The 144,179-nt window shown below is 42.8% G+C and overlaps 1 protein-coding gene across 4 annotated transcripts; it reads left to right on the top strand.

The window, feature by feature from the left end:
- The first annotated feature begins 51,971 nt into the window (after nt 1-51,971).
- Nucleotides 51,972-111,129, top strand: PTCHD1 (patched domain containing 1). Of its 4 annotated transcripts, XR_010596027.1 has the most exons (5): nt 51,972-54,195; nt 68,970-69,630; nt 94,983-97,008; nt 98,795-98,882; nt 106,906-111,123. XR_010596027.1 is itself a non-coding variant. In XM_024106901.3 (3 exons), exons 1-3 carry the CDS (start codon nt 53,776-53,778, stop codon nt 96,635-96,637), a joined length of 2,736 nt encoding a protein of 911 aa, XP_023962669.1. In that variant the 5' UTR covers nt 51,972-53,775; the 3' UTR covers nt 96,638-99,735. The 4 variants fall into 4 exon arrangements, 1 of the variants encoding a protein (XP_023962669.1); XR_010596017.1 differs by having other exon boundaries at nt 94,983-98,882; nt 106,906-111,129; XR_006176598.2 differs by lacking the exon at nt 106,906-111,123 and having other exon boundaries at nt 98,795-99,735.
- Nucleotides 111,130-144,179: the final 33,050 nt, after the last annotated feature.

The raw sequence follows: 144,179 nt of genomic DNA, 5'->3' as shown, positions 1-144,179 counted from the left end.
CCTTATCCTGGATCACAGAGCCACGCAGCAGGGAATCTGTAACCGTCCTCCCCCTGCCACAAAGTCACATAGCCCCCACACACAGAGTCCCGAACAGGATGGGTGGCAGGCTCCGTTCAAACAATCAGTCCGCCAGTGCGGACCACTGTAGAAGGAGCCTGGCATTCCTCGAGTTTAGAAGCGTCCTTTGCATGAGTACACTACACCCACTCCCCACCATAGTCTGCGTCCCAGTTTCCACACTTTACCGCGAAAACAGTAATAAATAAAACGTTGTTCATTAACAAATTTTCAGTGATTTTATTTTTAAACGTGTGTTGGAAGGGGGGGGAAGGGGGTGAACGGGGTATGAAACTGGAGAGGATTGTGAACAGTCACTGGGTAAAGAAACGGGGGCAGGTTCAGCTTCTCTGTAAACCAACAAAATTGTCACAGGTTACCCTGCTCACTCAGGAACCTAGCTTTCAAAGCCTCCCGGATGCACAGCGCGTCCCACTGGGCTCTTCTAATCGCACAGCTGTCTGGCTGGGCGTAATCAGCAGCCAGGCAATTTGCCTCAACCTCCCACCCCGCCATAAAGGTCTCCCCCTTGCTCTCACAGAGATTGTGGAGCACACAGCAAGCTGCAATAACAATGGGGATATTGGTTTCGCTGAGATCGGAGCGAGTCAATAAGCTTCTCCATCTCCCCTTGAGACGTCCAAAAGCACACTCCACCACCATTCTGCACTTGCTCAGACGGTAGTTGAAGAGTTCCTTTTCACTGTCCAGGGTGCCAGTATAGGGCTTCATGAGCCATGGCATTAGCGGGTAGGCTGGGTCCCCGAGGATCACTATAGGCATCTCCACATCCCCAACAGTTATTTTGTGGTCCGGGAAGTAAGTACCTTCCTGCAGCCGTCTAAACAGACCATAGTTCCTGAAAACGTCATGAACCTTGCCCGGCCATCCGACGTAGATGTTGGTAAAACGTCCCCTGTGGTCCACCAGTGCTTGCAGCACCATGGAAAAGTAGCCCTTTCGATTAATGTACTGGCTGGCCTGGTGGTCCGGTCCCAAGATAGGGATGTGAGTTCCATCTATGGCCCCACCGCAGTTTGGGAATCCCATCGCTGCGAAGCTATCTATGATCACCTCCACGTTTCCCAGGGTCACTACCTTTGACAGCAGTACATCAACGATTGCCTTGGCTACTTGCATCACAACAACCCCCACGGTAGATTTGCCCACACCAAAGTGGTTCGCGACTGACCGATAGCTGTCTGGTGTGGCAAGTTTCCAGAGGGCTATGGCCACTCGCTTCTGGACAGTCAGGGCTGCTCGCATCCGGGTGTCCTTGCGCTTCAGGGCAGGGGACAGCAACTCACAAAGTTCAAGGAAAGTTCCCTTCCGCATGCGAAAGTTTCTCAGCCACTGGGATTCATCCCAGACCTGCAGCACTATGCGGTCCCACCAGTCAGTGCTTGTTTCACGTGCCCAGAATCGCCGTTCCACGGCATCAACATGACCCATTACCACCATGATGTCCATGGTGCGGGGTCCCGTGCTTTGTGACAGGTCTGTGCCACTCTCAGACTTCATGTCCTCATCGCGCTGCCGTAGCCTCCTCGCCCGATTTCTCACCATCTGCCTCTGGAAAAGGTGGCTGATAAGGTGCGAGGTGTTGACAATGGCCATAACTGCAGCGATGGTCGCAGCGGGCCCCATGCTCACAGTGCTGTGGCGCCCGCGCTGTCACTCAGCAGAAAAGTGTGCGAACTGATTGCCCGCCGGCGCTTTCATGGAGGGAGGGCAGGAGTGACGGTTGGATGACGACAGTTACCCAAAACCACCCTCGACACATTTTTCCCCCAGTAGGCATTAGGGGCTTGACCCAGAATTCCAATGGGCAGCGGGGACTGCGGGAACTGTGGGATAGCTGCCCACAGTGCACCGCTTCCAATGTCGACACTTGCCCCGTTAGTGTGGACTCACACAGTCGAATTACTGTCCTTAGTGTGGGAACACACGTTTGACTTTGTAATATCGATTCCACATATTCGATTTAAGTGACATCGAAGTACTCTCGTAGTGTAGACATACCCTCAGTGTCTGGTAGTCAAATGCTCCGTGGAGACCCTATCTCAATTATGGAATACTCTTTCTCATGGAAAAACTTCTTTTGCTGAGATATAACATAGGGTACTCTTTGGCATCTACCTCCTGGGATGCAACTGCCGCTATGTCCAACTCAGGGGCATCTATTTATAATACAAGGTTTTTTAGAAAATCTGGGCTATAACAGTGTGACTACAGAGGATGTCTGAGGCCTCGGATGGCTCTCTGGCAAGCTGGTGTCTGTATAACCCACTTTGGGGCAGGGTTTTCAGTTTGGTTGATTAGCAGAGCTGCTACAGTGGCAAAGCGAGGTATGAATCTGCAGTAGTACCCTGCTAGCCCTAGGAAGGCTTGAACTTTTTTCTTGGTGGTAGGTGCTTGGTAAGCTTACAAGACATGGACCCTTGTCCACCTGATATGAGAAAAAACTCCCTGCAGTCCATTGTGTAATCCTAACCTCCATTTTATCTTTCTGACTTCCCTCTTCAATAAGCAGTTGTCATTTTACCATGGAGAAAACTGCAGGTCATTTACCCTTGGATATTGTAGGTCACATGACCTGAGTTAAGCAATTTGTGGGCTGAGCATGCCCAGTAGAAGGTAGAGTAAAATGAGGTATGGCCACAAATTAAATGACCTGAAGCATGACCAGTAGGGTCAGATGAGGTAATCATGGCTCTGAGGCAAACCACCACAAGAGCATGTGCAAGAACGACAATGCTTAACAATGAGCATGTGCAGAATGAGGTTACTAAGAGTCACATAGCAGAAGCCATAGGTTACTCAAGGTCACATATAGGTTGAAAGAGAAGGTTGCCAGATGTCAGTGAACATGCTCAGTAAAAGTCTCGCTACTGATAGACTAGTATAGAAGGAGAGAGAAGAAGAAGAGCTGCTGAAGAAAGTGACAGTTTAGAATCTTGAGGAGCTAAAAGAAGCTGCCCCAATAGCAGCAGCAGCAACCACACCAGCAACTTCCAGCGATAAACAGACAAGCACACTGATGGGTTCGGACACTGATCCTCTTGGGACTGTCACCTGACGTGCTGAAATTACCTCTGAGCCCATTTTTCCTGCCAGCTTAGGACTTCCATAACCCTACCTTGTTGAGACAGACACGCTAGTCTGCTGCAACACAGATCCCGGTCTGGGCCACGCCCAGAAAGCTGCAGGCTTTAAGTGAAAACTGCTCTGCAGGTTACCTGACTCCAGCACCCAGACACCCAGCTCCCAGTGGGATCCAAACTCCAAATAAATCCATTTTACTCTGAATAAAGCTTATACAGGGTAAACTCCTAAATTGTCCACCCTCTATAACAGTGATAGAGAGATATGCACAGCTGTTTGCTCCCCCAGGTATTAATCACTTTGGGTTTACTAATAAATCCTACTTTTTATACTTTTATTTAAGTGGTTCCAAGAAATAAAAGACAGAACAAAGTTAGTTACCAAGCAAAATAAAGCAAAAAAACCATGCAAGTCTAAGCCTAATACATTAAGAAACTGATTACAGGTAATCTCACCCTCAGAAATGTTCCAATAAGCTTCTTTCAGACACTAGACTCCTTCCTAGTCTGGGCCCAATCCTTTTCCCTTGTACAGTTCTTGTTAGTTCCAGCAGCCATCTCAGGTGGTAACTAGGGGTTCTCTCATGACTGATTTTCCTTCTCCTGCTCCACCCCCTTTTATAGCTTTGGCACAAGGAGGGAATCTTTTCTCTCTCTGGGTCCCCACCCCTCCTTCTAAATGGAAAAGGACCAGATTTAAGATGGATTCCAGTATCATGTGACATGGTCACATGTCCTGTGAGACCCAGCCTCCATTCTTCCTGGGCTGGCCCACATATACACAGGAAGGTTTGCAAGTAAACAGATATTTACAGTTAATTGATTCTGATGCACCCTTAATGGCTTCCACTTAATATGTTTACATCAGTAATACAAGTTTGTTATTCTCCTAACTCCAGACATAGAAATACATTCATACAAATAGGATGAACACACAGTAGATTATAAGCCTTGTAATGATACCTTACAAGAGACCTTTTGCATAAAGCATATTCCAGTTGCATCATATTCACATTCATAAGCATAAGCATGTAGAATGCAACATCACAACTACACTCTCAAAAAGTGATCAGGAAGGACTCAAGGTGGTCTTCTACCATGTTGGGAAGCTTATGAGATGGGGTGCTCCCCAGATTGATGGGCAGAACTTGTGCTAGGGCAGGGTCCAAGTGGCTTTGTAAAGGCAGCAGGTTGGTCATATTTTGTAACACCTGTTGATTTGTCACCAGCTGCTCAGACAGTTTTCTGCTACTGGTGTACTTGTGAGTTAGCTAGTCACTATAGGAGTTGATTCACCATCATTTGTGGGGATTCTTTGGAAGGGGACTGGAGATGGGCTTCTATTTGGCGGGGGAGGGGGGGGGGGAGATAAATCCAATTTATAGTGCCACCTGTCAGCTGTGCAAAATCTGCCTCAGGCACTCTGGGTCACTTTTTGACCTGAAGAGTTCCAATCAGCAAGAAAGGCGGGGTCTATAAATAAGGCCCTACCAAATTCATGGTCCATTTTGGTCAATTTCACAGTTATAGGATTTTTAAAATCTAAATCTCATCATTTCAACTATTTAAATCTGAAGGTTCATGGTGTTGTAACTGTAGGGGTCCTGACCCACAAAGGAGTTGTGGGGGGGAGTGGGGGTTTCAAGATTGTTGTAGGGGGGTTGCGGTACTGCAATCTATGTCTGTGCTGCTGCCTTCAGAGCTGGGCAGCTAGAGAGCAGTGGCTGCTTGCCTTCAGAGATGGGCTCCCTGGCTGAGCTGCTGCCAGCACAGTGCAGAAATAAGGATGGCATGGTATGCCTGGAGAGCTGGGCTCTCAGTCAGCAGCTGCCACTCTCCAGTCACCCAGCTCTGAAAGCAACAGTGTAGAAGTAAGGGTGGCATGGTATGGTATTGCCACCCTTATTCTACACTGCTGCTGGTGGGGTGCTGCCTTCAGAGCGGGGTGCCTGGCCAACAGCTACCACTCTCTGGCCCCTGAGCTCTGAAGGCAGCACAGAAGTAACCTTCCTACCCCCACCCTGCAACTCCCTTTTGGGTTAGAACCCCCAATTTGAGAAACTGGTCTCCCTGTGAAATCTGTATAATATAGGGTAAAACAGACCAGATTTCACTCGGTGGAAGGCCAGATTTCATGGTCCATGACATGTTTTTCATGGCTATGAATTTGCTAGGGCCCTATCTATAAACATTAAAAATTTAAAAGGTCCTTGATCCTCAGGACTTTCATCTGACTACCTCCCTTGCCCTGCCAGAGGGCTACAAGTCTCAAACAGTCTGGTGCTAACTCCTATGGCTGGGTGGCCAGCTGGCCAAGAATTGTCGCTCCTTAGCAGTCCCAAGCTCTTCTGCCCCTTCTCTTCCTGTTCCTCCCTCTGTACAGTTGGCCTTGCGATTATTAGTTACTGCAGCTGTGAATGGTTCTTTCCATTATTGGCATTTCTCACAACTGAGCAGGGGCATGGCGAATTTGACAGTGTGCAGGCAGGCAGGGGTCTTAACCTTTTCCTGCCTATGTTTCAGGTCAGATTTGTAGACCCCAACAACACAAGTGTTAAGCACTGCACTTAAGAAAAAAAATCAAATAGACTCATAGACTTTAAGGTCAGAAGGGACCATTATGATCATCTAGTCTGACCTCCCGCATGATGCAGGCCACAAAGCCGTCCCAACCCTTTCCCTTGACTCTGCTGTTGAAGTCCCCAAATCCTGTGGTTTAGAGGATTCAATTGGCAGAGAATCCTCCAGCTAGCGATCCCTGCCCCATGCTGCGGAGGAAGGCAAAAAACCTCCAGGGCCTCTGCCAATCTACCCTGGAGGAAAATTCCTTCCCGACCCCAAATATGGCGATCAGTAGAACCCTGAGCATGTAGGCAAGATTCTCCTGCCAGACCCTCATTGGCCATCATACTATTTACCAGCGATGGCACGCCGTTCCTTTGACTAAAATCATATTATCCCATTAAGCCATTCCCTCCATAAACTTATCTAGCTTAATCTTAAAACCAGACAGGTCCTTCGCCCCCACCGTTTCCCTCGGAAGGCTGTTCCAATATTTCACCCCTCTGACTGTCAGAAACCTTCGTCTAATTTCAAGCCTAAACTTCCCCACGGCCACAAATACAAAATGGGGAACACCCAGATAGGCAGTAGAACTGCTGAAGAGGAGCAAGGGATTATAGTAGATCGCAAACTGAACAAGTCAACAATGATGCAATTGCAAAAGGGTAAGATTCTGGGGTGTAGTAACTAATGTCATATGCAAGACTCAGGAGGTAACTGTCCCACTACTTGGCACTGCTGAGCTGTCAGCTGGAATACTGTCTTCAATTCTGGGTGCCACATCTCAGGAAAGTTATGGACACAGTGGAGGGAGTCCAGAGGAGAGCAACAAAATTCAGTTTAGAAAAATCTAACCCAGGGGTTGGCAACGTTCGGCATGCGGCTTGCCAGGGTAAGTACCCTGGCGGGCCAGGCCAGTTTTATTTACCTTCTGACACTGCAGGTTCGGTGCGGGCGATGTGCTGGCCGTGGCTTCTCGCCACCCCCATTGGCCCGGGATGGCGAACCACAGCCAGTGGGGGCTGCGATCAGCTGAACCTGCTGCGTCAGCAGGTAAATAAAACTGGCCTGGCCCGCCAGGGTGCTTACCCTGGTGAGCCACGTGCTGAATGTTGCCAACCCCTGATCTAACCTATGAGGAATGGTTAAAAAACTGGGCATGTTTAGCTTTTAAAAAAAACTCCCCCCCACCCCACCCACATGTGTTAAGGACAGTTACACTCCCCGTCCACTGAAATTAGGAAAGGTAGTAATGGGCTTAATCTGCAGCAAGGGGGATTAAGGTTAGAATTGGGGGGCCAGGGGGAGAACTTTTAACCAAAAAGACTAAACTAGGTACTTGAACAGGTTGAGGAATTGTGGAATCCTCCTTGTCTGGAGGTTTTTAAAAAAAAACAGATTAAACAGACACCAGTCATGGTTGGATTAGGTTTACAGTGCAATGGGCTGTATTTGACCTATTGAAGTCTTAACTAGAGCCTTCCAGCCTGGAATTTCTAGGTGTTTGAAAAAAAAAAAAAAAAAAAAAATCTTTTCCCCCTCACTCAGAATCAGTTAGCCCTGCTACTCCCTACCTCCTACAAAGAGGATTCTGCCACTCACTCTGCTTCCTCAAACTCACCTCTTCTTTTTTTGAATATTTAAAATAGAAAGACTTGCTTTCTTTCAGCTAATCTGAGGTGATAGCTGATGGAGGGGGCATAGAAGGGGAGTAAGACATGGGAGCCTCTTGCCAATCTCATTGTTCATACATTCCCTAGGACCAGCTCTGAGTCAGAAATCTTTAAAGGGCGGCGGGGGGGGGGGGGGGGGTGAGAAAAGTCAGTCCAATAGAGCTTTGGTTGTTATCCACCTTCTCAAGAATTAATAGCACATGGAAGCCCCATTCCAACATACAAAGTGGTCAATGGGAGTCTTTCCCATTGACTTCAAAGGGTTTTTGTTCAGGCCTCTAATGAGAAACAGATTCCATGTTATTTCTTTGTACATCTAAAGATTTTTCCAGGCAATAGACAATATTTAAATGCTCAAGCTTTATTTTAAGAAATATTGGCAAATTGTAACTTGTTCTACAGGGGTCCTGAAGAACCTCCTTCAGGAGGAAACACTGGCTTTGATAACAAACAAACAAAAACCAAAGACAAATTCACCAGATAAGTGAATTTTATTGCAATTTAAACAATTTTTGCAGTGTGTAGGATGATATAGAACCTGTCAGAGCAAAGAGCAGTCACTGAATAATACATGACACCCTATAAATTAAGGAAGAAATGATTCTACATAATGAAGAATTTTTACACACACACACACACACACACACACACACACACACACACACACACACACACGATAGGAATCACATTACTGAGCAGAGTGATAAGCCCACCACCTTATGAATAAAGCAGTGGAAATAGGAAATGCCAAAGATAGGGAGAATGGAGGAATAAGACTAGGCCAAGAATTTTTAAGATATACAAAACATTCAGATGTTTGTGAAAGTCCTAACTAGAGCAGTCCAATAATATTCACAAATTTATTCAATAATTGATATATGAACAATTGATGAATATTTCTGGTACTGATCCGTTCTCTTCCCAATGGATTTTTGACTGCTGAAAATAGAATAATGAGCAGCTGAGAGCTGAATAAAAAGAGTGGAGCATTAGCCAGAGGCAAGCTACTTTCACTATGCCAGTGCCGCCAACCATGGGTGATGGTCTCTGAAGTGGAATGGTGCAGAGATCCAGTCTGCTTATGACAGATGTGATTCTAATCAGATGTGATTCTTAAAACACAAAAGTTGCACAAGTTACAAGTCCACTAAATTAAAGGCATTATAGTAGTGTAAAACTAGGAGTTTGGTGGAGAATCAGCCCTCACGTGTTTATTTATAAATACAAAAAACCCACCTACATTAGAAGAGCATTTAAGATTTCCAAGTCAAGCACTCAAGTTAGGAAGTTCCTATACAACTTTTATTTGCCCCCTTGTTAGGGTGACCAGATGTCCCATTTTTAAAGGGACAGTCCCATTTTTGGGACTTTTCCTTATATAGGCACCTACTACCCCCCCACCCTGTTTTTTCACAGTTGCTATCTGGTCACCCTACCCCTTGTTCATATGTGGGATAATACATGCTTGTAATTACATAATCACATTTTTCCACAGCACCCCTGCCTCATTCAGTGCAGGGGATAGACTGTCCTCACTTAATAAGCAAGTGATTCAATATTTTGTTTTAGCCTTATTCAATGTGTGGTCCCAGATCTTATTTACTGCAGAATATTTAATCCTTCTCTGAACACAATTATTGATTTCCTCATGGGCTTGTCTATGATGCCCCTCTCTATAGTGTCTGAGCACATCAAACATTACTGTGTTTATTTTCACAATACTCCTGTGACATGAGGAGGTAGTATTTTCCCATTTTACAGACAAGGATATCAAGGGAAAAAGTAACTACTAACTTTTGATGCTTATTTCAAGATGCAGAGGACCTGATTTTTCAGAGTACTTAGCATTATATGTGTTCAAAGCACAGCTCCTACTGACTTCAGTTGTAGCTGTGAGAGCTCAGCACTTTTGCTGCTCAGACCCCAGGGTCTCCAGTCAGGCACCCAGAAAATGAGTACCTGATTAGTGACCACCTCTGAAACATCTGGCTTAAATGACTTCACTAGCACCACACAGGAACTTTGTGGCAGAGTATGAGACAGTTGAATAGTACCCAGGACAATTAGATTCTGTCTCAAATGTGAGACTGTCCTTTCTCTTCTTGCAATCCCCTATTTCATGCATAACAAATGTTCTAGATTCTGCAATAAATGAAGCAGGAATACTACAGATAGCCTCCTTTGCTACCCTGCTTCATCCCAGAGCTGGTCAGATCTGTGCACTGAATGAGGCAGAGGTCCTTTGCAAGATATTAAGGACTGTATCATAGTGCAGAAGCACTGAAAGCACAAGAGACAGCGTCCCTGCTCTCCGAACCAGTGCCTCAACCCAGACCGTCCACAACTGCAATTGCAGGTAAAGTTCTGCTCAGCCCCAGGCTGGAGCATGCCCAGTGCAGATGAAAGCTTTGGGGAATTTAGCTGCTAAAATTTAAGCCTCTATTGAGCATGTGCAAACTATTTCCCCCGCCCCCCCCAAAGGCTTATTACTTGGCCAAATTTGTGCAGGTTTTCATGGGATGGTCAGAGGCACATCCCTAACACAAAGGCCACTGCTTGCCATATTTAAAGTCCCTGCTCCAAACTTGGAGGCACTACAGCTTTTCAAGAAGAGGTTGCCAGAAATTTGTAGTGAGAGCAAAATAGTTTCCATAGCTTTATTCTTTGAAATGGCTGAACTGTTTTGGCTGAACTATTCCCAGAACAATTTGGTCTGAGGCAGACATCCAGCATGGAAATCTTCAGCCCAAAGGGTTATAATTTGGCAAGGTTACAAACAACTGAAAATAGGCTCTATTGCAAGTGTCAAGCAGTCTTAATAGGTGGTGTTACCAGCTCTTCCTATAATAAAAAGATTAACAGTTATGCAGTAAAACTGTACCTCTAGTCTATGCATCCAGATACCATAGTGCTTAGAGATATGTAATAAAACAATAATCAAAAACTGCTGAATGCTTGATACCTCTCATTTAACTCCTCTTCATAAACTTCTAGATCTCCTGGACTTTCACTGTGGAAGTAATGTTTTTATCCTTTGAAAAAGGCTTACTGATACCTGGTTCTTGAATAGAGAAAACTTATGGATATAACCATCTTCTTATGATGCTATTCATCAAGCTAGACAAGGGGTTCTCCAACTGGGGGTCAGGACCCCTCATGGGGGTCATGAGATTACTACATGGGGGTCACAAGCTGTCAGCCTCTACCCCAACCCTGCTTTGCTTCCAGCATTTATAGGATGTTAAATATATTTTTTAAGTGTTTTTAATGTATGGGGGGGGTTGCACTCAGTACAAAAATTTGAGAACCACTGAGCTAGACCTTTTTAGGTCCCATTTGAGTCTTTCAGAAACTCTTGCCCTTTAAAAAAAATCCTTCCAATTATCAGGACTCTTGGTCTGAGTGTTTCAAAAATGTCTAGAAGTACAGCTAGACCTGAGGTCAGGGCTTATGTTCAACGCCTCCTTACTGCAATCAGCCTTGTACCTGGCCTGGTAGGCAGCAGAGAGTCAGACCATTTTCCTCCCAGAACTCAGTTGCAAGACTCAGCTAACTGTTCCTGTGACAAACTCTTCCTTTTAAGCTCATTTCCTCCAAGTACAGCAGACTCTGCAGGTGTGCCTATTTAGTACCAACTGAGCCCTGGGGAGCTCATTAGCCTTTTCCTGATCGTGATGGGGCACACCCCCATCCCAATCACAAGATTTGGATTTCTCCCAAGTCTGTGGGCCAGATCCTGGCTGCATTTCAACCACATTCAGTGCAGCTTGGGTGAAGAGGGAGAAAAAAAAAAAAGTGTATTTAAGCCACATCTAGGGAATAACAGTGGTGCAACTGAGGATCTGTCCCATTGGGCCTGATTCTCCACTGCCTTGTACAGCCATTTATACCTATGAACAAAGAATATAAAGTGAGGTAGAATGTTGCCAATGAATGAGTGAAGAATTTTGATTTGGCAGACTAACACTCACTTTGTACAAGCGTACACGGCTACACAAAGTGCAAGAGAATCAGACCCATTAATGTCATTTCAGCTGCCTGAACTTGACAGCATTGAACTGAAGTCCAGACAGAATTAAGCCAATTCAAGAACAAACGTGCCAAGGTACCGGAAAATATACAAATATAAAGATGTAATTTCAAATTAAAACCTAGCAAAGAGCAAAAGTAAATTAACAAATGCAGCAGTGTTTTCTCTTACCTCTAAGCACTTCTATCCTCCCATGCCATAATATGTTAGCACTGCCTTAATATTTAAAAATAGAAGTGAAAGTATTTCTTCCCAGCCTTGAGGAGAAATAACCTGATTAGTTTATAGTTTGGGACACAGATAGAAGAGGGAAAGGGTCAGAGCCTCTATATGTGCCAAGCTTAAGAGAAAGCCAAAAATCAAAGGGATGCTGCTTGACTTTAGTTTGGAGTACATGGAAATTAGTACCTACTCTTTATTCCATGCAGGAGTGAGTTCCAGGAGTTCTAGAATGCAGACTGTAATAGCTAAAATATGGGAGACTTCTTGGCAACATTATCTGTGGCTTCAGAAGAGAAAGAATGCCCTTTTAATATTTAACAAATTATGTTCTCAGCTATTCCACATGTGGGATTTCTAAATGTAATATACTATCTTCTAATAATGCTTAATATCACATTTTAGATATGTATTCTACATAAAATTGTCTCCAAACCTTTGTAATCACTTCATTATAAAACCATTACTACATAATTGTTCCTGCAACTCCCCCTACTACCTTCTGTGATTGTTGCAGATCTTCTCTCCTCTTGTTATCAGTTTACAGGATGATGCGTTCAATGATCTGACTCCAGATTATTCTGTTTCCTTCTCTATCAACCCTGAACTACTCATTCCAAACTGCTGAAGTAATTACAATTCACACCTGCATCCTCTGTTTATGCATCAATTTGACTCTAGTTGCTGTTAGTGTCATTATAGTGTCAGCACCCAAATCTTTGCTTTTAGTTTTCATATTGGTTTTAATAGCAATTAAAATATGGGGCCAGATTCTGCTTTCCATTACTGTGGAGCCAATCAGGAGGCAGCCATGAGAGTTACTCCTGATTTGCCTAGTATTGCTGAGAGCAACAATTCACTGATGTTTAACTTTATGATTTACACTGCACGGACAAGCGAGTTTACAGGCAAATGTTATAATTTTCTACTTTTTTACTGTTCTCAGTTTATAATTTAAATACAAACACTTTATAGAGCAATGTATATTAATATGAATGCTAGGTGATCTGTGTTAAGGAATTCAGTGACAAACATATCAAGAGACCCATTAACCACATTTTTTAAATTTGTTTTATTGCTCCACTGTCTATCACCCTCTCCCAATTTATCCATTTCTACTTTCTAAATATTTGGGGCCAAGTTCAATGCTTTACTCTAGTCAAGCAAAGCAGCCATAAGCCAAGCGTAATGGGTGTATCTGTCCCTGTTTATTAGTATTTTAAAAGCCTCTTTCATTGGGGTGGGGGTGCCTCAAAATACTTAGAAAATATGTATTGATTAAGTCAGATTGAGCCTGGGAGAAACTACAGATAGGGAAACAGAGGTTAAATTACCCAAGGTTGTGTAGCAAGTGATTTGCAGAACTGGGTCAAGAATCTAAGAGAAATACTAACTACAGTACCTCGTTTGCTCTATTAAATACGTTGGGCTTGATTCTCCATTGTCTCCATCTTTGTGTTGTGATTTACTGCTGTGCAAAGTGGGTGTAAAAATGCTACCAAATAGCATAGGTATGAATGGCTTCATAAAGTGCTAAACAAAGCAGAATCCCCATAATATTTACCCCTTATAAACATGTCTCTGCCTCATTAACTTTGTTTATACACCAACTTCCATGATAAATTTAACACTGCTCTGTTGATAAAAGGGTTGGTTAATAATTTTCTCTTTGCTGCTGGATGACTCCGCAGCAAATGTGCATGAAATATTTTAGGTCTCATATCCACCAGGCCTCTTTTTCCTTGAATTTTTCAGCCACAGCAATGGCTATTTCTTTTCATTAGAATTCAGAGGATTTCCATCTGTTATATTGTAACTATTACAATATAGATTATACCAGTAGGTCAAATTCTGAGTTGCAAGTTTAACAGTTTCCCCTTAAATACAAATATAAATCACATTAATGTAATTTTCTGAATTTCTGTGTTTTGCTGCATATACTTGATATTTAAATATTCTATACTTTATCTATCTATACTTGATATTTAAACATTTTAGATCCTCTTTATTGTAGATATATTACTAGAAGGGTAAGGCAAAAGGTAAGTTTTTTCCATTAAGATATGCTTGTTTCCATATTTGCAAAATATTCCCAAAATGAGACACCATCTTAAATTTTGCTAAAAATTAGAGCAAAAAAATATTTTGCTATTGGGATGACTTCAAAAATTGGGTGTCAATTTGTTATGTTATTTGCTGAATGCCAAGCTGGCTAGGTGGTTGTGTGGGGTCACAAATCACATGGTATTGCCACACATATACATGCAGCCAGTCAGGGTATCATGTGGCGTGGAAGGTTAGCAAAAGCATTGATCTTGCTCCCTTGTGGAATGGCTGAAATTTTACAAACAAACAAACAAACAAACAAAAAAGAGGCAAGTGTTAGTAATGTAGTATGCAGGCCTGTATATTTGCCTGAGACAGAATTTTGGGCCTTGTTTGCTCATTTAACTTTTGATATTTTTAGATTCTTACTAATGTGTGAACAAAGACACTTACATCTGTTCACAAGCAGATGAGGTGAAAAGAGCTAAAGCAGTGGTGTTGGCACATTTTTAATAGCGGGGGTACTGAAAGCCAGCCCCCTTGCCCCTGCCCACCCACCCCCCCACCTCCAGAGCAGAGGATGGGACCCCAGGCATGTGGGGCTGGCAGCCGGGACTGTGGGTGCACAGCAGCATCCTCCCACACCTCTTGTTCCTGCGCCTATGAGCTAAAGTGTTGCTGGGTAGAGTGGGAGTTTAATATATGAGCATACACTTGAAAGACAGTCCTGCCTCAACTCCTCTCCCAAGATAAGGTCAAACAACCAGTCAGGAGGGGCAAAGAGGATGAGGGGGAAGGTATAAGAAACACTAAAAGCCAAAGAAATGCCTGTCCCTGACTGAAGCACAACCTCACTCCTTACCCCTCCCAGGAGATACAAAGAGTGGTACCAAAGCTGCCAGACTCAAGATCCTCCAAAACAGAACATGACCATAAGGTGTGGGACCAAGGGTGTGCACTACAGGGTGCTAAGGAAGGGGTAATTGGGACACTGGGGAAAGGCTCTGCTGGCATGCAGAGCTAGGAATATGCTTGCCTGATTAACCCCAATAAACATCTCATTGCCCGCACTTCAGAATTCTGTGTGACAAGAACCAGGGGAAAGGGAAAGCCCTCAACAAGAAGCATTTCCTCATCATTAGTGAATATCAAAAATTCTGTATAAACGTGTGGAGGTGGGGGGTGGGTTTAAAATAACTCTTCAATGGATTTTGGATCAGTCCTGTGTAGAGCTGGTTGGGAATTTTCCCTAGGAATGATTTTGTAACAGAAAATACAATTTTGCATACATTATAACTTTTCATGGGAAACTTTTGATTTTGCCACAGTAAATAATTTTCTGTCAGGAAAACCTAAAAATATTTTGCTCTGGATCCGTTTGACCCAAATCAAAGTATTCTGGCTTGTTGAACTGACTTAAACTAACATGAAGCAAAATATTTCAACATTAACAATATTTTCCTATGATGGTGTATTGCCTCCTGGGAGCAGTAATTCAGATGCCTTATGCCCCCATTCCCTCCTCAAGGATGAGGGACTACACCACCCCGATGCAATAAAAATCTGTCCCCTGACCAAGCAGCATAGTGCATCATATTCAAACAAGACATTTCAATTTGGGATATCAAAAAATCCCCAATCATCTCAGTTGAAAATGCCAAAATGAAACATTTCACCATTTCTGAATCAAAAATTCTTTAAAACTTTATTCCATTAAGAGTCAATGTTTTAAATTTCTCATTTTCAGGAAAAACAAGATGTTGAAATACTGGAATTTCCTGAAGGACAGAAATTCCAATTTAACTCTGCTCTAGACATATGTCCTACAACAACAGAGGACAAGCTTGACATTGCTGATTTTATGGTCGGAAAAAGCAAAAAACAGTCAAGCACTCTTTAAAGTTGTAAAGCCAGAAAGGCAAACTTTTTCCCCCCCTTTGCAAGTCACTTTTAAAAGTTGCAACATTACCTCTATCTATTGTACACTCACTATTCATATCTATTTTATGACAAATAGTAATATAAAGCAATACATTGTTAACAAATGGTAATTCTACTACTACCACCACCACCCCCCTCTTATATGGTACTGTCCATCCAAAAATAATCTCAAAGCAATTTACAAATATTATGGTATTAAATGTTGTAACTAGCTAGGTAGAGATAGCTACACCAGTTTGCCTTGATAAGTTTGTTCCTAGGTCACTACTGTAGCCTTGGGTCCAGGAACTACAAAACAGTAGGAGTGGGCTGGGAGAGGAGATAGAGGAAGAGAAGGAGGAATAAGAATGAGCTCTGGGAAGAGCTAGGGAATAACCTTACTTTTGCAGTTGTGGTTTCCTTGAGTCTTCCTTACAGGGACTCAGTTATCCCATTCTATTTGTTTTATTTTGTCTAAGATCTGGTCTATGCCTAAAACTTAAATCTACTTACCTACATTGCTCAGGCCTGTGAAGAATTTTACACCCTGTGTGCTGTAATTAGGTCAACCTAAGCCCCACTGTAGACACAGCTAGGTTGACAGAAGAATTCTTTGATCAACCTAGCTACTGCCTCTCTAGGGGATGGATTTACTATAGTGATGGGAAAACCCCTTTCATCGCTGTGGTAAGTGTCTATACCACAGTGGCATAGTTGTAATGCTGCAGCTGTGCCACTGTAGAGTTTGCAGTGTAGATATAGCCTCACTTTCATAGCACCCGCCAAGGTAAATTATTATTCCATTTAACAGATGTGGAAGCTGAGCCACAGAAAAGCAGTTTCTTACTGAAGGTCCTGCAAGACGACTGACAGAGCAGGCAACAGAACCCAGGTCTCCAAGGTCCCAGTCCAGTACCCTAACCTACACTATCTTTTCTCCAACAGGAGGAGAAAATACTGTGTGGACATCAAATTCAGCCTTTGCCTTCAAAATGTAGGTCACACGCCTTAGCTCCTCAATATCTCTCATACAGACTTCTTCCACTCCCTCGCCTCTCTGCTTGGTCAACACCAACTTTGATACCATGTATTTTCCTCCTCACAATGTCTCTAGCCCTCAGGACAGCATCCAGATTCAGGACAGCACTTAAGCCATTTTTTAAGGTTAAATTTGTGCTTAAGTACTCTTCCGAATAGGAACAATTTAAACAAATGCTCAAGAGTCTTCCTGAATCAGTACTGCTGTGCCTCGTTCCATGCTGCCCCTTATGCTTGGAACACCCTCCCCAAACTACTTCCCTTGCCTTAGTCAATCCACCATGCAACCTCACTTCTGTTTTCTTGCCCAAAAAGTGCAACTGGGGAGCAGGGACGGATTAACTTTTTGTGGGCCCGGCGCCAAACATATTTGTGGGCCCCCATTGGGGAAATAGGGCATGTGATGGGGGCGGTCTGTAGAGTGAGGGGCCAGTTGGGGGCAATGAGACGCAGCGCAGCAGGAGTGGCCCACTCAGCCCAGCACAAGGGCAGTGTTTACAAACTCCAAACTGCTAGACGCACACTGGCCCGCCCAGCCCTGTGCTGCCAGTGTGCTCCTTCCACACTGCCCCCTGCCCTGCCCTTATGCCAGTGCGCCCTCACCCAGAGACTTCCCCCCCAGATTCCTATGCCCAACATGCCCTGCCTAGAGACCCCTTCCGCTGACCTCCCACCACAACTGACCAGCATCCTGCACACCATACCCTCTGCCCAGCTCCCCCACCCACAGATCCCCTGCTGTCCAGCACCCCCTTCACAGTCCCACCATCACAGCTGTACAGTGCCCCATATTCCTGAGGGAATTCTGCATCAACATCTGTGCATATTTTTAAATTCTGATTTTTTTATAATAAATAAATGTGGAAGCTCCACCATGGCAGTGGGGAGCACAGGCCACTGGCTGCATGGAGGTGGGAGAATACCCTGCAGCCTCCCCCTCCCCCCAGGACAGGGACTTGGCAGTGAGACTGAACCTGACACAGCACAAGGGCCAGGTCTGCCACAGAAACACCCTGGGGCCCTGCCCCTTTTGCGCCAGGCGCACCAGATGTGGGCAGGGAGGCTCAGCCCGGCAGCAGGATCCAAGTGCAGAGGGACTTGGAGTGGGGGTATCCAGATGGGGCAAGAGGGGTCTGTGGGGGGCCTGGATGCACAGGGAGGTGCCAGGTGCAGGGGCAATGGGAGTTCCTGGGGGCGGTGGGGGGGGGGAACAATTGAAAGTGGTTGGAGCTCAGCAGCGGGGGGGAGGAGTCTGGGTGCAGGGGAGGTGGGGTTGTTGTACATAAAGTACTGCACAGGATCTCTTCAGGGGGAATAAGGCAAACGCCACATTCATTGGTAATACATGCATCAATCAACACTGTATCCTATGCATATGATCTATATTACACTCATGCATTCACACACACACACAGACTCTGTCTTGTTGTTGTTGTTGTTACCAACTAGTTGCTCCCCTTAACTTCACTGGCCAGGTGAGTTAGATAGGGGAGGGGTGGAGCCAGGCTTCTGCCGATCTGGATCAATGCTCCGATGTTGAGAAGACCCAGGATCCTCTGCAAGACACCTCACATTTATAGCAGTTTCCCTCTCATGCAAATCTATACCAGATTCAAAATCTGTGTCCGTTGGTCCTTTGTGCTGCTTCCTTTTGGGTGTTGTCCCAATAGGGTTCAAAGAGGGTGTTTCCAAAAGAAGGTGCTTGATTCTAACCCCCCACCCCACCCCACCCAAGGCCATCAATATGTCTGCTCTTCTTTAGTGAGCCCACTTGACAAGTTCGATTGTCCTGGGGTCTGGCTTCCATCCCCTCTCCAACTAGCTGTCTGGAGGTGCTGCCTTCCATGCCCTGCTCATTCACATCTCATTCATTTAACATTCCAATTGATTAAGGGAGTGTGCGGAGGGGGAAATCTTATTCTACTCTGAGCAAAAAGACATTTTTCTTCTACTTTAACTACCCTTGGGGGCTATAACATTATACCAAGGCGTAACAAAGTTTTCTATAAGTTTTTCTACATAGGGATCTGATACAGAGTTCCTATATCAAAGGACTTGATACAAAGTTGTATCAAAATAGCTTAATACAGGGTTATATAAAGAGGCATAATACAAAGTCATATAAAAGTTATGTGAAGTTGTTTAATACAGAGATTTATCTACAGGGTTCATTTGTGTGGGGGTCTAGGTGTAGGTGGTTGGGGCTCAGTGGGGAGGGTATCGGGGGGGGGCTAATCGGGGTGGTACATGCAGGAGAGGTGGGGTTTGTCAGGGTGAGGGTTTGATAGGCCTGCTTAACAGGTGAGCCCCAGCTGCTACGGGAAGGGAGCAAGCTGTGAAAAGAGGCAGGGGAGGGGGAGGTTGGCTGCCGCACTGCAGTAGGAGCTTCACTGCCAGGAGCACCAAGCTTCTGCCCTCCGCAGGAGAGAGCGGGGGGGCGGAGAAGAGTGGGCCTGGTTGGAGCCCCCCTGGAGCGTGGGCCCGGCTCCATGGTGAATCCGCTACTGCAGGGGAGCGAGAGGAAAGACAGCAATTGATAACACAGTTAATTGTATTATCAAGAGGTGTACATGCCTAACTGAGAACCATGTGATCATGTCTTTGTTATTTCCTTCTCCCTCCTCTGCTCTTTTTATTTGTCTGATGATAATCCTCATTCCTTCTCCCATGTCAAGTTAAGACTGAATGGTCTTTGGGGCAGGGACTATATCTATGCTTCTTTGGGGGAGGTACCTAGTAGGCTTGGATGAATTAGAAAAGAACATGTGCTCATCATGGAGTTATTATTGCTGGAGGAACCATAAAAATACAGAGAAAATGCAAGTGTTATTTTCAATGTGCAGCCTTAAACATTGCACCTACATTATTTTTCACCCCCAAAATCCAGTATGATTTAAATCAAAGTAATCATGTTGTAACATGGTTCACTCACCATTAGGTTAACTCCTCCAGGTCTGACACCCCATTCTGTCTGCTTGCTCTTGCCACTGCCCTACTTGCTCTCTGGGACTCCACACATTTCCTCTTTGTGACTCAGCCCTCTAGCTAGATCACTGTATAGTCCTCCCCTTACAAACTGTCTCAGGCAGTCTTCCCATTCACTGCCCAGACAATGCCATTTCTCCAGGAGCTGGTAAGGGAACCCAGACCCATCCTCCACTGTAGGTTCCAGCTCAGGGACCCTCCAATCAGCAGCCAGCCTCTGCACCATCTTAAACCTTGCTGTCACTTCCCTAAACCTTGTCCCACATGCCCTCCCCACTGACAGACAGACATCTCACTCATATCCAGAGAGTAGCTGCCAACTTCCTGGCTTTATATTAGCCTTGCCTGTTCCTTCTCAGTTGGGCTTCTTCATCATTCAGGGGTTACTTAGGATACCTAATTTCCCTTAGCTGTGGCCCATCTGGTTAATTTGCCCCTTCTCAGCCTCATTAACCACTTCTTGGCTGGGAGGAAAGGGTGGTAAACACCTCATCACAGGCATATTGACACTATAATCATCTTTGTTCTAGATAATTTCTTATGTTTGTTACTATAATAAACATATTCCAATACATATCTACCTAATATAATTAAATATCAACACTCAAAATAATTTTAATTTGGACACAGGGAATTTATGTGTGCAAATCCCTTTGCCCTGAGATGTGTAGGTACCTCCTTTGACATGACATTATTTCACATAGTGTAAAATTAGGCAATTTTTATTATTAATCATAAAATTTGCCTAAGAACCAGAATTTGCCAGAGAGCACATGAATCTTAGGAGAAATGAGACTGACCAAGGAAGGAAAGAGACACAAGGATCAAGACACACTTTGTCTGTCTTAATGTTAAAACTGGCAGAAAAGAAGTGCAATGAACCCAAGAAGTACAAAATGAATGATTTTTGAGGCAGTTCCTGTAAGTAATACCCTCCTAGGGTACGTCTACACTAGCAACTATACACATGCATAGTTGAGTCATAACCCCTTACCGTCCTCATCTGAGTCCCTAAAGCATGTGCAGAGGGCACACAGTGAAAAAGCTAGCATGCACGGGGGGGGGGGGGGGGTTGGGTTTGCAGTGCTATAATCACCGCTATCAGGGAAGTATGTGGGCATAAGTGCCAATGTCATCTTGCGTTTTTCCCCACAGCAGCATAGGGTGACAAGTCCCTCAGCATAGTCATAGAAGTCATCTTCCAGGTCCCCACTGTTCCAGGATTTGTGAACATATGGCATCCTGGATTTCCCTTCCCTGCTGGGAACCAGGACCAGTGTGGGAAGGATCCAGTTATCTGCACAAGCTTTACACACCTGTTCTATCCTGTGCCTGCTCCGTTCCTTCACAGCACAGCATGCCATGATAATGCAAACCATGTTGGCCACGCTAGCCTCCAGCCAGAGATGCAGGCGTTGTCAACAAGTTTCAGCCACTCAGACGCGCACCCAACAACGATTCTGCAGCTACTCAGTCTACAGTTAAATTCCCTTTTGTCTGGGTCATTGAAGTTGGTGGCAAGGCTTAATGAACCAAGTTTGGAGTGGGCATGCAGGTCCCCCAAAATAACCATAGGCAGAAAAACACTGTACAGAACCACATCATTTCTGGGGAATAAAGTCCCTTCTTCCCCATTAAATACAATCTCAATCTCCTGGCATCATGAACTTTTCCTGCGTGTCCAATGTTTGTGTTCATGAACACCGTTGCCCATGAAGCCCTGGAGAACAAGTGAATAGAATCCTTTTCGGTTCACATATTCACTTCTGCCTTTCGGTGGGCAAAGTATGAGGGATATGGTGCCACCAATGGCTTCTGCACAGTTTGGAAAGCCCATCTGCTGAAATCTAGCTATAATTACTGGTACTTGGGCTATGGCAACCATCCATGGGTAGATGACAGGATTGACTGACTGGCAAACCTATACAAGCACCATCCCCGACAGGGGACTTCTCAACCCTGAACTGGTTTGCAACTGCATGAAGCTGTCAGGTGTTGCCAGCATACAAAGGGCAATAGCCAGCTGCCTGTGTACTGGTATGGGTTTCCAAAAACAGGTGGTCTGGTGCTGGACGGTTGGTGCAAGCTCCTTGTGCAGCTCCATAAAGATCTAATTCCTCATTCCCAAGTTATGAAGCTACTGCTTATCATCCTAGGTTTCCAAAATGATTTGATCCCATCACACCATGCTAGTTCTGCACCAGAAGTGGCAGTCCACCTATAGGCCTACCATGGCAATACCGGCAGTGACAATCTCTGTTCCATGGGACCAGAGTGGATTGTCACGCATTGTCTCAGTCAGCCATCTTAGGTGCATCAAAAAGTTCTGGTCTGATTCTGTCAAGGATCTAGTGGACTGAGTACTGCAGCACATGAACATTGGTCCCATGAGAAGTAGCAGGAACAGAACCACATCATCCAGAACTTGGTCCATGTCTTCCAGCAGAAGGGAGAGGTGAGTGGGAACTGCAGACAGTTCCAGCACCATACAGCAAGGCAGCTCCTAGAATGTCTTCTGGGATGCACAGAAATCTGAGATACTGGCCCTAAAATGGTAGCACTAATGTCACATACTAACAAGGGACAGTGGACGCAGGTATATGCATGTACATAGTGTGTACCCATGTCCAGAGCAACATATGTGGACATGCGGTGTGGCTACAGGGTACATGCACTAGCAGTACATGGACAACTACTTGTACAACTCACAAGCACAGATGTAGCCTTAGAAACAAGTTAGGGTTTTGAATACAGAAAAAGAAGTCTCACATGAGGTGGAGTTTCCTTGTAGCAGAAACAGACCTAGCTGGCAAAAGAGCCCTTCTCTTCACTCCTGAATGGTGGCATGGCCACGCTTCACCTCGTGCAGTGGCAGAAGGAAGATCTAGCACTGCTTCGGGAAGGTGGTTGTGGAAAGCTATATCTTCACTCCCAGTAGGGAGAAGCTGTAGAAAATTCAGCTCTTCTTCTCTCCTTGTCAAGAGCAGCTAAACCCAGAGCAGGAGCCAGGAACTCTTCCTTAACCTTTCCCTGGGATGTATTGGGAATTCTCTTCTTCTGCTCAGCAAAACCAAGCAGGAGGGGGAAGTGATAATCTCCTTGCATTGCTTCATTTAACATCTATCTGGTAGGTAATAATTACTGAATTTCTTGGGAACTAGTATAATGCAACAATGTTATATCTCAGAGAAACTTCACTATATACTGTACCACATGCAAGGCCATCATTACATGCCTGATTCAAATCCCTCTGAAGGCAATGGAAAGATCCTATAGGGACTTGTCCTTCACTGCTGGTGAAATATGTCTGTCAGCATAGGGAACATGGAAGGCCCCAAACATGATGAACCATTGCTGATGTGTTCTACAGGGGAGCACACCCAATGAGCAGCTGTGCAGACAGATTCCCCACACATTGCAAGTAGCAGAGCTGGGCTCTATGTCAGCTCCATATAGCAGACACAGAGCAGAGTGGCAGCGAGTTAGATGAATGGGTGCATGGTCACTGGATCCACAATTACATGGATCCAGTGGCTACAAATGCTCAGATAGGGAGGGGGGTTATGCACAGAGGTTACAGCTGCTACACAAGCGCAGGGGGATGGCAAAGGAGCTGGAGAACTGTCCTTCCTGTGCTTTGAGTACTGTATTATATTATTATTTGTATTACCATAGTGCCTAGAATTCCATCCCTGTCTCTTCCTGCAGAGTCCATTCACACAGAGCTTGTGCCTAAGCAAAATACCTAACTATCACCAACCTCACTACAAGCAAGTTCTACTGTATCGTTAATAATGCTAATAGCAGAACAAATCCTATAACATATGCTTACACTTCTTTTAAGGGTTGTTGTGCTGTAAGAAATGTGTGCCTGGGGAACAGAGAAAATAAAACAGAAGGAGCTTCGTCCCTCCAAGAAAGGAACATAGGGCAAAAGGAGAGAGTAGGACCAAAATTTAGAAGCAGTGTGGGAATCACCCAGATTAAAACTATATTTTTTAAAAGTACACTCTTGGGTTTTTTTTAAATATAACTATAAACACTATATTCATTATTAATACTATTTCAGTAGGGCCTAGAGACCCCAGGTGGGATTTTTGCATCATTGTGCTGGGTACTGGACAATCACATGTTGCGCTGCTCCAGAAACAGACTAGAAAACAGATTGTGACTCAGTGGGTCACAATCTGCCTTCCAGTTTCCCCGTTCTCTGTGAGAGATACTGTATAGCCTCTTCCAGATTTATCCCTGGTGCAGTGTACTATCCCCCATGTACTGGCTAGCTGTGGGGTGAGCAGAGCCAAGATTTAGCCTATTTCCTACCCCCTCTCTGCCCATATGGAGAGTGGGGGAGGTAGCATCTCTCATTGGCTACATCTCCCCCTGTGCTGCTACCCATATTATGAATAGACTGCACAGCAGAGTAAGGAAGTATCTGGTGCCCCCTCACTCTACTATGTTCCACATGAGCTGGCCAATGAATTTCCCCGTAGTAAGAGACAGGGAGCATTTACAATCTAAATAGACACTATAGACACTATAGGGATAAGAGAAAGGGGGTATTAATGTCCCGTTTTTGAAGAGGGAACTGGGAAATATGAGTCATTTGCCCCAGGTTATACAGTAAGAGTGTGGCAAAGCCAGGAGCTGAGGCCAGATCTCCTGAGCCATAGTCCAGTGCCTTAACCACAAGACTATCCTTCCTGTTAAATAAAACATTTCAATCTCTATTGAAGAATAGGTACTGGTAACGGGTTAGTAAGCCTATCACTTATAGGTTACCAGTTCAAATCCGCCTGGGTTGGTGATTACTCTCTTTGATCCTACGGCCACAGAAATAGCTGTGCAAGTCAGTGCCCTGTTGCAAAATCCTGTCCTGAGCACTGCAGGCCAGCTCACGCTCTGCCATCCCTTGTATTGAACAAGTACATCTCTGCAGTGCCTCTACCAGGCACATACTGTCTCTATGGTAATGGGAGACGGGAAGCATCTATGAAAGATGCTGCAGAGAAACACAGTGTATGGGGGCCAGCAGGAGAATGGAAGAGTGTATAGAAGCCTGAAAGGAAACGTTCCCTGCAAACTCAAAAAAGTGATCCTTAGTGACAATAGGATGATATGGAGTGACAAAGAGGATCACAACAATAAGTTGCTGTTGTTATCTTTTAGTTAATCTTTTATTTCTACTACTGAGTGTTGTTCATTTTTCATTAGTCTCTCATTATAATTTGTTAATTGTTAATTACCAAGTGCTACAAAAAGTGTTTACAGATATTATCCAGAACATTTAGATCAATTGTCATCAGCCTGCTGTAAATTGAAAAATGGGCCACAGAACTTAGTTTTCTTCTGCAGAATTTAATAATACATTATTTGCTTGTTTGCACTGCAGGAAGGGCTATTGTGAAATATCAAGTATGGTTATAACTGTACCCTTAAGGCACTCACTGTATCTGTAGTTGTGCCATGCTTTACTCAATTTGGAAGCGCTGTAAATATAAGGAAGTGTCAGGTTGAAAATCATATTCTTAAAAATGAATTACTTTACTACTAACACGGCTGCTACTCTGAAACCTTTCATGATACTTTACTTGTGTTACTAATAATGTGTCAAAATATTAAAGCAAATAATTATAAAAGTTCTAATTCACTCTTCATTCTGTTTGCCTCCTTTTTAATATTTCATTCAGACTGGACAATGAAATGGTTTAATCAGATTCAATTTTTGTTTATAGTCACTTTGTGGTTCTTATGCACTAGCACAATCTTAGAGTGTTTGTACTGAAAAAAACCAGCATAGTTATGTTTAAAGTGAAAAAAGTTTTCATTTTTTTAAATGTCAATGAAAACATTAGTGTGAGATTCTATAACCCTTTGAGGGGCCAAAACTCTCATAGACTAAGCAGTTGTTTTCTGGACTGCAAGGCTGGAGCTGGAGTTATTGCTCAACTTCATTGTTACAATTAATATTCCTTAACAGAAAAGGGAATTGTTTTATTTTAATCCTGTGTGCACACAATTGCTCTCAAAAACTACCAGCATCAGAGAAGACAAATGTATATAGGACATTATCTAAATCCCCATTAGAAGGAAATTATCCACAGGTGCTAATGCAGTTTGCCTGTATAATTTCAGGGAACAGATTAGGGAGCAGTGTAAATTTTACCTGGTTATTTGTACCAAATAGAGCAAAAAAGCAATACTGCATGTGTTTAAATGGTTATTCACCTTCTGTACATTCTTACTGCATGTGTTTCACAGATGCATAATCTCTACATATGAAGGGTAAAACACTGGGCACAGTTCAAATATATAATCTTGGAACTATGGAGGAAATTGGTGACTATATCCAAATTACACATATGTGTAACTACAAAAGATCAGAACAGAGCCATAAATATGCATGTGGTGTACAGGACATTTCCTGGAACACCTTCCTTAGGGCACATATTGCTGTCTGCTGCTGCACATTTTAAACTTTAATCTTATTTTAAGGGGATAATATCTGAGCCCAATACATTCTAACTTGGGGTGGATGTTTAACTGAGCCAAAGAAACTGAGACAATTCTATACCATTCAACATTCTATACCATTCAGAAGTAATATTACTAGTACAATAAATACTTTCAAGGGGAAAAAACACCCATGACTGCACTGCAGATTTGTAACAACCAATTAATGGCCAGAGAGAGAAATGTTTCTGGAAATGCCATAGCCTCTGTCACAAAATTTTCAGTCTTTCTCCCTACACCAACCAAACAAGCCTTTGCTCTTGATGCAAATACTTCAAAACCAAACCTAGACTGCTGTCTTCATGCACCACTGCACTGCCTACATGACGTGTTTTCTGCATAAGTGAAAGAAAGTTGCAGACATCTTGTACTGTTGCCAAGACACTCTGACACTTGCTCTGAGACACTCCTCTGCTGCTGCTAGTCAAAGATGCTTTTACTCCAACACTTCAGCTTTGCATCAGTGTGCCCCTGGCTGTTTAAGCTTTATATATTGTTTTTCATTTCAATGGTTTTGGATGTGCCTTCTTTCTGTGCAACAGAGTCCACTCATTTCAGAAAAATCCCCTCCTCCCCCCAAGAAAAAGCCATGACAATTTCCCCTTGGCAAAAATATTTGTGTATAATTCCAGTTGTGTTACGCTAGATCAATAACCCCCATATATGTAATGCAGCTTAATGCAAGTGAATAATACATCCTCTTTCATCTGAACTGTTTAAATATTGTTTGGAGCTTTTGATTTATAAGGCAGTATGTGATCCAGTGATGCTATGACAAATCCCATAGTTACTGTGCGTTTACGATCTGTTTGGTGCATATATTTTAGAGATGTGGGGGAAACGCTAGCACACAGTAAGAAGTTATTTGGACAACAACCATTATTATTTGTGTTTTGTTTTCATTGTTGGTTCACTTTAATGCTCATTAAAGTGAAGTGAGAAAAAGGAACAGAACCAAGCAGAATCTGTGCTAGCTTGGCTACTAAGCTTTGCCAAACTTCTAAATCTAACCCGTAGCATTATTGTCATCCTAGCACACCCCTTCTCTCAATCACTGACTGCCGATACGGTGTGAACAAATATCCACTGGGGACTAGGATGAAATCACCAAACTCCGTTTCACTTGTGACCTAACAGATAGTGGAACCTGCCCTTCTTTAATGTGTTTCTTAATGGGAACTGTCAATGTAATTCCCAATGCTTCATGCTGAAAACTGTTCCCATAATAAGAGAATACACTAGTGGGACTCAGCTCGGTCACGCTGAAATTCACATCCCCAGACTCAGCGACCGTTTTTAAAAATCGTGGCCTTTAAGTTTTGTGCTCATGGAAAGTGCCAGTTTATGGTGCTTTTTGTAATACTGGAACCAGAAGTAAAAGCTGGGGAGAGCAAAGCTGTCCCTCCACTAGTAAATTCAGTGGTAATGTCCCCCATCTTCTTCCTTCCCAGACCACACCAGCACCTCTCCCACCTCCAGTGGGCTGGACTGGCCTGTTCCTTGGCCTGGCTGGAAAGAGCTCCATCGCCATTTCTAGTGCATTCCCACTAACGCTTGGAGTGGCTGCTGCGGGTGCTCCTCAGGCTGTGCCTAAGAGAGTGCTGCACAATGCCATTTAGCAGCCAGCACATCCCTCAGCCCGCACCGCTTCCCGCAGCCCCCATTGAACTGGAGTGGTGAACCGTGGCCAGTGGGAGCCGCGATCGGCCAAACCTGCGGACACAGCAGGTAAACAAACCAGCTCAGCCTGCCAGGTGGCTTACCCTGGTGAGCTGCGTGCCAAAGGTTGCCGATCCCTGGACTAGACAATGAGGTTGCATAGGAGTAAGACAGGATTTGGCCCACTGTGTACATTCCTGCCATACTAAGCAGATCGCCTTTCCAGTGTGTTTTTTTACGTGTGGTGTGAGGTATGCCTGCTGCCACCAGAGCAACTGTAAATGGAGGATGTTGTCTCTTTATACTAGGCAACCTTCTTCCTTCCAGTCATCTATCCATTTAAACTCACCAGCTGCTGATGTGGGAACAGGCTGACGTTATCCAAAGCGACTGTGACCATTGCCACAGTTATATTGCTGCCTAACGCTAAATAACCTGTGTAGAAATGAGAAAGAAATCCTCTCCAAGAGAACATGGTGTTTGGCAATCACTTTCATACTTAAAATTCCACCTTATTGATTGGTCTCCCAATCAAAATATTTTTTAAATCAGATGCTGTACGTATGACAAAGTATCAGCTACTATTACATCCCATTACATTTCTTCCTTCTCCCTCTCTTTCAGGCTAGAGTTGGTTTCATTTAGTTCCAGACAATAGATTCAATTAATTCCAACCACCCAGGTTTTTGGCTCCATATCAATGACCTGGGGATGGGTGCTTTTCTTATCTTGATTTTCTCGTCCCACTTCCAGACTGTCCCCCACTCCTGACAAGAAGATATATAGCAAATTTCAGGAGTCAAGGCTGAGTTCAGTCACCCAGTGCAGTTCTTTCACTACCGATGTATCCTCCCCATACACTTTAACACTGATGAAATTATACTTCATATATTTGTCAAGTGGTAAAGTACATGAGTAGTAAGACACAAATCCTCTTAACAGAACCCAGTCAAAGTAACTGGTCTTAGTGGTGGGGCGGAATGGCTAGGTCAGACTTTAAGGGCATGGCTACACTTGCAGATGTAGAGTGCTTCGAGTTAAACCAGCCTTCGTAGAGCGCAGTAGGGAAAGCGCTGCAATCTGTCCACACTGATAACTGCAAGCACACTGATGTGGCCACATTTGCAGCACTTGCAGCAGCCACAGAGAGCAGTGCATTGTGGTAGCTATCCCAGCATGCAAGTGGCTACTACGTGCTTTTCAAATGGGGGTGGGGGTGGAGTGTGACAGGAAGTGTGTTGTATGTATGTGGGGGGGAGAGAGAGTGGGTTTGGGGGAGCTGAGAGCATATCAGCATGCTGTCTTGTAAGTTCAGACAGCAGCAGACCCCCCCTCACACACACACAGACCCCGCCTCTCTCTCTCACACACAGCATTCCACAGTAATGGTTTGCTTTGATATCCGCATTCCTGCAGCAATTCCAAAACAATGACAAGGGTGGCCACTTGACTTAAGGGGATTATGGGGCATTTCCGAAGGCCAATCAGAGCATAGTAATGCAACACCTCGTTCACACTGACACCCAGGCATTTCACCGGAGGCGCACCAAGCCTTATGCTTCTCACCGAGGTGGATTACCAGGAGCGCTCTAGCCATGGAATCAGAGCGCTCTAAGTGCCTTGCCAGTGTGGACGGGTCGTGAGTTAGGGCGCCCGGGGCAGCTTTAATGTGCTCTAACTCGCAAGTGTAGCCAAACCCTGAGGCTCACCTCTTTGGGGAGGGAGAACTGGAAGATACATATACTGCTTTTTCCACCTCACTAGGTCCTGCTCACCTTTTTGCACAAACAGTTCCACTGCCAGGGGCTCTCCACATTCACAGAGATGACTGCCAGATTTTCCAGACCTGAAGAAGAGCTCTGTGTAAGCTCAAAATCTTGTCTTTCTCACCAACAGAAGTTGATCCAATAAAAGATATTACCCCACCCTCTTTGTCTCACTAATATCCTGGAACCAACCTAGCTACAACTACACTACATGCACTACTTTTCACATGGGCATTTCTCTAGTGCTCTCACTGCAGTATCGGAGTACTTCAAAAATATTTGAGATTTTATCTTCACAACCTCTGTGAGATCAGGTGCTAGCATTATCCTCATTTTGCAGATGGGAAACAAAGACAGAGAGGTTAAAGCTAAAATTGTCAAAAGTGTCTACTAATTTTGACTGCCCAATTTAAGGCAATAAGGACCCAATTTTTCAGATTTTATATGTCCACAGTTCAGCTCCAGTTGACAGTTGTAGTTGTGAGTGCTAGCATATGTGCAAATCAGACCCCAGGTGCTCAGAAAATGAGGAACAGACAGTTAGTGGCCAATGTCAAAATTTTGGTTTAAATGATTAGCCCAGCACCACATACGAACTCCTGTGGCAGAAGCAGGGATAGAATCCAGTTCTCCAGGGTGGAATTAAGTTGTCTAAGCCCAGGGGTACTGGAACAATTTTTATAATGGGGATGCTGATTATGGAAACCATGTATTTGGTATTGGTCATTATTACTTCAAGTCAGGGGGTGGCACCCCTACTTCCAGCACCACTGTCTAAGCCACAAGACTATCCATTCTCTTCCTAAATTTTTGTGCCTCATTCACTACACACCTTCCAACTTCTGCAGCAAATGAGAAAAGGCACTACATTTTCACTTGGTACACAACCCTGATTTGTTCCCTGAGTATCATTCATCTTGTGCAGTCAATGAGGAAAGGGTCCTGTGAAAAAATAGTATGTGATCATGTATTTAAAATGCATAATCACAAGGGAGACAAACTAAGGTTGCATAGGCATACTTAATTCTTACTTTCCCTAACTTTTGAGCACTTGACTTTGAAACCTTAATGTTCTTTTACTATAGTTTTTATATATAACTTCTGAAGTTTTTAAAAATTCAAACTGAAAAAACAAAGTCCATCATGTGCCATCATGTTGACATTAATGTGGGTAATCAGCAGATTTGGAACCTCCATTTCTCAGACCATCACTACTTGAGCCAACAAATGATAATAGTAGTAGGCTGTCATCCTCTAGATCAGTGGTGGGCAATCTGCAGCCCATCATGGTAATCCGCTGGTGGGCCGCCAGACAGTTTGTTTTCATTTGCATGGCCACCTGCAGCTCCTAGTGGCCGTGGTTTGCCGTTCCCGGCCAACAGGAGCTGTGGGAAGTGGCGCGGGCCACAGGGATGTGCTGGCCACTGCTTCCCACTGCCCCCATTGGCCGGGAAGGCAAACCCCGGCTACTAGGAGCTGTGTGCGGCCATGCAAATGTAAACAAACTGTCTGGTGGCCCGCCAGCGAATTACCCTGACGGTCCACGTGCAGCCCGCAGGTTTCCCACCACTGCTCTAGGTGGACCAGCCACTAGTTTGGGATGAGAGACACCCTTTGCTGGTAGTTTTCACAGCTGTTTGCTGACAGCAGAGGAATGCTCAGACTCAGGAATACTGGGTTCTGGAGGGGGATAGTCTTTAGACCCCTCTGCCCTGTCCTAGCAGCCTGTCTCCTTCCTCTGCCCCTCCCGCAATGTGTCTCTCCCAGCCTGCCCTCATCCTCCTCCATTCCTATCCCCTTCTGGTCCTATTCCCCCAGCCTGCTCCTGTTTCCTCTCAACCTCCTCCTTGACCTCTTGGCCCCTTGCTTACCCTTCTTCCCCTTCTACTTTCCAGTCAGGCTGATTCTTCTTCACACTGTTAAGGTGCCAGTCGGAGGAGCACTGAGATCACAGAAGAGGGAGTCTCCCTGCTCTTGGTTCCGGTGCCTGGCATCGCAGCAGCCCCTAACAACCAGGAGAAGCAATTGCAGGGACAATCTTATGCAACCCTTACAGCCCTGGGCTGGCGCATGGCTCAGTGCCCACAGCATACTCTGCAATTTTTAGTCGTCTGTCCCTAAGAACCTGCTACTGGTCATGTGTAATTTGTGATTTTTGAGATTCTTATAAATTGGCCAAATGTGTGTAGATTTTGACAGGGATAGCAAAAGGCTGTAGTACAATGGACCCCTGCATTTGGCTGGTGCCTCTGGGTACTACCATACCATAAATATTAAATAATAGTGATAATAATACTGCTCTTAATCTTAATAAGCACAAACATTTACCATAATCTGAAACATATGCTTGTTGCAGCCTTGAGGAAAAAGGCTTACAAATTGTTCAGACCTTAAAGCAAATTTCACTGAAATATAAGAGCCTTTCCTGTTATGATATTCCCGTACAGCCCCAAAAAAAAAAAAAAGTGAGTGTTTTCAGGTGCAAAGCCAATCTCAATTAGTATTATACACAAAACAGAACATAGCCTGAATTCTGATTAGAAGCAAACAGATGATTCATACTGCAAAGGTCTGCATCTTCTTGTTTGCTAGGAAAGCCAGTGTATGACTTGATAAGGGGTTTCAGGCTAGAAATAGGCATATATATCAATTTAAACATTTTCTCTACGAACTGAGATTTTGTCACTGTGGCTTTTATTTTGTGTTGTCTATCATTAAAGGCCACACATCATGATAGAACACCAGCTCCCCAACTAAGTAACATGCTACAGTTACAATAATAATGTACCTCTATTTTCATCAGGGAAAGCTGCGATCTGTTTGGAAGGTAGCCTTTCATGACTGAAAAATAAAAACATCACCAAATGTTCTTTGTACAGTAGAAAAATCCCTTGCTGCTGTTTATATCTCAGGAGCATTTAAGAGCAATTGGAAGATCAGCCCATCCCTATAAAAAACATAAAGAGGGGAACATAAGCACCAGATGTGGGTGGGTTTTTTTTCTTTTAACACACACCTGCTTAAATATTTCAAGCTCCTGGTAAACCAAATAACTGAATATATGCAACATATGAACAAGTACACATTGTCAGAAATTATATTTGTTTCGTTTGCTCATGTAATTTACACCAATGGCCTGCTTCAGTGTTTTTATTTGCAGTGTGGTTGTCTTCTGGGTACAAAACAAGACATATTTTTCTCCCATCTACACTTCTTATAGCTAAAAATAAAACACTCATGTTTTGTACACAACTATAACAAAGTTCTTTAAAGAGACCTTGTGCTAATCTCCTGTCCATGCTCCACCCCTTAACACAACAAGGCAAGTAGGAAGTTGTCAGGGTTATTAAAATGTGGCTACCGTCCATTTTTTAAAAAATGATCATTGCTGTTCAGGTAAGTGAAGGGCAAGATGCGTGAATGATGGAACTTAGCCTTTAGAAATGTATTTATTTTTGGCATTTAGGTGTCCTGACTGACCCTCCCATCTCCCTTTTCTTCCTGATTGCAAGTAAAAGCCCTGACCTGTGGACTTCTACATTATGGCAGTGGGCATGCAAATCATTGCCTGCCTGAAGAGGCTGCAGCACCCCTAACAAACCAGGGAAAGAAAGTGGAGAAAGGCATACCCAGCCGCTCCTAGGCCTCAAAAAAAAAAATCTAGTTCAGTTTAAGGGAAGAACGCCTCCTCCCCCAAGAGAGCAGCGAGGCGGATGGGCAGGAACATCTGTAACCTCTAATCACAGGATCGCGGAGAAGTTTGAATAGCAGGGAGGGAATGCGCCCTGCCAAGAATGTAAAAGATGGGATCCTGGAGGGGGAGAGCTTGGAAAGAGGCACTTTGGAGGCAGGTTGGAAGCTCGGGAAACAAGAAAAGAGACAAGCTCCCCTCAAAAAATAAAAATAATAAAGGCAGATTGACAATTAAGTCACTCCAACTGTCACTTTTCTGAACAGCAATCGCTGTGATGAGAACCACCCTTTTAAATTATTTGAAAAATTGCACAGTGAGTCAGCACCAAGTTACATAGCACAATTATTTCTGTAGCTGTGACACCATAAGAATAATCACAGTTTAAATGGGGCCCTCCAGCTCACTTCTACATATGTGGTTGTGATGATTTGGGGAATCTATGTACAATTTATGAATTCAAGTTTGATTTTATGAACTGTCAGTATCCTTATGTCTTATGGCTGCCTCTTACTGTGGCCTTACTTTACACTTTTTGTGCTGGGGGTGGGGCGGATGCCAGGATGTCTGTGTATGCATCTGTGTATGCAACTGAAGAAGTGAGGTTTTTTACCCACGAAAGCTTATACCCAAATAAATCTGTTAGTCTTTAAGGTGCCACTGGACTCCTTGTTGTTTTTGTGGATACAGACTAACTCAGCTACCCCCGATACTTGTTTATGATTAGGTTGGTCATTAAAAACCATCAGCAACTGAATAGATCTTGCTCAGGCAGAACTGCATTCTAGACAAAACCAGTTTTCTCCTACTCTTCTGCAGAGGGCTAGAGTTTAAAGGAATGGAATTCCCTAGGAGAGTGAACAAAGGGATGAGGTGCAGCCCTTTAAAAAACACAGAGTCTGGGTGAGTGAGAGACACAAATGAAGCTTGGGGTAGGAGAGAGAAACAGAGGAATAGGCTTTTGGAGGGAGAAGGGACTTTTTGGCTGGGGCACCAGCCAAGGCTGAAGTAAGCTGGCTGTAGGAGAGAGAGAGGCTCCATAAATCAGAGAAGAAGCCATGCACTGCAGGAGGGGAGTTCTGGACACCCCAGAGGGCTCTGACCAAATCCCAAAGAATGCACAGAAGTCATGAGGAACCTAAAGCGGGGAAGGTCCAGTAGGATGTTTTACTGTTGTTACTTACATCTGTGTATCTCTTGTATTGTCTAAAGCAGTGGTTCTTAACCTGTGGTGTACACATCCCCTGGGGGTGCGAGACACCCTTTCTGGGGGTGTGAGACATGACAGATTTTTTTCGAAGGTAAATCATTGAAAATACAAATTAAGCACAGGCACGTATATGTTCATGTATTCTTAATTTTACTGTGAAATTAAAATAAATATATAAGTCTCTCTCTTTCATTCTATAGTTATGATATATCTAGGTTTAAAGAACTGACCTACTTCAACGATTTTTGATAAGGGGTGCGAGAACATATTTTGAGAACCAAAGGGGTGCAGGCTGCAGTAAAGGTTAAGAACCACTGGTCTAAAGGTATAGAAACCCCTTATGAAAAGCCTATGTCTAAACTGTTAAGCAGAGTGCCCACAAGACTGGAGCTCTAGGAAAGAGTGTGCTTAAGCACCTGACGAGTTTGGGGGGAGACAATACCTAGTCTCAGGGCCTAGGCATTTCGTGGGGGGCAGGTGTTAGAAAGAGTATCAGGAACCAGAGATTGTACCTAGAAACCCTGTGTACCCTGAGAGTATGCCTGGACTCTGCTCAGATTCAGGAAAACTTAAAAGCACTTGGGTCCAGTGTGGGGGCCTGTGACAGGCTGACTGGCCCTTTAAGGGAAGCCAGGCTGAGCCTCGCCTGTGACCAGGGCCGGCTCCAGGCACCAGATGAGCAAGCTGGTGCTTGGGGCGGCAGATTGTTGGAGGCAGCATTCCGCCCAATCCTAGGGCGGCACGGCCGCTTTTTTTTTTTCCTGCTCCGGTCGCCCTGTAGGGGGCAGCGGCGCGGAGAACCAGAGCACCCTGCAGGGCAGTCCTCTTCCTTCCCTCCCCGCCGACCGGAGCGGAGCCCTCACGGCAGGCAGCAGGAGGTGGCGCAGCGGGAGGGGCCACGTGGCAGCGCCCCTGTTGTAGCCCTGGCCGCCCCCTTCTCTCTCTCTGCCGCCCGCTCCCTCCCCCTACCCCCCCAGCCGGTCCCCCTGCACCCGCGCTCCGGCCGCGCCGCAGGGTTTTTTTTGTTTTTTTGCTTTGCCGTTCTGGCCGTCCCATTTGGGGGGGGTTGTTTTTTCTTTTTGCTTGGGGCGGCCAAAAAGCCAGAGCCGGCCCTGCCTGTGACCCAGCAGCTGGCACATACACCCCCCACCCCGCTGATGGTGATATGGAAACCTAATGATAATTAGCCAGCCCAGCTTCAGGGACTCAGGCAGGACTACTTAAATAGAACTAGAAATTTAGTGTAGGGCAAGAGACTGCCGAGGAGTAGGACCTTGCTGCAAAGGAAGCCTGGGAGTTGGCTGTGGCTAGAGAGATGATCCCCAGAGGTACTAGAGCTAACTCCTGTGAGGGAGCTGCTGGAAGAAGGGGCAAGGTGTCCACAGAAACAGTTCTAGGGTCAGCATTCTGGAAGGGAACCAGGGGATAGAAGACACCACAGAGCAAAGTAGTCTCCTGTGGGGGAGCACTGTTGTTGCTGTGAAGCTGCCAGGCTCCCTGGGGAAAGGAGGCTGTGGGGGAAGTTCTGCAGGAGAGGAGGCCAAGAAGCAGAGAACTTCAGTTTGGGCATTTGTTTTAGACTTTCAGCTGGACCTTTTCTTTTCCCAGAAAGAGTGAACTTTTGTGTGACTTGGCTGATGGGGCAGGCGATAGAAGACCTGGCAAGACAGGCCACTGCAGGAGTGAGGCAGTGACCATTGCGGGGGTACCTGAGATGAGGGCCCCTGGCACCCTGATACAAGGGGGCACTAGTCAGCATGAGGCTGTGCCATTACAGGGCCTGGTGAATATTGAGAAGGGAGAACTCGACCAGGACTGTGGCAGGGTTTATTTAGAATTAATTTTTTGGATGGTAACATAAAAAACAGTGGCTGGCTCAAGGCCAGTTAAATCTTTCCCTCTTTCTTCTATTATCTATAGCTTTCTTTAGCACATAACAGCAATCAACTAATTATTCTGATCCTGTAAACCTTTATTTACATAAATCCCATTGATTTCAATAGGATTACTAATAGGAGAAACGGCTGTTCTTATGTGTAAAGGTTTCCCAGAGCAAGCTCTATAAAGCTTACCAGTAATATAGCATTACATTTTCTAATCACTGTAAAAGCATCAAGAAATTACCCTCACAACTCTCCTGTAAAGTAACTGAGTAAACATTATCCAAGTATTAGAGATAGGGAAACAGATGTAAGATGCCCAAGATCACACAGTGAATCAGTAGCAGAACTATCTCTTAGCAGATTCTAGTTACCTGTCCCATGCTCACTCCATTAGACCATGCTGCATCATCAAATGATCTATAAACTAGGTGATGAAAAACAAACACAGATCATTTGAAGATGGGAAGAAACGCCTTCTAAGAAGCCAAAATATGCAATTCATTTATTCTGAATCTGAAAATCTCTCATATGATTGCAAAGAACATTGCTACTATGACTTAATATGCATCATAACCACAGGTGAAAGAATGTGACTTAAGGTGACGATTCTGAGTCAGAAATACATTGTCCTGAAGCTGGGCATCTGTTGTTTATATTTACATAACTGGTTTTACTAACAACATTAGAGACACAAAACCTAAGCAATAGACTAAAGGGAAAACAAGCCAGGTGGTGGGGAAAAAAAAAAAAAGGTGGGGAGGCATGCTCACCATAAGGGAAAGCAACAAGCTATGTAGGCAGTATATAAATAGATTAACATACAAGTTATTCAGTCATTACCCAGTATCTAGATATTCAGCAGATGGGTATTTTAGAAATACTATAGAGGAGAAAACAGATTAAATTTCTGTTTGTTATTCACCGACACAGGACTGCCTTCTGGTGATCAGGGGCCCCAACCCTGCAAAGACATACCCACTGAAGTCACTGGGACTATTCAAAGTGTGTAAGTCTTTGCAGCATCAGGGCATATGAAATTAACTGACCTACCAGTGGTATTCAATCAGGCATTGTCTAACACCGATTGTCATGGGGTCAACAAAGAACTAGCTTTCTTCTGATTGAAAGAGATTGCACTCTTGGAGCTGGGGAACTGTCCACCATGCTGAAAATATTAATCTTTGGTTTTATATCCCTAAATATTAAACCAGATGCCAATTAATGTGTTTGCATATGGTGAATTTACACATTCAAATGTGTCTATTTTATGTAAATAAAAATAAACAAATGAAATAGTCAAGATGTATGGACAGATTATTCTTTCCCTGCCAAAATATTGATGTCTGCATACTTTAAATATCTACAGAGCTTCCTATATTCTGTGACACTGAACCCCATATACTTCATAGTGATAATATTATGATAATGACATAGTTATGATGTATTTTATGCAAGATAAGTCATGTGAGATGTCATCGAAAAGGTTATGATTTGCTGAATATAGTTATCCTATTTTTATTCATGTATCATTTTTGTATCTGAAGTTATGAATATTGACTATGTATCTATTTCAAATATAGTTACACCTGGGTAATGCCCACTAGACAAGATGTTTTAGTCTAGATAGCTGGTTGGGAAGGGTCTATTTGGGGCAATGGACCATTAGGAAAAAACAATAGGCCTTAGGAGAAGCTTATCTCCCCTCTGGTGAGCCTTCCTGTGAACGCTCCAAACAGCCTGTGAGTGATGGCGGCTATGACTCTACAAGGACATGAGATGAGACCACATGTCTCTAGCCTCCATCTTGGGATGTCAGTATTTTTCCACAGACCAGTCTTTGAAACAAAGAGTTCCCGCCCTATGCAAAATCTATACAAGGCGGGGAGTGACATCATCTGGTGTTCTTCGCTCCCACCCAAGAAGACACCTGAGGAACAAAGAACTGGGGGAAGTGCTGGACCCAGGCTAAAGGGATTTTTAGCCTGTGAATGAAACACCTGGGGATTCCAAACTGTAAAGCAAGTCCAGCTTGCCCCTTAAGAGTCTGCAGCCTGCTTGTATCATCTCTTAGAATGAGAATCTGCTATTCATATCCAATTTATTTCGTACATTAAGTTTAGTTTGCGTTTTTTGTTTATTTGCTAGGTAATCTGCTTTGATCTGTTTACTATCTAAAATCTATTTTTTGTAGTTAATAAACTTATTTTTGCTTTATCTAAACCAGTGTGGGGGAATCATAATTCAGGGGCAAAAGGCTGTTGCATATTTCTCTCCACACTGAGGGAGGGGGTGAATTTTATGAGCTAACACTGTACAGTTCCCTGTGCAGCGCAAGACAGTATAATTTTCGGTTTATACCCCAGAGGGGCTGCATGCCTGAGGAGCTGGGAGTAGCTTTCCCATGCAGGAGCTGGTCAGACAGCCTACTTGTAACCGTAGCTGAGTGTGTTTCTATCTGTATGAAGGCTGATGAAAGTGCAGGCTGGAGGGCTTTGTAGCTTGTCACAGCAGTACAGTGGGAGAGGGAACCCAGGCTGGTGGGTCAGGGGGCTCAGTGGTACCCCAGTTCCAGGTGGCACCCGTCACATAATCTACCCTGACTTTATAACTTGTTTGCCATTGTACTCTTAAACCAGACTAACTGAGCATTTTAAACAATTAACTTTGATAGCTAGATAATGAAATCCTGTTTCTCACAAATAACATGTACATGAATGCTGCCATATCCTGCCTCTGTCTCTTTGGGTCACTTTTACATCTCAAATAGAAAAACTGCTTTACTAACATTCACACAGGAATCAGGATTACCATTAGGATGTGAATTTTGTATTTGTGAACAAAGGACAGTATCTCTAGACCTGTATCTTTCATAGTCATATGTGAGAGTAAGTGGAATCATTTTCCCCAGTATGCTGAGGCGTCATACAAACACAGAGCACCCAACCCGCACACCTTTTTCTTTCCGTTCATACTAATGGTGCAATCAGGGGATCTCCAATCCAATTTTAGTATCATCATGGCTAGAAGCTGGCTAATGGAGCATCTCAGAGATGCCCATGAAACTGCATTTCTAGCAACCTAGGGCACTTCACTTCTTTTATTACACTCCATAAAAGATAAGTCACCCAGGTTTCTCTTAGCAATCGTCATGAATCAGCAAAGAGCTGCCAAAGAGTGACCATCAGGGAGCACCCAATAAAGAATCATGTGCCAGCTGTTAAAGTATATCTTAGTGATTTATATTCTTTTTATATATCTACTTATCTGGAAGGAGGGACAACCTAGGGAGAAGCATGGGGATTTGCATTGTATAGAACACACTGCAAAAGAAGATATTGTCAAGCAGTATTTAGCTTTGTGGATTGCTTTAATTTTTGCTTATGCAAAAAGGGAAGCCAGTTAATATGATTTCTCCCCAAAATGTAAATTTGCAAGTTCAGTTGGATTCTCTGTGTACTATTACGGATGGCAGACCATCAATGTCTGAGGGAAGTAGGGAACACTTTGAAGTAGATCCAGATTTGAAGCATTAGTTCATTCTTTAGCCCTTTTCTGCCATTATCTGTGATTAACATAAGGGGTTCGCCTACCATAAATGAAAGACATTAGATGAATTTTTGCTTGCCAGCAGACAATTGCAGCAGGGGAAAGCAAAACTATGCCCTGCTCTAAACTGTGTCTGCCAGAAGTTAAGATGACCAACAATGAAATCTATGACTGCAAATTATGAGAAGTATAGATACTCCTCAGCAAGAGTACAGTCTCCTTTTTATATCCCAGGTCCATAAAGAAGCACATCCCTTAGAAAATCTCAACCCTAATACTGTCATCCTAACTCCCTGAAGGGCATGTTCTGAGGCATACTGCACATCCTTAAAATTCTTGTCCCTTAATCACATCCTTCATTGGATTTCTATTTTTTCCCCCTGGTGTTATCACGAGGATGATAACAATCACTCTGTTTCAGGGTGGTGGTGGCACTTGCTGGTGGTTTTAAGAGAGCTAGCTAGACCCATAAAGTTGGCTCTGCTCCTTGCTGCCAGCTGAGAGAGACAGAACAGATGGGAAAGAGAAAGCAAATGAAGAACAAAAGTAAACAGTGTGCTTAATTTTATTCAAAAGGAGAAAACATGTATTGCATCAAAACAAAGCTAAAAATGCAGCAATATCGATTTCCAGTATAAGCAATTGCTGTAGTTGCCACAGAGATACTATGTGAACATGGATGAAAGATGGCAGGGGGTACTCAGCAAATAATCTGCCTATTAAAATGTGACCCACACTGTGAAGAAGTTTGAGATCCTCTGCTCTATATGTTAATTGCAAACTGTCTAAGACTAGAAGTGTGAACTTTCCTCATTCACCATCAGTAGGGTGTTACCTTTAGAGCCTTCTCTGCACAGTCAGTTTCTCAATTGACTTTTAAAAACATCAGCTCAGCTCCTCAGCTAAGGCGTGCACAGCAGAGTTCACTGAGGGGATGTAAAGGTGGTCACTGTGCTCCTGTAAGACTGACAGACGCTGGTATTGAACCTGGGACCTAGTGGAGCTAGATGCATGAGCCTCTACTGCAGGGATCAGCAACCTTTGGCACGCAACCCATCAGGGTAATCCACTGGTGGGCCGCAAGATGTTTTGTTTACATTGACTGTCTGCAGGCACAGTCCTCCCCCAGCTCCCAGTGGCCACGGTTCACCATTCCCAGCCAATGGGAGTGGCTGGAAGCGGCGGCCAGCACGTCCCTGTGGCCCATGCCGCTTCCCACAGCTCCCATTGGCTAGGAACAGTGAACCGCGGCCACTGGGAGCTGCCGGAGGGAGGAGGTGAGCGCCTGCGGACAGTCAACTTAAACAAAACGTCTTGCGGCCTGCCAGCGGATTACCCTGATGGGCCACATGACAAATGCTGCGGACCCCTGCTCTACTGCATGAGCTAAAAGTTACATGGCCCTTAGCTAAGGCTGTAGAGCAGATTCAATCTTTAAGTGGTCTCAGTGCCACTAGAGGGGCCAGAACACCACACCCAGGTGGTGTGTGGGTTACACTCCCACCATAAATGGGCCAGCCAGATCTCAGTTTTGTCCCCCAGCACAAATTTGAGCACCTTCTTCATTAGTTCTTATGTGTCACTTTCCTTAATATCCCCATATGACTGCTGGGCCAGATTTTCAGCTGGTGTAAACTGATGTCGCTCCAGTGACTTTGATGGAACTGATTTATACAAGTTTAAGGATCTGACCCTAAATCACACAATCCCCCCCAACGTCACTTAAAATCTTCCTTTTCCTCTAAATTGTCATCACAAAAATCTTTAGTATCATCCTCACCCTGGATTGCTGAAAACCCATTCTCTTCAGGCTCCAGCTGAAGCCCACATCGCACAATTTGCTCAGTATTCTATTATAAAAATCACCTGCTTTTCCCCACACTAAGATCACAGTCAGACACTCCTAAGGTGTCTGCACTGGCACCCAAAACCTAACAAAACAAATATAAGGTATTCACATTACCCGCCACAGCCTTCCATACCTCTCCTTCTCACCTTTGATGTCCTTCCATGCCCTCTTTGCACAGCCAAAGCTGCTATTGGGATGCTTTCCTTCATGTCTACCTCTTTTGGCTTAACAAAGAGAAGATTATAAAGAGTGACATGATCTCAGTTTACAAGTATCTACACGGGGAACTAAAATTTAATAATAAGGCTCTTCAACCTAGCAGACAAAAACATATGATCCAATTGTTGGAGTTGAGGATAGATAAATTCAGACAAGAAATGAAGCACAATTTTTATTTTTTTAAACACTAAGGGTAATTAACCATTGTGACAATTTACCAGGAGCTGAGAAAGATTCTACATTAGTGGTAATTATTAAAAGAAAGATTGGATGTTTTCTGAAATATATCCTTTAATTCATACAGGAATTAGTTCAGGGAAGTTCTATGACCTGTGTTATCTAGTCTACTCTCTTAGATGAGCACAGTGGTCCCTTCCAGCCTTAGAAACTGTGAATGTCCTTATAGCTATCTGTGCTCTGTTTTCAAATGGAACTCTCTCTTTATGAGCTAAATCTAACATGTTAGCAGATGAACCAAACTCCCAGGGTTCTCCGTAGATGAACCAAGTCCCAGACTAAATCCTTGTGTGTTGTCAAACAATGGATCGTGTGTGTCCTTTTGCTTTGATCTGTAGACCCTTACAAAACATGTCCAGATGTGCAGGAATCCAAGAAATTGAATAATTATCTCATTAATCACAGAAGACGTGTAACAGTAATGACTTGCTGAACAGATGTTCTTTTGTGACATCTCAGTTTACATACTCAATAAGCTAAAGACATCAACAACAAGTAGACCATGAGAATGAAAAGAGTAAGAAATTCCATAAACAAGTATAGTATATAAGGAGATAAATTTCTAAAAGATAGGTGGAACAGAGATGCAAAGCTGCTCCCTGGCTTGGTGCTGTATTAATCGATTCGTTACCTTTCTGTAGTACACTGATTAATCTTTGACTGATAATCTTTGATTAATAAAAATTAAGGCTGCTTACCTGACCTTACTACTAATAGAACTGAACCTTTATCTAACAAATGTCTCCCACCTCTATGTTTTTTCAAAAAAACTCTCATCTGCCCAAAAAACATACACTGTAACCTCAAAAGTGAATGCACACGCAGATTGTCTTCTCCCTCATTGTGCCTAGTCCTAGCCCTTCCAGCCGACTGTGTTGTTATCTCTTCCTGTTGTTCTTTTCTTGATTAGGTGTCTGGAGTATGAAACATTTTCTGTGTTGTAAAGCACTAGGCATTTTATGGAGGGAAATAATTAATAAATAGAAATCATATTCTTAAATTGCTTTAAAAAAAGATTTGTGATGTTAAAGTTGGTACTGGCTAATTCATGGGAAGCACGTGCGCTCTGGGCCGCAACAAAGAGATAAAGGAAATCAGCCCAGATCTTAGAACGTAAGAATGGCCACACTGGGTCAGATCAAAGGTCCATCTAGCCCAGTATCCTGTCTTCCGACAGTGGCCAATGCCAGGTGCCCCAGAGGGAGTGAACAGAAAATCATCAAGTGATCCATCCCCTGTTGCTCATTCCCAGCTTTTGGCAAACAGAGGTTAGGGACACCATCTCTGCCCATCCTGGCTAATAACCATTGATGGACCTATCCTCCACGAACTTATCTAGTTCTTTTTTGAACCCTGTTATGGTCTTGTTCTTCACAACATCCTCTGGCAAAGAGTTCCACAGGTTGACTGTGCGTTGTGTGAAGAAATACTTCCTTTTGTTTGTTTTAAACCTGCTACCTATTAATTTCATTTGGTGACCCCCAGTTCTTGTGTTATGAGGAGTTATTAACACTTCCTTATTTACTTTCTTGACACCTGTCTTGATTTTATAGATCTCTATCATATCCCCCCTTAGTCATCTCCTTTCCACGCTGAAAAGTCCCAGTCTTATTGATCTCTCTTCACATGGAAGCCGTTCCATACCCCAATCATTTTTGTTGCCCTTTTCTGTACCTTTTCCAATATATCTTTTTTGAGATGGGGCAACCACATCTGCATGCAGTATTCAAGATGTGGGCGTACCATGGATTTATATAGAGGCAATATGACATTTTCTGTCTTATTATCTATCCCTTTCTTAATGATTCCCAACATTCTGTATGCTTTTTTAACTGCTGCTGCACATTGAGTTGATGTTTTTAGAGAACTATCCAAGATGACTCCAAGATCTCTTTCTTGAATGGTAACAGCTAACTTAGACCCCATCATTTTATACGTATAGTTGAAATTATGTTTTACAATAAGCATTACTTTGCATTTATCAACATTGAATTTCATTTGCCATTTTGTTGCCCAGTCACCCAGTGTTGTGACATCCTTTCGTAGCTCTTTGCAATCTGCCTTGGACTTAAGTATCTTGAGTAGTTTTGCATTATCTGGAAAAAAGGGATAAAACGTGAGGTGGCAAAATTTGCAGATCATTTATGAATGTGTTGAACAGGACTAGTCCCAGTATAGACCCCTGGGGGACACCATTATTTACCTCTCTCCATTCTGAGAACTGACCATTTATTCCTACCCTTTGTTTCCTATCTTTTAAACAGTTACCAATCCATGAGAGGACCTTCCCTCTTATCCCATGACAGCTTACCTTGCTTAAGAGCCTTTGGTGAGGGACCTTGTCAAAGGCTTTCTGAAAATCTAAATACACTATATTCACTGGTTCCCCCGGTCCACATGCTTATTGACACCCTCAAAGAATTATAGTAGATTGGTGAGTCCTGATTTCCCTTTACAAAAACCATGTTGACTCTTCCCCAACAAATTATGTTCATTTAGGTGTCTGACAATTCTGTTCTTTACTATAGTTTCAATCAGTTTGCCCGGTACTGAAGTCAGGCTTGCCAACCTGTAATTGTCAGGATCACCTCTGGAGTCCTTTTTAAAAATTGGCATCACCTTAGCTATCCTCCAGTCTTTTGGTACAGAAGCAGATTTAAAGGATAGGTTACAGACTACAGTTAGTAGTCCTGCGATTTCACATTGAAGTTCCTTCAGAACTCTTGGGTGAATACCACCATCTGGTCCTGGTGACTTATTACTGTTTAGTTTATAAACAGGGGTCAGCACCACCATGTTGTGCAACAGACACTTGACAAAATTACTGGACTTAGTGACAGACATTGGCGGGGGGGTGAGGGGGCCTCCAGGCTGGAGCAGGGGGATGGGGGAGGGGAAGGGCTCCAGCTGTGGGTGGAGGTTCTGGGGTGGGGCTGGGGATGAGAGGCTTGGGGTGCAAGAGGGTGCTCTGGGCTGGGATCGAGGGATTTGGAGGGCAGGAGAGGGATCGGGGTGCACACTCCATGCAGCACTTACCTCAAGCAGTTCCTGGAAGCAGCAGCATGTCCTCCCTCCAGCTCCTATGCAGAGGCATGGCCAGGCGGCTCTGCGCACTGCCCTGTCCGCAGGCACCGCCCCCGCAGCTCCAATTGGCCATGGTTCCAGGCCAATGGGCTGGGAGCCATGGAGTCAGTGCTCGGGGAGGCGGGACAGAGGCAGCGAGCCTGCAGAGCCCCCTGGCCATGCCTCTGCCAGCAACAGCAGGGATGCGGAGCCGCCTGAGGTGACCTTGAGCGTTCCCCACAGATCTCAAAGTTTCTACCACAGACACATTGCCAACTGCTGTTTATCAATTATCTTCTTGCAGAGATAAGTGCTAGGCCTCAGCTAAGCTTCACTATCTATGAAAGGGCACTGGAGGGCCTGCAGCTGCTTGTGAACTCCTTTAGACCATAGCACACCTCAGTTGGAAAGTAGATGGCTGTGGGAGTGAGTAAGGCCTCCGTCCATCTGAGAGGGAGGCCACGCCCCCTCACTACAAGTCCTCTGGAAGAGCACAATTCAGAGGAGAATTAGCATTGGGGTCTCCGCCATTCAGCGGGGTAACCCAGTATTGAGCCTAGGAACCCAAGTCCTCTGCCCAGACAGGGCACTAAACACTCTAGCCTACAGTCAGGGTACAGCAGCAGTGTCCATAAGTGAGGGATGAGCAAACTTTTTGGCCCGAGGGCCACAGCTGGGTATGGAAATTGTATGGCGGGCCAGGAATGCTCACGAAATTGGGGTTGGGTGCGGGAGGGGGCTCTGGGCTGGGGCACAAAGTGGTGTGGGGGGAATGAAGGCTCCAGCTGGGGGTGCAGACTTTCGAGTGGGGCTGGGGATGAGGGGTTTGGGGGATAGGAGGGTGCTCCAGGCTGGGACTGAGGGGATCAGAGGGCAGGAGGGGGATCAGGACTGGGGGCTGGGGCACAGGGGGGTGAGGGTTCCAGCTGGGGGTGCAGGCTCTGGGGTGGGGCTGGGGATGAGGGGTTTGGGAGGTAGGAGGGTGCTCCCGGCTGGGACTGAGGGGTATCGGAGGGCGGGAGGGGGATCAGGGCTAGGGCAGGGCCGTCCCTAGACATTGTGGTGCCCTACACAGCCCCCTCCCCATGGGGGAAGGAGTGGCTGGCCCCAGGCCTCCGCAAGGTCTCTGAAGGGCAGGAGCGGGCTTGGGGGGCAGGGGGGTAGCTACCCCCCTAGCACGAGCCAGCGGAGCAGGTTGGGGCCAGGTAGCTCCACTTCCTGCCGCCTGGTGATTGCAGGGTGGGCCCAACCCCGCATTCACGGGCAGTGGGAAGTGGAGTTACCCGGCCCCAGCCCGCTCCACTCTGCTCCCCTGGCTCCCAGCTTTGGGACTTGGGGGACAGTGCGTAGGTGCCAACTTCCACTGTTCCCGGTGGGTGCTCGACCCCACCCCTACCCCTGACCCTGCACCGCCCTCACACCGCCCCCATTTCAGCCCCTTCCCCCAAGTCCCCGCCTCTCCTCCACCTCTTCCCCTGAGTGCGCTGCATTCCCACTCCTCCCCACTGGAAAGTCCTAAGTGCCGCCAAACAGCTGTTTGGCAGTGGGAAGCACTGGGAGGTAGACAGAGGAGGGGACACGGCATGCTTGGGGTTGGGGGGGAAGGTGGTGGGGCAGTGCTTACCTCAAGCTGCTCCCGGAAGCAGCAGCATGCCCCTCTCCGGCTCCTATGTGGAGGCGCAGACAGGCAGCTCTGCTGCATGCTGCCCCGTCCACAGGCACCACCCCTGCAGTGCTCATTGGCCGCAGTTCCCCGCCAATGGGAGCTGCAGGGGCGGCGCTCGGGCAGCCTGCAGAGCAGAGCCCCCTGCCTGCCTCTACACATAGGAGCCGGAGAGGGGACATGCCCTGCTTCCAGGAGCCATGCGCAGTGGCCTCTGACCCTGCTCCCCAGCTGGAGCACCAGAGCGGGGCAAGCCACAGACCCCGCTCTCCAACAGGAGCTTGAGGGCTGGATTAAAACAGCTGGTGGGCTGGATGCAGCCCACGGGCCATAGTTTACCCACCCCAGCCATAAGCCCCGGCCCTCCGGTAGGCTGAGGCAGCAAGCAGATAGGCAGCTCTGGCTGGTATTCAGGGCAGAGCAGTAATGAGTCTATTAGCCCAGACCCTCATACAGAACAGGGCAGCAAACTGTTGCAGGTCCCGGCTCTGGAGGGGGTGGGTGGGGGGAATCACCAACAAACAAAGGCCTCTTGGCCTGCGGTGGGGAGTCTGCTCCCCACAGAGGTGGAGTGCCAGGGGGACACAGGCCCACCCTACTCTGCTGCATCCCAGCCCAGGGCCCTACAGTGGCAGAGTGGTTTGCCGCTGGGTCAGCAGGGAAATCTGACCACAACACACTGGCCAGCTGTCAATCAGCAACACAGCCAAACGATTATCAGCTCCCCTGGGCTACTTCTTACACTCCCGTTCAAGGGGGTACCTGGGTCCCAAGGTCATCATCCATCTTGCTGGGGTAAACGACTAACAGCAGCCCCAGCAACTTCTCGATGTCTCCAGCAACCGGTAGCTCTGGCAGTCCCTCCAGAGCTCAGGCACTGCAGCAGTTGCTGTCAGGTCTGAACTCCAGCAGCAGGTGAGGAATATCCTTCTCCTCCAATAGCTCCTCTCCAACTGAGCTAGAGGGCCGGCCTTTTATACTTCTGGTTCCTGTCCCGCCCCTCTGCTTCTGGCGGGGTGGGTGTGGGTGTGCCGGCTCTGCCCACCGGGGGGGGCTCACAGCTGTCCTTCCATCCCTCTCTGAGGGACGCCACGTCCCCTCGCTACAGAGAGGCTGAGCAAGGGCAGCCAGTGTTGATGGGGTCTCATTTCTTGTGTGGTCTAAAGCACGCCAGCAGGATTCAGTTGCCAACATTAAGACTGTGTCTACAGTAAAATTGTAATTTTGTAAGACTCTCATCTGACCCACTTACAACAATGATGATTGAGTTGTGTCTACTCAGCAGCATTTTTCAAGCTACATTATGTCTGATACCCGTGTGTGTGCATGTCCATGTGTCCACCATGTTTTCCCCTGGTGGCGAAATATGGCGTCATTTCCCTGCACTGGGGAGAGGTGGAATTTGAAGGGGAATGCCACCAGTATCCTGCAATTCTCTTCTCCGGGATGGCTCTCTGTACAACATTGTGCAGAAGACGTGGGGTGGCAGGACTGAGGCAAGAGTGGGAGGAGTGAGAAAGATGCCAGATCTGAATCCTTCTAACCCAGGGGTTCTCAAACTGGGGGTCGGGACTCCTCAGGGGGTTGCGAGGTTATTACATGGAGGGTTGCGAGCTGTCAGCCTCCACCCCAAACCCTGCTTTGCGTCCAGCATTTATAATGGTGCTAAATATATTTAAAAGTGGTTTTGATTTATAAGGGGGGTCGCACTCAGAGGCTTGCTATGTGAAAGGAGTCACCAGTACAAAAGTTTGAGAACTACTGTTCTAACCTCTCTGGCCTAGTAAAGTGATTGTTTTAGGATTGGGGTGGCTGCTGCAGTTTGGAACTGGATTAGTGACCCTGGAACTAATTAGATTGGGAACTGGGCTGAGGATTTGGACCTTAAAGTCACATTACTGAGGTGTTTGGAAGAACAAAGTAAAACCCAGATTTGTGAATCACCAGTTTGATATTAATGAACGATACGATTATATAGCCACATCTAGGGTGACCAGATGTCTCAATTTTATAGGGACAGTCCCAGGAGTGAAAGTAACTTAAAGGACTTACCGTTACGCTGGAGTCCTGAGTGGGGGCATGGCCTCAACTGGAAGAGGCGGGGCCTTTCAATATTTAAAGGCCCTGGGGCTCCGGCTTTGGCTGGGAGCCCCGGGGCCTTTAAATCACCCCAGATCTATTAGCTGCAGAGGCGGCTGGAAACCCCGGGCCTCAGGGGCGAATTAAAGGGCCCGGGGCTCCGGCCAGCTGCTACCCCGGGGCGGCAGGGCTCTGGCGATGATTTAAAGGGCCCAGAGGCTCCAGCCACTCAGGGGAGCCCCAGGCCCTTAAAAGCCCCGCCAGAGCCCAGCCGCCGCTGGGGCTCTGGCAGCAGGGCTCGGGTGGGGATTTAAAGGGCCCGGTGCTCTGCCACTGAGGGGAGCCCTGGGCCCTTTAAAGTGCCACCTGAGCCCCGCTGCTGGTGCTCCGGGGCTGATTTAAAGGGCCCGGGGCTCCTCACAGCTGCTGGAGCCCTGGGCCCTTTAAATCACCGCCTGGGAAGCCGGTCCAGTCCAGCACAGCGTATCAGCTCTTGCCAGTATGCCGGACCGGACCGGACCACCTTACTTTCACCTCTGGACAGTCCCGAGATTTGGGGGGGGGGGTTATATGGGCTCCTATTACCCCCGTCCCAATTTTTCACACTTGCTATCTGGTCACCCGAGCCACATCATACAGAAGCACATAATCACAACATTGTAACTCTAACAATTACAAAACCTGACAGAGGCTAATACCAAAACATTATTGTGTGTGTGTGTGTCCAGGGCCGGCCTTTGGGTTGGGGAGGGAGCGGTGCGCAGGGTTTGGATTCCCACCTGACCTGCTGAGGGCCAGCTGGGCTGATGGAGGCGGCAAGCAGGCGAGCAGCAGTGCTGGAGTGGGGGAGAGACCCGAGCTGCAGGGGGCAGTTGGACAGCCAGCCATCTGAGCCAGATGACTCCTCTGAAGCAGGAGGTTCCCCCCTCCCCCCCTGCTCCATGTGTGCAAGAGCTGTGTTCCTGCCCCCTCCCCCTTTCTCCCCGGAGCAGCTCTGGTAGGGTGACCAGACAGCAAGTGTGAAAAATCGGGACAGGGAGTGGGGGGTAATAGGAGCCTATATAAGAAAAAGCCCCAAATATTGGGACTGTCTCTATAAAATTGGGACATCTGGTCACCCTACGCCCTGGCCACTCGGACTGGGACTCTGGGAGCATCCTCCTGTCTGCTGGGGGGGGGTGACATTGGGGTGTCCCCTCATCTGTGCACCCAATTTCCACTAAGCTGGGGTGACGGGACAGGGGGAATCACTGTGTGTGCTGCTGCCTCTCTGGGTCTGGAGCTGGTGGCCACTGCTTGTGCCTGAACACAAGCCTTCAGGCTCCTGACCCTCAGTGCTTTCTTAAAGAGCCAGTGCACTCCTAAACTCAGGAACACACACATTCCCCTCAACACACACTCTGTCAAACACACACACTGACACACACACTCATTCTCGCTCTCTCCCCCCAACTCATACACAACACCAGCGCTCCCTGCATTCAGGTCACTTCCTCACCTGGGTTGTGCTGAGGCATCAGCAGCTGCTGCTCTCCTGCCCTCTCCTTATGCAGCCCAGGGGGTGCACGGGGCAGAGGAGCATCGGTCCAGTGGGGGAGCGAGCAGCAATGCCAGCTGCTTTGTGCATCCAGGTGGATCAGTTTCCCCACATGGGTGCAGGAGAGGGATATAGGGGTTAGGGGCTCAGGAGGGAGGTGCAGGGGGTAGAAGTGAAGGGGTGCAGGGTTTAGAGGCGCAGGAGGGGAGTGCAGGGGTTGGGGTGTAGGGGGCACAGTGAAGGGGTTAGGGGTGCAGGAGGGGAGTGCAGGGGTTAGGGGCACAGGAGGGGAGTGCAGGGGTTAGGGGTGCAGGAGGGAGCAGGTATTGGGACACCACAGGGGAATGCAGGGGTTGGGGTGAAGGGGGTATGCACAGTGTAGGGGTTAGGGCTGCAGAAGGGAGGTGCAGGGATTGGGGGTGAAGGTGGCACAGTGTAGGGGTTAGGGGTGCAGAAGGGAGGTGCAGGGATTAGGGGTGAAGGTGGCACAGTGCAGAGGTTGGGAGGAAGGGAGGGTGGGGAGTCCATGGGGGACCAGGGGCAATGGGGAGCACCATGTCCGTAGGGGCAAGGGGCACCAAAATGCAAGTTCACCCAGGGTCCCATAAAGTCTCTATGGTTTGGGCAGTGATGGCTTGGGTGAAGCTAAGAAAGATGGTTTAACTGTAACAGAAATAAACATGTGGATATCTGGGTATCCAAATATGAAAGCTTTAAACCAGCTGCTAATGTATTTCTGATTTTTTTATTGTTTTATATGGCTATAGTTACACCATTTATTCAGATTAGACTTTAGATGGAACTAGGTATACAAATGTAATAGGTTATAATATTACACATTACTGGAAAAAAGTTGTTTTGATTTTTTTGAAGAAAGAAAGAAAGAAAGAAAGAAAGAAAGAAAGAAAGAAAGAAAGAAAGAAAGAAAGAAAGAAAGAAAGAAAGAAAGGCATTGGTAAGGTGCCCCTTCAATAAAATCATTACATTTATAACAGGTAGCAGATTTTTGACAGAAGCAACAGAAAATCTGTTAGTGAAAGGGAAAAAAATAAGCCTTAAACACCCAACTCAAGTTAAAATCCAGCCATAAAAATATTGAAAGGAAACGTGAATCAAAATCAAAATCAAAATTTGAAAGTCACTCAAGAGAGATACTATTATAAATCTTAAATGACTCATCTGCTCACTACCCATACCTCACACTATGTCATCTCCAAGGGAGAACCCCACTGTGACATCACTACACACCTACCAATTAATCAGAGTGGTGGGGGAAGTGTCCAGGCACATGGGGATGTCCGTGTCAGTGCAGCTTCAACTTTTTATGGCACTCCCTGCATCCTCTGTATGCCCCACCCTCCCATTGTTGAAAATCCAGACAGGAATTCGATACCCTGCTCCGATTTGTACATTCCTTCGGCTCTGCGTCGCCTACACCCAACCTCCTCCTCCCTCCCGATCAGCTGCTCAGCTCGCCCTCGCACACCCAGTTCCCAGACCCTTTCCCGCTGCCGGCTTGCCACGGTGCGTTCGGGGAAGGGGAGTTTTGCTGCAGCTCAGGGCAAAGGGCAGGGGAAAGGCACCAGCTTCAGCGGGGCTTCACTTTGGCAATGGGCATGTGCAGACACTGTGCACATGCCCATTAGGGCCGCATGAGGCCGGGCGGATTTTGCTGTTCCACCGGCAAAGCCCTCGCACAAGCCGCATCCTCAGAGCAGCAGAGCCAGACAGGGGGGAGACCCACGCTCGCACTCACACGCGACCAGACAGGGCGGGTGGAGGAATCGCCTAGACGTTTCTGGCTCCTGCTTTCTCCAGCGAGCGACTCCCCCGCTGCATGTGTTGGCCAAGCTAAAGGATCGCGTGATACCAATGAAATACACAAAACTGTATCTCTGTGCTGATCCTGTGTCGGAAACAATGGGACCCGCGGCCGCCGGCGTGGGGCCCAGCCCCCAAAACGTGCTGCTAAGAGGATTTTTGGAGAGGTGAGGCTGGAAACTTTCCGGAGGAGCGTGACTGTACCAGTGACATGCCTGGCTCCCTCCTTCCCTGAGCGCCTGAGGATTTTCTGATTGGCAGCTTGTCCCTTGGAGGCTCGCGGCGGCGCTGTCATGGGGCTGACATAAAGCGGTATCATCAGGTCCTTATTTCAAAGCGGGCTGGGGTGGGGGGCTCCATTGACTACACAGGTCTTAGTCGTTTTGATTTGCAACCGATCCGCTGTGACTTCTTCCAGCCAAGTTCCCCGCCCGACAGCTGCGGGAGGCGGTCAGCAATGCAGCCCACCCGCTCCCGCGGCGGCCACCTCCGGCAGCCGGGACATTAGGAGCCGCGGCTGAAGATGGGGCGAGGAGGCACCGCGGCAAGCCGCCGGCTGCCCTGAGGACTGACTGATCGTTTTCTGGGCGGGGGCAGGTGGGGAGGCAGAAGGGGGCGGGGGTGGGGGCCGCCATCTGAACAACTTGTGGTGGGAAAGCAAGGACGGCAACTGGCCCTGCGCTCCACGCGTGGCCACCTCCAGCCCCTCCGGGTCACGGGGCGCTGGTGTGATTCCCTCGCAAGCGGCGATTCCCTGCTGACCAGCGCGCTGCTTTAAAACCAGACGGCGAGGAGTGTGTGGCAGCGGGTGGGGGACTAGCCGCCTGAAATCCATTCAGCACCGCCCGGCTCACACAGGGGATCTACAACCGAGCAGCCGCAGCCCGCCCCCCCCTCTCCCGCAAAGGATCCGGCGTGTGCCGTGTGGGGTGTGTGTGCGGGGGGTTGTTGTTGTTGTTGTTGCGAGCACGCCTCCCCTAGCCGCTCCATGAGGGGGAGTGGGCGCTCCGCTCTCCTCGCTGCCTGCGCGGGCTTGGAGCAAAGGCGGCAATCGGCGGCCAGCCCCCGCCTCCCCGACAAACTCGGCTGTGGTCTGGCGACAGCCGCGGTGGGCTCGGGGCTTCTGGCGCTCGCCCGTGCTTCCCTTCGCCGCCCCAGCCCCGCTGCCCTTGGGCGTCTGCTCTCCAGAGCCGGCTGGCGGGTGGAAGTCAGACAATGAGGCGCTGGGAAACTCCTCTAGGGCACAGCCGCGTTCCGGGAGGAAAAGAGCCTTAGCAGCCCCCCCCCCCCCCCCCCCCTCCAGCGCACACACCCACCGCTGAGCGCCTCGGCTCGGCCGGATTTTTTTGCCCGGGTGTATTTCAGGCCGGTGGGGCAGCTCCCGTCTGCCTGGGCTCCCCCGATGGTTTTGCCTCGGCTCCGGGAGAGCTTCAGATCGCACCTCGCCCTCCTGAGCTCCCTCTGCACTAGGATGTTGCGGCAGGTTTTGCACAGGGGGCTGAGGACGTCTTTTTCCAGACTCGGCCACTTCATTGCCAGTCACCCGGTGTTCTTCGCCTCCGCACCTGTGCTGATCTCGATTTTGCTGGGCGCCAGCTTCAGCAGGTACCAGATCGAGGAGAGCGTGGAGTATCTCCTGGCCCCCAAACACAGCCTGGCCAAGATCGAGAGGAACCTGGTAAACAGCCTTTTCCCGGTGAACCGCTCCAAACACCGGCTCTACTCTGACCTGCAGACCCCTGGGAGGTACGGCAGGGTCATCATCACATCCTTCAGGAAGGCGAACATGCTGGACCAACATCATACTGATCTGATCTTAAAGGTAAACCTCTGTCTGCTGTATTCCCAGTTATTCACCTCCTGCACTCCACACCTCATCTCTCTCTCTGTCCCACCCCTCTTCTTCGATCCAACCTTCCCCACCCTCCCAATCTGTGTTATAATAACTCAGACACTATCCAGATACACATTTATGCCTGTTGGGGTACGCCCTACCTTCCATAGACACTGTGTGTCTTGTGAACACAGCTACTAAGTCACATCCCTGCAACAGTTGGGATGACTACTTATTTTAAAGGAGATGAGAAATCTCCCTTATTTGTGGATGAAATAACCTAGACAAAGGTGTGTATTTTTGTGAATAAGGAAGTCAGGGCATTTTGTTAAATAATTCTTCCAGCACTCTTTATTATTCTTACAGTCATGCCTGTGAGTTAAGTTCACTCTGAATTCAATAACTGTTTTTGAAGTTTGAGTACAAAGCTGCAAACTGCTTGGGGAGGTGGGGGTGGTTTGTATGGATTACCAGGTATGGACTGTCTGTGACTTTTGGGTACAGAATAGCTTGAAACCTCCACTTCATGGTTCTTGGAACCAAATTACATACCAAATTGATTATTTTTAACTGGTAGTATTTCCTCCTCCACTCATCCTCACAAACCTTTTTTTTTTTTTAAAGAAAAAACAGCCTGGTTGTAAATTTGAGGCATTGTGCAGTTTGTGATGTACAGGATCAAGTTACATTAGGTGCATCTTGTCATATCATTTATGTTTCATGGAATATGATGTAATGTGACATTTCATAGTACAATTTAGCCTAACATGTCAGAAATACGAATTTCTTTAATTTCACTATCTGGTCTAGACTGCAATAGTTTTGAGTAGGTTTTGGGGGGCGGGGAGGGGGAGAGAAAGTAGGATGGATGTAAAAATTGGGCCGCAAAAGGGTCGAGTTCCAGAAAGAAAGAAGAATCTCTGGAACATTTGGAAATATTCAAGGTGTGGCTCTCAGAATCTACACACTTTTAGCATTAAACTGTAGGACTGCATGTTAACATTGTTCCCCTGTGGAAAGCATAAAGACTGTCAACATTTTCTAGTTACTGAATATCAAACCGTCAAAACACACAAAAGATAATGTTAATGTGAACAGGAGGGAGTGTCTTTCCTAAAATGAGAAAATAAGTAAAAAAATATATTCTGACAGAGTTCTGGGAGAGTTCACTCTTTTCACTAAACGAAATATGTTTCAGTGGCTTCATTTTTCTTATTTCAACTATAGTACTATTGCACTGATCCACCCAAGTATTTAATATTTTTCCTTTTTGTTGCTGACATATCGACAAACAGCAATCAGCAAGTAGATTTAATGAATGTCGTCTCAGTAAGTCTAGTAACATTTCAGTGGTAAATAAGAAAACTCCAGAGAAGACAATTTTCATTCCTTCATTTTCCAATTTTTCTGAACTGCATTTGCATCCAGGATGTGCATATTCATTCAGTCACAGATTAAAAATTATAATGGATTTTTCCCCTGTAGTGCTATCTCTAGAGATCTGTAGTTTAATCAATAGACTAGTGACACACAAATAAATGTTACTCTGAATCTTTCCACAAGCAAACTTCTGCATTAGATTTATCATAGCAGGGAGAAAGCTATAATTTAGAAAGTTCTGTCAGTTTTAAATGCTGCCTCTTTTTTTATAGCTGGAATGTGCCCACAAAATGATTATTTTTCGCTTACTGAGATCATGATTAACCACGCTATTGTCATTTGACTCCATTTACTTATTGTTAATCTGACATCATCAAGCATCTAAAATACATTTTTACAGAAAATACAAAATATGTTTGTTCTAATTATTGGTCTGTTTGTGGCCAGACCCAGGCACAGACAGCAGCCTAAAGAACCCTGTAAATGGCTAAGGAGATTGGTTATGAGCAGTGGGTCTAAACAGGCGGAGCTCACAGCTCTCACTCTTATGTGGTCATGCGGCATTGCATCATCTTGTGGTGACAGGGCGCAGCAAGTGAAAGAGAATGAGAACTAGATGTAGGTTTTTATGCTGTACCTATCAGCACTGTATCTGAGCACCTAAAGGAACAAGAGCATAAATGTAATCAGAGGGGAGTTCATGTTTCCATGCAGTCCAAAGCCAGTCAAACAAAGTACTGTGACTACATACAGTGTGTGTGGTGGCGAGGTGCTCACCCCACCTGTTTTATAACAGCTGCCACACAGACATGATCAGGATAGAAAATGTGTTTAATAACGTCCTGCATTTTAAAAGGTTAAGACATTTCAAAGAGAGAATTTGAATAAATCATTGTGCCTTGTTTGTCTTTCCTTCTGTAGAGGAGGGGAAGTTAGCCTAGGGACAGGGCTTGCTTTAGAGCAGTGGTTCTCAACCAGAGGTACGCGTACCTCTAGGGGTACACAGATGTCTTCTGTACATCAACTCATCTAGATATTTGCCTGGTTTTACAACAGGTTACATAAAAAACACTAGTAAAGTCAGTACAAACTAGAATTTCATACAGACAAAATGAGAAAGTAAACAATTTTTCAGTAATAGGGTGCTGTGACACTTTTGTATTTTTATGTCTAATTTTGTAAGCAAGTAGTTTTTAAGTGAGGTGAAAGTTGGGATACGCAAGACAAATCAGACTCCTGAAAGGGTTACAGTAGCAGAGCCGCCCGGGGCGGGGGCAAGTGGGGCAATTTGCCCCGAGCCCCACAGGGGCCCCCATGAGAATATAGTATTCTATAGTATTGCAACTTTTTTTTATGGAAGGGGGCCCCAAAATTGCTTTGCCCCAGGCGCCCTGAATCCTCTGGGCAACCCTGTACAGTAGTCTGGAAAGGTTGAGAACTGCTGCTTTGGAAGAGGCAGATAGGAGACTTCAGGATGGGACACCTTGTCTTCTCAGATCAGTTGCTGCTGCCCCAGCTACTGGCTGGAGCACTGGGAGTCACAGAAACTCCCCAGCCAGGCATCAGCTGCTTCTGCTGCATCTCCTCCAGATTCCCCTACCTGATCAATCTTCATCTCACCAGCCAAGGAGACAGGAGAGCCTTGGAGTGCTAGTGCTCCCCCACTCACAAAAGGAGAAGAAGGGGAGCTTTCACCCTGGTTTTAGCAGAAGGATAAGTGTGCTCCCACACAGTCACCCTGGTAATGATATGAAGCATTTCGTCTGGTTGGAATCAGAATAAGGTTGATAGCACTAATAGTTACCATCTAACAGCTTTTTGGTGGCCTATCTAAAATGGTTTGGTGGTCTGTGTCCAGTTCCCAATGGACAGATGTCCACATCAGGGAAGAGGGGAAGGAGAAACTATCTTCACAATAGGCACTGAAGGACACCTTGTTGGCAATCGGGGAAGTGAGGTATGAAATGGAGAATAGAATGGAGTCTGAATCACCCTGTCACTGGACCAGTTCAGACAATGCTGCCAAACCTAGAGACCCATCCCCCCCCATCCCCAATGGGCATGTTGAGTGTTAGTGTGGTGTAGGTGCTCACACCTCAGAGCCAAGTACTGCTGAATATAGAAGCTGCTACACATTTACTAGCAGTTTTGTGATGACAACTCAACTAGTGCATTTTAGAGAATCAGGCCATCTTGCCCTGTATTACAGCCTGGCTTGGACACAATGCTGATTACCCTTTTCCTATTTAAGAGGAAGCCTCCATCCACTGTTCTCCTAACTCCCTTCACAAACGCACAAACCAGTTCTAAACACACTGCTTGTTGCCTTCCCGAACTAGCACAGAAATTACAAAGTAGCAACAAAATAGCTTTACGAGCCTGTGACATTCATGAAATGTCGCGTCCCTCTCACATCACATTGAGATAGAGAGATAATGGTAATAGGGCAGCACAGGAATTTTATACTTCCATTGCCTATGCTTTGCCTGTTCAGTAGTTAAATACAGGGCACTGGCATCCTGCATTGTCAGTCCAGACCCTTTTTCTCTCCAAAATTCACTATTTTGTGGAGAGGAGAGAGAAATATAATAAAAATATAACCAAATATACTGTTTTCACATCTGCACCTCAACACACACCTGCAAGAAGAAAACATTATTTGGACATTTGGTCCAAATAATCATCCAAAAGTTCAGAGATCTTATGCAAAACTTCTCCCATTCTCTTTAGTCTAGAAATGAAGCTGAAAATACTGCCAGGGCTTCTTCTATTTTAGTAGGTATTTCCACTTGCAGAGGAAACCAGGAAAATTAAAGGCACACAAAATCTGCAAAAAACACTAGTCAGGCACTTTAAAAAAAAAGCTTGATTTAGATTCAGCTGGAATTCGGGTCTTTTGTTTGAACCTCTTTGTTCAACCCTAGTCACAGTGAGCCCACTGTACTGCACATTGATTTTAATTTAATCTTTGTTTCTACTCTATCTCTATTATTATATTTATAAGAAACACTATAAGAATACAGTATTTTTGTTAAATTTAAAGTGGCTTAAAGTTAAGGTAAAAGAGTAATGAACCCTAACATGCCTTATAGCAAAAAAGGATTTTATATTCATAGTTGTGTATATACAGATATAGAAATGTTGAGTTTTTGAGAACTACACTAACCTCACATTTTTAGCAGCAATGTTTATTTACCCCTTCTATCACATAGCCTGCCATAGTGAGAGATAGATATTTAAGTAAATATCTAGATATATGTGGAGGTAAAAATTGGGATAAAGTATTTATTTCTGAAATTCATAGCTCCTACTTATTAATAAACAGGTTAATTGCAGGGTTTTTGTACCATTGTACTCCCCATTGTTATTTGGTTGTTGTTTCTTTAATAGCTTGTTATTTAATTATTTCATATGTCAGTAAACATCACATCTGCATATGGTAGATAATATTTTCTACAATTTCCTCATTCACATTCTGGATGGATAGTTTCTACAGATGGTGAAACTCATGGGGAAAATAATTCCGTTACGCTCCCATGTTTGCGTTATCTATAATCATTATCTTATAGATATACTGCATATATAGGAAATCATTTTTGAAAGTCAATGGGGGCTGCTGGTTGCTCAGCACTTCTGAAAATAAGGCTGCTAGGATTTTGGAGCGTAATTTTAGGTACCCATTTTTGACATCTTAGCCACCTCTTAGCTATAGTTAGTTACTTTTACTAATACAAACACACACACAAACGTACAAGAAATATAGCTATATGACACTGCATGGTATGTATATAGCAAATTTTAACTATTTTGCCCAAAAGTTGAAAAACAGTTCTAACCATGGACAAACTGTGTAGTGAGTTGAAAATAAAGGGCCAAATCATGCCTTTAGGAAAAGGCTGAAGAAAGAAGGAAAGAATCCTAATGTAAGAGGAAAATATATGAAAGCAGTGGAAGTGCAAGACATTTGTCATAACAGCACAATGTCATGAAGTTAAAATGTGCCTTTTGCAAAAACAGAGTGGAATTAAGATCTGCAGGTAAGATCTGGGCACAGCCAGGTGAGAAAGAAAAATACATAGGAACATGGTACAAGAACAGCATGGAAATACAAGTACAGAAACATCAATGTCGGCATTTAACTTACAGTGACTTCTGTGTGTGAAAAGAACAAGGAGTACTTGTGGCACCTTAGAGACTAACAAATTTATTTGAGCATAAGCTTTCGTGGGCTAAAACCCACTTCATCGGATGCATGCAGTGGAAAATACAGTAGGAAGATATATATACACAGAGGACATGAAAAAATGGGTGTTGCCATACTAACTATAACAAGAGTAATCAGTTAAGGTGGGCTATAATCAGCAGGAGAAAAAAAAAACTTTTGTAGTGATAATCAGGATGGCCCATTTCCAACAGTTGACAAAAAGGTGTGTGTAACAGTAGGGGGAAAAATTAGCATGGGGAAATAGATTTTACTTTGTGTCAGAAGCAGATCTGTCTGTACTAGGAACCATAAATTTCCCTGCTGCCTTTAATTCACAAAGACCTCTAATTTACTCCCACACGCAGGGCCGGCTCCAGGCACCAGCCTAGCAAGCAGGTGCCTGGGGCGGCCAATGAAGAGGGGGGCGGCACGTCCGGCCCTTTCGGCGGCAATTCAGCGGCGGGGAGCAAAGGACCTGCTGCCGAATTGCCGCCGTAGAATGAAGCGGCGGTAGAGCTGCCGCCGCGATCGCAGCTTTTTTTTTTTTTTTTTGCGCTGCTTGGGGCCGCAAAAATGCTAGAGCCGGCCCTGCCCACATGTGTGCCCCAGTATCCCCTTCTCCCACCACTTAACAATAGCTCCTCCAGCTACTCTTTGCCTTAAAGAGGTCCCCTCTGCACTTCTCCTTTGGCCCTTTTGATGATTTTCAACAGCAGCCACTTATCCCTTCCGTGGGATGGCAAACATCATGGCACAACCTCAACAGCATGATGCCTCAGGAACTGAGTGGCTTCAAAGGCACAGAACTTTGAGTAACGCTCCTCTTCCAGCGGAGGAGATGACACGGACCAAAGTTTGAATTAAAATGATCATTGGTGACTTTACAGCTTGTGACTGACTCCTTTCCCAAACAGATACTTGGTATGTGCCTTTATATACTTGCCATATATAAAGGCACATACCAAGTTCCCAGCCTACCTTAATAATGACTCAAGAATTAGAATAAGAATTGGGGTGGGGGGAACCTAGATCTTCCCATCTGAATGTTAAAACTGCAGCATTTTATCTTAGCTGCAGCACAAATGTTCCTCTTTCAGATGCTCCAAACAGGGATCTACCTTGGCTCTGCCCCATGTGCCAGTTGGGGCAACAGGATCTGAAAGAGGGTAGCCAAAATGAAGCATGTTCAGCTCAATGTAGCACACACTCAAACTGAATTGTCATGACGTTGGTTGAAATGAAGATCATATTGGGTACAAACGCTTTTTTCCTTAGATTAGAAAAGAAAATAATGCATAGCAGTCTCATTGGATGTGGAGCCACTAGGAAAATGGATGGAAATATGTATAGTGGAAAAGCACACATTCCTGCTAATACTCAGTTCTTAATGTAAATAATAGTAACTTTAGTAACTTTCTGTATTTTGAAAAATCACTGAAGGATTTTAATTACATTGAAAATTGTTTAGTAGTTTCGGACAAATATTCTGCTTCCCCTCCTTCCCCCATGTTTTGTGCAGATTACAAATACTGCTGGTGAAACATGACTTACACCTGTACCCCAATATAACGCTGTCCTCGGGAGCCAAAAAAGCTTACCGCGTTATAGGTGAAACTGCATTATATTGAACTTGCTTTGATCCGCTGGAGTGCGCAGCCCCACCCCCCCGGAAGACTACTTTACCGCGTTATATTCGAATTCGTGTTATATCAGGTTGCGTTATATCGGAGTAGAGGTGTATTTAATTAATTGTAATGTCTCATTCAGAGACTTTACAGTCTGGGTGAATATATATAGTCCAGTATCCCATACTGTTTGTTTATTGCATATTCTCAAGTTTCAGGTGAATTGCCTTTTAGTCTTTAGTGTTTCCTTATGCACTGTTATGGTCTGTTGGTTTCATCCATCTGCTTTGTATGCAGGTTACAAATGCATGCTGGAAGTTCTTGTGCAAGACACTGCTTTCCATCACAGTGGGGTTCTCAAACTAGGGGTCGGGACCCCTCAGGGGGGTCACAAGGTCATTACATGGGGGGGTCGCGAGCCGTCAGCCTCCACCCCAAACCTCACTTGCCTCCAGCATTTATAATGGTGTTAAATATATTTAAAAGTGTGTTTAATTTATTGGGGGGTTGCACTCAGAGGCTTGTGATGTGAAAGGGGTCACCAGTAGAAAAGTTTGAGAGCCACCAGTGTACACCGTTACTCTAGACACACAAAAGTGAGGCTCAGAGCAGAATCTGGCCCATTATGAAATGTTTACGGCACAGTTACACATCTTTCCCCTTCATCCTTCATGTGTTCATGTTGTTATAATGAAGAACCCTTATTTAAAACATTGCTAAAGATTCAGGGCTCATTTCTGTCCATATTTGTACAATATGCAAGGTATTTCCCCCTGTAAATTAAGAGAGCTGTGTAAATCTGTTCTCTCACTTAATTCAGATGGATGCATTCGTCTTTACTGGGACAATCTTCTGAAAATATTCAATCAAAAAGCACTATGCAAAAATAGATGGAGATCATAGAAAAACAGAAGAACTTTACAGTAGTTCAGTAGAGGTTTTTTCCTCTTTTTCCTTTCCATTGGCACAAGTTACCCATAAAAATTACCAACAAAATAAACCAGACAAAGGCAACTTGAATTTACAATGAAACTATAGGCTTAAGTAGTATTGCCAACCGCAAGCATTCAAAAAATCATGAGATTGTAAACAATAATACATTTGGAGTTCTTTATTTGCCTTCTGGGTTTTAAGCTTTGTTCCACAGCCAGGAAGGTATACGTTTTTTGGTTTTGTTTTTTTATGAAAGTTGAGATGATCAAATAATCAACATGAGTTCAGGAGCTTGGGCTTTAAAAGAAACACCAAATATTGTGAGAATCACAATACAATTGCAGGAGTTGGCAACATGTAAGGTCATCTCCAATACTGACCATCAGATGCCCATTGATCCTGGCATTTAGAGACTAAACAAATTACAGTAAAAATATATTTGTGATATGACATCGCAAAGATCAGACTCTCATAACAACATATGTCCCTATATTCGTCAAATTGTTCATGTTATAGGAGGAAAATATATCCATCTAACTAATTTTATTTAGCTAGCTATTTATCTATCATAGGTCAAGTGACACATCATAATCCAGTGTGGTGCCATGTATTGCCACCCATAAAATATTACACATCATAATTTGAAAACAAAACCAAAAACAAATACATTTTTGAAACCCATATCAGAAAGCAAGCTGCAAGCATTGTGTGAATCAGATAAAGTACAGTTCACGCATTACTACTATCTAAATTATGTCTGGCTAGTTTTACACATGTTTAGTTTTAATAATCTGACTCCACTGAATTAGGCCTTAAGAGTCCAGTTGATTTTTGGTAACTCAGTTGCCTGGAAGTAAATTTATACCAGCCTTAAAACCTGTAACAGACACAGGACTATCTGTGGTTCTTCAGCTGCTTTCCCTGGGCTGTTCAGCCATGGCTTTGATCACAGTACCATGTTGTATAGCATGGTTTTACAGAATTTCTTGGAATGCATCATTTTGCAAATGAATCAGCAGTTTCAACTGGAATATAATTTGTTTACTTTAAAGGGACATTGCTAACTTGACTTTTTAAAATATATCTAGAGCCCCATTTACATAGTATGTGCAGACTTCTATATCGGAAAGTTCCTTTTTTAAAAGGGCGGGGGGAGATTTTTCCCCTTTCTGAGTTGAAAAGGGTCTTCTGAATGGGCATAAGAGCAAAAACAAACTCTCCCCTTTCTCCTGAGTACACCCCTGAAAGCTGCCTCTTTGCTTTCAGTTCCAGCGTTGCTGTCGCTGATGCTACTGGTTAATGCCCTCTTGCAGTTCCTGGAGAAGGACTTCACCATCATCAGAACAGTGAAACTGACTGTAGAGAAAGGTCCTTATTCTCAGTTTCTCCATTCCTGCACTTGAGGCAGATATGGGGGGACTGGGAGCCAAACATAACTTTAAACTACCTTTGCATTTCCCGTATTTGGAGCTATGCAGGGACCTAGATGATCACAGTGGTCCCTTCTGGCCTTGGAATCTATGAATTCGTGCCCTGCCCAGCCCCTGCCCTAATGTAAGTTATAGCAGCCTTACATTCTATTTCCCTTTGACTACCTATAGGTCTTGGGGAGCAGAAATGTGGGGGGACTGGGAATGTGAATTTCAGTTGACAATGTCCCTCTAAGCAAGAAGACTAGAAGGGTGTCAATTATTATTTAATTTGTGACAGGTGCACTTTCAGGTACAAGAGCAAAACCAGCATGCGATCATGGCTGAAGTGATACTATACAATTCTCATGCACAGTGCTTTCCTGCACCAGCTATATACTGGGTTCTAAAGTTACACTGTTAGTTAACTGAGAAACCTGTACGCCATGACGAACCAGCACTACTTGCCCTTTGAGGATCTCGGATAAAAAATATTTGTGCGGATTATATTCATATTACTTCTGTTCTCCCTTTCTAGGTATTAGACAATTAGGGATGGGAAAACTGATTAGGAATAAATAAGACTGTCTGACCCGTCCTTAGTCCGAGCTTCGAATGTCACATCTTTTTAAATCCTTATTACTCACCATTAAACTACTTTGCAATGTCTAAATTTATGCTAATGCTGTCCCAGTTAAACAGTAGTCACTACTATTCGCTAAACTAAACACTTTTCCAAAGGGATGTCATAATATACCGTGTTCAAATGAAGTTGTGTATAGTGTAATAATTTAAATTAATAGCACCTTTCAGCACAAAGCTCTTTACATATTCTATATCCTACGAAACAAAGAGGTTGGATTTCTGCTCTAAATGAAAAATTCAATGCAAATCTAACAATCAGGTTCCTAAAATGCCTTTATATAAGGAGAGCCATGGAACTACAACTGTCTCTGGGGAAGAGGGCAGCAGCCAGCTGACACACAGGCTGGTGGATCAGTGTGGAGAGGGAGATATTCTAGGATGCTGCTGCACTAAACCATACTCTTCCCAAGTGTTCCTTAGTAATCACACACAAGCAAGAGTGGTTTAGTTTCTAAGATCTGTTCTGAAAACAGCACATAGTAAACTGCAGGGTACTGAATGTATCTGCTTCCAGGATGAAGGTGTGAGTCAACCTTCTTTATGGCTGAAACAGTGCTCAGTGCATGTAGGGGGTGGGGAGGATATGAAGGGAAAGGTGGTTTTACACCACTTTTTCACCCATCTCTGATTCTAGGCCAGGTAGGGGCCAATTTGGCTCTTGGCACAATTTAGAGCAGCCTCAGCGCTGCTCTAAATTGCACCATCTTGTAACAACCTTCAAGGACCATTATACTATCCAGGGATTGCCAGAGCACAGTGCACTCTGGTTGCTCCCCTTCCTTCCCTGATGCATCCCTGGCACGTTCCCTATGCTGGCAGAGTGGGGAAGACCAATAGCCATCTCCAGGTTACTTGAGCCTTCTCCTATCCCATCTGTCTGGCTAAGTCAGCATTATAGCCCATTTGCTCTGCCAGTACAGCAGAGAAAAGACCATACTACATGATATGATCTGGTCTCTGAATCAGAAATGATGGCCTCCAGGGAGCATGAGTATTTCAAATACCATGTTTAGCTACTAGCTTTTTAGTAAAGATAAACAGAATTGTTGGCAGTACAAATTATTTTCTAACCTAAATAACAGAAGGTTTCAGACATACAAGAAAAGGAAATTCAGCAGAGTTGAGGCAAAATAGGTAAGTAGATACAGAGAGTAAATAACATATTATTTTAAATTATATATAATATATATTATTTTAAAAGTTATATCATTGTTTGGGGGGTTAAATTGCAGCATCCTACTCTGTGCATCCTTTTGCAAAGATATCAGTTGCTAATCTAATGCAGGCAGCAAATAATTCAATTTTTAAAAATCTTTTATTCTTGTCAGCTACACTTCTATAAATGGCATTTGTTTTTACAAACATAGTTGATGAAATATATTTACTGGCTGCTACCACAAAAACTCTAAACAGATATCTACATTTGATTTCAGTAAATCAAAACACTTCCCTAACACCATAACAACATGAAGTTGAGGGATATATCCCTGAAATAACTGTTGCATTAGTTTTCTAACAGAGCAGAAGCCTTTCAACTTGGGACAGTCTCAGAAGACATTCCCTCCTGTGAAGACTTCTATTTTGTTTTGCAGGACTGATGTGCAAAAATCTTTAATCACAAATTCCTATTTGTAATCTCTCCATGAGGGAGAACTTAGCCTGCTCACTCTGGTTAACATTATATCCTTCCAATCCTCTGGAGAGGTTTGTTGGTTCATTTCCTTTTCCCAACCTAGCTTCACATTGTCAATATTGCTCTATAATTTTACAGAAAATTAAAGCTACTCAAATGCAAGTGAAACAAGTCACATAATTGCAAGACAAACAAGTTCAATGGGCAGGAATTTTGTATCTTCTTACACATATTGTTTATATCATCATAAGAATCGCAGACAATTTCAACTAGATTTATCCCGGTAGTGGACTATGTAAGATAATTACAAGATAATCAGATTGCTGGTAAAATAAATAATACATGGTATGCGCATTTTTCTACAGATATGGTGAAATTCTGGCTACCCTGAAGTCAAGGGCTTCCAGTGACTTCCAGAGAGCCAGGATTTCACCCACGGTGTTTAGACAACTAATCCATCTCCACCACCAGAGTCTGCAAGCTCCATGGTTATTGTGGGTACCTTCTCTCATTTTCTTTTTCAATCACAGTTTTTCTTCTACAGAAAACGCGTGTGCTAAATATTGCCTCAATTCAGTCCCTTCAGTGTCTGTATAAACTGAGAATCTCCCACTCCCTCGGGATTCCGTAGATAGCAGCACATCTAATATAAAGAGGAAGGGATGTTTTTCTTCCCCAGGACAGTGCTTTCTGTCCTGCCAAGCAGCAGGTCAGATTATAATTACTCGTCATTTAAAAAAATTAGAGACATTTCTAATTCAATCTCTCAACTCATCAGTAAATATGTGTTAATATCCCTGCTCTACAGAGGAGGAAACAAGAGACTTTCCCAACACCAAAGAATCATGAGAACCAAGATCTTTTGATTTACTGCCAAACCCCTACACCTTACAAGCAAGTCACTGAGCTTTTCCATATGTCAGTTTTCCTGTCTTTAAAGTTGACCTAATGAGAACACTTTGCACCTACAGAGGGCTTTCCCATCTATAGATCTCAAAAATGGCAAATGTGGTCAAGCAAGCATGAGTAGACAGCTTTTATAGGCTATAACCACACAAGACTGGATCCTTTTTTTCTGAGAGGAACTGTACTCGAGTGAATGAGACATGGATCTATAATCTGGTTCTGTTCACAACTCTGCCACACACCAAGTGATCCTGGTCAAGTTAAGTCAGCTTTGTGCCTCGATTAACCCATCTGAAAAATGTCAATAAAGATATTGTTGGCCTCATGCAAGGAGTGTTGTGACCCTTCACAAAACAGGGATTGGGAAGTATATTGAATTATTAAAACCAGTCAGAAAAAGGGATGGAAATTGAACTTGAGATATTTTGGCTCCCAGCCCCATGTTTACTACCCTACACTTCAAGAAGCCAATGGGTCCCTTTGACCAGATTCCATGTTTGATCATTTCAGAGTAATTCAGGGGCCTATGGAGTGTAGCACTTTGAGCTAGATCCCCAGTGAGCCAGAGCAGTGCACCAGGAGAGGAAGGGAAGGACACCTTTCTACCTGTCTGATTTTGGCAGCTGCCAAAGGCCAAGCCAGCTCCTGGTGCAAGTTAGAGCAGCCTCAGCACTTTTCTAACTTGCACCAGCCGATGATGGCCCTCAAGGAGTTGCTGTCAGCCAGGATTGTCAGAGTATATGACATTCTAGCCCAAGCCACTCCCATACCCTGAGTAAAGAGTGGCTATCATACGGCTGGCTTTTCATGGAATCTTGCCTCTTTAAGGCAGGTTTAAGTACCTTTACACCACTACAGCAGCACAAAGAGGACTTAACTGGTGCTGAGGATCTGGCTCTATAAGCTTATCAGGGAACCATACGCAAAATAAACAATATAGTTTGCAAAGCGTCCTAACACAGCCAGGTTAAAACATTTTTTCACCAGAATACTGAATGGGCCTTCACTGTACTTAAGGCTATTCCCGTACCAAATTTCAACCTTCTAACTCCACCTGTTTTAGCTGGAAGCTGGTTCAAAAGAAGACACAAGATTTGATTTGATTTTTCCCATGGGGACAGTGCAATTTTTCCACTCATTTCCTCTTTCAAAAATAACAGCCTTTTTTGCTCACATTTTCTAGAACAATTCACTTTTGGTCAGAGATTAACCATGGAAACTTTCAGCCTAAACAGTACGCTTCAGAAGGATACAAGCACCTCTGAAAAGGAGCTGGGATACAACTGAAATGATAGCAGGCCCCAACCAGCAACTCCTAAAATAAAAGGTTTTGCCAGCTAATATGTTCTTCCAGGAGGCTCTAACTTCTGTTTTTAGCCTCCCTTATCATCTCAACTCTTTGCTGTAGTTTGGGTGGATAGGACTACTATTTAATTAATGCCAGATAGCTTGGTCATGCTATCCTGACCATCCTGGCACTTAGGACATGCAGCTGTGATCTTTCCTTTGTCCTGAGAAAGGGTCAAACCTCCCACTACCAATCAACTGGGCCTACTACACCTCACCCGAGTGGCACATTGAAATGGCCCGTCATCTTGCTTTTCTGTACTGCATTCCTGATAGTTGTCTGATGCAGTGGTCATTTAGCAATCCTGATTATTATTACATTGCCATAATGTGGTTGGTCTGTAGCTGTCCCTTCTGCTTCACTTGGAAATGAAGCATTCTGGTTTATTGGAATGATATTTTGTTTTGGGAGAGGGTGAACAGCAGGTGCACCTAGCATTTATAGAAGTCAAAACAGAATTGAGTTATGAGTAAAGGACATTGGGGGGAAATATCAGTACTTTAATGCATGTTTTGCATTTTTATAATGTGCTTACTATTAATACTGTAGCAATTAGAAATGGTTTTTTTGCCGAGATTAAATAGGAAATGGACTGAGATGACAAAGCTGCTGTCATTCTACCTGCTATGGTGCACAATTAACTGATGAATAATGTGTGTGATTTTTCTCCCCCTTACAGTTACACTCAGCTGTGACCAGGATCCAAGTACAAAGACCTGGTTTCAATTACACATTTGCCCATATATGTATCCTGAATAATGACAAGACTTGCATAGTGGATGACATAGTGCATGTACTGGAGGAGCTAAAGTCTGCTCGATCTTCTAATCGAACTAATTTTGTTATCACATATCCAATCACTCACTTAAAGGATGGCAGGGAAGTGTATAATGGGCACCAGCTTGGCGGGGTTACCGTGCACAGCAAAGATCGGGTGAAGTCTGCAGAAGCCATCCAGCTCACCTACTACTTGCAGGCGATCAACTCTCTGAATGACATGGTAGCAGAAAAGTGGGAATCCATCTTTTGTGACACTGTCGAACTTTTTCAGAAATCCAACAGGAAAGTCAAAATGTATCCCTTCACTTCGTCTTCGCTGAGGGAGGATTTCCAGAAGACGAGCAGGGTGTCAGAACGTTACCTGACCACAGGCCTGGTCCTTGTGGTCACTTTGGCCATACTCTGCTGTTCTATGCAGGATTGTGTCCGCAGCAAACCTTGGCTTGGCCTTTTAGGGTTGTTAACGGTGAGCTTAGCCACTCTGACTGCAGCTGGAATCATCAATCTGACTGGTGGGAAATACAATTCCACCTTCCTGGGAATTCCCTTCATCATGTTAGGTAATTATCTCATTCTATTTTTTTGTGGGGGTTTCTGGTTCTTTGACGTATTTCATGGGCAGCAGAAAAGAAGCCAAGCATCACTGCATGAATCCCAGTGCCCATTCACTGTGAAACTGCAGTGTACTTATCCTCATCATGAATTCATCTGGTATTTGTAATAATAATGCTTATGGACATTAAAAAAACTCCACAGGGACTTGATTGTTCTGTAGCACCATTTGGTATGACATTCTGCTCATGTGGTAGACAGAGACAAGTTTGTGCTAGTGAAGTATGTTATGCAAGAGAGGGAAACCAATAGCAGCTTCTCTGTGGAAATTTGATTATGTTTTTTGGTACTCAGCTTTATAAGGAAACCTTTGCACAGGTCCCTTTTGTGAAATTAAAATATCAGTTGCCTTTGTAAATAAAAGGGGCACTTTTCATTTACAGAACAATAACTGTACTCCCCTTGAGTACACACTGTTGTTTTATCACGGGCTTATGTTTTAATCAGTCTGTTTAGGGAATAAATGCAGTAGTAGGCAGTTTCTTTGTGGCATTTCACTTGAAAAATGAATTTGCCAAGACAGTTTAAGTAGCAATATGCACTGCTAAGTTGCAGAGCTCTGGCTTTTGCTGACCAGGCCAGCTCACACCATTCAGCATCAAGCCCTGCAAATGACTGAAGTATTGACAGACTATGAAGATTGTCCTGTGCAGACCTGGGGGATTTCTGTCTGTATACTCCACTCACCCACCATAATTTCTTGGGTATCAAGACAAGGAGAGTCAGATTGTACCTGATCTGAAGTCAGTGGAAAGACTTTTATTGACTTCAGGGGGCTTTTGATTAGGCACATTTTGGGGGAAACTTGGCACTATATCAAAGCAGGCAGAGGACTTCACTAGTGGACATAAAAAGATAGCTGGAAAGCTCATTCCGTTTGCTTTTGCGTTTAGTTCATGAATGGTAGAAAAACTTTGTACACTGCAGGTGTCTGATATGTCCTTGTTCACAACATTATTCATTTGTGAAGAATACCTCATGCATTGATTTGATAACAGTTTTCCCAGCTGAAAATCAGTGTGCAGTACTACACATTTTCAGCACAAGTGGATCTCCAATTACTAAGTCACATCATGTAGTGATGTTACATGTTTCAGTAGGTTTGTTTTATATTCAAAACTAGGCCCACTATGATGTGCATATAATATACTTGTGCTCCTGACATGTTTAATTAAAAGGATGTTACATTTTATAAAGCAGCCATTTAGGTGCAGAATATACATAGTGGAAAGTAAGTAAACAGAAAGCAGACCCTCAAATGTCACATCAGAGGCAGCATGTAATTCTGATTTTCAAATCACATCCAAAAAATTAAAATAAAATGTAACATGATCAAAAGGAAATATCTTGCAGGAATTTTCAATCAAAGGGAGGCTAGCCATCTGCCTTGTTTTCTTATATTTTACTTTATGTAATCTAAAAATGCCTTGATCAAACTAAGGAGATTATGCAAAATATCCTGTTTTTCTGTGTGTGTTATAAAGAGAATATTCACTGCAGAAATTAAATCTAAAAGTCCATCCATAGAAATGAAAGTATTTTGCATGGAGTGACTTTGAAATATAAAATGTTAGCTAGATTAAGGGATCAAAACTCACACTGCTTAAAGACAGCCTTTCACATTTTTAATTCATTGGCAAATGAATATGCTGCGATCTGCACTTCTTATGGGGGTCGGGGGAGGGGGCACAAAGTTAACTATGGTAAGTTTGAATGCAGTGTTTTTGTAGCCGAGTTGGTCGCAGGATATTTGAAAGATAAGGTGGGTGAGCTAATATAGTTTAACTCTAGATCTCCTTTGATTGCCAAACACTATACCAAAATTATTTTTTAATTCAAGTGTATTACTATTTTTTTAGGAGTGAGTTTCTAGCAAGTAATTAAACTTTAAATAACTGCCAGAACCTAATAGCCCATTTCACTTGAATCCTCCATATGCTTTGCATGGATTAATATAAACTCCTGAAAATCAGACATGGACATGAAGGACAGATGTACATTTTTTAATGAGAACTGGTTTAATCAAGTGGACAATTGGAAACACAATTTTTTTTCTTTTGACAGTAAAGTGAAGCAGGACACAGAAAGATTCTGCACAGATTTCAACAAATATTTCACATATATACATTTAAAAAATAAAGTCTCCCATTAGGTAACTGAAAGCTAGAGGTGCAATCTAACATTGATTGTAGTCAATGGAGACACTCTCATTTAACTTCAACAAGGACTAGATCAGACCCTAGATTTACTGACCTTCAGAGAATATAGGATTTCTGGTCTGTGGTTTAGTGTGGTATCTACTACTTACCCATGTTTTCTTAGCTGAACATGGGTTCCCACAGTAACAGTGGCCAAAAGACCTAGCGCGATCCTGGGATGCATAAACAGGGAAATCTCAAGTAGGAGTAGAGAGGTTATTTTGCCTCTGTATTTGGCACGGGTGGAATACTGTGTCTAGTTCTGGTGCCTACAATTCAAGAAAGATGTTGAGAGGGTTTCGGAAAGCCACAAGAATGATTAAAGGATTAGAAAACGTGCCTTATAGTGATAGACTGAAAGAGCTCAATCAATTTAGTTGAACGAAGAGAAAGAAGGCTAAGGGGTGACTTGATTACAGTCTCTAAGTACCTACATGGAGAAAAAATATTTCATAATGGGCTCTTCAATCTAGCAGAGAAAGGTGTAACACGATCCAGTGACTGGAAATTGAAGCTAGAGCAATTCAAACTGGAAATAAGGTACAATTTTTTAACAGTGAGGAAATTAACCATTGGAACAATTTACCAAGGGTCATGGTGTATTCTCCATCACTGACAGTTTTTAAATCAAGATTGGATGTTTTTTCTAAAAGATCTACTCTAAGAATTATTTTGGGGAAGTTCTATGGCCTTCAGTGATATACAGAAGGCCAGACTAGATGATCACAGTGTTCCCTTCTGGCCTTGGAATCTATGAATCTATGATCTCATGACTACAAGCAAAAAGTTGACAGAAAAAAATACTTATTCCTGATTCAAATCCTGATCTTACACAGCTGCCACAATGCCACCACTGTGATCAACTACAGCTGGTCAAATAATATTTCTCAAATAATTTATTCATTACATTTCACAATATTTGTCCAGTTATTCACTGAATGTTTTTAGATGATTTTCCCAGTTACATAGAGCCACACTAATAATTTAGGTTTCAGAGTGGTAGCCGTGTTAGTCTGTATCAGCAAAAACAACGAGGAGTCCAGTGGCATCTTAGAGACTAACAAATTTATTTGGGCATAAGCTTTCGTGGGCTATAACCCATTTCATCAGATGCATGGAGTGGAAAATACAGTAGGCAGGTATAAAAATACACCACATGAAAAGATGGGAGTTGCCTTCTAAGGTGCCACAAGGATTCCTCATTGTTTTTACTGATAATTCAGGCAATATATTTGCAAAACATAGTATTCAATTAATTGTGTACTATTTTTAATAGATTATTGACAGATCCGCCTCTTAATTATTTACCTCATGTCGGCCTCAACCCCCTCCTACAGTGAACAATCTGTAGCGCAGAAAAGGTAGCTTCAGTTTCTGTAATTTATTGAATTCTTTGCCTCACTAAGTTTTGATTGTGGTGATGGCTTTTATGTTGTGGACAGGCTTCTTTACCACAATTAGGATTCATCAATTGCTTATTAAAACAAAGCAGAAATCAAATAAAGTCATTGAAACCAACAGGCTTCTGAGATATGCTATTCAGTGAGATTCAGCACTAGTCAGAAGTACAGCAGGAGCCTCTCCACCTGGTCCCAAAAGGGCAGGGTTCTACTCTCACCATATACAAATGAGGTTTTAGGGACAGGGAGGACAGGAAGAGCTGCAAAGATTGGAGTCTTATACGGCACTGGCGAGGTGCTGTCTCAGCCATTGAGCTAAATATGGGAATTTTTGCAACAATCTTTGTTTTCACTGTGAACATTTTGCACAGCTCTTAGTTAAATGACTGCTTCTTGGAGCAGCCAGTCCTGGAACCCACAACAGGAGAGGCAATTCTTGATTTAGTCTTAAGTGGAGCACAGGATCAGGTCCAAGAAGTGAATATAGTTGGACCGCTTGATAATAGTGACCATAATATAATTAAATTTAACATCCCTATGGTGGGGAAAACACCACAGCAGCCCAACACTGTAGCATTTAATTTCAGAAAGGGGAACGACACAAAAATGAGGTTAGGGAAACGGAAGTTAAAAGGTACAGCGCCAAAAGTGAAATCCCTGCAAGCTGCATGGAAAGATGCCATAATAGAGTCTCGACCTAAATGTACACCCCAAATTAAAAAACATAGTAAGAGAATCAAAAAAGAGCCACTGTGGCTAAACAACAAAGTAAAAGAAGCAGTGAGCGGCAAAAAGGCATCCTTTAAAAAGTAGAAGTTAAATCCTAATGAGGAAAATAGAAAGGAGTATAAACTCTTGCAAATGAAGTATAAAAATATAATTAGGAGGGCCAAAAAAGAATTTGAAGTACAGCTAGCCAAAGACTCAAAAAGTAATACCAAAAACATATTTAAGTACATCAGAAGCAGGAAGCCTGCTAAACAACCAGTGGAGCCACTGGACGATCAAGATGCTAAAGGAGCACTCAAGGACGATAAGGCCATTGCAGAGATACTAAATGAATTTTTTGCATCAGTCTTCACAGTTGAATATGTGAGGGAGATTCCCAAACCTGAGCCATTTTGTTTTAGGGGACAAATCTGAGGAACTGTCCCAGATTGAGGTGTCATTAGAGGAGGTTTTGGAACAAATTGATAAACAGTAATAAGTCACCAGGACCAGATGGTATTCACCCAAGAGTTCTGAAGGAACTCAAATGTGAAATTGCAGAACTATTAACTGTAGTCTGTAACCTATCATTTAAATCTGCTTCTGTACCAAATGACTAGAGGATAGCTAATATGATGCCAATTTTTAAAAAGGGCTCCAGAGGTGACCACAGCAATTACAGGGCAGTAAGCCTGACTTCAGTACCAGGCAAACTGGTTGAAACTATAGTAAAGAACAAAATTGTCAGACACATAGATGAACATAATTTGTTGGGGAAGAGTCAACATGGTATTTGTAAAGGGAACTCATGCCTCACCAATCTACTATAATTCTTTGAGGGGGTCTACAAGCATGTGGACAATGGGGAATCCAGTGGATATAGTGTACTTAGATTTTCAGAAAGCATTTTACAAGGTCCCTCACCGGGCTCTTAAGCAAAGTAAGCAATCATGGGGTAAGAGGGAAGGTTCTCTCATGGATTGGTAACTGGTTAAAAGATAGGAAACAAAGGGTAGAAATAAATGGTCAGTTTTCAGACTGGAGAAAGGTAAATAGTGGTGTCTCCCAGGGGTCTGTACTGTGCCCAGTCCTATTTAACATATTCATGCATGATCTGGAAAAAGGGGTAAACAGTGAGGTGGCAAAATTTGCAGATGATACAAAACTACTCAAGATAGTTAAGTCCCAGGCAGACTGTGAAGAGCTACAAGAGGATCTCAAAACTGGGTGACTGGACAACAAAATGGCAGATGAAATTCAGTGTTGATAAATGCAAAGTAATGCACATTGTAAAACATAATCCCAACTATACGTATAAAATGATGGGGTCTAAATTAGCTGTTACCACTCAAGAAAAAGTTCTTGGAGTCATTATGGATAGTTCTCTGAAAACATCCACTCTATGTGCAGTGGCAGTCAAAAAAGCTAACAGAATGTTGGGAATCATTAAGAAAGGGATAGATAATAAGACAGAAAATATCATATTGCCTCTATATAAATCCATGGTACGGCCACATCTTGACTACTGTGTACAGATGTGGTCACCCCATCTCAAAAAAGATATATTGGAATTGGAAAAGGTTCAGAAAAGGGCAACAAAAAATATTAGGGGTATGGAATGGCTGCTGTATGAGGAGAGATTAATAAAACTGGGACTTTTCAGCTTGGAAAAGAGACAACTAAGGGGGATATGATAGAGGTCTATAAAATCATGACTGGTGTGGAGAAAGGAAATAAGGAAGTGTTACTTACTCCTTCTCATAACACAAGAACTAGGGGCCACCAAATGAAATTAATAGGCAGCAGGTTTAAAACAAACAAAATGAAATATTTTTTTTCACAAGTCACAGTCAACCTGTGGAACTCCTTGCCAGAGGATGTTGTGAAGGCCAAGATTATAACAGGGTTCAAAAAAGAACTAGATAAATTTATGGAGGATAGTTCTATCAATGGCTTTTAGCCAGGATGGATAGGGATGGTGTCCCTGGCCTCTGTTTGCCAGAAGCTGGGAATGAGCGACGGGATGGATCACTTGATGATTACCTGTTCTGTTCATTCCCTCTGGGATACCTGGCATTGGCCACTGTCGGAAGACAGAATACAGGGCTAGATGGACCTTTGGTCTGACCCAGTATGGCCATTCTTATGTTCTTAAAGGTGTTCCTTGCAAAAAAAAATTCTTTAAAAAAAATCAATGAACCAAATTCTGATCTGTTACGTCTGTGCAACCCCAGTGGCTTCCATGACTTGCCTGAATGTAAGTGGGAGCAGAATATCGCTGAATAATTTAAACATTATGGCCCCAAATCATCAGCACACTTAAGTATGGGCATAAATGCTTTGATAAACAGGAATAGAATTATTTAAATGCTTAAAGTTAGATACTTGAATAATACTTTGCTAAATCAGGGCCTATACACTTTTAAACTCCAGAAGTACATAATGACAAATCAAATTCTTCATTATTATATTAAACAAATTATATAGGTGGGCATGAACTGCAAAGAAGAGATCCAGATTTTGATTCACCATAGCTTCCCCAACCAAAGTTTTGGGGTGTTTGTTATCTGGACCCAGGCCAAAGTGTTGTATCGAAATACCGTGGATCACCATATCTAGTAAGTGTCATTTAATGATTCCTGATCCTTAAAAGTATATCCACTTCCTCAAAAGCATTGTGTGTTACATATCAAACCATTTAAAAATAAGCTGTGCTCATGAGACAGTCGACATGTTATATCATACAGCTATAATGACACATTGATCTTAGACAACTGAAATTAAATTTTCAGTGTTGGTCTTTCTATTTCAAAAAGGCAGTCTGTTATTCCTTTAGAAAAACTGTACAGTTTGTTCAAGAAGATTCAGCTCTTTTAAACGACCACATTCACTGAAAGAAGCATCCATGTAAAATAATTGTGGGATGTCAGACATTGCCAAATATGGGGAAAGATGCAGTAAATGTTCCACTGGCTTATATTTAGCTTCTGATTTAAAAGTGCACTAACGCATTAAAATAGGCATGGAAAAAACAGTTCATCAGAAATAAAAATGGCCTGAACTTTCAGCCATCCGTAAACTGATCGAACATTTTGCTAAGTTTGATAAAATACAGATAAGTGCAGTGCCAACACTCACAGTCCTCTACAAGCCTCTTTACTTTGTCAAAACATTCTTTGCAGTCTCAGCAAGTTGAGGAATCTCTGCTGAGCCAGCAGCAATCTTCAAAATATGCAACTTCTCAAACTTCCTTAGGTTCAGAGGAGAAGGTAGTTCACATGGCAGCTAAAGGCCTAAAACGTGAAATTTTAGCAGAGTGACCAGACAGAACCCATAAAACAAAATGTCAGACCAGAGACCCTTTTCTTGAATATCAGCCAGGTAAGGTTTGGACTAGAAGAGAAGGAGTTGGAAAGTCTGTGGCCTCATTGATATCTGGAAGAAGCAGATAGAGATGGGACAAGGGGCTATATGAAGTCAAGAAAAGGAAGATAGGGAATTATGTTGATGGCCAGATTGACGTGAGCATTGTGATCAGGAGAAGGGAAATGTGGGGTTAAAAAAGCAGGGTAGGAATTGGCTGTGTTTGAAGGAGAGAGGGACAAGGACAGAATGCAAAAGCAAAAAATGGAAATGAAAGGGACTCTAAAGGTCTAAAGATGCGCAAGCCTGTGTGTAACTAAACAAAACCAGGGAGACTATGGAGTGGCAAGAAAAATGTGAAGAGCCGTGGAGGTTCAGGTGGCCCTTCCAAGCATAGCTTGAAATACCAAGTGCAATTTCCTGCACTTTGGAAGATTTTAGACTAAGATTTGAACAAACAAGTACAGACGCCCCCCGACTTATGCTATCGTTCCGTTCCAGAAAGTCTTGTGTAACTCAAATTTTGTGTAAGTCGTAAACGTATACCTGTACGTTACACAAAAATTTCCGTAACTCAAAAATCCAATTTCTGGCTTATGGAACTTTTTCCGTAAGTGCGAATTTGCGTAAGTTGGGTCTTGTGTAACCCGGGGGTCATCTGTAGTCTACCTGCCATTTCTCTGGAACTCTGAAGTAAACTACTTAGTGGTGAACTGCATTCTGTTAAAATGTAACCATGCTCAAAAATATCCCAGGCTCTAAAAGCACTCATCATATTCTCCATCAGACACAAAAAATATTAATATATTCTTTTAAAATCCTCTGTCAGCATTAGTTTTACATACAGAAACATTAATGTCCCATACCAAGTTCCTGACCAGCGCTCCCAAATTTCCTTCATTCCACATTTAAAGGTACAATACACACAAATGTTTGACTTTGTAGAGTATTTTGCCACCAATCTTTGTCATAAATTAATAAAAATGAGAAGCTTACTGTCTCCCTTGTTTTTATTCTTTTCACTCAGCTTTCTTTCCTTCTCTATCAGCCTGTCTCTCTTCCTTGTCTGTTTCTCCTAAGGAGAACTTTATCTCCCCTCTCCATGTGTGTCTCCCCAAGTTTCTGTCCCTCCGCCTCTTCCCCTTCCATCTCATTCATTCCTGTTCTCACTTTCCCACAATCTTCACTCCCACATCCCTTTATCCTTCCGAGGTTTGTTTTCACTTGCTTCCACTCTTCTCTCTGTATCCTGTTTACTGTCCCTCCATCTTCTGTCTTCCAGCTCCCACTTCAACCCTGTATTCATCATTTTTGCTGTTTTCCCTGCCTTTGCTTAGGCTCCCATCTCTTTCTTGACTTCACCTTCCATTTCTTTCCCATTCTCCACCAGCTCAGTCATCTGCCCCCAATCTAACTTCAACAAACCCCAGCCTCAACAATCCATCCTCTGTCCCCTAAACTTCTAAAATTGCTACTCTGCCCACAATCCATACCCTTTCCCCTCGTCTCTCCAGTGAATGCTCTGGCCCTGAACAGTTCTTTACCCTGATCCATCTTCTGCCCTTCCTACATCTCTGAATACAATATCTGCCTCCTCAGACCCCTAATCAGTTCCCCAGCCTGTCCTCTGCCCATCCCATCCCTGCTTAGCCCCAATGCATCTTCTGCACACATCTTCATCAATATCCATCCTCTGAACCCCTCTGTCCCTCCTCTGCCCTTCCAATCCAATCTGATCCAACTGCATTCTGTCTCCAACTGATTTTTTCTGCTTCTCTCACCTCCCTGCTCCCTAATCAATTGATTCCCTACCTACCCCAATCATAGTCCTCTTCCAATCCATCCTTTCCCCCTCAATCACTTTAACAAATTCTCTGCCCTCCAATCCATCTTCCGCAATCCCTCCCCATCAGTCCTGAAGCAATATTTCTAGTCCTTTGATTAAATGAGCATAAATCCCCCCCACAGCCATGCCCATTCAACCTATTCTTTGTCCCCACAGATCTCCAAACAAATTCATCCTCTACCCCGCACCCACTGGTAATTGATCACCCATCTTCCCCAAACAACTGCTGCTCTCCCTCCCTCCATTCCGCTTACTGACTGAGCTTCTGCCTCCAGTCCAGTGAGGAAAGCAAATGCAAAGGAGGCACTAACATTTGAAAAGAATGTATTTAAAAATACGAATAGTTCCCAAACATTTTATGCCATGTTCTCCCAGCTCTCTTCAAGTGCAAAGAAAATACATAGCTAACAAACTGTGGTGAGATCCACGGCAAATATTAGTGTAGCAAGAACTGTGCTTTCCCCTATAAAAGGTCAGGAAGCAAGAGTACATTGTACTCAGATACATATCCTTGTCCCAAGTGAAACATGTCAGAGATGGCTCAGCGTGCTGAGTTAGCATGGGTATAGGCATCAACTGAGGAATACAACCTTTGAGGCAAAATTAAACATTGTCAGAATCTACCTGGCTTTGATCTCCTGGTGTTTTTCCCATGTTTCATGAAAAAATGTTCCATGTCCATGAAAAAATGTAATCAAAGTTGGACATGCAACTTTGTTTTAAAAATAACTTTCTAGAATCTGAACATTTTGAGGAAGTTTTGTGATGCAGTTTGAATTTTGAGCTGGGCTGGTCCCTGGGCAGAAAGGGAGGTTACATGGCATATAATTAATGTTTGCTGATTGGCTGAGCCTGTCTCTTGTGCTCAAGAGGGTCAGAAGAAACCAATTTGACTCTTTTTCTCAGGTCTGTGTGTGAGAGAGAAAGTCCCATGTGTCATAACAGGCTTGTGGAGGATAGTGAATGTGTCCCTGAAATACCAGAGAGGGGAGCAGGCCCATCTCTCTTCTCAACCTGACATAGCCCAAGGATGCAGTATATGACAAAGGCCCAAAAGGAGAGGCATAAATAAAATTATTTATTTCGGAAACATACATAAATGCTGTGGGATTCCTTCCTTTAGTGTAAATAACTCATAACATCAGTTTCATGATCCTGTTGTAAATAATTTTCAAAAATAAAATGAGACCCCACCTTTGTATGGAATATAACTCATTTTGGACCTAAAGTGAATGACATTTCTCAAAATGAGAGACAACTGTGAGGTATGTGTAGGCCTGTCATCTTTGGGCAATCAGACCTCTTCTATGAAGAGGACACATGAGGTGCTGAGAGGGACAAAGGAAGAGAGTCTGTGACTAGGCCTGTTGGGACAAGGGACAGAGGTCCATGGCAGGTTCGGGGAGTTGCCTGTAAGTTTGGACATTTCAGCTAAGTATCCAAGCTGATCTCTAAGCCTGAGGTTTCCCCATCACTAAATTTACTCTGTCTCCTGTTTTTATGAAGTTTTTCAATGTTAAGGGCAGTTTACTGTATTGTTTTCTATGTTAATCTGTTCTATTCTATTCATTATCCTAGGCGCAGGGCAAAAATTATTTAAAGGGCTAAACTTAGCGCATTATTGACTGAGATTGGTTTCAGTGTTATGAAGCAGATGGGGAAGTTGAAAGAGTTTAAGATGCTCCATATTCCAGTAGACCCTGGATCCAAAAAGGAAAAAACATAACCCAGAACCAAGGATGCTTTGGCATCTGAATTCAGATCCAAAACCCAATGCCTAAGATTTTGCTCAAACTAAAATACACCCAGCCTCATTCCACCCTTAGGTATTCCTGTGTACCGTACCCAAACAGGGGTATTTAGCTGTTCTGTTACACACACAAATTATTTTGAGATGGCCTCCGTTTTCTTTTTGATTGCTGTTGCTTCAGTTTTATATATTTCATGTAAGGTCTGTCAAGAAAACTCATTTTATTCTCTATGGAGAAGGTCTGCTCTTGCCTAACACTGTTATTTTATTTAACTTTCATTTGCTAATCTCCAGTACTTTGAATCTCAGTGGGTAGAATAGAAGGAAGAATTGGTAATGCTTTGCATATGGTGACATGACAGCAATGGGAATCTGTCTGGGAGGTCTGTCTTACTTTGTGCCTGCTGCCCTACGCCAGCTGCTGGCATTCATGCTGAAAGCTCTTCTCTCTTGATTAAACGTGGTTTGGTGCAACTGAATGCTAGGGAAACTTTTTCTGCATGCTTTTGCTGTGTGTCTGCAGTGCCAGGGTCCCCTTATGTTTCCCAGCACCATGCTTAAAGTCTCTCACATTCTATGCAACTCACCCCATTCCTCATGCAAGGTAAAGTATCCCTAGATATTCTATGGTCCAAACCCCTGCACCATCCTCCATCCTCTGCAGCCACAGTATACTCCCCTCTTCCTTTCTGTATCCATAACAGCTGTGTGGTTAACCAAATAGAATATTTCTCTTTCTGTTCCTTTCAAGCTCTCTCCTCAGCTAAGAACTCAGCCACAGAACTGTGGTTTGGAGGGGGTTTGCACATTTTTAACACATTTCAATGTGAAAGACCAGATTTTCGAGGGCACAAATGGCAATTATGCCCCAACTCCTATTGAAAATCAACGTGAGTTAGACCCCGGCTGTCTTTTGTGCCCTTGAAGATCTCCCCTCTATCAATCCAAAAGTTGGTTTTGAAGCGTAGACCAGTATTTATTAGTGATAAGCAAATCTCCAAAAACTTTAAGCACAGATTCAGTTCAGAGAAGCATATAAAAAGTTTGGATCGTCATACATAAATAAATAACCAGACAGCTAAAAGCATATAGCTAAAGAGCAGCACAGTACTTATATTCAAATCTTTTTCAATGTGATAAAAGAAACATATGATCTGACATTTCTGCCTCAGCCAGCTCTCTCTCAGAGTGAGTGGAGTAATCCACAAGTTGAAATAGAATTGACATCCTGACGTTTAAACACCAAAACAAGCCTTTGACATGGAAGTGCATTGGATTATTTTCTTATGACAAATATTTGAACTGTAGGAAAAAGTGGCTCTCAAATGGTTTTCTGCTACCAGATTAAATATTCAATTTAAATAAAAACAGATTTTGAACCATATTTTGCCTTGCTTATCTCTGCTTCTCAAAATAAACTGGTCTCTCAGATGTTTTTCTATTTATAAAATGTGCTGACATTTTGCTGTCATAATAACAAACACAAACACTGCATTGGATCAGTATCCAAAAATGAAAGCTCCAAAAGAAACTATTCCAACCCACATCAAAAATAACATCCTCCGAACTCCCAGTCTACCCAGTCAGGTCTCTTGACTCTATTGAAGTCAATGGGACTACACAAAGGGCATAAAGTTAGCCATGTGCAAATGTCTTTGCTGGATCAGGGTCATAAGACCTATACAATCGTCACATGTAGAGCTTTTGTCCATTTATTTTCATTGGATTTGGTATGCTGCATCATACACAGATTGGGAAACATAATATATGGATAGAGATTTTTTTAAAAGTGGACATGATTAAAATATGTTGTGTTCAAAGTTTAATGGTTAAAACATAAAATAGAATCCATCAACTTATATTTTTCTGCTGTTATTGCTCATGATCATGTTAAAACTAGGAAGAGAGATTGTGACTGGATCATTGAAAAAAAAGAACTAATTAAATTAATGGAGGATTGTTCCATCGATGGCTATTAGCCAAGATGGTCAGGGATGTAATCCCATGCTTAGGTGACCCTAAACCTCTGACTGCCAGAAAGCGGGAGGGGAAGATAGGGTGGATGGATCTTGCCAAATTTGCCCAGTTCTCTACACTCCCGCTGGAGACTGGACACTGGGCTAGATGGACAATGGTCTGACCCAGGATGGGTATTTTTATTTCAGTCCAGTACTTTACACATTTTTCTCCTTTTCCATATTCCTCTCTTAATATAGATCAGGGTAGAGAGACAATAGATATGAAGTATACATAGCTTATATGCATGTGTTTGTACATACTAAGGACTTATATCTAGACAGTAATTTTGGTTTGAATGGTACTACAGATAACATAGTTTGTTCTTTTTAGAGACTTCCTAAAGTGTATGTCCATTGTTATTTGTTTGTCATGATAAAATATTATTGTTTATATTATAGTAATTTATATAAATATTTTGGTTTTTATCTTTAGAAAGATAACACCACTCACCCTGGTTTATTATTCTGTGATAGGGAATATTGGGGAAGAGTTGCATTTGCTAGAGCCCCTCTTTGTGCAAGTTTGGGAGAGAATAAATCAAAAAGGGCATGGCTTGACCAATATTAAGTGTTCCACCCCAGAACAGAAAGTTGGCCCTATGCCGCCTTTCTAAATAGGTGCATTCTTCAGAAACATAGGATGGGTGAAATATTCTGCGTCTAATGTGGAACATCCAAATGACCGAGGATGAAATTCACCCTTAGGCAGAGGGCCCACACAAGTCCTGTTCACCACCTAAACGCTGTATCAAATATTTTGAGGGCTTGTGTGGGTCCTAAGTGATACATTAGGCTTGTGCTGGTGAATTTCACCATGAATGTGCAAGATAAAGTAATGTATCAAGCAGTTTGATTAATGGCACATGCATGTCTGTTCCAAAGATCCAAATACTATGAGGTGAGTGCACAACTGGTTGAAAGACCATTCTCAAAGAGTAGTTCTCTCTCACTGTCCTACTGGGAGGACATATCTAGTGGGGCCCCACGTGGGTCAGTCCAGGGTCTGGTACTATTCAATATTTTCATTTATGACTTGGATAATGGAGTGCAGAGTATGTTTATAGAAATTGTGCATGATGCCACGCTGGCAGGGGTTGCAAGCACTTTGGAGAACAGGATTAGAATTAAAAATGACCTTAAACTGGAGAATTGGTCTGAAGATGAAATACAATAAAGACAAGTGCAAAGTACTGCACTTAGGAAGGAAAAACATCAAATGCACAACAACAAAATGAGGAATAACTGGATAGGCGGTAATACTGCTAAAAGGAAGGGGGGCTATAATGGATCAAAACTGAATGAGACAACAATCTGATGCACTTGTGAAAAAGGCTAATATTCTGGGGTGTATTAACAGGACTTGTCCCACTCTACTCAGTACCAGTGGAGCCTCAGCTGAAGTACTGTGTCCAGTTCTGTGTGCACACTTTAGGAAACATGTGGACAAACTGGAGAGAGTCCAGAGGAGAGCAACAAAAATGATTAAAAGGTTCAGAAAACCTGAGCTAGAGCAAAGGTTAAAAAAACTGGACAGTTTAGTCCTGAGAAAAGACAACGAAGGGGGGACCTGATAACAGTCTTCCAATATGTTAAGGGCTGATATCAAAAGAAGAGTGATCAGTTGTTCTCCTTGTTCACTGAAGGTAGGACAAGAAGTAATGGGCTTAATCTGCAGTAAAGAGATTGAGGTTAGCTATTAGGAAAAAAATTCTAACTATAAGTGTAATTAACCTCTGGAATCGGCTTCCAAGGTAGGTTGTGGAATATCCATCATTGGAGGCTTTTAAGAACAGATTAGACAAACACATCTCAGGGATGGTCTAGACCAGAGGTAGGCAACCTATGGCACGCATGCCAAAGGCGGCACACGAGCTGATTTTCAGTGACACTCACACTGCCCGGGTCCTGGCCCCAGGGGGGCTCTGTATTTTAATTTAATTTTAAACGAAGCTTCCATAAACATTTTAAAAACCTTATTTACTTTACATACAACAATAGTTTAGTTATATATTATAGACTTATAGAAAGAGACCTTCTAAAAACATTAAAATGTATTACTGGCATACGAAACCTTAAATTAGAATGACTAAATGAAGACTCGGCACACCACTTCTGAAAGGTTGCTGACCCCTGGTCTAGATGTACTTGATCCTGCCTCAGTGCAGGGGGCTGGACTTGATGCCTTCTTATGGTCCCTTCCAGCCCTATATTTCTATGATTTTATGATATTCTTCCTTGAGGTCCACAGACCCAGAAGAATGTTGTGCTCTAAGAAGAGCAAGCTATTGCACATTTGCTGTAGTTTTCCTTATCAACATACATTGATCATGTTTGTACATGACAACTTTTACCTCTCACCAGTGTTCCTCTCTCAATGCAACTAATTAACTGTGTGTAAATGCCGCAACATAGTCAACACAACCACTACTCAAGTGGATATTGTTAAACATTTCAATTTCTATTCCTTTTCTCCCAAATGGATCCAGTATAGGACTCAGACAGACAACGTATCTGGAAACAAGGAGCCAGATTCTTAGCTCATGTAAATGAAAATCTGGCCAATGCATTCTGATTTTTAATCCATTGAATAAACCAGGGATCGGCAACCTTTGGCACGTGGCCTGTCAGGGAAAGCCGCTGGTGGGCCGGACAGTTTGTTTACCTGCAGCATCTGCAGGTTCGGCCGATTGCAGCTCCCACTGGTCGCAGTTTGCAGTTCCAGGACAATGGGGGCTGTGGGAAGTGGCGGCCAGCACATCCCTCGGCCCGCGCTAGTTCCCGCAGCCCCCATTGGCTTGGGACGGCGACCCGCAGCCAGTGGGAGCTGCGATTGGCCAAATCTGCAGATGCTGCAGGTAAACAAACGGTCTGGCCTGCCAGCAGCTTTCCCTGATGGGCCTCATGCCAAAGGTTGCCGATCCCTGGAATAAACCAAGGAATGAACCCTAAGATGGGATGGATATGAGCATACCTGGGCTTGTGATTATGATAATGATAAAACGGAAGAGTTACGAGCTTCTGTCAGGAAGGCAGCCATGTTTCAGACGTGGACAGCAGATAAGGTAATATATGGTTTGCTGCCATCTGCAGTGTGGACACAAATGTTGAGGAGTGCTACCCAGGCCAGTAAATTGTTACAAACTCAGTAAAAAATGATAGTGTAAATTAACTGTGGTTCTAGTTCAATCAGTTCCTTTGAATTTTATTTTTCTGGTCAGGAAGATTTTAGCTAAACTGTATGCTCACTTTTTGCTCTCTATGCATGTTCATGAAAATGTTTAGACTGCTATTCACTGGTGTGTTTTAATTTCAAACTATATTTGTAGGGAGAGGTCACATCCGGCAAGTCACATAACATTTTACTTTGTCATTGATTGGCTGTTCTTAACCCTGGTGATCAGGAAGGTCAGCAGTGGCCATTTCACTTAGCTTCACAGAGGGTGGAGCTGGGTTTTAGGTGAGCTGTCTGATCCAGCTGGAAAAATTATGGAGGGAATCATCCCAAGCTCTTTGTCTAACTCTGGAAGGCACTCACGTAGCTGAGTAGAGCATCCATCAGCTAGTGGAATCTAGCGTGTCTTCATTACATCATAGACTATTACTGTTATAGTTTTGTAAAAGAAAATTCCCTGGGCCTGATTCTGATATCCCTTGTGCTAGTTTTACATAGGTTAGCTCTTTTGACTTCAGTGGAATTACTTCGGATTTACACGGATGTAAGTGAGATCAGAATTAGGCCACCTGAATCCATGTGCAGCAGTTTCCCATACATGCATAAACCTTGCATCAACATCCATATCTAGCCCCTGTAACTGACTATCCCAGGAAGACGATTAGATTAGCTCATTATTATTCTTAGTCCCATCAATTGGTGAAAATCATGTATTGTTATGGCATTTAACCTCATTAATGCAGAGGTCAATCATTATTAGTGTTTTGTATACAAGTGTGCTAAGATGGGGCAAATAAAACTAATTATCCATAAAATCATGGGTGGAGTTTGGGGGCAGGGTGGGGCATTGCACCCCCAAAATTGCAAGCCTCGGGCAGACAAGCAGCCTGAGTGTGCAATGTAATGAGTTCTGCAGAGGAAACAGGAGACTTCTCCCAGCTTGGGCCCCTGTGAGGCAGGGAATCAGAATTTTGTTTATAAACAGTATCAGAGTGGTAGCCGTGTTAGTCTATATCCACAAAAACAACAAGGAGTCCGGTGGCACCTTAGAGACTAACAGATTTATTTGGGCATAAGCTTTCATGGGTAAAAAACCCACTTCTTCAGGTGCATGGAGTGAAAATTACAGATACAGGCATAGATATATTGGCACGTGAAGAGAACGGAGTTACTTTACAAGTGGAGAACCAGCGTTGACAAGGCCAATTCAGTCAGGGTGGATGTAGTCCACTCCCAATAACTGATGAGGAGGTGTCAATACCAAGAGAGGGAAAATTGCTTTTGTAGTGAACCAGCCACTCCCAGTCCCTATTCAAGCCCAAATTAATGGTGTTAAGTTTGCAAATGAATTGTAGCTCTGCAGTTTCTCTTTGAAGTCTGTTTTTGAAGGTTCTTTTGTTGAAGGATGGCTATTTTTAAATCTGTTATTGACTGTCCAGGGAGATTGAAGTGTTCTCCCACTATCTATACCGGAATCCCACTGACCCTATACTGGAAACCTATTGACCAATATACTTACCCACATGCCTCCAGCTTCCATCCAGGACACATCACACGCTCCATTGTCTACAGCCAAGTTTTCAGTTGCCTAAGTAGCCCCTGGAACCATGGTTAAAGTTGCCCTCCCTCTCCCCAGAAATCTGAAATGGTGCCCCTGTGGGCTGGCACAGAATCCTGCCCCCCCCCCGCCCCGCTCGTGCGCGGCCCTGTTGGCTTGACTGGAGCCGCCCTCCCAAATATAGAAGTCAAACTGCGCCTATGCATAAAACACTACCATGTGTAACAGACAGCCATGGAAGAGTGGAACTTCCTCCTCCATCTTTAGGGGGGTGTCCCACTTTCCAAGAAAAGTAAACAAACACACTTGAAACCAAAAGGTAAAACAGTGCAGTTCCACACCACAACGTACTGCTATACTGTATCTATGTGCATGTAAAACTAAGGCTATGTCTACACTAGCATTTTTGTTGGCAAAACTTTTGTCAGGCAGGGGTGTGAAAAAACACTCCCCTGACTAACAAAAGTTTTATCGACAAAAGCACCGGTGTGGACAGCGCTATGTCTGCGGGAGACTCTCCCTCCAACATAGCTACCACTGCTCGTTAGGGGTTGTTTAATTACACCAGCAGGAGAGCTCTCTGCTGCCGGCATAGGGTGGCTACATGGGAGACCTTACAGTAGTACAGCAGCAGTGGTACAGCTGTGCCACTGTAAGGTCCGCAGTGCAGACATAGCCTTGTGAAAAGGGAACTAATGTTTGATTCCCAGTCTCTCTCCCTGTTTTCCATTACTGAAAAATTCTATTCAGTTTTTCCTTTAAATACATACATTTAATCTTTTTATGGGGGCTGTGAGAAAACCCACATAATTTTTGTATGAAATTAAAGAGAGCACACTGCATTCTTTAAACACAGAAAATCTAACAGCAGCTGTCATTTTAGGCTGGCAGGGTTGCCTAGTGGATAGAGCACTGGACTGGGACTCAGGAGACCTGCCACAGGGCAACTCATTTCACTTCCCTGTGCCTCGGCCTCTGTGTCTGTAAAATGGAGATAATGATACTGACCTCCTTGATAAAGTACTTTGAGACCTATTGATGAAAAGTGCTATGTAAGAGCGAGGTATTATTTATTATCTTATTTTCTAAAGACAAAGATGGGTGAGACGCAGTCTGTAAAAACCCCAGGCTGCTGCAGAAAGTACAGTCGAAATAACTACAGCCTGAATTCACAGAAGGGCTTAAGCACTGCAACCCAGACATCCATACACACTCCCTCCCTCCGCCATTTTGTGTGGAGTTAAGTGTACTCGGACCGCATCTACTGGATGGGGTCCCATTACATGAGATAGGTGAGGCAACACGTGTCTTAACCTGATTTGAGGATCACACTGGAGCTTAGGCATGAGATATGTATTCTGGTTCCTGCCGGAGGCAGAAATTTAGGCACCTAGGGAATCTTTACAGCAGACATTTACGCACCGAGTGAGTTTAGGCGCCTACAGGTTTAGGCGGCAGCTGAGCAGGGGTTTTGTGGATTGCAGTAGTACCTAAATCAGGGGTTTAGATGCTTAAGTCTCTCTGTGACTCTGGGCCTACTCTCTGGGCTGCTTCAATAGAATTGCTGCAATGGATCTTGAGCAACAGCAAACATGACACGGGGGAATCCCCTGTGTCCCAAAGGACTAGCTCTTTAGGGCAACAAGAGGATTTTTGCCCAGTTTCCTCCAGTGCTATGATTAGTTATTTGTATTATTGGAGTGCCTAAGAGCTCTAATCACAGACCAGGACCCCATGTGCTAGGTGCTGTACAAACACAGAACAGACAGTCCCTCACTCTCATTTTTCCAATACCTCACTGGCATTCCTCCAAAACCTCATTTGCCCCTTCAGATCACACTTTCCAGCCTCCACAGCCCTGTCTTTGCTCTCTCTCTCCTCATCTTCCTGTTACTGGTGCCAGCTAGTGCCGCCAGGTCCTGCACCATCATGTCTCACTTTTCCTCTCCACCCAGAGTGAATAAATATTTGAGAGCGTATTCACGGCTCATTTATTATTGCTATTTACACAAAAGATTGGTTAAAAAGAGTTGTGACTAGTGAACAAACTGGTATAAACAGAAAAGGGGACTCTGCCTGATGATACAGTTAAAGTCACCCAGACAAGCAACAAAAACAGTATCTTTTTATCTTGGTGACCAATCACAGGGCACACACAGTGACCTATGAATAGTAAGTAAATGTTTGTAGTGAACAGTTTGCTAATAACCCATTGGCTAAATGTGTTCACACATTATTTACTGGACAATTGTGAAAAACAAATCAGTACAAATAACGTATTGGATAACTAAATAGCAGGAAAAGGGTTAAAATAACAGGATTATTTATTTGCAAGGAATGATCTGATCATCTCTAGCTGATGGTTTATAGGACAGACATCATAACATTGAGAGAGAGAGGAACAATAGAGTCAAATATAGATGGGCAGATGGTGGTTAAAAATGGAGAACATGAAATCAGCATAACCGTAGAAGGAAAGCAAAATTCTTACAAAATGCCTTCATACACTAGACAACAAGGGCTAATCTTTCAAATACTGTGCCTAATTAGCATATGAAATTAGGGCCTACTCCATTCCATGGATTTCAGTGGGCACTGCATCAGGCCCTGAGTGTGACTGCATGTAAAAACTCTGACTTTGGGCTGGACAATTAAGGACACCTTTGCAGACTTGCAATTTTGAAAATTAGTCCTTCAGTACCCTTCACAAATATTGTACATGATACAGAGCATGGTCAAGAAATACACAAAATTCAAACAGAAAATACCAATCCATAATGTACGGAGTGTGTAAAAGACCAAAAAAGTAACCCGTAAAATAGGATGATATGCGAAGCAATCATTTTTTTCAGTTAGCTTTCTAGATTATATGCATTTGAGCCTCTCATTTTCTTTAATAGTTTTATTAATCCAGTTCCTTTTCAAGTTATCCTCCACAATTATGTAATAGCAAAGTAAAAAAAGGATCCCAAAGTATTGTGTTATTAAAATTTGTCCTTGTAGTAAGTGGCAATCAGAAGCATAGGTACAGAAAGTAGGGGTGTGTGGGGTGCTGCAGCATCCCCAGATTTTATGCAGGGCCACTGGCCCCACGCCCAGGGCTCCACTCCCCGGCTTGGGTGCTGGGGGCCAGTCCCGTGGCCTGCTCCCCAGCCGCTGGCTCCACACATAAAACCTGGGGGTGCTTCCTGCGCCTGTTCCCTGATCCCAGCCCTCCGCCTGCACTCTGCTGGCCCCACTCCCCGACTGCTGGCCAGGGCCCGCACACAGGGCCTGGCCCGCCCGCTCCGCTCCCCAGCCACTGGCTCTGTGCCTGGCCGCACCCCCCCACTCTCCGCCTCCACTCCCAAGGCCCTGCACCCGGCCAGGGCTCTGCTCTTGGCCTCGCACGTGGGGTCCCAGCTGCAGGCCCCTGCCCGGGGATCCGTTCCTACCCCCACGCCCGCCTCCAGCTATGGCCTCGGCCACCTTACCCATGTCCGGGTCCCCCCCTCCCGGAGACACAGCCCTGCTGCCAGCCTCAGCTCGGGGGGGCAGCACAGACAGGAGTAAGGGGTCTGGCTTTCAGCACCCCCACTACTAAAAATGTTCTAGCGCCCCTGATCAGAAGTCAGTGTCATCAGACATGACTATTATCCAAAACATACAAACAAACAAAAATCAGACTTTGCATCATTTTTAACTATATCTAAATTTTGTTGTATTGTAAGGACTAAAGCCTGCCAAATTAATGCTTCTATTTGAAATTGTTATGCAAGGCCTTATTATTGCTGAAGCATTAGTTTTTTTTAAAATGTGTTCAAACTAAAGCTCATGGTGAAAGTAATTTGTAATATGATGCTGTGTGGAATAGTCAGACATGCCCGTCTGCAGGACTTATGGGAACCATAAAGAGATTAAACCTCTCATTCCTCGCTTTGGCAAGTGATCTGTTACTTTTTAATAAAGGTCAATCTGTCTTTACAAAGAACACAGTGAAAGCAAGCTTAATAGTTTTCCCTACCGAACCTAGAACATAACTATTTAAAACATAATTAACAACGGGGTGGCAGTCACTGATTGTAGTTTTTCCTTTTTCTATGTCTGGGAAGTTTTGGCATCCCCAATTAGTTTTAATAGGGGGCACTATACTAGCTATCAAATTGACAGTCTTGACCTGCCCTCCAGAAGCAGCTGTAAAACAATATTTGGACAAATTAAGATAAATGCCTCATCGGAAAGATGACTAATATTACTAGAAAATGGATATTCATGTTTTATTCCATGATGTAGGGGTTTTTTTAATCTGATCTGCATGAGGGCAAGCACTCTGTTACTGTAAATAAGAGATGCTGGAGAGAAAAGACACTAGTTACATTAACTCATTTTAGTTCCATATTTCAAATTTCTCTTTTGTTTAAAAGTATCTGTGACTAGTGAGTTCATTGTTTTCCGTTATTACCAGAATGAACAGCCATGCCATCAACTCAAAACATAGATATGCTAATGCCTGCATCAAGGCCAGGGTTATCCCATCGGTTTGGGGGATATTCTGATTATGTAAAGGGGAGTGACATAAGAACTACTTAGGCAGGGGTGTCAAACATACAGCCCACAGGCCGATCTAGCCAATGGTATGTATGTATTTGGCCTTCATGACACACAGATGCTCAAGAATCGATTTATTTTTTAAGAAAATTTTCAGCGCTAATGGCAGCAGAGAGAACCTTCCAAATGTGAACCAAATGTAATCAATGCAAAGGTGTCTGCCCAAGTTTGCAGACAGTATGAAACAATAATGCAGAGATTGAATGCCCCTGACCCTGAGACAATGATTACAGTCCAATTTACACTTTTGTGCCCTTACTAAATATGTTTTAATCACTGAACATTGTTAGTGGAAGGAATGAGGACGAAGATCAGAACAAAGCAAGCCTACTGGGTTGGGAATTGGGCGTTACTGAACAGAAAGAAATGCAGAGAAAAAAGCAGAGTAGACTCACAAAGGCAGGGATGGGGAAGCAACACAGAGAAAGCAGGAAGGGAAAGGCAGAAAAACAAAGGGAAATGCAGTGGCTGGCCCAAAGAGGGTAAGACTTACCACTGAATGACAAATGCAACAAGAAGAAGAAATCATAACTAACTAAATTTTTAGGCCCAAATTCACAAAGGGAGTTAGGCATGAGTCACCTAAGCTAGCCAATGGGAGTTGCTGTCAAGAGGGGAGTATCCTAAACCCCATCCCTCTCAGAGTCAGGCACCTAAGCTGCTTGACTCTAGGAAAGAGGATCCCAGTTCATGGCTCACCAGTGAGACAGGCACTTCCCTGCAGTCTGGACTTAGCACCTAAGTCAGTTTCTGAGAGAATGAGTTAGATCCTGCCTCACTCCACACAAAAGAGCCAGAGAAGGTGGTGTCACCACCACCCATCTTATAACCTCTAGTTGAGTGGTTAGAGCACTCACCAGTGATATGGGAGACCCATGTTCAATTCACCCCTCTGCTGAGGTGGGGAAATGATTTGAACAGGGTCTCTGATCCCTTGGGGGTTGCAGGCTCTAACCACTGAGCTATAGGATATTCTGATGTGGGAATCTCTCCCATTGAAGCTGTTCCACTGTGGATAAACACTTAAAGAGTCATTGGGTAAGAAAGTGTGAGCATGATTCTTCAGGTTAGTGTTTAGAGCACTCACCTGACAGTGTAAGACCCAGTCCCCCTGCTGCAATGAATCCCACCCTTAGTTCCTACATAAAAACCATATTTTTCATTTGATCTCTGTGCAAACTTCAAACTGAAGCCAATGTGCATTTCACTGTGAGAACTATACAGTTCAGAATATACACCCAGTCCCAGGCCCATAATTAGCTTAGAATTTAGCCTGGGGGGCTCAAGGAGTTGGTAAAGGCCTGCAAAGACATTGTCAAATGATCTAAGCCTAGGACTACTGTCCCAGAAATCCTGAGTCTAAACACTGGTGCCCCTTGTAGAGTCACTCTATCTCAGTTTTCCTATTTCAAATCAGTTTAGTACTTACTCACCTCCCAGGAGTGTATTTTTAGGATTGATTAGGTATCAATCAGCTGGCATTTTACAAACTTCAACTTATTTATAAGCGTTATTTTTACAGAACTTTTCTCCTCTAAAATACATCTAGTTGTGTCTCATAACCGTTCCCATCTGATAGCTCTTTAGTGATGTATGTGAAATGAGTCTGTGTTTGCAGTTTAGTTCTGCTGCAAGTGAGCAGATGTCCACATCACCAAAACCATCATCAGAACTGATACCTTTGTTGGCAGGTCACAATAGAGAGACCAAGGATTTAATGGGCATATAGAACAAAAGAACCAGAGACACAGGGAAAGCCATGCGTTTTGCCAATCCTATATTTGTTCTGTGGTTAAATAGAGGATTTCAGGCCCCAGGTTTTACAGTTCAGCTCTTTCATGAACACTATATTTATTTTAAGAGGTAATTAAATAAATTACAACATTTAGGGGTTGGTGAAAAATTAAATGGATCTGCATTTAGTTTTACAAACTGTGTAAGTATACACATTAAAGTAAGAAAAATAAAGCATTATGTAGTTTTGTACATATAAGCTTATTATAATCCCCATTAATTCTGCCTTTCTGCTTTTGTAAAATTTATTCATGCTTTTTTGTTTGCTACATTTCTATGATTTATCTTTTTTCTAGCCAGAGGACATGGCAAGGGACTGGGAAAGTCTGTGATTGATTCACCCAACAAACTCAACTCAGATACAGCATTCCTTCACTTTATTTTTTCCTAGTTTTTCAGCAAGAAGACCCAAATAATGCCCAAGCTCTTCTGGTTCCTAATCGCTTGTTCTAATCACCAGTCAGATCCCACCACCTGAAAACATTACAAACTTATTGAATTTCAAACCATCCTCCATCTCAGGCGCTCTTGAAAACTATAAAACCAATGGCTGAGAAAAACAAATATTTTACCTGGTTACCACCAACCCAGTCACACTGATGTGTGGAAACTCTAGTGAACTCTTTACAAAGACATTAGGCTTCCACATGTTGATCCTTACCAAAAATACATGATGAAGATACTTGGGTTTGCTAACTGCTTTTTTCATGATTAATGTGCTTCTGCAATTTACAAAATCTTAATATTTTTTTATTCCACAAGACCTTTGCTACTTAAGTTAATGGGGGCCGATTATAACTCCTTTGTGCCTTTTAGCATGTCCATGTTAAAAAAATTTCATGCTGTTTTGCCCTTCCTGACTAAAAAGATACAGTCCTTAAACACTTGCTTTGTTCTTTATTCTAGGTCATGGGTTATATGGGACTTTTGAAATGTTGTCCTCCTGGAGGAAAACTAGAGAAGACCAACATGTTAAAGAGAGAACTGCAGCTGTGTTTGCAGACTCCATGCTCTCCTTTTCTCTCACCACTGCCATGTACCTGGTCACTTTTGGAATAGGTGCCAGTCCCTTCACTAACATTGAAGCAGCAAGGATTTTCTGCTGCAATTCCTGTATTGCAATTTTCTTCAACTACCTCTACGTACTCTCCTTTTATGGTTCCAGCCTGGTGTTTACTGGCTACATAGAAAACAACTACCAGCATAGTATCTTCTGCAGAAAGGTACCAAAGCCAGAGGTATTGCAAGAGAAGCCTGCATGGTATAGGTTTCTTCTGACAGCCAAATTCAGCGAGGACACAACCGATTCAGAGGAAACAAATACTTATGAAAGTCATCTTTTGGTGTGTTTCCTCAAACGCTATTACTGTGACTGGATAACAAACACTTACGTCAAGCCTTTTGTAGTTCTCTTTTACCTTATTTATATTTCCTTTGCCTTAATGGGCTACCTGCAGGTCAATGAAGGGTCAGACCTTAGTAACATCGTAGCAACCGCGACACGAACCATTGAATACACTACTGCCCAGCAAAAGTATTTCAGTAACTACAGCCCAGTCATTGGGTTTTATATCTATGAGTCAATAGAATATTGGAACACAAGCGTTCAAGAAGATGTGCTAGAATATACTAAAGGGTTTGTGAGGATATCTTGGTTTGAGAGCTATTTAAATTATCTTAGGAAACTCAACATATCTACTGGATTGCCCAAAAAGAATTTTACTGACATGTTGAGGAACTCTTTCCTGAAAGCCCCCCAGTATGCCCATTTTTCAGAGGATATCATCTTTTCCAAAAAATACAACAACGAAGTTGATGTAGTAGCTTCAAGGATGTTCTTGGTGGCTAAGACAATGGAAACCAAGAGAGAAGAACTCTATGATCTCCTGGAAACCTTGAGGAAACTCTCTCTCACATCCAAGGTGAAATTCATCGTTTTCAATCCATCATTCGTATACATGGATCGTTACGCCTCCTCAGTGGGAGCCCCCTTACAAAATTCCTGCATCAGTGCTTTATTTCTGCTCTTCTTCTCGGCATTCCTGGTGGCAGACTCTCTAATCAATGTCTGGCTCACTCTAACTGTTGCCTCAGTCGAATTTGGAGTCATAGGTTTCATGACCTTGTGGAAAGTGGAACTGGACTGTATTTCTGTGTTGTGCTTAATTTATGGGATTAATTATACAATTGACAACTGTGCGCCACTGTTATCAACCTTTATCCTGGGCAAAGATTTCACAAGAACTAAATGGGTAAAAAATGCCCTAGAAGTGCACGGGGTAGCTATTTTACAGAGCTACCTCTGCTATATTGTTGGTCTGATTCCTCTTGCAGCTGTGCCTTCAAATCTGACCCGTACACTGTTCAGGTGCTTGTTTTTAATAGCATTAGTCACCTTCTTTCACTGCTTTGCCATTTTACCTGTGATACTGACTTTTGTGCCACCATCCAAGAAAAAAAGGAAAGAGAAGAAGAATCCTGAAAACCGTGAGGAAATAGAGTGTGTCGAAATGGTGGATATGGATAGTACCCGAGTGGTTGACCAAATTACAACAGTTTGACTTGTTTGTTTGTTGTCTTTTCACAGTAGGTCTTATTGAGAGAAAAGAGATCATTATTGACTAAATATTGGATTTTTGATTTTTCTTTTCCTAAACTAAAACCAAGAATAGCCAAAATGGTGGGGGGGGGGGAGGGAAATTGTACATTAATTGGCCTCCATAACAAAGGTATTATTAGTGAAAGAATTTATACACACACGCAAAGAGTGTGAATTTTAGTCACTTGAGGTAAGATCTAATAAGGGAAGATGGGTTACTAAGCCCTGTTCTGCCTTCTCTATACTGCAGATACAGCTATTATTATTGCTGAGCCCAATCAAATTGAAAGGTCAACTGTCAAGGCTGAACTAACGCTCAGTGTTCATCCGGAGGTAAAGGCTTTACAAACTTTCTGCACAGCAATAATTCAGCTCAATGAGTCAGCTCTGATAGGTCTTAGCCATCACATTGAACTTTTCTTTTCTCTTTTCCTCGAATGAAAACATGCATGCAAGTTTGTATAACAGAAAGCAAATTGAACTAGGGAAGAAGGCTGTATGCAGCAACCAGACACTTTCAGAACAAATTTGTGTTACAAATCATTTTCTTTTCTAAAAATACAGTTATTTTAAAATGTAATTCATCCCCAAGAACATTTTTAAAGTCACGGTTTTTGTAGCTGTTCCTTTTTAAAAAAACAAAAACAAAAAATGTCAGTGTCTCTGGTACGCTAGAAGATGTACGATTCTATTTTATGAATGTCTTGCTACTAGTTAAACAAGGGATCTGCTTTACCAACCGTAGTTTTGTTAGTACTGTACTAACATATACCAACGGCTCTAACAGCAGATAAAAGATGGTGTACTGAATATTTCAGCACCAAAATCCATGAAACAAACCTCAAATACCTAATGTCACCAAGGAAAAGTGAATGTTAGGGCTCCTTTAATAAGAGTCTCTTTCAGGCCATTCACTAGTAATGCACACTAAGAGGATTAATGGGTAGTTTTACATAATGTATAACTTAATCCCTCAATCTTCCTAGAGTAGCTGTAAAGCAATAGCCTTCACAGTTATGGGCTCTTCCAGGAGACAGCAGACCGCAAACGCGAGTTATATATTACAGTTCAAAGGTAGGACCACACTAACAGTGTCATGTTTAACTGTCTCCCCAAAGAGCCTGTATCAAAGGGGCCTATTGAAAACACCACTTTTTTTTTTTTTACATTACTGAATCTTTTTGGAGCATTGTGTTCTAAATCAATAGATATGTCAGCATCTGTGATGTGGAGTAATGTGGATAAAGAAGCATCCTCACCCCCACTTAAGAACCACAGGACATTGTTGTGAGGTTTTATACCAACACATAGGCTAATTTACTTGGTTTTGCTAGAGCAGTCTAAATTAGTCAACTAAAACCCAGTAACATGCAGCTGGCTTTTGTGCGAGATGTTCTAGTGACTATTCTCTGTTAACATCTGTCCAGAAAGTAAAAGTACTTGAAAGTATTTCAATAACTGGGAAAATGTTCACTTAACTCATGGGTCGTGGAACTCAAACCGATGTTTTCTGGTGTGTGCTTGGGCTAACGAGTGTGCTTTGGTTTCAGGAGGCTGCATGTGTTACACAATGATTAATGCATGCGTTGTAATGAATTGGTGATTTGCCCATCACTGCATAGTACTGTTCTTTAGCACTAATTCAAAATGGCTCCCATTAGACCTGTGTGAAATCTTCAGATTCCATTTTGTGAATTTTAATTTTCAAAGAAATATTTCTTACAACCTTTTGCTTAGCCAAAAATTCAGACCTTTTACCCTGAAGCAAAGTTTGATGACTATGTAGGAGCAACTGGAAGCTCTAATGCAACTTCATTCTTGGCAGAAAAACTGTCAGACATCCTCAGGCCAGTAGAAAGACAACAGAACCTGGGGATGGGTGGAAAGGTACTTTACAGACCTGTTGTTTGTTTGGGGGGTTTGTTTTGTTTTTTATATGTTCTTGAGGCTCAAGCCTTGGCCTATAGTTTCCAGCCAGATCTGGGAGATGGAGAGAGTTTCGGGAGCATAGAAAATCAGCTTTGTTTTAGTAAAAATTCAAGACTTTTCATGTGATTGTCTACTCTAAAGTGTGATTCTTGTCTACCTGTTTCACTTCCACTTTCATTTTTTTCCACAGAACTCTAAGCACACTGTTGCTTTTTGTGAGCTGAACTTTGAGAGTCCTTTGGAAGGTCCAATTTTTCATATCTGTTTCTGAGCTTGATGTAAGTCTTTAAATTAGGTCCCCAGATCCACATTTATTTCAAATTTTATGTGACAGTCATTATTGTCATCCAAATAACACTTAATTACTCTTCATTAGAACTGTTCAACAGATAAATACCTATTTATTGAAGTTTAAAAGCTAGTGTAACTATCAGTAGATTTACTAACATACACTATTATAAACCTCTTTACATTTAAGTTAAATGAATAGCTGGGGCTATCTTTAAGTGCTCCTGAGGGAAGAGATGGGTGTTCAAGCTTGCAGCTTCATAGGTCTCTCATTAAATCTAAGTAAAATGGGGCCTTTTGATATCTCCAAGAAAGAAGGTTAAAAAAAGTTAGAACACCTACTCTTTAGTCCCAAAATCTGCTGGAGAGAGGGTGTTGACACAAAGTGATATCATTCCCCTCAGCCCCTCAAAAACCCCACCATGAAAACTCCATGTAATGAGGTTTGGGGGTACACACATGTGGGGCTTTGCCTGGGTTTATCAGAGATTGGGAAGGTCAGGGAGGAGCTACTTCTGCAGCATCACTTCCTCAGAGAGACTCAGAAGAATTTTCACACATACATTCATCCTGACCCTTCCACTTCTATTCCCCACCTTCAGAAAGAGGCTAGGCACAGTCAGGGAGCCAGGATGATTCCTTAGGATGCTCTGGGCCAAAGGCAGGCTATATTCACCACAGTATCGACTAAAATGTGTATAATTTAGGCTCATATACCAACCCAGAGCTGGGGTTAACCCTGCACAAGAGATTACCCTTAACAAACAACTACAAAACCCCAAGTGCCTGTAAAATTCTGCTCACCCTGTTTTAGAAAGCCATCTTAGTTTAAGCAACCAGTTTTTGTCACACCCTTGAGTGATCCCTTGCCACAGGTTTCACTGTGTTTTTAACTGCAGTACAGAAGATCCCTTTTCCGGGGCAGGGGGGGAAGTTCAGTCAGTGTCCAACACTGTGTTACTGTCAGGCACTGACTGAAAGTTAAATGAGATAGCTTTATCTGAGGATAATAAAATATTATTCTGACTTTTTATTTTAAACAGGTCTATATATGATTACCATTCCATTCAGAACATAAATTACAAACATTAAAATTTCCATTTAATACATTATTGTTCAGAACAAATTTCTGATAATGGACAAGTATGTAAAAAGAAAGAAAGAAAGAAAGAAAGAAAGAAAGAAAGAAAGAAAGAAAGAAAGAAAGAAAGAAAGAAAGAAAGAAAGAAAAACCTAAATGCAAATGACCGTCAAGTTCAGTCTAGTCTTTCTTGCAAGATTATTCCCTATGGTGGCTTAACAGGAGTTCATTTTTCAGTTTACAAGTATTCCATTCTGGGAAAACACTGAGAGAGAAAAACTGGAACATCTGGAATAATTTCACTGCAAACAGAAATTGGCCAGGGCAGAATTTTCTGCCCAAAGCTTTATCAGAGTATTTTCTAGTTAGATTAAAATTAGAACTGTGAAAGCTGAGGAAAACCTGTCCGGCAAGGAACAGCTCCTTTTCAAAAACAAACAAGCTCAGTGAGGTCAGTTTTATGAGCCTAAAGGGAGAGTGCATCACTGAAGCAGCTTGATATGTCTATGAAACATACCAGCATTTGCTTCAGATCTGAGAGCCTTCCTGATCCAGGGCTGAATTCAGACAAAATGGACGAAGAAGTGGCAGGCTGTAAAGTGACAGTTTGTATTTTTAAATGCTGTTCTGGATTCACTCGCCTCCTTCCTGCCAGTTGCCACAACCTACCCCAACCAAAAATTTGATTTCCTTCGTTTAAAAAAAGTAAAATAGTTAAAGCAATGTCACAACCTGACAGTCCCTGTTAAGAATGATGCCCACATCCTTAAACAAGAGAGAAGCAAAGCCCTCTGTTAAGGCTGAGTTCTACAAAGGGAAAAACTTTAGTTATTTCTAGCTTTCAAATGTTAACAGATACATGGTTTCCTGTTTCTTAAAGTTTGAAAGTAGATAAAATTCCTACGGGCCAAATCCTCCCACAGTAGGCCTTGTATACAATTCTACTTCATGGGGCTGTAGGGACTGGAAGCAGAGGGCATGGATAAAGAGTCCAGGCTCCCTGTGCACAATGGAAGGGCTCCAGCTATCCTAGTGTGGATAGATTTTGGAGACCAGGCTGAGGTACCCACTGGGGAAAAGCAACAGAGGGTCCTGTGGCACCTTTAAGACTAACAGAAGTATTGGGAGCATAAGCTTTCGTGGGTAAGAACCTCACTTCTTGCATCTGAAGAAGTGAGGTTCTTACCCACGAAAGCTTATGCTCCCAATACTTCTGTTAGTCTTAAAGGTGCCACAGGACCCTCTGTTGCTTTTTACAGATTCAGACTAACACGGCTACCCCTCTGATACTTGACACTGGGGAAAGTGTAAGACGTGCTCCTTGCATTAGTGACTGCTGCAGGACCCCAACGGTAAGCCCCCTCCCCACTTTTTTAAAGTCTTTGCATAAGTGGAGAGGATTTCTCCCCAAATAATTCCTGTACAGTATTACTAGATATCAATACTTAATGCAGTAAGTATCAAATGATACTACACCTCTACCCCGATATAACGCTGTCCTTGGGAGCCAAAAAAATCTTACCACGTTATAGGTGAAATCGCATTATATCGAACTTGCTTTGATCCACCGGAGTGCACAGCCCCCCCCCCTCCTCCCCCCCAGAGCGCTGCTTTACTGCGTTATATCCAAATTCATGTTATATCGGGTCACGTTATATCGGGGTAGAGGTGTATTATCTCCAAACAAGATGTATTTTTCCCCCTTTTTCTTTTTATAAATATTTAAATTTGGTAATAAATATTTCTAGTGATAAAGTTATCTACCTTTGAATGTTCTTAAATTAGGAACAGTATCTATTCATTTCAATTCCAGTCATGAAAACTGACTACCCACTAGGTCTTTGGTGAAGCAGACTGGTAGCATCAGCAGGAAACTAACAACTAATCCACCTACCATAGGTGTACGTCTAGGCCCTGATCCTGCATTCACCCCCACACAGTTGGACCCCTGTCCAACTGGGGCTCTGCATCGGCACAGGGGTCGACCCTCCTGACTCGGATTGCAGGATTGGGGCCTTAGGTTTAAATTCTGGCAGAGCATTGCACATAGGAACCCCCCATGAAATTCATTCACCACAGGGGAAGTGCAGGGCAGATCCTATCCTTGCTAGAGCCCTGGTAGAGGCTGCTTGACAAGCCTTGCCTACCTGCAGATGCAGAGAGGTGCTCCTGACTGCGACACTGAATCATGGGGCATGGCTCACATATTTTTGCAGATATGCCCCCTTATCCAGCAGTGGCACCTAGGCGTGCACACACACACATAGCCCTACATAGTTTAGCCACACTTCTAGCTGTTGCTATGCAAAGGATGGGCGCCCAATAATGATGCCTTTGCAAGCATGTATTGTGTGGCCTTTTGGGAGGCACATATTTCTTAGACTTGAATTTGTCTCTGATAGTCTGCCTTCTAAAAATCTTCACAACCATTTGTTTGGGGGGGAAACAGATACAAAAAATTCTAGGTCATTTTGAATTTTCCAGCTCCAGGATATTCAAAAGTCTTAATCCATGTGGTAAATTAATGTCTTGCAAAATTTCAGGTGATTTTTGGTTACTATTTTTGTATTAATTTAGGAAAACACTTGTATAACAAATCTCAATGTATAGCCAATGCCTAAAATAAAATGTCTCTCCCTCTCTCTTGCGCTCTCTGCTTCCTGTGCTCCCAAACTGCTGCAGAATCATATTCTGTCCCCTAATTAAGAAACTGATTTATCTGGCCAAATCTTAAATCTGTGCACTAGGTTCTCCATGAGGACCAGGTAGAGAAGGGATCTTCCCACAAGGCTGCACAGTAGAATTACTGAGTTCTGGTGGCCTTAGTGGATCTCTCGCTCTCACACACACACACTTTTCCTCCATTGGCCTCTTCATGCTATAAGTAGGGCCCTACCAAATTAACGGCCATGAAAAACACGTCACAGACCATGAAATCTAGTCTCCCCCCATGAAATCTGGTCTTTTCTGTACTTTTACCCTATATTATACAGATTTCATGGGGGGGGAGACTAGTGTTTCTCAAGTTGGGGGGTTCTGATCAAACGGGAGTTGCCCCCTGGTCACAAGGTTAATTTAGGGGGGTTGTGGTATTGCCACCCTTACTTCTGAGCTGCCTTCAGAGCTGGGCTCCCGACCAGCAGCTGCTGCTCTCCAGCTGCCCAGCTCTGAAGGCAGCGCTGTCGCCAGCAGCAGCACAGAAGTAAGGGTAGCAGTACCTCAACCCCCGTACAAAACCTTGTGACCCCCCTGCAACTCCTTTTTGGGTCAGGACCTCTACAATCACAACACCATGAAATTTCAGATTTAAATAGCTGAAAACATGAAATTTATTATTTTTTAAATCCTATGACTGGGAAATTGACCAAAATGGACCATGAATTTCGGGCCCTACCTATAAGAGGCCCTCATAGAACATAGCCCAACAGCAGCACTGGGACATTCACTATCTACACGGAGTCCCCATAACTCGGTACAATGGAACAAAGACAACTCCATAGCAGGCAGGTCCCTCCATGTTCATAGGATTAGTCCTTTAAATATAAACAATCGTATTATTCCTTTGCCTTAGCCACTTCCCGCAGCAGAATTCCAGCCCAATCCCAATTAATCAATTATTTAAAATAAAAATCTGGAGAAAGTTGCAATTTGTTTGAGTGGCTCAAAATGCAGCGTTATCTTGATGGCCTGAACAATGGTACCACCCTTATTGCCAAAAGGACTGCTCTTAAAATCTTCCTTACCAACATCCCCAGGCCTGAGATACACATTCCTCCTGACGTTTGATAACACTGAGGACATGGAGGCAGATCCCTGTCCATTCACAGCTGTGAATTCTTCCTGTGCATGTCTTTCTTCCCTCTCTCACACACACAGGCCAGTCATTGATTCGTAAAGCATTGTCATTTAACGTATGTGGCCAGATTTTCAGATGGCTCAGCTCCCATTTACACACCTAGATGAAATGACCAGGGGAGCCGTTGAGTGCTGAGTTCTTTTTCAAATCTGCCCAGTAATTACCACCTTTATTCACCTTCCCTCCTTTTCCTGCTCAGAGACTCCCACCATCACTGGAAAGCCAGAAGCCAGTTTTCCTCAGTGCTTTCCCTAAGCTGATTATTATTCCTTTAGGTCCATTTGGACTGACTGCTTCAGAACTGAAGTAAACAATTACACTGAGTGAAAAGTGTGTTAGCAGCAGTTGCTCTGACACACCTGGGTGCAGCAATCATCTGAAAAAAATGTCTGCTCAAAAGAGCAAGTGAGCCGGACACAAGCCTAAGACACAATGAGAAGCAGCAAGTCTGGGAGCTGCAGAGGGTTTGACTGCCAGAGTTTTGCTCTTGGACACTTGAATTTAAATGGAGATTGTGAGTATGGAAGTCAAATGTCAAATTCAGAAGTAGATTGATCAACTTAGTTACCGTTGCTGCTCTAGTCCATTTCAATTATTCTTTATCAAATTATCTTAAAATCTAGATTTTCATGCCTGGATGGCAGAAATTCTGGTGGTAACAAAAAACCCCATAGATTTTCTGATTGCTAATCTAATGAAAGAGAGGCTACATCGTCTTTCAGGAACTCAAGGAACAAAATTTGAGTACAGTGCTAATGAGTATCTCCCCTCAACGTTACCGAGAGCTGTGTGACTAATTCCCCATGCATGTAACTGACTAATAATACCTTTTTTTAATGTACTAATATATTATTCCTGAAACACGCATTCCTGCCTACAGTCGTATCTTTAGGAAGTAGGCACACTGGATCTGATTTTTAAATAAGTGAGGTGTGCAGTTGTGCACAAATGACATGCCCACATTTCATGTGCAATTCTTATGTTAGGACATGCAAATCAGATAGTTTTACCAAATTACCATAATTAGTCACTTGTGCAATTACTTGATTTGCATGAGCAATTGAAGTAACTTGCACACATAAACAAGGCATAAATTTCCTGTGCACATAGAAATAGCTGTGTGCTAACACTTGCACTCACCATTTAAGGATGTGCAAGTGTTAGCATTTGCACCTAGAGAACGCATTAGAAAGAACTGGGTTTATTTTATTGGTGAAAATATAAATACTTGCTGGTGTTAGATAACAAGCTTGTGCACAAGTGTTCCCTTTGTAGCAGGTGTTTGTGTGTGGGAAGTGCAGATGCATAAGAAATTTTACACACACACACACACACACACACACACACACACACACACACACACACACACACACACAGGTGCTGGTATAGGTCCAGTTTAAAGTTTACCCCTAAAGGAGATAAAGAGTTGTATAGCTAAAGAGCTATCTTGCCATTTGTCATATCCCATGCATATATAGCCAAGTAGTATAAAGGTATGCAAAGTATTCCATAAATGTTCTCTTTGGCCATGTGCACTCCAATCTGTGTCTGAATTGAGCGGGCACAAATGTTCCCAGAAAGCAAATTTCAAAGTTGCATCAGTGAGTTTGAATGGAATCAGAATTTTAAATGTATACATATAAAGATTTGTGCCAGAAGTATTTGAACACTGTCCAACCAGGGAACAGAAGCAATACCATGTGACTTATCTGTCCTATCACAACTGATCAATCTAGCTTGAATAACAAATGCCAAATATTTACAGAGCACTGTTCACAATAATCAATCTGCGGACAGTTATAAAGAGTGTGCAAAAAAAATCAGTCAAATGCTTTCACAAAGTGGCTGCATTTGAGAATATACCAATTTGTTTGCTGATACTATAAACAAAAGTGGTTAAATCTGTCAGATAAATTATTTAATAACCATATGCCCAACAAATACATATGCACTTTATGTAATATTTATACACACACACACAGATTGCAGTATGAAATGTTAAATACATTTCAGCCCATATGCCCAACTCAACTCAGGCTGATAAGAGTAGCAGGAACAGCCAATCCAGCAATACAGTGTTGAATGTTGGTTGGCAAAGCTACCTTAGTGGCCTTGCAAGCAGTAATGAATCAGCAAGAGGGGAGCAACAGGGAAGCTGTCAAGGAGTTTAGGAAAAGAGAAGCTGGATGCACAGATGCACAGCCAGAGGTGTTGAGGAAGAAATAAACAGACTATCAAGTGACCAAGATAGAAATGGTGTAGAAGCTGTTGAGTTTGAAAGAGAAAGGATGCATTGGTGAGCATAAGGAGATAGCAGTATTGCTTGAGTATGTGTGTAGAATATAGAGCTGGAACATATACTAAGATTATCTAACATAATTTATACAGTAAAAAAAAAGTCTATAATTCTCTCTCTTATTTGTACTGGTAACTATAGAAGATGGTCCAGCTTGACTCTCATTGTATGTGGTATCAAATTTCATAGCTGCCTATATAAATAACATGTATAAAATTAAATCAGAGGTAGATTTAACACCACTGAACTTTTGGGTAAAATATGGAAACTCAGAATCTGAAGCCAGATCCAGAACTAAATTCTGGAGAACTCAAAACAGAACTCCTCACTGATATTTATAACATAATTTGGAATGAAGGAACAATCTGATAATTCTTTGGGTCAAAACTCATTCACCAATTATTCCCTTTCAAAATAGCTGTATTCTAATCATTGAATGAGAGAGAAAGAGAGAGAGATTTAGAATCCTAGCAAAAGGATTTTTATTTTGTATATATATATAAAGGATATATTGAGGATTCTAAATTCTAAAGAAGCAAATGACTTAACATTTTTAAAACCTACATCTTCCCTATAAAATATTCATGTGCTGGATGGGTTTGGTTTTTTTTTGTTTTTTTTAAATGTCATCAATTTTTTTTTGTGCTGAAAAGTGAATCTATGTGGTACATTACCTGTCACAGGAAGTGGGAAATGTCAGTTCTTTCAGAAGATTCTTGAGTCAGGATCATCTGCAATTGAATTTCTCCCTTTTTTTCCCCTTTTTCTTCTTCTTCTCAGCGTGTTATTTATTTGATCATATTGTGAGCTGCCCCAGCATTGCCTATTCACATCACTATACAATTCAACATACCGTGACTCTTACTGTGACTTTTGAATCTCTCCATCTCTGCTGATTGCTTCACCTGTTCTTACTGTGAGCATCCCTACTGCAACTCCCATGGGAAGTCAGACACTGTGCTGCTCTCATGCCTCCGATATGGGTAACTAACACGGTGGAGCTCACTTCAGTTATTCTGGGGAAATCTTCAAAGCCGTATGTCCAATACACACCTTGTTATTGTTTATTACCTGTGTACATGCATATGTAGTTTCTAGACAAACAGACTATTATAATGTGGCACTAGCAGAGGAATGGAATACAAAACAAAAGAGGTGATGCCACTTTAGCTATTTGAAATACCTTGTGCAGCAATGAGGGAAAGATCACGGCCTTGCGGACAGTGTCAGCCAAGCCTAAAGAAACTGGTTTATAAGGAAAGGTTAAAGGAACTGGGCTTGTTCTCATTGGGAAAAGAGAAACTTGAAGTTGATGTAATAAGAGATTTCAAGGCTTACAGAGTTCATTTCCTCTCCTCCCCCTCCCGGTATGTGGTTCAAAAACTAAGGTACTAAGTCTAAAACAATGTATGGAATGAAAAATATATAAGAATATTTAGGGATAAGTGTTTCACAGAAAGGATAACAAACACACGTTTGAAATGGGTAGTTGACAGGAAAGACAGGTGAAATGGAGACAAAAAGTGAAATCAAGAAACACCTAGATTTATTTTAGAAAAGACAGTAGAAGAGCATGCTGTAAAAGCGAAGCAGAGAAGAACATTCAAATATACTCACAGCCCTGAACAAATCTTCAGGTGGTCTGGTTCATCAGCTTGCTGAAAACAAGGTAAGAATTTTAAATGATTGATTTTTATAGCCTACCCCCACTTTAAACTGGGGGACTGGGAAGAGGGAAAAATGTAAAACGTGACTGGGAAAATTCTTTTCAATAAATAACTCTTGGTGACTAATTAGCTGCAGGTGAAGAGATGAAATTTAAATATATTTAAAATTAAAAGGCCATAAATTCAGCTGGTATAAATCAGTATATCTCCATTGGAACTATAAAGCTTTACACTTGCTGAAAATTTGGCTTTTAATGTTAAAAAATCAGATCCTCCTTCACTTAGCTGCCAAGGCTGAGTGTAGGGTTATCGGTTTCTCCTCTTAAGTTGATGGTATGTCTTAACATTGACTCGAACAGTTGGAACTACAAGAAATGTATCCCTAGAATACCTCATTGGATAGGAGGTTATCAGCTGTTGAAAGAGAAGCAACCGGAACCTACTTGGAAGTGCAAAAGGCCTTTAGTTAACCTTTCATTTAAAAAAAAATGAAAACACAGTGCTAATATTTTAAAGGAAACTATTTTTAAGTGTTCTTTAAAAAAACTTACAAAAAAAACCCAGCTGTGTCTTTCTTTAACTTGTACAATGTTTTATATAGCAGTAACAGAGACACCTGTACTGGATGCCTGCACATCTCTAGCACGTGATGGCACTCAGCCTTTAGCTTCATACCTTGCAACCCCCCTGAGAGTCATGTGACAAGATTTTGTTCTCACAGTTGCTTGCTGAAAAAAACTTTATTTGTGTGTGAACAAGTATTTTCATGCATGAATTAGTGTATTTGCACTACAAGTGCTCACCCACCCATCCTATGTTTACTGGGTTTGTGTGTTTGCAAATGAGGGTCTCAGAGACAGGAAGACAATAGGAATTTGAGAAAAACCATTTTTAAAACAAACAAAGGCTCAGATTTGAAAAGTGGCCTCTGATTCAATTGCATGAATTTTAGGGATCTAACTTCATGTACCTACGACCTGATTTTCAAAGGTGCTGAACACTCACAAATCCAGCTGAAGTCAATGGGAACCTGGGGTTTTCTGTATTTCTGAAAATCAGACTATGGCAAATACTCCTGCCGGCTGGAAAATATTTTTCCCACTGAAAATATCAACAAACATGAAAAAAATTGCTTTCTTTGAAATTTTCAGGAGAAATTTTTGACTTTTCAATAAAAAAAAAACTGAAAACCAACAATTTTCAGATTTCATCCTTCCAGTTTTATGATCAAAAATTAAAAATTTTGAGGAAACAGACACATTCTGCAGAAAATTTCATTTGGTCAAAACCCCAGTTTTCCATGAAGAAAAAAAAAGTATTGATGGAAAGTTGTCTACCAGCCCTTTTGAGTGCCCAAAACTTGAGGCACACAAAATCAGTGGACATTTTCTTAAAAAGTGGCCGAAATAAACACAACTGAGTGATCACTCAGCATGAGCAATTAAGAGAAGCTTAAGATAGGTAGAAAGGGGATGCCACTGCAGAAGAATCTCTGATCTGAAGTCATTTCTTAACTGTTTCAGCCCAAGCCATGGAGCTAGGTGCTTGCAGTGTGGCCAGATATCAAGTCAGTTGGGGAATCAGTCTAGACACAACTGCCCTATGGAACAACCTCTAAAGTGTATATAGTTCTGTGGTAACAAGGATACCCATCAGGCTGATTTCAAGTTGCTGCTGGAAGGAATGAAAGCCATCAGCCCTAACTCCATCAACAGGGAAAAACAGGAGGGGGCAGAGAGCACAGCAAGCAGCAGTACCTGTCAGGAAAGGGGAGGCCCACAGCAACACCAATTACCTGGTGTGAATGTGACAAGAGAGAACTCAATGCAGACATCCAATAAATCTAGGTTATAGCTTTCTCTATCCCTCAGTAAGGAAAGAGTCCAGCTATTTACAAATCTGGGCTCCACCATATTTTACCAAATATTCATGCTTGTGCAAAAAAGGACAAGAAAATCTTTTCAAAGTCCTAAAATTTCTTAGACTTGTTTACCTCCTGCTACTGTCTCTCTCACGGAACTAACTCCAACTAACTCTCTTTCTCTGTCTCGCTCTCAGATTCAAATCCTCAGTTATTTCTTTAGGTACTGCCATAGCGCCTATTGATATGTTAGGTCATCCAATCAGCAAACATAAACCATAGCACATGATTTAGCTGACCATGCACAGAACTCAAATAGCAAATACCAAAAACTGATTGCTTGAAAGAGTACTTGCTTGCAAACATTCCAGAGGTCCAAATTTGTTCATAAATCTATTCATTTAACAATTATGAATAATGAACAAATTGTAGAAATGAGAATCTATTTGTGGGCAATTTGCTTATAAAAAATAGGCCAAATAAAATGAACAAACTGTTCCCAACAAATAATTTCACTATGTCTAATTGTGAAGATAAAGTATCTCTGTTCAGATCCATCTAAAGAGAATACTGGCAAGATGTACAGAATACATAAAGAAGAAAGAAATAATGCATATGACCCCAGCGTACCTCTTTAGGACCTTGGCAGTTGACCTTCCCGGGCTGAGAATAATGAGCTGTTTGGATGACTAGTACTGCATCAAGTGGCTGATTATATTTCCCCCCCACAAAAAATGTAATCCAACTCTGCTAAAGAGTGCCAAAAATAAATATTGGCCATGGGAGGCTTTGCCATTAGCATCCTTTTCAAGGAGCATGAAAAAGAATCAGGTAATTGAACAGTGTAATCAAATGAATTCGTGATATCTCTTCACTTTGAATTTCTTTAGAGGTTTTTTTTAAACTTTGCCAAAGGGGGGGAAAAATCAGAAATAAAAATGTTTCAAAGCCCAGAATTTACTTGAATATATTTTTCCTTATGGACACACTGTCCCCAACCCCTTCTTCTTTTGCTCTGATGAAATTCCCAGTCTTCAGCTATTGTGGCTCAATAGCTCCCCTAACACACTTTTGCAATTGTAAGCACTCAGGGGTTCCACTAAAAGGGTGGCTGGATGCAGCTTCAGGACTAATTGTATCCTACAAGTTATAGAATTATGCACCAACAGCTAAAAGGACACAATTACAAGTTGAACTATTGTGACACACACTGTGTAATGTCATACAATCAAATGCAATGTTTAGTAAACATAAACCTCTTTGTTATTTTGTATTTATTTATACAGGTTTAAAAAATAAAGCACACATTTAAAAAATGTAATTTCTCGACTGTATCTCTGTAATAATATGCACTCTTCTGAGCGGCTGAAAGATGGGGTGAAGATGAGCTTGAGAAATATGGAATGACTAGTAGATTGCATTAAACTGCAAAGAGAATATTTTAATTCAGCACCCTGCCATAGGCTGAAACAGCCACCAAGGAGGCTATCATGTCAATTAAGAATTGGCTTGTTAAGGAACCAAAATTCTACTGATTAGCGAGACCTTAACTAGGTCATCACATAGAAGAGTGCAATGCTCCAAAGAAGCTGTTATGGTCCATTGGGTTGATAAATACTGAAAAGTTTATAAAGTTAGATTCCCCCTTCTGCTACACAGCACATGTGGGAGTAAAAGGAAAGGAAAATGGGTTGAAAAGCTGTGAAGCCAGTGGACAAGGAGACACCATGACACACTCCTTCCCCTTCCCATAAGCCAATGGAAGTTACTCTGCGAGGACACCAAATGGTGGGCTGCCTGGAGGTTTGAGGGAATAGTATGGCTTCATGAGGATGAACTTGGGGAATAGCTGCTGTCTGCAGCAGATTTCCCCAAGAGGAAATTTCCAGGGGATTAATACTGTTCTAAGCAGCAAACCTTCCAACCTGAGTCTTTTGCACTGGCAGAGAGGATGATAAATCACTGGGGCAGCCAAGCACCACAGGTCCTCAAAGCAGGAGGAGGACAGGAACCAGTATGGAGAGACAGGCACTCAAAAATTTGCCTCAAGATCCATGGATTTAGAGCATGATATTCCTCCATAAACTCAGATTCCATGGAATTTAAAGGGGGTACTTCTCATTCGTATGAAGATTTTTTTTCTATCTGTATCTCCTCACTCCCTTCCCCTTCTTTCCCCCCACCCCACCTCCTTGTGGGATATATCACAGCAAAAGGAGCACGTAGGTCAATTCCTACATTTACAAAACAGGCCTTATAGGCCAAAAACAGCTCTGACTGAAATGGGCACAACTTCCATTGATTTCAGTGGAAGATCAATGATGTTTTTCATGCAATTGGACTACATTCTTCTCTTTCCATATGAAAAACACAAGAAAGTGTAGGGGAGCATAAGGCCCAAACAATAGTATCTTAAGCACCAGTAAGAAAGCAATCATGCATGACATTTTTATTATTAGTTTTAAAAGGAGACTTACTACCTTAAAAACAAATTAAGGCCTCAATCCTGCAAATGCAATGGATTCAATGGGACTATCCACATGCTTAAAGTTATGTAAGTGTTTGCAGGAATCTGGCCTTAACTACAATAAAACTAACCATAAAGAAAGGAAATTTAGAGTTGACTCCTTTATAAATCTCCTTCCATTACTCACCCCTTCACATGCAAATATTGGCATGGGATTTGATAGTGGCCACCACCAAAAAAAATAATCATTATTTGCCAATGGTTACCATGCAGTTTTTGAGAGGCCAGTTTTTTTACCTATTCTTAAAATAAGGCCAAGTCTACACTACTACTTATGTCAGCAAAACGTATGTCATTCAGGGGTGTGAAAAAAAAACCCCGAGCAACATAAGTTACATCAACATAAGCGCCGGTGTGGACAGCGCTATGTTGGCTGTCTATGTTGGTTTAATAAGACTAAAATAAAGAGCCCTTTAGCAGCTGGTATTTTCTCCCTGTGAAAATACTTACACATGCTAATAAAGTCACCTCTCAGTCTTCTTTCTGATAAACTAAATCAATTAAGTTCACTATAAGCCATTTTCTCCAGCCTTCACAACATTTGTGAGCTCTTTTATGCACTCTCTCCAATTTTTCAACTTCCTTTTTAAAATATGGACACCAGAACTGTATGCAGTATTCCAGTATTTGTCTGGACAATGCTGTATACAAAGGTAAAATCACCTCACTACTCCTACCTATTTATATATCGACAAATCATATTAGCTCTTTTTGCCACAACATTGTACTAGGAGCTCATGTTGAGTTGATTGTCCACTATGACCTCTAAATCCTTTTCAGAGGAACTGCTTTCCTGGAGAAAGGCCACTGTTCTGTAGGCATGGCCTGCATTCCTTGTTCCTAGATGTATAACTTTGCATTTGGCTTCATTAAATGCATCTTGTTTGAATGGGCCCAGCTGACCAAGTGATCCGGATTGCTCTGTATAACTGCCCTGTCTTCATCAGTATTTACTGCTCTGCCAATCTTTGTGTCATCTGCAAATTTTGTCAATAGTTATTTTATATTTACTTCCAGATCATTGATGGAAATAGTATTGGGCCTGGTATGGACCCCTGCAGAACCCCAATAACACCACCACCATTTAATGATGATTTGCCACTGACAACTATTTTTAGCTCAATCCGTTAACCAGTTCTTAAGCCATATAACATGTGGTTTGTTGATATTGTATGATGTTATTTTTTTAATCAGAACGGCATGCTGTACTATGGCAAGTGCTTTTCATAATCTATCAACCAAACTTATAGTCTCATCAAAGAATGAAATCAGGTTAGTTTGACAAGATCTATTTTTAATGTTGACTGGCATTAATTGTATTCCTATCCTTTAATTCTTTATTAATTGAGTCTCATATCAGCTTTTCCATTATTTTGCTAGGATGACCTGTAGTTACCCAGGTCATCCTGCTTGCCCTTTGTCAGTATTGGTACATTACAACTCTTCTAGTCTTCTGGAATGTTCCCCAGTATTCCAAGACATTAAACATTAACAACACTGGACCAGAGAGCTCCTCAGCCAGCTTTCAGAACTCTTGGGTGCAAGTTATTAGGGACTGCTGATTTAAAAATGATTATCCATAGTAGATTTTGTCTAACATCCTCCTCGGTTACTAATGGATTGGAAAGTACTTCATCATCCTTAGGTAATAGGAGTATATCATCCTGCTTCTTTCCAAATGCAGAACAGAAATATTTATTGAATAGCTCTGCCTTTTCAGCATCATTATTCATAATGCTACCATATCCATCTAGTAATGGTCTATACCAGTGTTATTTCCTTTGTTTCTGATATACTTAAAAAAAACTTATTCTTGGCCCTGCCAAATATGGATTTTTCCCTGATGTCTTTAGCTTCCCTTATCAATTTTCTATACCTCATTACTTCTAATTTATTCTGATTGCTGTCTGCTTCCTCTTTTTTCCATGTTATTTTTTTTCACTTTCCCTCTTAATCAGGATGGGCTTTTAACCAAAGTTCTTTCTCTTTTTCAACTGTGGATAGACCAAAGAGCTATCTATTATCAGAAATCCCTTCCACGAGTAGGTTCTTTTAGATAAGAATGTTGAGAAAAAGATGGTTCTATGCAAGGATCAAGTGGGGCTAAGAGGAGAAAATGATGGTTGCGTGCAAGGATGCCCTGTGTTAGGGAGATTGGCTTTGCGTCTTGGACTGGAATGGGGAGCACAATCCCTCTGTAAAACATCAGAGTTTGAACAACTCCCCATGGAGCTGCTGAGGGAGGACAGAGAGGCATGCAGGAGATGTCATTAAAGTCCAGAGACATCAGTGCTTATAAATGACCCCCTGACTCCATCCATCTAGCTCCAGTCTTGCCAATATAGTCCTCTTCCCCACTCAGGCCCATGCACATACTGTTTCCCCACCTGCCCCTTCCCAATCATCTCTATCCCTTCACAGCCCTGCTCACCCTCTTCCCAAGCTGCCTCAACACCAGAAAGAAGCACTGTGGGAAGTCACCACTATATCTTGACACTTGACGAGATACTTGACATGTTGAGGAGAGCATGGAGATGTGAAGGGTCACAGAAGAGTCAGTGGGTAAGTGAGAAGCTGGGGCAGAGAGCAGGGAATGAGGGAGGGAAACATCCATATTCCTCTATCCATCATCTCCTCAATTCTAGAGGGAGGTTTGACTTTATGGAGCAGGAGTCTGACTTTGACTAATCTGATCTGGTCAGCCAGAGGGAATTTCCCCTCTGATGAAGCTCCTGCGGTTAATCAGAAGAAGCTGATCAGCTTTGCTCTTGAGGCATCACCACTGATAAGTCTCCTTCCTCTGCCTACAAGTAGGAGCCAAAGGTAAAGTAGTTCTTCATTACTGGTTGCAATATTAGCTTTGAAACAAGATATTAGATTATGGAGGAGCAGGAATGACTCGATAGTTAAGATTGTAGCAGGGTTTCTGTTTAAAGCCCAAGTTTCAAACCTCTTTGAAATCCACATGCATCATTAGATTGGCTTTAAATCTGGCATGGCAGTTCAGGGTCTGGGATAGTTTGTGTGTGTCAAGTCTGGGGTCATTTGCTCAAGGACCCACCAAACATTGTGTGATTTTTAAATTAAAGCCTTTGCATGTGGGTAGGAGGAAGAACCCAAACTGACAGGACTGTGCTGCCCCGCATGTGAGCTGATATCCAGCATAAGCTCTAAAATTTACAAAAACAAGATAGTTATTGGAGCTGGTTTTGTGTTCTGGAGAGCACAACACCACAATGACTGAGCGTCTGGGTTCTACTGGACCTAAGCACATAGTCATAACGAATAATTTATCTGATGAGTTTGGACTCTTTTCCCATTCATAGAATATCTACCAGCAGATCACTTTTCTCAAATGTACTCAAATTATTTAATATTATTTAACAAAATGTTGATGAATTTTTTTTTAACTCTATGGATTGACTGCAGTTATTCTTTCCAAGTGAATGCTTGTGAAATTCACTGCGGTGAAGCGATGTATACCACTTAGAAGGCTTAAGTAGGACATACATGGAGCATAGGTCTGGTGGGAGGTTACTGCATAAAGGTGAATTTTACATCCAATTTTACATCTACTTGAGCTGTGTTGCGTAGTTATGATTGGTCAGGTAAGACACAAGGTTTCGTTTCTGTTCTCTGGCTGGGACCCCAGTCCTGCAAGGGTCTGAGCTTTCTGGGGCCTGTCCAGCAAAGCCCTTAAGCATGTGTTTAACTTGAAGCACAAGTAATCTCACTGCACTCACTGGGATTACTCACATGTTTAAAGTTAAGCTAATGCTTAATTGCTTTGCTGGATCATAAACGGGCGCTCAGTACCTGGAAGGACTGAGCCTTGGATGCGCATGTGCACATTTCTGGTGCTAATACTCACATATTTGAATTTTCACAAATACTTGCACATGAGACTTTGAAAGTGACTTTTCTGGAACATTCATAGCTGTTCACTTCAATTTCACTAATGTTCAAAAATATTTAAAGGGATATGAACATGCTCAAGGGGGATGCATTTTAAAATTAATATGCACAGAAAATGTTTAATGTTGGATTTTTTCTTCCAGTCACCTCCTGCAAGGATCCACATTTCAATTCTCTCTCCCCACAGCTGGTGTCTTGTCCTACTCCCATTAGTGTCAATGGGCCTAATTCACCATTGCACTGCATCATGTGTAGTCATTTGCACTTGCTCTGTTCAGGAGTAAATGATAACAAAAGTCTCAGTGCAGTGGTGAATCTGACCCAATGGGAGTTTTGCTATTGACTTCAGCAGAAACCATGTAAGGCTCCTGCCTGTAAAATAAAGGGCTAGTCCAGAGGGGCTTATAAGATTTCCTGCCATTTCATTCTAGCATCACAAAATCCATCTTTATATTCTCCATGTAATGTACAGATAATTGTACTACTCCTTTAGTAGAAGGCTAGTGAGCACTTTCCCTTGAGGTTGATGGTAATCTATACACTAGCCAATGGGAGGGGCTTTCATTCTACTCTCTCCTTTAGAAATGTCTGAGATGAGAAAAATCGAAGTTGTCTCTTCCATGAGATTTTGGGCAGACAGTGAACATTATAAGGTAAACATTATGAAATACATGTGCTGCAATTAGTACTTCACAGCAACACCTGCTGTATTATATGCATAATATATATCAGTCCATTAAACACCTCATCATATTCTTTAAGAATATCTTTTGCAACCTTTTCCGCAGATAAGTTAGATACCCTGCATTCAGGAGTTACGTTATACAAGGTGCATCACCTGCATTTACAGAATGTTCTTCAACCCAAGCACACTTGGGACCACCTGTTTCTCTATTTCAACCTGCCAGAAAAAGTCATTTCCGAATGTCAAGAACACATTGATCCATGGGAGAATGTCACTTGGAAAAGGCATGCTTTCTTTACAAGAAACCAGATGTCAGCGGAGACCACTGATCATTCTGTTAGCAACCGTATCTGTTAAAGTTAAGTCACATAAATCTGAATAGTGATTAGTTGGACTAATTACAGTCAGGAGTATGTTTGTGGGGGGAGGGGTGTCTGGGACAAAAAAGGAGGGAAGGATGGGGAAGATCAGAAAAAAGGAAGGAGAGACTGAGGGGAGAAAAGATACTAAAAGAACATAACAGAAATAAAAAGGCAAGATGGTAAACAGATAAAAAGACAGAAATATACATTAGAGACAAATATGTTTGGGGGAAAACAGCAAAAAAAATTACCACAATATACTCTCAATGGAAAGAAAATAAGAGTGAAGGAAAGGAAAAAGGAAGGAGAAGGAAGAAAAATACAAAGGAAAAATGGTGAGTTCAGAAACAATTATCACTTAAAAGAAAGTTTAATGTCAAAATCTTAGGGGTGAAATCCTGGCCCCATTGACATCAATGGGAGGTTTGTGCTGATATTTAAATCTCTACCTGAAATCAAAGCTATGGGTCCTTGCATGTGTGTATATCTCACTGAAGTCAATAAGAGTTGTGTGCAGAAGGACAAAATTTTAACGTATGCCTTTTTTTTTGGCATAGAAAATGTAAACCTAACTTTCTTTCCTCACCTGTACTGCTTTGCTGTCTGATTATTTGTGGCCTATAATACCCATTTATAGTCCTTCTCCAATGATGGCTTCAAGAGGAAGAGAAGGCAGAAAGCACATATTGTCTGTGCTTAGCACATAATTATTAATAGACCCAGCAGCAGCACCACAGCAATCTCAGATAACTGGTCCACTAGCCTTGAGTCAGCTCTTCTGTACTTTTTTCCTGTTGCTTGCATAATTGACCACATTTTACTTATTTATTTTGTCCATAAATACTGTTCTCAGCTGAAAAGTGTTGCAAACTCATTCAAATTTCATGAATCCACAATGAGTCTTCTGCAATGTATCCGTGAAGAAAAACAAAACAAAACAAAACTCTTTTCCCCCTAATTTTCAAAGGACAGTGACAAATGTCTGAATAACTGAAAATTATTCAACTATTTAATCCTTCTTCAGATTTGCAGAATGTCATATACAATGTCAATTCAAATGACTGGAATATTACACCATGACCCCTGGATATCCAGCCCGTCCACTAGATCAATGGTTTCAACCTGTGGTCCATGGACCCCTGGAGGTCTGCAGACTATGTCTAAGGAGTCCGTGAAAGGTTGTCATTACTATAAAACAGTGATTTTCAACCTGGGAGTCTGCAGACTATGTCTAAGATTTCCAAGGGGGACTATACCTCTATTTGAAATATTTTAGGAGTCTACAAATGAAAAAAGGTTGAAAACCTGAGCCGGAGTGTGGTAAGGAACAAAATTGCAAAGTAAGTGTGTTCAGAACAATGATTCAAAGTTACTGTTGCATTGACATAAATTAGAGACAATAACACCTCTTAGTATAACCCAGTGGTTCCCAAACTGGGGTTCGCAAACCCCTGAGGGTTCGCAGAACGTTACAGGGGGTTCGCCAGAAAAATGTTACTAATGGTGGACAGAGGACCCCGGGCATTGGAGACAGCAGGTGGGACCCGGTTGCAGGGCATACACCCTGAGCCCCAGGGAGAGCAGAGCTGGGCAGTTGGGGCCGGCAGCCCAAGCCCTGCCCCCGTCAGCAGGGGAGCCGGCAGCCAGAACCCCAGCGCTCCGTGCGGGGCTGGCAGCCCGAGCCCCAGGGAGAGCTGGGCCGGGCAATTGGGGCCAGCGGCCCGAGCCCCAGGAATTTGCCAAATCTCATCTAAAGCCAGAACCACGGCCCTCCTTGTTACCACCAGCCACAACCTCACCCGAAACTAGAGGTGGGTGAAAGATACCAAGCATTTTTCACAGAAAGTTTTGAATTTTTTTCACATTTTTCAAAATTCCCCAAGAAAAATTTACAAAAAACTGAAACGGAAAAATGGTCCATTTTCAAAAACTGTTTTCATGAAACATTTTCTGATTTTTGAAAACCAAAAATGAATTTATTTTTATTCAGAACCTTTTCTTTTTTAAAACAAAAGCCAAAAAAACATTTTACAAAAACATTTTTGGTTTCTGGTTTTTCTATGTTCGTTAAAAAAAGTTTCAATTAAAAATATTTTTCAGAGGTTCATAGATTCCGGGGCCCGGCAGTTGGGGCATCCATCACACTGAGGAAATGTAAACTTAAATCCCTGAAAATATTAATTTTTAGGAGGGGGTTCACGAGATTTCACAATTTAGTGAAAAGGGTTCGCGGGCTGTTAAAGTTTGGGAACCACTGGTATAACCCTTTCTAAGTGTATTACCAATACACTCAAAAACACAACCGTTTAGATTTTCAAGGCTGATTTGTTAATGAGAAGGGCTAGAAACTATTTTTTTGTTTTTGTTTTTATAGTAGCTTAGTTCTGAGGCAACCCACCAAAATCTACAGGAAGTCTCCAAATCTGTTGACTTCACTATTTTTCCTTGTTTGGGATGATGATGAGATAGATAAAATGCATACATATCAATTAGTGGAGAAGACTGGTTTTCAGCTTCTTATATAGTGGACGCAGTTTTACACTTACAATTAGTTGTGACTACAAATAATTGAGGGCGCAAATTATAGTATTGAGGTATGTAGCTATCTGCCTATGCAATCCGGTAGTTCGATATACAAATAACACAATTTGTGCCTGGAGTTGAGGAGACAGTGTTGAGGTCCCTTTAAAATCAAGGCTTTCAAACACAAATTAATGAAAGGAAGATTGACTCTATGCTTACACTGTAAAATATTCAATGATATTTCACAAAGATGCTCACTAAGTAGAGCAACCATCTATATTTAAAGAAAATAAATAGCAACTGAATGAAATAAACAGAACAAGGTTTATTTTTTCCTAATACAAATTCATATATTTGAATCACATTGTATCCTTTCATGATTACTACATAAAAACCTATTTTTATCTAATCAGCTGCATAGTATCTCCTTAATAAATATGGGTTATGGGAACTTAAGTAGCAAATAAGAGACATCCATTTAAAAATCAGAGCAAGTGGTCATCTTATTAAGAGAAATACAGTTAATCAAAACAATTAATAAGGGTCAGGTAAGTGGAATTCCAATGAAATGAATAAACTAAATGCCATACCCCTTCTATGGGCACCACTGTTGCACTCAAAAAACCCTCAGAGTTTCCATGCATGTTTCCATCAAGATTTTACAATGCAGCAGATTCTCCTAGGTGTCACACTCAGGAAGTAGAATGTAATAATTGTGGTAAACATTAATGTGATGCTAGAGTGTGCCACTTTGCAAGAAAGAACACTATGAAACATTAGTGCCAGATTTTACTGTACTGAATATTATATACTATCCATAACGTCCCACCTGCAAAACCTATAATTATTTGCACTGTGAGGAGCTCCTGGAGAGTTTGCTATCTCTCTGATCTAAATATCTTTTCTATTCCTGTCTTCTCCATTTAATGGAGATTTCCTTCGCCAGCCTGCCCCTTTGACAATAATAATATAACATTTCCCACCAGATTTAAATGGAGAGCAGCCAAATCCCGCCTGCCTTACTCATGCAAGATGACTTCTGTAGGACTACTCCTGTGATTAAGGCAAGCAGGATTTGGACCCGGTCTTTAACATTTCTCTGACAGATTTCTCTTATGGAAAAATAATTTATTGGGATTTCATTCCTTAACACCAACAAGTCCCATTCCTGCTCCTCTCTACATGATTACAACTACAAACCTGATTACAATGTGTCTTTTTGATGCATAATCGTCCTTTCATGTACACCTGCCAGATGGGTCTGTATATTAGCTCTGAAGACGGAAACTAACAAGAATCTCTGCTTGCTACAAAATTGGATTAGGAACAGCTTCTGATGCATTCCCCCTTTGTCTGGGGTGCCTTAGACATTCCAATGCAAACTATTTTCAGAACTTTTACAGGGGAAGTGACATTTCAAAATATGAAATTCATTTCAGAGTAAATGAGGCAAATGATCATTTGTGACAGAAATGCATTATTGTGGCACTCGAGATCTTGCTCAAACATTTCCAAATAATGAAATGTATCTAACTCAGTAACTACATTAGTTACTTTTCAAATTTAATCCTGCCATTAAATACCTACAGGTACATACTAAATAAATACACATACATGCTGACATTTTATCTATATTCTCACACTGTCTCTGTGGTACATGGGTGCTTTTCCATATACTAGTGTAGAGCACATTGTAGAGCACCCCAAATTATTTACCCTAAAACTATTAGTCATTGGACATTCTCTCAGTCTTGAAAGGACACCGAGAGACAGTTGACAGTATCCAAGCCACGCAGCAACTATTACATCTCAATAATACATTGAAGGAATGCTAAGGTTCCAAAATCAAGTGAACCAAAATTAGAGAACACCAGAATTAAAGTCGCCATACAACCTTAATTCAACCCCCTTGTGCACATGCATTATGATATCACCTTTAATTACATGATCACTCGTGATTTTTTCCACAGAACCCCTGTTTCATTCAGTGCACAGGAGGGATGGTGCTCACTAAATGAGCAGCTACTCAACATTTTCTTTTAACCTCATTGTTCAACCTCATGAGCCTCATGCCTCATTTACTGCACTCTGTTTAAACCCTGCCCGGAAGAGAGAATTATTAATTTCCTCATGGGCTTTTTTATGGCGCTCATCGCTATAGTGTCTAAGTACTTCACAAAACATTAATTCATCTTCAGATAATTCTTGTGAGATGAGGGATATTATTATCCTCATTTTACAGATGGAAAACCGAGGCACAGAGACATTAATGTCGGAAGGATCCATAAATGTTTGGTGCCCAATTTGAGATGTCTGTGGTCTGATTTTTTTTCAGGGAACTTTGCATTTTATAGCTCTTAATATGTTCAAAGCACAGCTTTCATTGGCTTCAGGTGCAGTTGTGAGTGATCAGCATCCCTGGAAATCAAACCCCAGGCACCCAGAAAATAAGGAACACACAATTCGTGAATAGTTTGGTTTAAGAGACTTGACTAACATCACACAGGAAGTCTGTGGCAGAGGCAGGACTAGAATCAAGGTCCCATGGTGAACCCTGAAGAACTGGATTCTCTCTCTTTCTCTCCATGCAGACCACTGCAACAAATGAGGCAGGGTCTTACAGATAACCATGTCATTCACTACACAACCCTAATTCATTTCCTGAGCACCATCCATCCCAAGCACAGAATGAAGCAGGGATCCTGTGGAAAAAATAGTATATGATCTAATTAAAGACTGTGTGACTCGTCGTTTCTGTTCCCAGTTCAGACTAGAGTGTTCTCTAGTGGTTACAGACCTTCTGTCCCTGTGTACATGCACCCACTCCAAGCCTGAGGCTTTCTGCTCCTTGTCCCAGTCTCCATGCCCCAGCTCCTTTCAACTCTTCATGCCAGCCCTAGTACTTCTGCTCAGAACTGTGTCCCAATGCCAGTTCTCCTCTCTGCTGACTCCTCAACCCTCCAGTCCCGGTCCTCATTCCAGCCCCTGATCCCTCCTCCCTGCAGTTCCTTGTCCCAATTCACACACACACACACACACACACACACACACATACACACAATCTACATCCCATTCCTGATGCTCCCTCCCACTGTTCTTCATCCCTGGGCCACTTCCCCCATCACCTCCAGTTCCTTGTCCTCATTCTCCACCACATTCCTCATCCCAGGCCCCCCACCCAACAACCCTTGTCCTAGATTCCTCACCCCTGCAGCCCCATGTCCCAGTCTACCTCCTTGCCAACCTTGCCCCCACTCTGGCTGTTCACCCCTCTGCATTTCAGCCAGGCTGCTTTCTCCTCCTCCTCATTGCCTGGGTGCCAACAGGGGAAACACTGAGAGCACAGGAGGAGAGCACCTCACTGCTCTCAGTTCCAGAGTCCAGCAGCACAGCAGCAGAATACAGCAATTACAAGCAAAGTTCTGCTCTACCTCTGCAGCTCTGGAATGGAGCATGCCCAGTGCAGAGAGACTCTTTGGCAGATTTAGGTGCTAAACTCTAACAAATTTCTACTGAGCATTCGCAAATGAATTTTTTTCAGAGGCTTATAACTTAGCAAAATTTGGATGAATTTTCACAGGGATGGCAAGGCTTATTTCTGACATCAAAGTAACCTCCCTGCCAAATTTTGAGTACCTCCCCCAAAGCAGGAAGGTGTTAGGGCTTCTCAATAAAAAAAGTTTAGAAGTATTTTTAACATGAGCAAAGCAATGGGGTTTTTTCCTAATCTCATTGTCAAAAAGGCTCAACCATTTCAGTTTAGCCTTTCAAGAACAATTCAGCCCGAGGTACACACTCGGCATAGAAAACTTCAGCCCAAGCGATTAAAGTCTGGCAAAGTTATAAGCAACTAAAACCAAGGTCTTATAAGCAGGGCCGGCTTTAGGCACTGCGGGGCCTGATTCGAAAGAGCTGCCGCCGAAGAGAGCGGCGGGACTTCGGCGGCAGCTCTAGTGGCTGCCGATGCCTTCGGCTGCACGGCGGCGGAGGGTCCTTAGGGACGTTGCGGGGCCCTCTTAGGGGCGGGGGGCCCGATTCGGGGGAATCGGGTGAATTGCCCTAAAGCTAACCCTGCTTATAAGGTCAGGCAACCTTAACTATAGGCGTTGTTTCCTGCACCACCTGTAATAATGGTGGCCGCATAGAATGCCGTAAAAGCCTGAGATAGACAGACTTCTATTTTTTTCCTTCCAAGATCAAAAAGTAGTTATAGACACCTCTTCCATTAATGAAATAAGGGGCACCATTAGTGAGGTATTTGGTTAAGCACATTGGATAAGCTCAGATTATTAATCATTGTCACTGTGCTACTATTACGTGTGTTTACAGCTGAGTAACCAACCTACCCAACTCAGTTTACAGACAGAACTTTCCCAGGCCCATGTTCTTCTGTCTAGTGGGTTGCCAGGCTGCAGTTCTCCTGGCTCTCTTAAATATTATAAAGTCATAACTTCCTAATGAACAATGCACCACCAATATGATTCAATGAATAATGATAAAAAACTGGTTTCAGAGTAGCAGTCTGTTAGTGTTAGTCTGTATCCGCAAAAAGAACAGGAGTACTTGTGGCACCTTAGAGACTAACAAATTTAGTAGAGCATAAGCTTTCATGGACTACAGCCCACTTCTTCGGATGCATATAGAGTGAAACATATATTGAGTGATAAAAAACTGTTTAAGTAAATATTCCATTCAATCTGATCAGTTCTACATCTGGTGCTAGTTTCCTTCAGGAAGTTATTTTCACTCCTTCTTCCAGTCTATGTAATGAGTGGGGAGACCAATTCCAGATGAAAAGTGTCTAAGCAAGTCACAGTCGTGAACAGAACACAAACTGTACAAAATGCACCTTTTTACTGTGCAGACCTGCTTTCTAGAAGCCAAATTATAAAACACAAGCCGCTAAATTGCAAGGCCCACAAACTGGGAGTTCTGAATAATAAAACAAAAGCCAGACAAAGTTAACTTACACCCTCCTCTGGTTTTTCAAAACATCCTTTCGTCTATATGGGCTTGATGCTGGCAGACCCTTACATGGCCACAGAAAGTCAGGAGCTTCTTGCCCAATTGCACAGCCCATGTAAGAGCTGTGTTCGGAAATCATTTATTCCCCCAAGCCACTAGGTACCTCAAATACCAGGATCTGTATGTGCTGACCAGTGGAGCTGAGGTCAATAGAGTAATCCCAGTTCACATCAGCAGAGGATGTGGTCCAATATTTTTTCTTGTAGAGGTCTGTGCATTGATTCCACACATCTGTTTTTTGACATATTATTGAAATGCTGACCTTTTGAGAGCACTGTCAACTGGTTAAAGCCGGGGACTAGGAGTATGGAGTTGTGACATCTGTCTCTGGTTCTGGGTTCTCTGAATTATTTAGGGCAACAAGTATGAACTCCAGTGTTCAAAAGTCCTGATATTGACTTAAAAATCATGAGACCATGAGCTGGGTCTTTTTGTTTGCTGTGTGGGTTTTGAGCCTTTACAATTCACATTTTCAAGCTATTCTCTGCAACTATTCAGGCTAGAAACTTACTTTAAAAAAATGAAACTTGAGATTTTCACATAATAACATGACTCCAGGAGCTAGAGCTTTAAGAAAAACATCAAATATCATGAGCGACACAATAAAATCATGAGAGTTTGCAATGCCATCACTTGTGGCCTGATTCTCAAACATACTCAGCACCCATAGTTCCTATCAACTTCAACAGAACTTGAGGAAATTCGACTCTTAACCTTCCTGTTCTTCAATTTCCCTATCTGTAACACAATGATAATATTTTATCAAACTAACAGGAGTGTTTTTAGGAGTCTTAATTAATGTTTGTAAATTGCTTTTAGATCCTTGAATGAAAGGTGCCAAACACATGTAAAAAAACAGGATTTATTATTAGATACTCCAGAACATTTTAAAGATGTCTTAATATGCCCAGCAGTTTTCCCCCAAGAGGTTAATAAAAATGTATTTGTTTTAGTCCTCTTTTAAAAGTTATTTTCTAATTGGATACAGTACTGTCAATTATTCTACAGATTATGATGTGAAAAATTAAAGGAAATATGATGCCTTTGGTGAAGTAATTATCTTTTTTGACATGTCATTATATACGTGCTTCTTGTGTAGCTATCTTGCAGGTTAATAAAATCAGGACCAAGATGCCTTTGAGACAGGGTAGCTATTTCCTATCAATAAAATTTAATGTTGCACAGTTAATTTATAGGAAACATGGACTTCGTTAAGTGCTCTGGGCTACTCACCATGCAATAAAGTGTTATCCAGCAACAGAAGCTGCCTCATTGTTATGGCTCTGCTACCACAGGCTGTTTGTCCCTAAGCAATGAAAATGCATTTTATCTGAATAAGAGTTATGAGCAATTTGAGATTGTTCTGCACCAAAACGACCCACAGGATTTTGTATTTGCTTAATTATTCTCCAATTCATTTTTCATTTACAGGACTGATGATATACATCCACAAACCCAGGCAGGATAACGTTTGAATAACGACTTCATGGTCTACAGTTTTTGGTACTGCAAGCGAACTGGTATTTGTTTCTGTAAAAATTCCTCTGTTCAGCCTAAATACTCTCTTGAAAGACAATACACTTGTTAATGGACAATCTAGGAATTACAAAGACAAATCATTAGCATCATCCTTGTCATCCTCGTGTATTTATACGAAGCACTGCATCCCTCTACACTTTCACTTTAGTCTGTTTGCAGAAAATGTTTATGATCCAGTCTAGACTCAGTAAAACTAAGGGCATGTCTTAGACTTCAATCTCTGGGTGGCATTGCAGCTCACATAGACATACCTGAGCTAGCTTTACTCTATCTAGCTTGGTTACTGGAGCAATGAAGCTGTGGAAGCACTAACTTCAGTGCAGGCTAGCCCCGTAAGTCATTACCCAGGGTTCCAGGTGGGTTTGTATAGCCCATGCTGACGCTCGCTCTGCCATGACTTCACTGCTCCGGGACCTGTGCTAGCTAGGTTAAAGCTAGCTTGGGTATGTCAGTGTGGAGTGCTTACTGAGTCCCACAGTTACCAGAGAGGACCAAGATATATTGCAGCCCGCTGATCCGGCCGGTAGTGAAGATATACCCTAAATGGGTGAAATTTTACATTTAAAATTGATACTACGGCAGCAATTCCAAAAAATAATTACAAATGATCTCAGGATGGAGAGCTGCAAAGATTCTACGTGGGGCTAATAACGCTACATTGGATGTCCGCCGCTAGTTCCTTGGGAAACTGGAGAAAAGATGGAAAGGTCTTCAACAAATGATATACGTAAGACAAGGACTGACAACTCCCCTACTAGGGTTGCCAGCAAGACAAGAACTACACCTAGCAGAGAAACTGGAATTCATTAATGGCAAAAAAAATGAACTATACAAGAGATATATGCACCCATCTTCACGGGGCTAAGAAAGCTGTCAGGGGAGTACAAAAGAAAACTGGTGCCATCAGCAACTGACTCCATTTGCTGGCATGGACCCACACCACTTCCCTATATCCTTGCTAGGGAAAGTCAAAGAAGAATTAAAGAGAACGGATGACATGGGGGTTATTTCCCATATGGAAGAACCCACTGACCGGTGTGGGGGATAGTTGTAGCACCAAAGCCCAATGGCAAAACCTGGATTTGTGTGGCCTTTATACAATTGAATAAAAGCATCTTCAGAGAAAGACATGCTTCCTGCAGTTGACCAGACATTAGCTCAGTTATCAGAAGTCAAAGTCTTCACAAAGTTAGATGCTACAGCAGGCTTCTGGCAAATGCCCCTTGCTAAAGAATCTCTACCATTAACTATATTCATACCCCATTTGGCAGGTACCATTTCAATCTTTTTCCATTTGGCATATCTTCAGCACCATAACATTTCCAAAAGAACATCTCTTGACACTTTTGGCATGCAGACATGTTGGTAGATAGAGGGCAAAGATAAGAAGATCATGATGAGCGACTACATGCAGTACTGAGACACTGCCAACAAACTGGGCTCACTCTGAATGAGAAATGTGAATTTGGAAAGGAGAGGCTAAAATGTGTAGGTCACATAATTTGCAAACAGGGAATTTAGCCAGATTCAGACAAACTGAAGGCATTACTTGCTTTATCTGAACCCAAAGATATTCTTACTGTAAGGATATTCCTGGGTAAAACAAATCATTTTGGGAAATTCTTATCAACTGTGGCTCATCTAACAAAATCTTTAAGAGGTCGCCTTAATGGTTACAATACATAGATGTGGGCTAGCCCACCACAAAAAGCATTTAATAAAGTAAAAGAACTAATGACATCTCCACCAGTTTTGACAATGTTTGGTAAGTATCTAACAACAATAGCAGCAAGTGCATCTTCATATGGCTTAGGAGCAGTGCTCAGACAAAAGCTGCAAGGAGGAGACCAGAGACCTGTTGCATACTCAGAAGCCTCACAGAAACTAAGCAGCAGTATGCTCAGTCCAAAAGGAAGCTCTAGCAGTCACTTGGGCTTGTGAGCAGCTCAGTCCATATCTGTTTGACTTGAATATTAACACAAAAACAGATCACAAGTATTTAGGGGCATTATTGGGTTCAAAACCACTGGATGACTTTCCACTGACGATTCAAAAACTTTGCCTGTGGCTGATGCAATTTTCTTTCAACACTGAACACATACCAGGGGAAATAGCGCCCCAATTGAGCAGCCACCGATGGAAGAAGATAAGGCTCTAAAGCAGCGGTGGGCAACCTGCAGCCCATCAGGGTAATCCGCTGACGGGCCGCGAGACAGTTTGTTTACATTGACCATCTGCAGGCACAGCCCCCCGTAGCTCCCAGTGGCCGCAGTTCACCATTCTTGCTCAATGGGAGCTGCAGGAAGTGGCAGCCAGCCTGTCCCTGCGGCCCACGCCACTTCCCGCAAATCCCATTGGCTGGGAACGGCGAACCGCGGCCACTGGGAGCTGTGCCTGCGGACGGCCAATGTAAACAAACTGTCTCGTGGCCTGCCAGTGGATTACCCTGATGGGCTGTGTGCGGGCTACAGGTTGCCCACCACTGCTCTAGAGAGAGATGTCAAAATCTACACTGACCTTGTTCTGGCAACAATTCCAGTATCTGCCATCTAATTTCAGCAAATGAGAGATGAAAAACTAAAGGATGAGACTTGCCAGAAACTCAGCCAAAGAAGGTGCGTTTGAAGGAGTCAACTTCCAACAGACCTCCTACCATATTCGCAGGACTGAAACGACCCTCACATGGCCGATGGCCTGGTTCTGAAAGGACAGTGCATTCTGATCCCTACAGTACTTCAAAAAGAGATATTCTCCAAAATCCATGAGGGACACCAAGGTGTAAACAAGTGCAGGGCACAAACACAACAATCTGTATGGTGACCCGGTCTGAGCAGGCGAAGTCATACCTTAGTAGGTGGCTGTGAGCTATGTAACAAGGGCGGGGGAGGGCAATTGCCAGAACCGTTACCCTCTACAAAGCTACCTGACAGACCTTGGCAGGAGGTAGCAACATATTTGTTTTTCTGGAAGGGACACACAGACATTATTGTAGTTAATTACTTCTCCAGATATATTGACTTGTCTATACTTACACAGATTTCATCTGCACAGGTCATCCAGAAACGAATGTGAATATTTGCAAGACGTGGAGTTCCTGAAATCCTTATATCTGATAATGGACCTCAGTTTACCTCTATAACATTCCTAGCATTTGCACAGGTCTTTGATTTTGAACTTCGTACTAGTAGTCCACATTACCCCCAGAGCAATGGGGAGGTGGAGAGAGCAGTGCAGACTTTGTTTTTGCTAAAAACCACATAAATCACACTTTGCATTTCAGTCAACACCACTTGGGTCTCAACTATCTCCAGAAAAAGTATTGATGGGAAGACAACTAAGGACATCTTTACCTGTGGCACCTATACAGCTGACACCTAAAAGTTCACACTTTGAGTCTTATGATTTTTTGAGTCCCTTTATCTCAAAAAATACAAAATATAGGAAGTCAAAAATATGTTCCTATTGAGAGTTTGGTGGGCTCTCTGTGGTTATGTAATTTGCTAATTAACAGAAAGAAATTGCATTCTTTATCATAACTGAATTCTTATGTGCCATGCTCAAGTAACTGAGAAAAGATTTACTACAGCTTCTTTGGTTCTATAACACAGTACAAGGAAGCTTTTTTAAACAGGAGAGAAATACAAAATGGCCTTTTGACATATGCTCTCAGTGATGTTCCTTTCATCCAAAACTGGGCACTTAGGCAATGGATTTTGCTAGTCCCTGGCCATTTCTGTTGCATCAGAGAAGTTCTTCTACACAGTACCTGCTTGTTTAATGAACAAGGGCTTCTGTGAAACTGGAGGTCGTGAACTGGCTGGCCAATTTTGTGACAACCAGGATCTTCTATTGATTTGTCCAAGACTATGATCTCAATGAAACTATTCAGTCTGTTCTTGAAAAGTTTCATGAAGAATTGGATCTTTGACATGGCAGCAGTTCCTTTAATCAAGATCAGGATCGCTGAACTCTACTCCTGAATCCGATCAATAGTAAAGTGTAGTGGGTTAGTGGGGGTCCCTCCCCTTCTGGGTCAGTGGGAGGCCACTCCACCTCACTACATAGCTGGGCATCGCTGGGAATTAGCTGGGCCACACACAGAGTGTGGCTTTGGCTGGCAGTTCAGTCAGAGACGCAGTCAGTTAGGGTCTCTAGCCTGCAATCAGGGCAGAGGAGCAAACAGTTACAAATCCAAGCCCTTAGTCAGAGGGGGGGCAGTAAAGAGTCTCTGGCTCCGGCCTGTATTCAGAGCTGAGCAGCAAGAGGGTCAGGCTCTACTGCTCAGCTGATTTAGAAGTGGAGCTTTTGAGCCACCTGATGAGTTTAATGAAGAGCAGAATCTTTGACGAAGCAATGGCTACTTTCATGCAGAACAAGAGCTCTGCTGCTAATCCAGCTGAGCTCTTTGAGGAAGAACCTGTTCTGTGTGAAATTGCTTTGTGAAGGATGCAATTTTTTTTAAATGGGAAACATACACAAAAACACTGTGTTGCTTGACAGTTAAGGTTGCTCTCTTGAAGTTGACCTTATTTAGGTCAATGGATCAATGCCAATTGAAACCAGCAAAGAATCAGGTCTATATTTCTTTAAGTGAAGTATATGGTTATATTCAAATTAGCTTATGAAATGATGCCATGCTACAGCGACTAAGTGCCTTTAACTTTCTTTCCCAAAAAAGCTGGCAATCCCAGGTGAAAACTATAGCTGTCGGAGAACCCCTTCTCCTCCCACTTCTACTCACTCACCGGACTATTCACCCCCATCTCCTTCCTGTTTCCACACACAAAAAGACCTCCTAAGTTATGCAACAGATCTCCTTCTCAACATATTGACTTTTGCCTTAAAAAAAAAAAAAAGGCAATAAGGGAGGTGGGGTGGAATGGAAACAGGTACAGAAATTGTCCAAGGAATTGACAAAGCATATGAATTTTATATTCATTTGCAGCCAGATAGCATTTGTCTGTTTTGTATAAAAAAGAAAAACTCCTGAAAACTGAGTTAATATAGATAGAAACTTAACTCTAGTTATCACCTTTGCAAATATACTTTTGGACCATTTATATGTCGCTTCCTAGCCAGCTGTATTTTTATAGACCATCATTTAATTTTATGCACAATTATAAAGCTCTAAAGGCAAATTTAGTTGTAGCAAATAGACTCTGAACTGAAAGGAAAATACTTCCTAATATTCCGTGGAAAATGATTTCCTGGTGTTTTAAAGCAGGATTCATCTATTCAGCACCAATGTATTATGCATAAGTTACAGATTGATAGATTTTGTCGAATAGGTAGTGCTTTCTATTATATTTATATCCTCGGGGTTATTGGAGGAGTGGGGAAAGCTTAACATCACTCCACCAAAAAACTGTTTATGTAAATATTCTTATTACATAATCTATTTGCACCAGCCAGTTCTCAGTGGAAAGAGCATTTATGCAGCCCAGTAGATTGGTTTCAAAAGGCCATGAAAATACACTCCAGGACATAATGCAGTATAATGAAAAAAAATGACATCTTTGCTGCAAGCTATTGCAGTGGTCAACTTGTTTATAATTAGACTTTCCATCTTTAAAAAACTACAATGGGTTATTAACGCAACAGCCTTTGCAGCAAATATTTTATGCTTCATAGTTTTGACATTTTTCATGCCGTTGCTAAAACGAGTCAGTATTGCCCAATTCCATCACTAAAGAAAATGTCATCAAGGTCAAATGACATTTTTGGAATTCACAAGTGGTTGTTTTTATCCCAAGAGACAGAGAAACTACTCAAAAAACTAGAAAGAAAATCTCAAAGTGATAAATTAAGCAACTTTTTTGATTTAGTAGCGCCTCAATTCCTTTCTGGATTTTTTTTTTGGAGGGGGGGGTGTTCTCTGTTTTTTTGTTTGCCTTTTTTTTTTCAGAATCTAGTAACAACTACACTGTGCCTCTATGAATTACATTTCTGCATGTAAATGTGAACCCAACACTTAATATGATATAAAGGTGTTTTTATATCATATCCACAGATAGTGATGTGGAAATGAAGATTAAACTGTCTGATACTTCACGCCAGCATCTACACTTTGGGTGTCAGAGCTTTGTAAATCAATCAAAATGTGATGTTTGTTGTTACAGATAGAAACTGGATTCTAAACATTATAATGAAGTAGGATTTTTCGTTCTACTTTCCTGTTTTAACAGCAGTTGTTATTATTAGAAATATGTAGTTCAAATTGGATTTTTATGAAAAATCCCAATATTTTACTAATCTTCTGTTGGTATCAGACTGACTCCTTGGGTCTTTCATTTGCTTCTCGTGAGTAATGCTGCTTACGAGGCAAGTTGTCATGTTTACCATCTTCAGTTTGCAGATTGATTTAATCCTCATGTAGGGCATATTGCAGTAGTCTACGCTTGAGGCAATACAATTATAGATGATGATAGCAGGGTCTGCGTCCTGAAATCACGGTCACAACAATCTGACCCATAAAAGATGGGAGAAAAGCTTTCCTAGGCATTGCTGCTATGAGATCATCCAGCATAACCCCAGTCTCTGAACTTTGGCAAGAAAGGACAGGCACACATCCTCATTTAAAAGAGCAGACATAATTTTCACTACATCTTCTGATTGCTGCCCTCAACCCACCAGCATCACCTTAGTCTTATCCAGATTGAATTTGAACCAGCTATCTTTCATCCATGGCCAAGAATACAATAGCTCATTCTAACACTGCTGGTGGCCCCATGTACATGCTGGTCAAGACAGGAAACAAAAGGAAATTCTGCAGAGCCCCATACAAGAGTAAGCCCTCCAGACAGAAAAGCAATTTCCCAAAATTACACTTTGTGATCTCAGGGAGGTAAGAGGAAAGTCATGTACAAAAAATGTTTAGTTTTGGCGAAACTGAGGTTGGGATCAAGAAATCGTACTTAATGGAAAACTAGTCACAGCCTGAACAATGGAGAAATAGCCATCTCTCTGTAATAATGAACAATGTAAGCAGATAGACAGGATCTAACTAATGTACCTCTGCTAATTTACTGAATAATGTTCAATCAAGATAAATATAGACGCACAAGTTTTGACCCAAAGAATAAATCAGGGGCCTACTTCCTAAATGGAATGGTGTTTCATTCTATCAACCAAGACAGGGGACCAGACATCATTGTAGAAAAATGGTCTATTCTGTACTTAGACTCAGTGAGCAGAGGAATTAAGAGAAGAAAGCAAACAGACTGCAAGGAGTATGCATTGCTAGGGGATTACAGGAAAACCCATATGCTATTGTAGTATATCAGATGCCAAATGATGAGCCATTAAAGATGTAAGGCCAAATTTTGCCCTGAATGTGCACATGTGCCTCCCATTGGTTACAATTGTGATTGACCAGACAAACTTTTGTAGTGACCTAATTGAAGATTTTTAGATTCTGAAGCACTGGGGGCTAGAATTACAAAGGTATTTAGGCACCGAAAAGGATTCACACAAGCACCTAAGCAGGATAGGTGCTTAAGTTACCATCTATATAGCACAGAACTTCACAAGAAGTCTGAAGAATTAATTCTGTCAAAACCAAGCACTGAAACATCACTTTTTGTGATTTTATACAGACTTACTCTAACATTGCAAACTAAAAACTATGTAAGCCATTAAAAGATCATTATGAAAACATTATAGCCAAAATTTCAGAACGTTCTTTTTTCACCTTCTCGCTTTTATATTTAATCTGGAAAACAACCCTCAAATTAAGTCTCACTTTTTCAAGAAGCTTTACATGCATTGAGTGTAGCTCTTGGACCAAATTCTAATTTCAGTTTAAACCAGTGTAAACCCACAGTAATTCCACTGACTATTTCCTTCTTTTTCCATATGCTTACATTGACTTAAATTAAATTACTCCAGATTTACATCACACTAACAGAGATCAGAAGTGCGCCAAAATATTTAATTTTGTTAAATCAACTTTTCTTTGATATGTCTCAATGTTCCTATTACCTTCAAGGAATGATGTGGACTTCTTCCACTATCTAAAACTTCATCTGTTAATTCCCCATGTACTGTATGCTCACCATAAACTATTTAATCTAGTAGATAAAGTGACGTATTTTAAAAGTACCTAGTTCAAACCATGTAAAGATTGTAATTTTATTTTTTAAAATCCATATGCATTTTTCTCTGGTCAAATGTATTCCCATTCTTTCACTGCAACACCAGCCTTGAACAGGTATTTGACATATATTAGAAAAATGTCCATTAGCTAAATAGCTCCATATCTGTCATTACTCTTTCTTTCCTCTCGTCATTATAATCTGCAGATTTGGAGATTCTACACTGGATAGTAATGTCATTATACAAGTTACTTCTAGAATAATAAAAGCTGCAGACCTAACAACAATGCCTGTACTGCATCATTAATACCTTTGTCTAGTCAGAATATTACTATGTGTATTGCAGTAGTGCCTACCGACATAAGTCATAGGCCAAGCAACACTGTGCTAGGACTGTACGAACACAGAACAAAAAGAAAGCCAGGAATAATAACTCCTGATTACTGATGGTTTCTTCCCCTGTAGTCATTAATGCATGAGCCAAATTTTTCTCTCTCCACTGTCTTCTTCCCCAGTTACATTTCCATTTCCATTGCGTTTTTAATAAAATTAGCAAAAGGCTGTTAACGGTATTTAAGGCCCATTTTAACTCCAGCTGAGCCAATGGAAGGATGAATTGATTTCAATGGGAGTTGGAGCCAGTCTACATACAGCAAGGTTTGGCGACTTCATCAATTAAGGTTCACCTCACTGCAATTTCAGCTTTCTACCTCCCTCTGGATAACCTGTTCTTTGTTTTCGCACAAAATGTCCATCAATCTCCTCAAGGGCCTAGAAAGGCTATACCCACAAATACGAGGACCCATCCCTCCGTGGGACCTAAACCTGGTCTTATCAAGGCTTACGGGCCCCCCGTTTGAGCCGTTGGCATACCTTTCCTGGAAGGTGGCCTTTCTGGTGGCTATTACTTCAGCAAGATAGGTATCGGAGATACGTGCCCTTATGTCAGAGCCCCCGTATACAATCTCTTTTAAGGACAACATTCAGCTATACCCTGACCCTGCCTTCCTCCCAAATATAGTTTCACTGTTCCACAGAAATCAGGCAAGTTTCCTACCAGTTTTCTACCCAAAACCACACAGAAACAGGAAGGAGTAATGTCTCCATACCTTGGACATTAGACAGGCCCTAGCGTTCTACGTAGAGAGGACCAAACTGTTCTAAAAATCCACCCAGCTCTTCATAGCAATGGCTGACAAGATGAAAGGCCTTCCCATCTTGGCCCAGAGTATCTTGTCCTGGATCACATCATGCATTTGTACATGTTATGAACCGGTGGGTGTTCTGTCACCTGCTATTCTGACTACCCACTCAATTACTCTACTCTGCATACCCCACTCAATCCACCTCAAGGCTTCTCCCCATCAGGAAGTGCAAAACGAACTGGTAGATCACCTCAGCAGATCTTTCTTCAGTCACCGTGAGTGATCCTTTCACCCAGACTCAAGGCTCAAGCATCATCAGCGGCATTCCTGGCTCAAGTCCCTATCCAGGACATCTGCAGAGCAGCAACTTGGTCATCTGTGCACACATTTTCTACTCATTATGCCATCACTCAACAGGCCAGGGACAATGCCAGATTTGGTCAAGCTGATTTACAGTCAACATGTCCATGAACTCTGATCCCACCATCCTCTGTTACTGCCTGGGAGTCACCGACAGTGGAACGGACATGTACAAGCACTCAAAAAACAAACAAAAAAAAACGGTTACTACCCATTCTGTAACTGTCGTTATTCAAGATGTGTTGCACACATCTGTTCCATGACCCATCCTCCTATCCCTGGTCGGAGTTGGCCAGAAAGAAGGAACTTAAAGGGTTACAGGGTCGGTCGAGCCCTTTATACTGGTGCTATGAGTGCACAGCACCGGGGGGGCAGAGCCGACCGAACAGGTACCACTGAGGGGAAAATTTCCAGTATCTGTGCTTTGGGGGCACACACACACCTACAGTGGAATGGACATGTGGAACACATCTCTATCAAAGAACAACCGTCATGGAAAGGTTAGTAACCGTTTTATTTGTGACATACAGTGAACTCCAAATCACAGCACAGCACTGGCCACTTGCCAAGCCCCTCTCACTTCTTCCTGAATTCAGAATTTCAGCCAGAGATTTTCTATTGCCTTTTGTTTACATTCCCAGTAAGTGATTTTCTTTTCTTAGTGCCTTATTCATTAAAGAATTTTTTGTAATAACAATTGTGGGCTCTTGTTGGAGATTGCTTAATTCATCTTCAGCCCTGTAAATCTGATTTCAGAAGGGTTGCATCCTATTCTTTTAAAGACAAATGAAAAATAATCACTCGATTTCATTGCTATAATTTTTCTTTTGCTTCTGCTTCTCCGCTACCTCTTGTACAAAGGCCAACCATTTTCATTTTGACATCACACTGTAATTTGAGAAAGCTGTCTTATGACTTTTTTTTTTTATGTTTGATTATTCTCAGATGCATCTTGTTAAATCCTTTGCAATGTGGCTACTAAAGCAAGGAGGAGTCTAAGAAAAATCACTGAAAAAGTACATATATTCATTTTACTTTCTTTTAAAGACTTGTCAACAAATCTGCACATAGGCCTTGATTCAGGAAAGCATCCACAGGACACCGTCTTCAACCCAAAAAACCCTAACCAACCAACCAACAAAAAACCCTGAAACAAATGAACCTTTAAAAAAAAAAAGTAACTTAAGATAATTTTAAAACAAACAAAAACCCCAAGCAGAGTTTTTACTCCAAAAAGAAAGAAGTTTCAGGGTATCTCTACACTGCAATTAGACACCTGGGTCTGGCCCATGCCAGCTGATTCAGGCTTGTGGGGCTCCAGCTGAAGGGCTGTTTAATTTAAGGGTAGACTTCCAGGCTCAGGATGTAGCCTGGGCTCTGGGACCCTCCCACTTCAGAGTCCTGCCAGTCTCATGATCAATAACAGGGTCAATCTGTGAATTATTTCCATTTTGCAATGGTGCATGCAATACAGCAGATCAGGAAGGTTGCTGGAATGCCCAAAGAGACTGATGGAGACATGTTTCAGAGTAACAGCCGTGTTAGTCTGTATCCGCAAAAAGAAGAACAGGAGTACTTGTGGCACCTTAGAGACTAACAAATTTATTAGAGCATAAGCTTTCGTGGACTACAGCCCACTTCTTCGGATGCATGTTACCCTATAAATAATAACATGGGGCCAGATTGCGTGGGACGAGTGAACGAGAAACCTGTCCCCATTCTTTGTATGCCTATACAAGGGCCGTTCACAACAGCAGTCCTGTTGTCTGGGGCATGCAGGAACTACTTACTCTTGTTCCCTTCACAGAGGGCAGGACTCCACAAAGGGAGAGAGGAGGTACAGGCAGGAAACAGGGCCATAACAAGGTTCCCCTCCACACTGGCCATAGCGTGAGGTCAGCATACCGAGGGCAGCAACCTTCTCCATTGCCCCTATGTGTATGGAGCAGCTCTGGGAGAACTCTATATGCCAGAGATACAATCCATCCCATGCTCCTCCTGGAGGGGAACAGCTCTGCACTGCACCTTCCAAAGATTTAAAAGCCACACGCTAACATAATGGTGTCCTGAAACAGTTAAATGCAATGCAGAATCATTTTAAGTTTCAATTAGTAACTCATACTGAGTTATCCTTAATTACTTATTAAAGGAAGAATATCATCCATATTATAAATGTTACATGAGTAAACTAGGGATATAAAAAAGTGAAATGTATTCATTGCTTTATGAACACAAACCTTCCAGAGAGTGATACAAATCCACAGGATGTCCCAGAGTGCCAGAATTTGCTGTCTCATCTCAAAGATGAAAGACATGCAAAAGCATGTGTATCTATACTGCTTCTGTTCTTAGTTACTCTGTGTCTGAGGAGATGTGTGTCTGTTGCTTATTCCAGGGAAAGCCTGTGCTAGGTTGTGCCCAAGATACTTACCAATAATGCTTAGCACTTATAGGGCAATTTTCATCTGCAAAGTACTTTAAAAGCATCAGCTATCAGTCATCAGAGTGAGATAATAAGTATCGTTATCCCAATTGTACAGATGGGGAAACTGGGACATAGCAGTTAAGGCCCAGATTGAGTGGCATCTTATTCTGCAACCAGCCCCTTGGAAACCATTGAGACTAGCTGTGGAGAAAGGCACTACTCCATCAGAACAAGGCTTGCTCTATCTAGCCCTGAGGGACTTTCCCAGATGACAGGAGTCACTGTGAGAACTAAGATTATATCTTGGCAGTTCCTATCTCTCAGTTCTGTGTTCGGACCACTTCTCTCTATATCAGTTGCTTGTTCCTCATATGTTTCTGTGGGCTGGTAGCCAGGGATGCTACAGGACATAAGGCTACAACATCATAATTTTGGGGTAAAGCACATTCCATTCTATTGTCTTTGAACACGGGCGTATTTGGCATCTGCATCTAACCTAATGCAGTTTTTCTAAGATGGAAAATTTCCCAGATCACCACACTTCTCAAACTTTCTTTTGCATTAATGAAAATTTTTGCAGTGGGAATTTTTTATTTTCTTAAAATAATTATTTAGCATGTGGTTTCTTTAACATACTTCCTACTTCGGTAGAGCAGGCAAAAAAAGAATAGCACTTTATTATGCAATTGTTTACTGCAGAGGTGAGAACTGCAGTGCGGCAATACTTTTCATAGCAACTTTGAATTCTTCTCCACAGACTCACAGAGCCAGATCTTCACATTTACTTTGCTGCCATAGAGCTCCAGGTCCTGGCTAACCCTTGTATGGCTGTGCAGAGCTCGGGGGAAGGAGTGAGTAAGGAGCCTCTCCCCCTGCATGACCCATATAAGGGCTGTACGGAACTTCAGACCCTCCCAACTAGGTATTGGAGGGGCAGCTGCTTCAACCCTCAGTTTGCACCGTTCTAGTCCTTAAACTGGGAGTTATGATAAAAAGAGAGCTCTCTTTTTCTGGTCTAGAAACTCACCGCCATCACATATATTGTGGCTGCAGAGAGGCAGGGGTGGCGAGTTGTATGGGCCCATGGTGCCCAGGCTCCAGCAAATTCAGGGCCTGCTGCCCCCACTCGCCTCCGCTGGAGTGTCCCCCAGCCCCGCCTGCTGCCCCAGCACACCTCCCTCGAGTGTCCCTGCCTGCCCTGGGCAGTGGGCAGCTGCCCCCTGCAGTTCCGTGCTGTGCTCCCTCACCAGCAACTGCCGGCTACAAGGGAGTGGCGCCACAGGCAGGCTAAGGCAGCTGCTGCGCCTGAGGAGGGAGGAGGTGCATGGCAGCCCCCTCCCACTGGCAGGCGACTCTTGTCGGGGCGGGGGGGGGGGGTTCCTGACTGGACCTCCTGAGCAGCAGCCTGGGGAGGCTTGGGTGAGTGTTGTGCTGGGGGGGTTGGGGAGGCCCCCCCTCCCCAGAGCTCGCTGCTGCCATAGGGGAGAGGGCTGGGGGGAGTCCTCCTCTCTGGCCCCCTGCCCCAGCCCCGAGGCAGCCTGCTTGCTGCACCCCAAACTCCTCATCCGTGGCCCAGCCCGCACCCCCTCCTGCATCCCAACCCCCGTCCCAGCCCAGAGCCCACACCCAGTAACCAAACTCTGTCCCAGAGCCCTCCCACACCCAAACCCCCTCCCAGAGCCTTCCTCCCAGAGCCTGCACCCCAAACCCCCTCCCGCACCCAAACTCCCTCCCAGAGCCTTAGCCAGGTGTGGGGGGTGGGGATGGGACTTGAACCCATTCTGGGCACCACCAAACCTGCCACCCCTGCAGAGAGGGGCAATGAAAGCTTTCAATCACAGTGATTCAATTTCAAACAAATGCATCTTTTTCTCTGAAGCTGCTTTCTTAGACTTTAGCATGGGAAGAGAGTTGACAAAGAAAGTATAGAAATACATCCCACCTATGCTCATGCTACACAGCCAGTCACATAAAACCTTTGACAGCCAATTACTGAGCACTCCTACAATACACATTTTATTTAATTAATCTCTCTTATATCCTGTATTCCTGACCTGAAGAAGAGCTCTGTGAAGCTTGAAAGATTGTAACTTCAATCAACAGAAGTTGGTCCAATAAAAGATATTCCCTCACCCACCTTGTCTCTCTCTCTTATATCTTATCCTTATCTTTTGTGATTGAACACACACACATTCAGACAGGTTGTTTTAGCCTGTGGCAACCTGGTATTTCTGCACTGTGTTTAGGCAGGCCATTCGTCTGGACAGTCCTGTCTGTGTGTGGTTTGCCCCTGTCTGGTACTGATATAAAACTGGACAGTTGTTTTGTTCAGTATCACAGACAGAGGATGCCATTTTGAGAAGTGCACCCCTTTGCCCCGCAAAGGTTCCTTTGACCTCTCACGTGAGGTGATGCTCTCTTCAAATGGCATCCTCTTTGCCTCATGGTGCATGCGAGATCACGTCAGTGGGGGTGCGGTTGGCGAGGGCAGGCCCACACTGTTCCCAGAAGTACCAAAATGTCAGGTATTCTGGGGATGCATCAGTGGCCATCCTAACTGTGATATTATGAATATTTCCAAAGGATTCCAGTATCTAGAATGAAAAGATTTGAACTACAAACTCTGTTCTGTCCAAATTAGCTTTACAGTTTCAAAACTGAAATCCAATGTTTGAAATGGAAATATCCATCTTAAAATCTTGAACAGTAATTGATTGATGTCTTACTAGTCTATAAACAATGGAAATCATCTTCATTTTTTTCTAAAATTAACCCCCTTTTTTTAACAGTTCTCTTCAGTCCTGCAGCTATGCATGGTGACAAGATTCCCTGCCTCGATACCACGGTAACTGGCATTTTCTACCTGACTCGACTAGGTAGATATGGGAAGGGAGAGACAATTTCCTCTAGACAGGAATAAACTAGGTAAGGACAGAGGAAACTCCATGAGTTTCACCTGACAAAGTTTCCTCTCAGTTCTTCCATCAAAAGGATGGGACATGGTTTGCGCCTCCATAGAGGGAGCAGGGGTTCTCTGCTGGATTAGGATTGAGTTGGTGGAGAGAGTAGGGAGACATCCTCCCTTTATATAGTCCAAAAGGGCCAGCCAAAAATGCAGTTCTTTTATTCAGAGGAATGCAGAGGCCATGATTAATTACTCCCTGGGGTGGGGAAGAAAGAGTTAGAAAAATAAACACAGTCATGGTCCTGCTTTCCCATGTACCAGCAGGCCAGGCTGGCCAGCCAGGTGGAAGGAGAGAGTTGCACCCTTAAAGAGGTGTAGCAGCTTGTGCCCTATTGAGAGTGCACAGTCAAGCCTTTATCCTGCAGGGAAACCACTGGAGGCAAACGGCATCCTCCCTTGCTTCTGGCCTGCTCCCTAGTCCCACTGACTTCTGCAAACAAGGCTCCTACAGGAACCCTACTTCTTGGATCTTCCCCTACAACAGCTTCCTCTAGAAACCTCCCTAAATTGGGTTTCCAGCACAGGTTAATACATCCTGAGAATCTGAAGACAATGCAGCTACCTCACTCTCATACGGTCTCCTCCTGCTACGTGGGACTCATATGGAACTCCCCCACACACCCCTCTTATGTTGCAAGGGCTAATCAAATTGATAGACACATATATTAGGGTGAGGATTTGTTGGTTTGTTTTTGAATATTTGTGAAGCCATCTCACAAAATGCTTTAATTAGGAGAAGTCTTGTGTCAGAGTATGTGATTCCTGCGGGCACGTCAAAATCTACAGCAGTATGTGAACTGTAACTGTTAATGGGCACTGACACAAAGCCCCTATCAGTTAAAAGCTTGCCATCTACTGCATGAATTGTCACATGGTCCTCAGCATGGTTTTGGATAGAAATCTGTGAGTTTCAAGAAGTCGGGAACTTTATGTGACATTCAACTGATCTGTTTCTGAAATATACTGCCATATATGATGCTACTGCAAAAGAAAACACTCCATGCAGTTAATGTAGTCTCTGTAAAACTCCCCTGTTACTAATTAATTTAATAAATTACTGAGCAATCTGAATTGTGCCTGCAAAACCAGTTGGCATCAAACCCAAGACAAAGCCTCCAGTGCTGTTAATTCCCACATTTATATTTTAATCCAGTATTGATTGGTGAGTTTCTCTCCAGTCTGCTAGAATTAAAAATTGTTTCGCCTCCCACTGCTTTCTCTTGATCCCCAGCCACAACAAAAATCTTAATTCATTAATAAAAATCATATACAAACTATAATATGCACACACACAAACATACTGCATAGTAATATACACAATATTTATTTATACTCTGAACTCATCTATTTTAAATAGAATACTACGTATATATGTAAAGTGTGTATATACATATGTATGGCATCTAGACACATACTTAGTCTTTCATTAGTAGAGGGGAAAACACTTATAATTAAAACATAGGAACTGCACTTCTATTTAATTACAAAATAAGACCAATTTAAATTGGCAGGTGACAAGTGGCAATGGATTAAATGAATTACATTATTCTAAATCATAGTACAAGTATAGCAGAAGCATTGCCCTCCTGTTTAGTTCCATTTTCTCCTGTAAGAACAGAGTGTGGTATTTGGGAGGGTGATGGGGATTGTTAAAATCAGCACACACACACACACACACACACACACACACACACTTTTGCTTCTCACAGTGCGGCAGAAGCTTTCCAAATGAAGAAGCTGTTTCCATGACACCAAACCCTTAATTTGAAGCCTACATATAAACAGCCTAGGAATGTGATCGCACAATGCACCATTTCATTTTTATTTTATTCTTTCTAGGTTCAGCTTTGGACAGAGACAGAGAATCCTCATGAAATCTAACATAAAAGTTACTCATTATAACTGGCAAACAGTCCCACCTTTACAATTCTACAAATACCTTGATTTTGTTCCCTATTAAATTTTCTGTCATGGTTAATAAATCTTTGGCAAAATGAAACAAGACTGGTAGATTAATTTGACTGCTTTGTATATATGACTCGTTCCCTCATCAAATTAGTCTATCCAGTGCTTATGGCTTTTTTTCTGTGTAGTCTTAGCTCAATTTATCCTTTTCCTTAATATTTGTTTTTCTTTAGGAAGCTATTTTCCCTCCTTTTTTTCCTCCGAGCAAGCTATTTTCTAGTCTTCTATCATTGCAAGCATATAGTAGGAACTAGGAAATGTAAATATTTATCCTCACTCATCTGAAAAGTAAATAAAGGCAAATCTTCCTCTGTACAGCATTTGTAATCATAAATATGCCATCATAGGAAAGACGTAATCTGACTTGAAGTACTAGCAACTGAATGACATTAATGCCGGCTCACTACGATATGGATCACATCCTATGCCCCCAAATCTATCTTATTCTCTATTTCTTCAACTTGACTTAATTTATACTTTGGGTTTTTTTTTAAAGAAAACGTAGTGTAAATATCCTCTGTTTTACAACATTGTAACCATTTGTTTTATAAATGGACAGGATTAAGACGTAAAGAATAGGAATGAAGGTCTGGGTAGGATTTCATGCACACATAGTATGCTCAGTATCACACAACTACAGATACAAATGTACTGCATTGTCAGAAACATCACGCAATAGCAGTCAAATATTATTCATGGCCTTAGCTTCATCAGCAAACCCAAGACACTTCCAGTATATACGCCCACACACACCAAGTAAACTGCTAGAGAAAGAATTTATTTCCTGAATGCATTATTCTAAATTGCTTTGAGCAGCTATGGTGGTTGAATATAGGATCAAGTGAACTCAGCTCACTATTCTTAAGAAAAGTACAGTAGTTCAATTTCCAGCATTGCAGATTATGAACCATACTGTAGCTGTAGTTCACCTTGCATTTCTAAATGTATATGGAGTGTTTAGGGGGAAGTGGCATATTTACATCTGGACTTCATTCAT

Source organism: Chrysemys picta, chromosome 1 (genome assembly GCF_011386835.1).
Source record: "Chrysemys picta bellii isolate R12L10 chromosome 1, ASM1138683v2, whole genome shotgun sequence".
NCBI classification, from domain to species: Eukaryota; Metazoa; Chordata; order Testudines; family Emydidae; genus Chrysemys; species Chrysemys picta.
The sequence above is the reverse complement of the archived record's forward strand: the minus strand, read 5'-3'. Positions and strand labels throughout refer to the sequence as shown.

Bases quoted from the DNA above. Each gene is read 5' to 3' on its own strand.
- PTCHD1 (XM_024106901.3), top strand. From the start codon at position 53,776: ATGGTTTTGCCTCGGCTCCGGGAGAGCTTCAGATCGCACCTCGCCCTC. The intron at 54,196-68,969 runs GTAAACCTCTGT...TCCCCCTTACAG, and splicing joins ATACTGATCTGATCTTAAAG to TTACACTCAGCTGTGACCAG. The intron at 69,631-94,982 runs GTAATTATCTCA...TCTTTATTCTAG, and splicing joins AATTCCCTTCATCATGTTAG to GTCATGGGTTATATGGGACT.